Source organism: Bufo bufo, chromosome 6, assembly GCF_905171765.1.
Source record: "Bufo bufo chromosome 6, aBufBuf1.1, whole genome shotgun sequence".
NCBI classification, from domain to species: domain Eukaryota; kingdom Metazoa; phylum Chordata; class Amphibia; order Anura; family Bufonidae; genus Bufo; species Bufo bufo.
The window spans coordinates 168832403-168976581 of NC_053394.1; the positions used below are offsets into that span (position 1 = coordinate 168832403).

Here is a 144179-nt window from a genome sequence, read left to right on the forward strand (position 1 = left end):
TTGGTAATGTTGGATCTGTGTTTATTGATACGTTCCCTTAGGGCCTGGATAGTCCTGCCGACGTACTGTAAACCACATTTGCATTCCAATAGGTATATCACATATGATGTTGAACAATTAATGAAATTTTTGATTTGGAAATCCTCGCCAGTAGTGTTGCTCTTAAAGGTCCTGATTTTATTGGAAATATTGGTGCAGCATTTACATAGGGTGTGGCCGCACTTGTAGCTGCCAACAGGGGCAGGGGTCCCACTGATAGTGCTGATCGTGGCTGTTTTTTTCTTTTTTAATTTACTTGGGGCCAAGATGTTCGTCAGCGACTTTGCTTTCCTGAATGTAATTTGCGGCCTCTGTGGTATATTGGGTTTAAGGTATGGATCGTTGGTTAAAATGTGCCAGTGCTTCGTCAGAATTCTCCTCAGGGTTTCATGGTTGGAGTTATAGGTGGTGGTTAGTGATGTCTTGTATGGATTAGGATTTTCTGTTTCTCTTGGTTTAATTTTAGTCGCCAGGCATTCGTCTTGACTTAGGGTGTTCGTCTTGACTTAGGGAGGCATTCTCGATGATCCTACTCGGGTATCCTTTGTTAATGAATCTATTCCTGTAAGATCTGACTTTGTGTAGTGAAGTCCTCTTTGGTAGAGCAATTTCTCCTTATACGTTTGAACTGGCTGTATAGTATGTTGTTCTTCCATTTTCTATAGTGCGCGCTCCTGAAGTCAAGATAGTTGCTTCCATCTACTTCTTTTTTTAAAGTTTTTGTTTGGATGTTTTCATTACAGGGGAATAGGAGTAGATCCAGATATTCGATTGAAGTGGTTGAGATGTTGGCTGTAAAGGTGAGGTTCCAGGTGTTAGTGTTGAGGTGTGAAATAAATGCTTCTGCCTCCTTATTGCTACCTCCCCAGATTATGATAAGGTCATCGATATATCGTTTGTAAAATATGATCATGTCGTTCCAGTTGTGATTGCTGTAGATTAGTTGTTCTTCAAAACGTCCCATGTAGAGGTTTGCGTAACTCGGCGCGAAACGCGTCCCCATAGCGGTCTCCTTCTGCTGTCTATACAGACAGTTCTCAAAGTTGAATAAATTGTGTGTTAAGATGAACCGGATGGCATCTGTAATGAATGTCTTGTGTTCCGGAGAAAGTTGGTTATCCATTTCTAAGTAATATTGGGATGTGGTGATACCTGCTTCGTGTGGAATGTTTGAATACAGAGATGCCACGTCTAGTGTCAGCCAGCGATATGTGGGGTTCCATTTGATGTCTTTTAGTAGGGATATAAGTTGGGCGGAATCTCTAAGGTAGGAACGGAGATTAGTAACATGTTTCTGTAAAAAAAAGGTCAACATAATGTGAGAGGTTACTAGTCAGGGAGTTGATCCCTGATATGATGGGTCTTCCTGGCGGGTTTTCAATGCTTTTGTGGACTTTTGATAAATGATATAATATTGGTGTAGTTGGATGATCAATGGTAATGAATTCCCTTTCTTTTTTGGTTAATACATGGTTGTCTTCAGCCTGTTTTAATAATATTCCCAGTTCTTTTATGTCCTCGGTGAGAGGGTTATGGGTGAGGGGTTTGTAATAGAAAGTATCTTCCAGGATCCTGTGTGCTTCTTTAATATAGTCAGATTTCTTTTGGAGTACGATCCCGCCTCCTTTATCTGCACTCCTTATTGTGATGTTATCGTTGCTGCTTAGTTCTTTCAAGGCATCTTTTTCTTTTTTAGTAAGGTTCGGTTTGGTGCTGGTGTTTTTGTTGATGTTTCTGACATCTTTAGAAACGAGGGTAAAAAAAAGTGTTTATGTGGTTGTCCCTATGGTACATGGGGTTGAAAGTGGACTTTGGTTTGAGTTCGGTGTGTAGAGTGATATCCAAACTTGGGTCTTGTGGGAGGTCTTCTTTCCTAGTTGTGGATTGTTCAGCTCGAATGGCAAAATGTCGCTGCAGTGTGATTTTTCGAATAAATGAGTTAAGATCAGCGAATAGTTCAAATTCGTTGATCTTTTTCTGCTGGGCAGAAGGATAACCCTCTTTGTAGTAAGGTGGTTTGCGCTGGTGTGAGATCATATCCAGAGAGATTAAAAATGTTCACAGTTGTGCAGTTTTGTTCCATTTCGGGCTGTGTTTGCTCTGGGGGTTTTTCTCTGGTTCTCTTGTTTTTGGTGGGACATTTGATGGTTCCTCCTCTCCGTCCTTGTCTGCATTTTTTCTTTTGGTCCCTTTTTGGGTTGGTGCTGTTTTCAATTTGAAAAAATCTGTTATTGTTGATGTGTTCCCTGATGGATGTTTGAGGACATAAGTTGTTTGTGGGATCAGGGTCCCCGGAAGCGGTAAAAAAAGATACTGATGCGTTGTTGGTGTGATAGGGGGATATTGATGGGTTTCCTGGATCGCTGTCATTATGAACTGTGAGTAGCGAGTCCTCATAAGCAGAGGAGTCTAATCTGTTTTTTTTTGGTGATATTGGTTTGGTAGGACCAAAGGAAGTGGGAGGTTCAGTGGACACCCCTGTGGGAGTTCCAAGGGTGAGATAGAAGAGTGACTGTTTCGTTGAGGTATGGACGAAGGGGGGAAAAAAGATAGGGGTACCAGAATGGGTGTTAGAATAAATGGCAAATGAGTTGGGTTTGGTCAAGCGCGTGTTTGGGTGTGTTGGTGTTATTGTAGAGTTTGGATGAGGATTAATCGGATGATGTTTATCCAGGTTGAAGATGGGCTGATTTCCAACTAAAAACGGCTCTGTGTTTGAGGTTGAGTGGGGACTGTGAGATGGAGTTATAGTGGGAGATCTGTGGGTGGGTTTGGTTGTGGGCTGGTGATTGTGGTGTATGTTTGTCTTGCGAAAATATGTGCCGGGTTGCTGTTTGAAAGGTATTTTGGAAAATGTGTGTGGGTGATTCTGTGTATGATGTGTTTGAATTGGGTGCTTGATGGACGTGTGTGTAGTGGATGAATCTGTTTTTAGCAGATGGGTTGGGTTGGTGCTTTTATTTGACCAAAAATGTATATTATTATTGCTGAAGTCAGTTCTGTCTCTTTTTAGTTTAGCTGATTTTTTCTCAATGAGTTCACGCTCATGCTGTATGAGTCTGCCTGTGGTCTGTCTGTTAAGCCTGATGTAATCTGTGTGAGATTTGTGTATCAGAAGTTGGTTGGTGTGTTCTTGTATTTTGTCTTTAAGGTTGTGGCAAAGGGACTCCTTTTTTGCTACTAGGCGTGTGATCATGCCACGGGCACATTCTAGGAGATAATTGTCCTCTTGGAACCAAAGATTCGCTGAGATAAGTCTCTAAAAGGATCCAGTCCAAATGATGCTGTATTTATTCTTTGAGAGTGGACTCCAGGCGAAAGAACAAGTTCGCTAGGTCTTTTGGGCTAATCGTCTCCTTGATAGGTTCTTCTGCTGTTATGCACTCTTGGAACTCCCACAAGGGTGTCCACTGAACCTGCCTCCCACTTCCTTTGGTCCTACCAAACCAATATCACCAAAAAGCAGATTAGACTCCACTGCTTATGAGGACTCGCTACTCACAGTTCATAATGACAGCGATCCAGAAAACCCATCAATATCCCCCTATCACACCAACAACGCATCCGTTTTTTTTTTTACCGCTTCCGGGGACCCTGACCCCACAAACAACTTATGTCCTCAAACATCCATCAGGGAACACATCAACAATAACAGATTTTTTCAAATTGAAAACAGCACCAATCCAAAAAGGGACCAAAAGAAAAAATGCAGACGAGGACGAAGAGGAGGAACCATCAAACGTCACACCAAAAACAAGAGAACCAAAGAAAACCCCCCCAGAGCAAACACAGCCCGAAACGGAACAAAACTGCACAACTGTGAAAATTTTTAATCTCTCTGGATATGATCTCACACCAGCCAAACCACCTTACTACAAAGAGGGTTATCCTTCTTCCCAGCAGAAAAGATCAACGAATTTGAACTATTCGTTGATCTTAACTCATTTATTCGAAAAATCACACTGCAGCGACATTTTGCCATTCGAGCTGAACAATCCACAACTAGGAAAGAAGACCTCCCACAAGACCCAAGTTTGGATATCACTCTACACACCGAACTCAAACCAAAGTCCACTTTCAACCCCATGTACCATAGGGACAACCACATAAACACATTTTTTACCCTCGTTTCTAAAGATGTCAGAAACATCAACAAAAACACCAGCACCAAACCGAACCTTACTAAAAAAGAAAAAGATGCCTTGAAAGAACTAAGCAGCAACGATAACATCACAATAAGGAGTGCAGATAAAGGAGGCGGGATCGTACTCCAAAAGAAACCTGACTATATTAAAGAAGCACACAGGATCCTGGAAGATACTTCCTATTACAAACCCCTCACCCATAACCCTCTCACCGAGGACATAAAAGAACTGGGAATATTATTAAAACAGGCTGAAGACAACCATGTATTAACCAAAAAAGAAAGGGAATTCATTACCATTGATCATCCAACTACAGCAATATTTTATCATTTACCAAAAGTCCACAAAAGCATTGAAAACCCGCCAGGAAGACCCATCATATCAGGGATCAACTCCCTGACTAGTAACCTCTCACATTACGTCTTCCTTTTTTTTTACAAAAACATGTTACTAATATCCGTTCCCACCTTAGAGATTCCGCCCAACTTATATCCCTACTAAAAGACATCAAATGGAACCCCACATATCGCTGGCTGACACTAGACGTGGCATCTCTGTATTCAAACATTCCACACGAAGCAGGTATCACAACATCCCAATATTACTTAGAAATGGATAACCAACTTTCTCCGGAACACAAGACATTCATTACAGATGCCATCCGGTTCATCTTAACACACAATATATTCGACTTTGAGAACTGTCTGTATAGACAGCAGAAGGGGACCACTATGGGGACGTGTTTCGCGCCGAGTTACGCAAACCTCTACATGGGACGTTTTGAAGAACAACTAATCTACAGCAATCACAACTGGAACGACATGATCATATTTTACAAACGATATATCGACGACCTTATCATAATCTGGGGAGGTAGCAATAAGGAGGCAGAAGCATTTATTTCACACCTCAACACTAACATCTGGAACCTCACCTTTACAGCCAACATCTCAACCACTTCAATCGAATATCTGGATCTACTCCTATTCCCCTGTAATGAAAACATCCAAACAAAAACTTTAAAAAAAAAAGTAGATGGAAACATCTATCTTGACTTCAGGAGCGTGCACTATAGAAAATGGAAGAACAACATACCATACAGCCAGTTCAAACGTATAAGGAGAAATTGCTCTACCAAAGAGGACTTCACTACACAAAGTCAGATCTTACAGGAATAGATTCATTAACAAAGGATACCCGAGTAGGATCATCGAGAATGCCTACTCCCGGGCAAACACCCTAAGTCAAGACGAATGCCTGGCGACTAAAATTAAACCAAGAGAAACAGAAAATCCTAATCCATACAAGACATCACTAACCACCACCTATAACTCCAACCACGAAACCCTGAGGAGAATTCTGACGAAGCACTGGCACATTTTAACCAACGATCCATACCTTAAACCCAATATACCACAGAGGCCGCAAATTACATTCAGGAAAGCAAAGTCGCTGAAGAACATCTTGGCCCCAAGTAAACTAAAAAAGAAAAAAACAGCCACGATCAGCACTATCAGTAGGACTCTTGCCCCTGTTGGCAGCTTCAAGTGCGGCCACACCCTATGTAAATGCTGCACCAATATTTCCAATAAAATCAGGACCTTTAAGAGCAACACTACTGCCGAGGATTTCCAAATCAAAAATTTCATTAATTGTTCAACATCATATGTGATATATCTATTGGAATGCGAATGTGGTTTACAGTACTTCGGCAGGACTATCCAGGCCCTAAGGGAACGTATCAATAAACACAGATCCAACATTACCAAGGGGTACCTAAAACATAGCGTCTCCAGACACTACCTGGCCACCCACAACCAGGATCCCTCTAAATTATCAATCACCCCTATAGAACATATAGAAGCCCATTGCCCGGACAGATACAGGACCCTCCAAAGACGTGAAATGTTTTGGATTTTCAAACTCCACACACTTGAACCCAATGGACTTAACGAAAGCATGGAGAATCAGTGTTTTTAAAATACTCATGCTCATATATTCCACCTCGCCCTTCCTTCAGGACCGCCCCCTCCCACCTCTTCCAGAACACACCCGGACACCCAGTCCGACACCTTCATTTACCAGTTCTGCCTTTTTTCTTGACTGCATTCGGCTCCATATCCAGAATTCCCCCTCAGGACCCTCTATCCGGACATCCTGTCCAGCAACATCTTCAGTCCACCCTTCACACTGCCACCATGCACTCACCACACTTTTTACCACATGGTCTCTCCGTCCCCATCTGGCCCCCCTCTCCTTCTTTTCATCCACATCCATTTCTAGCAATTTTAGCTCCTTTCCCCAAATCCACCACATTCACTCAAGCCACATCCACACACTCCCCATTCCCCCCTATCCCCGGACCCCCTTTCCAAGCTCTGCAGCGCAATCCTTCACCACTTCACATTTCCCCAGCCACTTATTCATATATCTGCTACCCCATTCCCACTCATGCAACCTTCCTAACAGTGTAAGTAGACCCGTATGACTCCACCTCAAGATTATACTTCAGACAAACTAACGTTCCCCACCAAATCCCGGCTTTCACCTGACAGCTTTCATTGCTACCATCAAACCAACAGCACAACACTGGCAAAACATTGCAGCATCAGCCATCGCTGCGTTCGCTCCCCCCCTCCCACATACCATCACCAGCTACACATAACTATACAACGGCAGCGCAGCTTCTAACCATCAGGACTGCCCCTCTGCCACGCCCCTCTCGCTGCCCCGCTGCCTACGCTCCCACCCCTACCAACAGTACACATGTCCCACCAGCGAGCTGTCAGAGCTGCCCATTCCTTACCGGCCATAGACATGCCCCGGCCACGCCCCTCTCCGCCAGCTCAGTACTGCACTCAAAACTATGGATTTAATACTCAAGACCGGCTCTCCGCAACGCCCCTCGCTTTGCCCACTGCCCACACTCCCGCCCCCACCACCAGCACACACAGCCACATCAATCAGCTGGCACAGCCGCCCACCCCTATGACCGGGCTTTAGACACGCCCCAGCCATGCCCCCTTCCCCCGCCTTCAAAACCCCTGGATTGAGCGCGCTTCTGCACACCGCAGGCTGTACGTGCAGAAGCACTACCATATGAGGACACCCATCGGCCTCATCTTCAAGGTAATAACCACCATTCCTACATGCCCGGATCCATCCCAGATAAACAACCACTCTCTATTGCCACATGCCCGGATCTACCCTCAGCATTACAAACTATTGCGTCCTCTACACCAGTGGTCCCCAATCTTTTTTGCACCAAGGACCGGTTTCATGCGAGACAATTTTCCCAGGGACCGGGTGGGGGGTGGGGGGGAAAGGGGGCGGGGGTTCTGGGCGGGGCTTAGGGGGTGGGCGGGGCTAACTGATTCACGCGCATAACAAAACACAAGGTGCATATTAAAATATATAACACTATATAATGACTATATAAACTGACTATGGTCTCTGCTGCACTGGTCTCTGCTGCACTGGTCTCTGCTCCAGTGGTCTCTGCTCCAGTGGTCTCTGCTGCACTGGTCTCTGCTGCACTGGTCTCTGCTACACTGTACCGTATTTTTCGCCCTATAAGATGCACCTAGGTTTTAGAGGAGAACAATAAGAAAAAAAAAATTCATTACACCTCAGGTCAGACCAGCAATCAGACCCCCAATGTTAATCAGACCTCAGATCAGACCCCCAATGTTAATCAGACCTCAGATCAGACCCCAAATGGCTCAGATCAACCCCCAAACCTTTAGCCATCTATCAGCCCCCAATGTCAGCCATAACCCCCCCAATGTCAGCCATAACCCCCCCAATGTCAGCCATAACCCCCCCAATGTCAGCCATAACCCCCCCCAATGTCAGCCATAACCCCCCCCCCAATGTCAGCCATAACACCCCCCCCCCAATGTCAGCCATAAGCCCCCCTCTGGTCAGCCATAAGCCCCCCTCAGGTCAGCCATAAGCCCCCCTCATGTCAGCCCCATGTCAGCCATCAGCCCCCCTCTGGTCAGCCACAAGCCCCCCTCAGGTCAGCCATAAGCCCCCCTCAGGTCAGCCATAAGCCCCCCTCAGGTCAGCCATAAGCCCCCCTCAGGTCAGCCATAAGCCCCCCTCATGTCAGCCCCATGTCAGCCATCAGCCCCCCTCTGGTCAGCCATAAGCCCCCCTCAGGTCAGCCATAAGCCCCCCTCATGTCAGCCATAAGCCCCCCTCAGGTCAGCCATAAGCCCCCCTCATGTCAGCCATAAGCCCCCCTCATGTCAGCCATAAGCCCCCCTCATGTCAGCCCCATGTCAGCCTTCAGCCCCCCTCTGGTCAGCCATAAGCCCCCCTCAGGTCAGCCATAAGCCCCCCTCATGTCAGCCATAAGCCCCCCTCAGGTCAGCCATAAGCCCCCCTCATGTCAGCCATAAGCCCCCCTCATGTCAGCCCCATGTCAGCCATCAGCCCCCCTCTGGCCAGCCATAAGCCCCCCTCAGGTCAGCCATAAGCCCCCCTCAGGTCAGCCATAAGCCCCCCTCATGTCAGCCATAAGCCCCCCTCATGTCAGCCATAAGCCCCCCTCATGTCAGCCATAAGCCCCCCTCATATCAGCCATAAGCCCCCCTCATGTCAGCCATAAGCCCCCCTCATGTCAGCCATAAGCCCCCCTCATGTCAGCCATAAGCCCCCCTCATGTCAGCCCCATGTCAGCCATCAGCCCCCAGTGCAAATAAAATAAAATAAAAAAACACTTACCTCTCCTGCTCCTGGTCACCATCGCGATCCTCTTCATTCTGCTGTCGGCTGGCTGTGTATAGCGGCGCACAGCGTGAGGTCACAGAGAGACCTCACGCTGTGCGCAGCCCTGCACAGCCAATAGCCGAGCCGTGGACCAGGAAGCGGTGAGTACAGATCCTTCACCGCTCCCTGGTCCTTCTGTACTAATGAAGCGCTTCCTTAATGGAAGCGCTTCATTAGTACAGAGTTAAAGACTGCCCTGATCGCCGCGGCCCGGCTAACAATCCTCCACGGCCCGGTCCTGGGCCGCGGCCCGGCGGTTGGGGACCGCTGCTCTACACCATCTACCTGATCAGCCCCCCAGCAAACAGCACCCACCAAAACTCCCACATCTACTATTAGGCGCAATTTAACTAGTGGATTAGCATCCACCCATCCCTTTTGATTGGATATATACTGACCCAGTAAATCTCATGATGCTTTTATACAACCATACAATACTCATACCGCAAACACCCAATTAAATATCACTTCATCGTTTATCACAGCTGTGCGGACTGCCATACCCTTTAAATGGGATTTCAACAGGAGTGCCCCCCATTAAGCCTACGGTGACAAGGATACAGGTACCCACAATGCACCCTCCTACTAAGTTATCTGTACACAGTATCTCTTGGATAATGATATTAACCGTCCGTTTACCCAAGGGGTGACAGCACCCTCCGACAAAACTGTACATGCACGTATTTATTTATTCATCTATTTATTTCTAATCTTATATTTATTTTTATTTTTATTATTATTCATTATTATTACTCTTTTTTATGCATTTATTCGGTTAGTACCTGTCTCATCCAGACCAAACAATTATATCTCTTTAAATCAAATTATGTATATTGACCTGCTATTTCGTATACATATACATATACCTGCTCACATTTGTGAAACTTCTCACAACCAACACTCCTCCAAAAGATAACACATTTTTATTCATTTTGTCATACACACAGATTTCCTACATTGTCCATTATCATATATTTTCTATATATATACTTTCCGTTTTAACTTGAACTTTTTATTCATGGATTCGTTTATTTGTATATACATTATATTATCGACCTTTGTGTTGTTTTTTTAGACTTGATAAAGGGGTCCTGCGTACCCCCAAACACGTCGTCTTTGCTAAACAAAAAATAAAAAATACTTTGTATCCTCATTTGGGTTGTGAATTGTGCCTTGTGTCCGTCCACTCACCGCACGAACCAAGTGCAGACGAGCTCCCCTTCATCTGTCATGCACTTTGGCAGACACCGACAGGCTCAAGGACTGGCCCACCTTCTGTTCTGCGTGTGTGTCCAGGACTGGTACTGCCTTTTTGGCAATGAAATGACAGCTTGGGACTCTCCACCTTGGCTCGGCAGAAGCCATCAGTTCTCTGAAATGTGCAGTCCACCACTTGGAAAGGGAGGGATTACAGCACAAGTAACTTGAACAGGAGCACGTTCAGCTTCTGCGCTGTTGGATGAGTGCATGCATACTGTTGTCTCTTGGCAATCGCTTGGGTGATCGATTGCTGATGGAATGACTGACCAGGAGTTGGAGGGCAAGGAGCAGGAGCATCAGGACCAGCAGATGATGGGAAGGACAGACAGCTGAGGTGGTGGAGCCTTGACTGCCTGAAATCGGCTGCAAGGCACTGGGTGCTGCAGGCTGGACCACCACATGGGAGCCACGGTTCTCCCAGGCCACTTTATGGTGACGCTGCATTTGTTGATGCAGGGCTGTGGTGCCAACATTGACACCCTGACAATGCTTCACCTTCTGTCCACAGATTCTACATATGGCCATGTTCACCTGGCACATGGCTTAACAAAAAACTGCCACACCGCCGAGTAGGTGATTTTACCCTCAACACTACGCACTGACTGACTGCTACCGTCACTGCACTCCTTGAACCCATGCACCGCTACTTCCTGGGCATTTAGGTTCCTGCGAAGAGGGTGGTCTACCCCGGGCACATTTTTCTCCCGACTTCCCACTGCTACCACCCTGCTGACTCCCGGCCAGACTAGAGACTTGCTGGCACCGCTGCTGCCTCACAGTCAAGCTGCCACCCTCTTCTCTGGATGATTATGAAGCCCCTTTGACACCCAGGTCACAGGTGCGATCAGCTACATCATCATCATCGAGTACTGTCTGCACGTCAGTGATGTCCTCCTCAACCGACTCCGGGTCAGGAGCCTGACCGCTCGCACCACCAGCTTCCACGCCACTCTCCTCATCACTACTTGCCGGAACCCACCGACTCTTGGCTGGGAGTCTCTGATGTCACTTGCGACGAAGTCGAAGATCGAGTCAACCATTCAAGAACCGCTGGGTTGCTGGTCAAGACACGACCGCTAGCTGACACTGGGAGATCAGGCCTCTCGAAGTGACCCCTGCTGCCATTGCCCCTTAATCTGCTGCGACCTCTGCCTGCGCCAGAGACATTTAGGCCTTTGCCACTCCCCTGTGCAGGGCCTGTCACTTCTCTGTCTGACATACTGTTAGATCAAATGAATAAATAAAAAGGAAATTAAAACACCCTCTAAAAGTCTGTAATTTTCTCACTTCACAACACAACAGCTATTAAGCCCTTTTTTCACACTAACACACAAAAAAGGGCTTTAGAACATATAAATGCACCGCTGAATAGCAAATATACTTTTTCTTTTGCCACTAATAAATGCACAAAAGGGCTTTAGAACATATAACTATACCGCTGAATGGCAAATATATTTCTATTTTGCGACTATTACACGACAAAATGGGCTTTATAACATATAACTACACCGCTGAACGGCAAATATATTTATATTTTTCCACTTATACACGCCACAAAAGGCTTTCAAACAAATATATTTTTCTTTTTCTCCTTATACTCCCCACAAAAGGCTTTAGAACATATAACTTAACCGCTGAAAGGCAAATATATTTTTATTTTGCCACTATTACACGACAAAAAGGGATTTATAATATATAACTGCACAGCTAAACGGCAAATATATTTTTCTTTTGCCACTAATACACGCCACAAAACGCTTTAGAACATATAACTGCACCGCTAAACGGCAAATATATTTTTCTTTTTCTACTTATACACGACACAAAAGGCTTTAGAACCTATAACTGCACCACTGAACGGCAAATATATATTTATTTCGGTCGAGAGGAGAAGTGGCTTCCTTTGGGACGACAAGATAGGTCAGGAGCCCTTTGTAGGATGTTGCTCCGTTAAGCGCCCCTATCACCCTTTAGGCCCGACACAGCCTCTACAAAGGGGATAATGTGTAGTATATCCCCATGGAGTCCCTCCAGGGGCCATTCGCCATGGCAGTGACCCTCCTAGAGAAACCCCTGGTCCTGCTACCAAGAAGACCCAGCTGTGGTGGGACGGGTGTGCTGTCTTAAAAAAACTGCGGACGGAGTGCTACGCTTTGGTGAGAAGCTGCAGCTGAAGCCGGAACTTCTGATTCCGGGTTTTCCCCCGCCACCAATTTGCTAATTGGGATGTTTATCCACCACTATATTCACCTACAATCCAAAGGTGGTAACCTATCAGCTCCTGTGGAAAATGGTGGCAGCGATGGAGAACGCTGCGCAGGATTCACCAACATGACCTGAGGATTGCCAACCAGCTCCCCTGCAGCCGGAGGTTTTTAATCCATTCATTCTGGCAGGAGGTTCCGGTCCAGTCAAGCAAAGAGTTGCAACCGCGATGACAAGTGTGACCACCGCGTTGCTACCAAGGTCCGCCAGCAGGAGTCGCCAGAGCACCACCGTTGCTGCACGCCTGGATTACAAGAGGCAGGAGAAACCCTTGATTAGCTTCAGCAGCAGCAGCAGTGAGGAGGACTTCAGATCCTTTTTCTAAGGAGCTCCTCTTCTATCTTATTTACCAGCATCTGAAAAACTAGGAACTATTGGGAGCCACATCATGGACTGGACTTGATGGGTGAGGACCTGTTGGCATTTTTATTTGTTGTAGTTGCCCCTATTTTGTCCTCATCCAGATAGCCATATTCGTTAGGAACCCCCCCCCCCCTCCCCAACTGTCAACTACCTCCAAGTTGCACACGTCTGCCCCAAAATTCCTTTTTCCCCCCTTCTCAGGTTAATGGAGAGCCCCCTCTGCTTAAACGGGTTCTCATCTCTTTTGCTGCTATTTCATATTATTATTCCATATGGATTACAAATGGCATTGTTGCGTCATATGGATTACAAATAATGACATTACTATTTCCCATGGACTACAAAGGACCTTTCGCATTATTTGTTCCAGGATTGGTGCATGCTATCCACCAGCACTAAAAAAAAAGGACTCACATGATTTTATTGCACTGTTTAATTGCATTGAATATTTGCACTATTTCTGCACAAAATTTTTCAAGCTTTCAGCAACATTTGAAGTAATGTACCCATTGTGTGTATTCCTTTACAGGTACTGCAATGTGATTGTATGCAACTTAATTGGATCTTTGCACTTAATCTTGTTAACCAGATAGTTAGCACCTTACTCTAACTCATATGGACTGCCTCTGAAGACGTCAGGTTTATTCACAAGCAGATCTAACACCGTCAAGGGTAGACCCGCTGCTAATATGTATTTGGAGGGAATAACCCTCATGGAGATATGGGAGAGAATCGGCTCCTTCTCCTAGTCTGTTTATGTCCTAAGGCCTTGTGCACCGCCTTAAGGAAAATTTTGGAGCTACCTGTTAGTCATCAAGGGGACCATGCGAAAAGCTATTTATAGACTTTGGGTCTTGGAAGGGAATACAGGATGAAGCCACCCTCTATTTGGGGGCGTCTCATAGCAGCGTGGAGGGATTACAGTACATGACACCTCCATGATCCATATACGACTATGGCCATGTCGTGGAGTATTTGAGCGCTTAGTACAGACATTTTGGTTCACTGGTTATTACCGAGAGGGCAAACTATGAATAGACACCCTACTCATAAGGGCAGGAACCTAGTGGTCGCTGTTGCTATGTCAGTCTATATATGTATGTAATTGTCTATGTTCTGATGCAGCACTTTAACGTTTCCTTGGATACCCTTAGAGCATACCCTAAGCACAAACCGAGGGCAGCTTGGTTTTAAGTAAGGGGGAATGTAACACCCCAGAGTGGCGTGACCACTTCTTCACCCTGCTACTATCTCTAATGGACTAATATAATGTCATCTCTATGCCCATGTCATGGTCTTACCTGCTTGCTGCTCTCCTTCGTTTGACATGTGCTGGCGGCCATCTTGGGTCCTGGGTTTCTTGTAGCCTTCCACCCTGCGGCTCCTCCTTCCCCTGGGAGGAGCTGGATGCCTAGCTCATATATATAGGAGGTCTGTGGCTTCAGTTCCTTGCTTGGTCCTCTTGTGTTCACATGCTTCTAAGACTGCTGCTGCTTCTGGTTCCTGATCCTGGCTTCGTCTGACTACCCTGCTGGTTCCTGATCCTGGCTTCGTCTGACTACCCTGCTGGTTCCTGATCCTGGCTTCGTCTGACTACCCTGCTGGTTCCTGATCCTGGCTTCGTCTGACTACCCTTCTGGTTCCTGACCTCTGGCTTCGCAAAGACTCTGCTCGGTTTCACCATCCGTTTGGACTTTTGCTTTACAGCTTTATTTTCAATAAAGCCTTCTTATTTTCACTTATCTCTTGTTGTACGTCTGGTTCATGGTTCCGTGACATTAGGACCAAGCCATGAATTCTGACGGTACAGGGCCATTCTCGCTACCCACGCTGGTTGCCAGACTTGATCAGCAGGATCACCTGTTGGGTCGGTTCGCTGTGGCGTTGCAAACCCTGCTTGAACGCACGGCTCATTTCGCTCCCGTTGCCGATGGGTCGGTTGTCGCTCCTGGGCTCGCTCCTACTGCCGCTCCGGTTGTTGCGCCAGAGTCTACCCCGACACCTGTTGTTGCGCCTGCGGTGTTTCGGGGTATGACCGGTTCTGCCCCTCTTCCACAGCGCTTTGGGGGAGAGCCAACTCAGTGCCGAGGTTTCCTTAACCAGGTGGGCATTTATTTCGAGTTGCTGCCACATGCCTTTCCTACTGAGAGATCAAAGGTGGGCTTCTTGATCTCGCTGCTCTCGGACAAGGCCTTGGCCTGGGCCAGTCCTTTATGGGAGAACAACAATCCGGTGGTTGCCGAGTTTTCCGGTTTTGTTGCTTCTCTTCGGAAGGTATTCGATGTGCCGGCTCGTGCTGCCTCTGCTGCGAAGCTCCTTATGTCCATCAGACAGGGTTCACGATCCGTAGCTGAATACGCCATTGAGTTTCGTACCCTGGCAGCAGAGGTGGGCTGGAATAATGAGGCTCTGGTCGCTGCTTTCTCTCATGGTCTCTCGGATGCCTTGAAGGATGAGGTTGCAGCTAAGGACCTACCAGTTGAGCTCGAGTCTCTTATTTCTTTCCTGATTTTGATTGACACCAGACTCAGGGAGAGACCTTCCTTTAAGGAGAACCTGCGGAGGTCTTCTAACAGATTGGTGCCTACGTTTGCTGTCCCACCCGTGCCTCCCTCTCCTCCCACGCCTCCTGGGGATGACTTGTCTGGGGGTGAACCCATGCAGCTGGGGTTTGCTCGCCTGTCCGAGGGGGAGAGGGCACTCCGGAGACGCGAGGGCCGATGCATGTACTGTGGTCTCGGTGGGCATTTTCGGTTGGCATGTCCGAACCGTCCGGGAGACGCTCGTACCCTGAGATCCTGTCGGGGGCAGATCTTGGGTGGAGTCTCCTCGTCCCCGGTTTCCCGTGTTGACAAACCACTGATCACTGTTGTCCTCTCCTGGGTCGGGGGCTCGGTGACGACCCAGGCGTTGGTGGACTCTGGTGCTGGTGGTTTGTTCATTGATAGTGTGTTCGCTGCCGCCAATTCCATTCCTCTGCAGGCTCGAGGTTCCCCACTGGCTCTTGAGGCGATAGACGGCAGACCCCTTCTGCCGCCACACGTGACTCATGAGACCCTTCCAGTGGGGATAGCCATTGGTGCCGTTCACAGAGAGTCGGTCTGCCTCCAGGTTATTTCGTCTCCACACTACTCGGTGGTCTTGGGGTACCCCTGGCTCCAGAAGCATAATCCGACTTTCGATTGGAGATCGGTCGAGATCCTCTCGTGGTCACCGCAGTGTGGGGCTAGTTGCATCCATGGGTCTGTCAAGTTGCTGTGTACTTCCTCGGACTCTCTGTTGCCTCCTGAATACGAGGAGTACCGGGATGTATTCGATAAGGTGCGCGCGGTTGCCCTACCTCCGCACCGCCCATACGATTGTGCCATAGAGTTACAATCTGGTGCCGTTCCTCCTCGTGGCAAAGTCTATCCACTGTCGGTAGCGGAGAATGAGGCCATGGAGGAGTACGTGAGGGAGGCGCTTTCACGCGGACACATTCGCAAATCTTCGTCCCCGGCAGGGGCTGGATTTTTCTTTGTGAAAAAGAAGGGCGGTGAGTTGAGGCCTTGCATCGATTACACGGGTCTCAATCGCATCACGATCAAGAACGCTTACCCGATACCCTTGATTTCCGAGCTGTTCGATCGCCTTAAAGGGGCCACGGTCTTTACCAAACTCGACCTGAGGGCGGCATATAACCTGGTAAGGATCAAGGCGGGCGATGAGTGGAAGACCGCGTTTAACACCAGGACCGGTCATTACGAATCCTTGGTTATGCCCTTTGGGTTGTGCAATGCGCCCGCAGTCTTTCAGGAATTCATCAACGATGTTTTCCGTGACCTGTTGCAGCAGTGTGTGGTAGTCTATTTGGATGACATCTTGGTATATTCTGAATCCATGGAGGCCCACATTCTGGATGTCAGACGAGTGTTGCAACGGTTACGAGAGAACAAGCTGTTCGGTAAGCTTGAGAAATGCGAATTTCACCGATCCCAGGTAACCTTCTTAGGTTACATCATTTCCGCTGAGGGGTTCTCCATGGATCCTGAGAAGGTTTCGGCTGTCTTACAGTGGCCCCAGCCCAGTGGTCTTCGTTCCCTGCAGCGCTTTTTGGGCTTCGCCAATTATTATCGGAAGTTCATCAGGGACTTTTCCATGCTGGCCAAGCCTCTCACGGATCTGACCAGGAAGGGCAGTAATTCCCAGGTCTGGCCGCTCGAGGCCATCCGAGCTTTTGAGGCCCTAAAGTCCGCCTTTGTGTCGGCTCCGATTCTGTCGCATCCCAACCCTGGGTTGCCCTTTGTCCTCGAGGTGGACGCGTCTGAGACGGGAGTAGGCGCCCTTCTGTCTCAGCGTAGAACACCAGAGGGTCCTCTGCTTCCTTGTGGGTTTTACTCCCGGAAACTGTCTTCCGCGGAGTGCAACTATCAGATTGGTGACAGGGAGTTATTGGCCATCATGCAGGCCCTTAAAGAATGGAGGCACTTGCTCGAGGGTTCGGTGGTTCCGGTTCTCATCCTGGCGGACCACAAGAATCTGACCTACCTTTCTGAGGCCAAGAGATTGACACCACGTCAGGCCAGATGGGCTCTGTTCTTGTCACGTTTTAATTACGTGGTCTCCTACCTACCCGGTTCCAAGAACATCAGGGCGGATGCCTTATCACGGCAGTACTCCGAGCTGTCCAGGGAGGAGTCGATTCCGACTTCGGTCATACCTCCGAATCAGATCCTGGCCGCCATTCGCACCAGCCTGACCTCTCCCCTGGGTGAGCAGATTTTGGCGGCTCAATCTGGTGCTCCCTCTGGGAGACCCAACGGCAGATGTTTTGTGCCTGAGGAGTTGCGCACTCGGTTGTTGCGAACCTACCATAACTCCAAGACCGCGGGGCATCCTGGAAAGAATCAGCTGTCCTGGGCTGTTTCACATCTGTTCTGGTGGCCTTCCCTACGTTCCGACATCGCCGCATATGTAGCGGCATGCTCCGTTTGTGCCCAGAGTAAGTCCCCTCGGCACCTTCCGTTGGGCCTTCTGCAACCCATAGCCACCGGGGAGCGCCCATGGTCACACCTGGGGATGGATTTCATTGTGGACCTCCCTGCATCCCGAGGCCATACGGTCATTCTCATGATTGTGGATCGGTTTTCCAAAATGTGCCACTGTGTTCCTCTCAAGAAGTTACCCTCTGCACAAGAGTTGGCCACGATTTTTGCCAGGGAGGTCTTCCGGTTGCACGGTTTGCCTAAGGAGATTGTGTCGGATCGGGGGAGTCAGTTTGTGTCCAGGTTCTGGCGCGCCTTTTGCTCCCAGTTGGGGATTCATCTCTCCTTCTCCTCGGCCTACCACCCTCAGTCCAATGGGGCCGCAGAACGATCCAATCAGGCCTTGGAGCAATTCCTTCGTTGCTATGTCTCCGATCACCAAGACAATTGGGTTGACCTCCTGCCTTGGGCTGAGTTTGCCATGAACACGGCGGTGAACTCTTCCTCTGGGACGTCTCCCTTCATGGCCAATTATGGGTTCCAACCTGCCGTGTTACCGGAGGTATTCTCTCCCCAGGATATTCCGGCTGTGGAGGATCACCTTTCCGTCCTACGTGCTTCTTGGGTACAGATCCAGAAGTCCCTTGAGGTCTCTGCGCAGCGCCAGAGATTCCAGGCTGATCGCAGACGAGCGCCTGCTCCTTCCTACCAGGTCGGAGACCGTGTATGGTTGTCCACCCGCAACCTCAACCTTCGAGTGCCCACTCCCAAGCTGGCGCCTCGCTTTGTTGGTCCCTTCCGAGTGCTTCGCAGGGTAAACCCGGTAGCCTATGCCCTTGCGCTTCCTCCTGGCATGCGGATCTCCAACGTGTTTCATGTCTCCCTGTTGAAGCCACTGGTGTGTAATCGTTTAACTTCCTCGGTTCCTCGGCCTCGTCCGGTCCAAGTGGGCAATCGTGAGGAATATGAGGTGAGCAATATCCTGGACTCACGCCTGGTCCGCGGTCGGTTGCAGTTTTTGGTCCATTGGCGTGGTTATGGTCCAGAGGAGCGTTCCTGGGTTCCCTCCGCAGATGTCCATGCTCCTGCCTTGCTCCGAGCCTTCCACGCACGCTTCCCTCAGAAACCGTTTTGTGCTCCGCGGAGGAGGGGCCCTTGAGGGGGAGGTACTGTCATGGTCTTACCTGCTTGCTGCTCTCCTTCGTTTGACATGTGCTGGCGGCCATCTTGGGTCCTGGGTTTCTTGTAGCCTTCCACCCTGCGGCTCCTCCTTCCCCTGGGAGGAGCTGGATGCCTAGCTCATATATATAGGAGGTCTGTGGCTTCAGTTCCTTGCTTGGTCCTCTTGTGTTCACATGCTTCTAAGACTGCTGCTGCTTCTGGTTCCTGATCCTGGCTTCGTCTGACTACCCTGCTGGTTCCTGATCCTGGCTTCGTCTGACTACCCTGCTGGTTCCTGATCCTGGCTTCGTCTGACTACCCTGCTGGTTCCTGATCCTGGCTTCGTCTGACTACCCTTCTGGTTCCTGACCTCTGGCTTCGCAAAGACTCTGCTCGGTTTCACCATCCGTTTGGACTTTTGCTTTACAGCTTTATTTTCAATAAAGCCTTCTTATCTTCACTTATCTCTTGTTGTACGTCTGGTTCATGGTTCCGTGACAGCCCAGGACTGTGACTGTGATGAGGGGACATCCTCTGCGTCTGGAGGAAAGAAGGCTTGTACACAAACATAGAAGAGGATTCTTTTCTGTAAGAGCAGTGAGACTATGGTACTCTCTGCCTGAGGAGGTGGTGATGGTGAGTTCACTAAAAGAGTTCAAGAGGGGCCTGGATGTGTTTCTGGAGTGTAATAATATTATAGGCTATAGCTACTAGAGATGGGTCGTTGATCCAGGGAGTTAGTCTGATTGACTGATTGGAGTCGGGAAGGAATTTTTAAGTGGGAAAAATTGGCTTCTACCTCAGAGTTTTTTTTTTTTTTGCCTTCCTCTGGATCAACTTGCAGGATAACAGGCCAAACTGGATGGAATGATGTCTTTTTTCGGCCTTATAAACTGTGTTTGTATGTTATGTTTATCTTCAGGTCCACTACATTGTGCATTCCTATTTCTAATGTAACTGTTATGTTCAAATGTAATGTGCCTGGTTCACCAGCAGGTGTCAGCAAACACGGCAGAGCTACAGTTAGGTAGAATTACAATTTAAGTGGGCGAGTCCCATTTCCTGCAGGAAGGGTGGAGAACAGTTCTAGTTAGTGTAGCTTAACCCCTGCTAGGGGAGATTCTAGCTTACCTCCTGCTAGGGGAAGGAGTGTGTGTTGGGCACGTATCTGCTGGACGAGGCCAAGCCAAGCCAACCAGAGCACCTTCAGGGAGGCCACAGCTTAGAGACTCAGGAGCCAGGAGGAGAGTTCCCTGGCATAATTAAGAGACAGACTACAAAGAGAGAAGTTGTAGCATAAAGAAGAAGCTAAGTTATACAGCTACCCTGTCAGTACAGCAGAGCCAGAGAGAAGCAGATGTAGTAGAATTGAGTTTGCCTGCCAGAGTTTTAATGCCAAAGCCTGTTGGGACCAAGCCAAAGCTAGAGGTTTGTGTCTGATGAAAGTTTATCAAAGTAAAGCTGATATTCAACTTCAGTGATGGTCAGTTCGCAGTGTTCGCCAGCGAACACATGTGGGCTGTAATCTTTAGTAAGGTAGACTCACCTGTCCGGCGATGCACAGGTAAGCCCTTACCTGTGCCTGTGTCGGGAGCCGATCTGAAATCAAATGCAGTCACCGGGAGCAGGCAGTTCCGAGAACAGCCGCCGGGGGCCTTCATTGGGCTGTTCTCGGAACTGCCTGCTCCCGGTGACTGCATTTGATTTTAGACCAGCTCCCGGCACAGGCACAGGTAAGGGCTTACCTGTGCATCGTCGGACGGATGAGTCTACCTTACTAAAGATGGCAGCCTGCATGTGTTCGCTGACGAACACTGCGAACTGACCATCACTGTTCAACTTCACAACGTCTGGACTCAGTTATTTCTTCAAATTCCTCAACTATTCCCCCTATTTGCTGCTTCGGAACCAACGCCTGGGGTCCAGCCATATCAGGTAGGAGCACTGTGACACTCATGCAACATAAAGGGACATTTTAGGCCACTCTATGCCACTTGGCCATTCCTACACCTGGGTAACATCACTATTTCAAAAGGGGCCCTGGGAATTGGTGTTCGTTGCACTACCAGAATGCCGGAATGCTGTATGCAGACATTAACGTTGCCTTCGATAAATGTCAGTCAAAGTAGCTGATTTCTGCAAGACCCTGGACAACATGCCCATTACTCCAAACATTTCAGCACATTGAGCACTCTTGAATACTCTTGTTTTGACTATGTACTGTAAATCACCTTTTCTATGCACAGAGTATATCGCACATGACAATTAATTCCCTTCTTAAAAAACACAACAAATACCTTTGGTCACTAAAAAGGGAATGGGAATATGGTAGGCAGTGACTAGTCACAGAAATAGAAGCATATGGATTTGGTGAAAGTGCTAGAAATTGACATATATCTGCTCATAATCCTTTATCAAGGTAAAGGACCTAAATGTTCATTTCTACCAATGTGAATTCATAACTTAGAATGAGGAAATGAAAACACATGTACTAATGTTGTTCAATAATAAACTGCCAAGCTTCAGATAAGAGATTACTTTAGAAAACAGCCATGTGTGGGGATCTTATGTAAGTGCCACAGAGTATGGAGTCATTCACTCTTATCACAAAAAAAGTATTTAGGATTGCAAGACAATATAAAACTCAATGGGTTTAATCTTGGACTGCACACAACTGAAAAGAAAAGAAATGACTTGGCCTTTAGCATTGGTCATCAGCATGTGTCCAGTATACATTTCTGGTACAGAAGAAGCAACTGAGAAAAGTGCCTTCACTTATTCTAAAATAAAAGAAAAAAAATGCAAAAATAAACCCTATTCACAAAGAGGAATAACGATTCTGGAGCTGCACTAAGTGTGTTTTTCTGCCCTCTATAGTGCTCATTTTGATCAGATTAAGGCCTCTTTCACACGTCTATATGGACATCACACGTAGCCATTTACTTTTATGTATGTAATCACACATCAGTGGTACTCCATGGACAGTGGGTCTATGGTGACACCACAGAAGCATACCCTATTGTTGTTTGTGAATACTTATCCCTCACCCATATTACAGTCTATGGGTCTGTGAAAACCACACACATTACATGGATACCATCCATGTTTGGTCCAGATCGTTGCTAGAATATGCTCTGGGAATTAATTTTCTGCATAGCAATATCCCTGGAATGGGGGTGACACATAGAGAGCAAAAAACAGACACACGGACCAAACAGATCCTTCAAGACCATCTTCACAGATGAACCACTGACCTTCTTGTTACAGATGTCATCAAAGACATGGACGTGTGAATGAAGCCTAAGACAGCGTCCTAAATACAGAACAAGAATATCCTACAGACAGGCTGCAAAGCTGTAGAAAGAAGAGGTTAGGCCTTATGGAATATGCTTTCTCCAAGTAGATTGTGTTGTCAGAAACCAAATAGGATATGGTTGTCACAATCTGTTTTATCAAATGCAGTTAAAGTCACTTTATGTGAGCCGATTCACACAAACGCTCTTCCCGATAAATATCTTGTGTAAAGATATCACCAATCACCCAGCAAATGCTTGTTCATTGGGTGAAAGCATCTTTGATGTGGAATGGATACCAATATCATCCTAAGGGTCCATTCAGACGTCCGTAGTGTTTTGTGGTCCCCATATTGCTTAACCCAAAACACTGACACCGCACTTCGCCGGCACTAAATAGAGGATTCCTGTGTGCTGTTCGCATCTTTTCCGGACCCATTCATGCGGACGTGTGAATGGACCCTTAGGGACCTTCTGGTCAGAAACAATGGACAAGTTTAGAGACAAGCAAGTGCAGCAGTTATCATTTGTCCCCATACAGTGGAGATGATTCTGCATGTAAATGCATCTTTCATCTCCTCATCTCATCTTTCATTTGTGATAATGCACCGCAGTGGGCTTTATACTTCGTAAATCTGTAGCATTCATTCAACAGATGTCACTAAGCTACACAAAATAAATTCACTCATAATCTATTATTCTGTATATAGAGTGCACTATTAGGAAACTCAAAACTTGTATAGCAGAATACTTGTCATACATTGAAAAAGGGTCCTTTAACTGATCTGGTGTGGCCAAACACTTTATAGAAGAACATGGAAGCAGAACAAAGTTTATATCTTTCTTTGGTATAGAAAAGGTAAGAGAGGTGGGGATTGGGTTTGTCATGGAGGCCTTCTGGATACTGTGTCTGGGTATAAGGTATCCAGAAGGCCTCAATCAGAGATCAGATTTATTATACTTTACTAATAGTCATGTTTTGACATAGTTTTGAAATAGATACAATATATGGTACATCTGTGTATTCTTGCATTTTTGTATTCATATGCAACATTTATTATGTAAAAAGCAAATGTCATTTGCTGGATTTGTGTGAGGGGAGGCTCCTGCACGCCCTATTTAAGGGTAGCGGGCCTCCCCCTCACGATACGTACGGCCGAATGGTGTTCGTGGCATCCGTGGCGGAAGTGATCTTGCGGCTTTTTTCAGCGCGGTAATTTCGTAACCGCAGCGGGGGTTACATTCAGGAGCGGGGAGTACGACTGCACGGTACGAATCGGGGGGTAGGGCAGGCGCCGAAGGTAAGATCATTCCCCTTGTTCCCATCGCTAATGCTCATGTCTCGATTCCATTAGCTATGTGACTGTTAACTTACTGTGCCTGGGCTTGAATGTGCCTGTTTCATGTGTCCACAGCGACCTCTAGTGGTAGAGGGCAATACAATTACCTGGTTTCCACATACTGCATAATATCAGTCAGCATAGTCCACAGCGACCTCTAGTGGCGGCCAGGATAATTACCAGGTACTACATTTATTAGTACATTCACAGTACAGTCGTGGCCAAAAGTTTCGAGAATTACATAAATATTGGAAATTGGAAAAGTTGCTGCTTAAGTTTTTATAATAGCAATTTGCATATACTCCAGAATGTTATGAAGAGTGATCAGATGAATTGCATAGTCCTTCTTTGCCATGAAAATGAACTTAATCCCCCAAAAAACTTTCCACTGCATTTCATTGCTGTCATTAAAGGACCTGCTGAGATCATTTCAGTGATCGTCTTGTTAACTCAGGTGAGAATGTTGACGAGCACAAGGCTGGAGATAAATATGTCAGGCTGATTGGGTTAAAATGGCAGACTTGACATGTTAAAAGGAGGGTGATGCTTGAAATCATTCTTCTTCCATTGTTAACCATGGTGACCTGCAAAGAAACGCGTGCAGCCATCATTGCGTTGCATAAAAATGGCTTCACAGGCAAGGATATTGTGGCTACTAAGATTGCACCTCAATCAACAATTTATAGGATCATCAAGAACTTCAAGGAAAGAGGTTCAATTCTTGTTAAGAAGGCTTCAGGGCGTCCAAGAAAGTCCAGCAAGCGTCAGGATCGTCTCCTAAAGAGGATTCAGCTGCGGGTTCGGAGTGCCATCAGTGCAGAGCTTGCTCAGGAATGGCAGCAGGCAGGTGTGAGCGCATCTGCACGCACAGTGAGGTGAAGATTTTTGGAAGATGGCCTGGTGTCAAGAAGGGCAGCAAAGAAGCCACTTCTCTAAAAAAAAAACACATCAGGGACAGATTGATCTTCTGCAGAAAGTATGGTGAATGGACTGCTGAGGACTGGGGCAAAGTCATATTCTCCGATGAAGCCTCTTTCCGATTGTTTGGGGCATCTGGAAAAAGGCTTGTCCGGAGAAGAAAAGGTGAGCGCTACCATCAGTCCTGTGTCATGCCAACAGTAAAGCATCCTGAGACCATTCATGTGTGGGGTTGCTTCTCATCCAAGGGAGTGGGCTCACTCCCAATTTTGCCCAAAAACACAGCCATGAATAAAGAATGGTACCAAAACACCCTCCAACGGCAACTTCATCCAACAACAGTTTGGTGAAGAACAATGCATTTTCCAACACGATGGAGCACCGTGCCATAAGGCAAAAGTGATAACTAAGTGGCTCGGGGACCAAAACGTTGACATTTTGGGTCCATGGCCTGGAAACTCCCCAGATCTTAATCCCATTGAGAACTTGTGGTCAATCCTCAAGAGGTGGGTGGACAAACAAAAACCCACTAATTCTGACAAACTCCAAGAAGTGATTATGAAAGAATGGGTTGCTATCAGTCAGGAATTGGCCCCGAAGTTGATTGAGAGCATGCCCAGTCGAATTGCAGAGGTCCTGAAAAAGAAGGGCCAACATAGCAAATACTGACTCTTTGCATAAATGTCATTTGATTGTCGATAAAAGCCTTTGAAACGTATTAAGTGCGTGTAATTATATTTCACTACATCACAGAAACAATTGAAACAAAGATCTAAAAGCAGTTTTGCAGCAAACTTTGCGAAAACTAATATTTGTGACATTCTCAAAACTTTTGGCCACGACTGTAGGGGTTAGGGAATGACTAGGTAATAAAGAATATAAATTAACATGTTTTAATAAAAAAAATATATCAAAAAATATTATGTTTTCCATAACATGCGCATTGTTTTAGGTTTTTAGGTCTTCTCAAAAACCAAGGGCACGGAATCTGGGAACAATTACAAAACACTACGTCTCAACGTTATGTGTTCAGGTATTGTGCAGTACGGTTCATTTCAGTAAATTATAGATATCACACTTATTTTCAGACATAGTCAGCGGTCCGTGTTTTTATACAGCAGGGCCCGTGTGAAGTCTTGCATTGGGATTTTTTATCGTAATATTCGGCAGTTAAGGTAGGTAGTAAAATAAATAAAATAAATGTTCCGTCACTTCTCAGCACTGGTGGCTAGGGATAAGGTTCATACCAGGCTTACCATGTGGGAACTAGGTTAAGATAAAAAATTTTAAAAAAGTGTATACATATATAGTTTGGCACGTATTAATAGACTGAACGCATTTACAAACATCTGTCACGCTTACAGACTCGAAGTTAGTCCCATTACGTTTCCACATACACACGTACATCGGTCACGTCTACCGATTAATGTAAGTCCTGTCACGACTTCAGGCATGCACGTACGTCTGTCACGCCTACAGACTCGATGTAAGTCCTGTCACGACTTCAGGTAAATACGCATGTCTGTCACATCCACAGAGTCGATGTAAGTCCTGACACGACCTCAGGCATGCACGTACGTCTGTCACGTCTACTGACTTGATATAAGCACTGACACGACTTCAGGCAACATTGAACGTCTGCCGCGTTCACAGAGTCAATGTCAGTCCCACACGTTATTTAGGACACACTTCATTTGGCCCAACCAACCTCATTAGGGTCCGAGCATTAGAGTGCGGTCACACAGATACGGGCTTTCCATGCTAGGGGATCACTGTCATCTGGTTCCCTCAGGTAACGTAGGTATAATTCGTTCACGGTGGTTGTCATGATAGGTGTACAGGTTTTAGTTAAAACATATTGTAGGTACTAATATGACATCGGCATGTTGCACGTCTAGGCACATATACCCGCATTCTGCTTACGAGAATATTCACTAGCAAGAGTTCGGTGACGGCATGCCGAGTAACATATTTGGGGGTTCTTGAGAAAACATGTTTGTTTTTAGATGGATCCCTCCCAGGATGGAAATGCACAAGATTCCACCTCATCCCAGGGAAGCATGTATCTTCAACAAGAACCAACTCCTTCCATGAGATCTTGGACTGTGCCTAGGATTACAGCAGAATTAACAAAAAGGGGAATATCATACCCAGCATCCGCTAGGAAAGCGGAGTTATTCCGCCTTCTCAACACTGAGACTGCAGGCTCTAGCCAAGAATCAGTTTCTTTGAGTACAATTCAGACCTCTTTAACCCAACTGCATGCGGCTATTAACAGCCTGGCCTTATCCATGTCCGATTTCCAAGCTAGATTGGAGGCAGTCGAGGGTAGGGCAGCCACCGCTAATACAGGTACGCAGGGTCCAACAGTTCCCATAACCCCCGAGTCTACCGCTACAAGTCTCCCACTTAATTTTCCAAATATAGCTCCTTCGCATTTTATCCCAACTAGCATCCGTAAAGATATACTTGGCAGTAAGGATGTAAACCTGGCTTCATTACTCATTGCAACCCATGAAGTTCCCGACAACAAAACTATAGCTTGCAGTGAAGTTTCTGTAATTCTGAAATCTAGGGACGCCAGGTTGAATAGGAAACTTAGTATCACCGAATTCGTCCTGGCTTTTAGTCTATATAGGGACGTGGTGTGTTTGGTGGCTCCTAACCGTAGGCAGGAACTAGATTTATACTTCTATAAGGTGGTCGACTTAGGGCATAAATACGGAGGCTCTGCCTTTTACGAATATCATCGTTCTTTTTCAGCAAAATCCGCAGCCATGCTAACTCAATTTCAGAGTACCATAGATTGGTCGGTTATAGATACCGAATTATTCTGCCGGCATTTCGCTGGTCTGAAAGCTCCCGCATGTACCAGTTGCGGCTCTTAATCTCACACGGCAGAATGGTGTGCTACAAATAGCCTACCCTCAACCAGCGCACATACTAGATATACATCTGACATTCCACCGGGGAAGTCAGCCGCTGGAGTGGATAAACTATGCCAGCCCATCAAATATTTAGGGAGATCACAAATTTGTAATAATTTCAATACTGCAGGTTGTTTCTATAATCAGTGCAGACTGTTACATCTCTACGCTATTTGTTTCAGGGCACACCCATGAGTAGCCTGTCCCCAGAAGGGAGCCAACCAAGCATGACTAGGCTCAGTTAATACAGACTTGCTGGCAGTTTATTTGTCAGGTCACCCTGAGCCTGCCTGGGTCGAATTCGTAATAGACGGTCTGACATTCGGGTTTCATACTGGTCAGATAGCATTGCCCCAGACCTCATACGAATGCAAAAATCTGCAGTCCGCATGCAAGGATCCGAAGGCAGCTTCGCTACTCATCCAGGCAAAGCTACAGAAGGGTTTTCTCATAGGTCCTTTCTGTAAGCCTCCTTTCGAGAATTGGAGAATTAACTCCATTGGGATAGTCAGTGGCAAATTTTCTAATAAAAAACGTCTCATATACGATTTATCAGCTCAGCATTCATTAGCAATTCCCAGTCTCAATTCATTGAAACCATCTGAAGAGTTTGCTATGCAATATTCTTCTATAGACAAAGCCATTCAAGTGGCCAATCGGGGCCCAGGCATGGTGTTGTGGAAAAATTATTGTTCACCGTATGGTCGCCATCTATCCTATGGAGATGCGCAGATTCGTTCGCATTCGCGTTCGCATCTGTGCAGAGACTTTCGCACGATGGTCTGGTCGTCCCGACCTTTAGCTGATTTGTGCCCGGCCTGGTATTACTGCAGGATACCAGTGTCATGGCGCCGGTTGAGGGGGAAGGGATGGGGAGCGTCGAGCGACTGTTTCTTCATCCACGAGGATAAGCGCGGGAATGGAAAGGGCGCAAATATGTGTGTGAACGCGTGAACATAAGTTTGCGCGATCATTCACATCTTTGCCAGCCAATCACTTCATACCATAACCTGTCTCCTCATTGGTCATGATTGTAAGACCGCCTTCCAGCCAATCACTTCATACCATAACCTGTCTCCTCATTGGTCATGATTGTAAAACCACCTCCCATCTTCTGGTATAAATAAACCACGCCTAGCCGCTGGGAGGCAGGCACATTATTCTAACCTACTTGAGAACATCTCTCTGATGTTATTTTGGAGGAATTGCGCACACATCGACGCACACTACACCAGGGATTTCCCGATTGTACTTCTGGCGGTCGTTTTCGGTTGTGAGAACGAGACAAAGGAGCACACGGCGACATCAGTTGGCGACCACGAATTAGAAAGCAAATTTTTTCCCCCGTTATCAGCAGAGCTTAAAGGAGAGGCAGCTTAATTTTCAAAAAGCAAAAAACGCCGGCATAAGGTAAGAAAATCCTTTTCCTAACTCTCATTTTTGAGAAAGTTTTGCTCTTTGTGAACTTAAATCTGTGTACTCCAATCTGCTGATATCGGGAAAGAAATCTACTTATAAGAACCTTTTGGTGTATGTGTTTGATGGTTTTCCAATAATAACTGCCCAGATACTTATTGCATGTTTGCATAACTGCTGTGGGGGGTTTCCCAACTGTAAAGGGCGGGTCAGTGGTCTTCTGGGACAAAGGATCTATAGTGAGAGATCCAACAGAGGGCTTTGTGTGTAAGGTCGGCTGTTTATAGTTTAACACCACAGCAGGCAGATATTGCAATCAGTGTCTAAACAGGGGGTTTGTTGAGGTACGTGCTTTTTCGTTGTGTAGGTTTTGGTGGATCTGAGTTGATTGTACAGAGATTGTATGGTGAGATTGTGATGTGTTTGCTGAGCAGTACAGAGTATTGTGTTTTTGTTGTAACTTTTTAACTTTTATCTTAATGTGAGCTTGTCAGCCATTTTATTTTCCACTGTGTGTGTGAAAGCCGTGCGCTTGTCGGCCATTTTATTTTCCACTGTGTGTGTGAAAGCCGTGTGCTTGTCGGCCATTTTATTTCCCACTGTGTGTGTGTGAAAACTGTGGGTTTGGCAGACATCGTGATTAGTTTGGTTGTGCCCTAACTGTTGTATTGTTAGAGACTGTTTCGGAATATATATCTCTTTACATATATATCTCTCTCTACAGATATATCTCTCTCTATATATCTCTCTCTCTATATCTCTCTCTATATATCTCTCTCTCTCTATATATATATATATATATATATATCTCTATATATATATCTCTATATCTCTATATATCTCTACATATATATCTCTCTCTATATATCTCTCTCTATATATATATACCTCTCTCTACATATATATCTCTCTCTCTATATATATCTATATATATATCTCTACATATATATCTCTCTACATATATATATCTCTCTCTATATCTCTCTCTCTATATATATCTCTCTCTCTATATATATATATATATATACCTCTCTCTCTACATATATCTCTCTATATATATATATATATCTATATATATATATCTCTACATATATATATATTTCTCTCTATATATATCTCTCTCTCTATATATCTCTCTCTATATATCTCTCTCTCTCTATATATATATATATATATATATATACCTCTCTCTCTACATATATATCTCTCTCTAACTATATATCTATATATATATCTCTACATATATATCTCTCTACATATATATCTCTATATATATATCTCTCTCTATATATCTCTCTCTCTATATATATATATATATCTATATATCTCTCTCTACATATATATATCTCTTTACATATCTCTCTCTCTCTCTCTCTCTGATTTGGTTGGGAGATCTTTCTTTAGTTACTGGGGGTCTTGTGATATTGTGTGGGAACTACTGTCTGAATTCAAGGGTTGCTGCTGAGCGAGAGGTTTTTGATCAGTCACTGCAAAAAGGGCTTCGTGTGCTGTTCAGCTTGACTATATAGAATAATATAGGCAAAGGAAAGTGAGTTGATGAGCTTTTTTTAAGGAGACAAGGTGATATATATATCACCCGGGCATACCAATAACTGTGTGAGTAACCCCTTTCCCCACAGGAGTACTGTGTGTTTGTTTCCTGTGCGCCCCTCGTCCCCACAGAAGATACTGTATGTTCTCTGTGCACCACTTTTTCCACTCCAGGTCAATTGGAAGCCCTATCCTGAGGTCAGGTCACTATTCAGAGCCAAAACCGAGGCTGGTATATCTCATTAGGAGACTCTGAGGGCCGCCGTGTGTCGGCGAGAGCCCTTTTCCTCACACTGTTACTCCTTTTCCTGAGGTCTAACTAGTGTGAACGGAGTCCGTGTATCGGTGCCAGAAACCCTAGAGCAACTCAGAGGCGAACGAAGCGGAGTAGCAGCCGTCCAGGCGTTTGTCGCAGGACACTGGAGGTGGACGCACCTACTTTTAGAAGGCTCGAGCATGGGTTTAGGGAAATCTAGGGAAAAGAAGGGTTCAACTTCTGACTATAGGACAGCGAAGCAGCACATGAAATCCATCTATGGAGGAGGAGTTGTTAAGCCCCTCAAAGATTGGCACCAATGGACTGTAGGTTCAGAGTGGACCATCCCCAAAGAAGGGACCTTTGAGGTCTGGATTTGGGAAAAGTTTGTCCGTGAATTCTCCACTAGACTCCAAAGCCATGGTTCCCTCCAGAAGGCTGTACGAATCCATCGAGCTCCAGCAACAGGGCATTCAAAAGTCCCAGACAGTGCGAACTAACACTGTCATGTACTCCCGTCCAACTAAAACTACGGAGTCCAATAAAACCAGGGATGAGACCGAGCTGCAGGCAGGCTTAAACCTACTGGCTACACAGGCCATACCAGCAGCCTCAGCCGCTCTGTCTCCATCTCCACCACCAACTCAGGGACCGGCAACCGATGTCTCTGATAAAAACAGATTACCGACACCTTGGGAAATCTGATTTAGTCACACTATGTGAAGCCAGAGGCATCTCCATAATCAAAAAACCCAAACCAGAGTGCATAGCAGCTTTAGAAAGGGATGATTTCCAACAGAGCCCGGAGGGGGATTATAGGCGCTATTGAGAGGAACAGTTGCGGGCCAGACTCAGGGAGGTTTATGGACTCACGTTTGATGGTAGTCGGACACTACTCATTACCAGATTGTGGCAATTAAATGCAAGCCTGAACAGGCAAACACCTCCAGTTGAACCGACTCCTAGAGCCCCGGACTCTGAGCCAACAGCTGGTCCTCGAAAAATAGAGCCTTTATATCCATCTTTGGCCAATCTGGGGGAAACGGTGACTGTGGCAGAGCCTCTCCAACCCCCTTCCAGCGACTTACCACCTTCTAATAGACCTCCCGCTGAGGCTGTAACACCTCCCGGGGTGTTTCCAGTCCGGGTACAAGAATGTGAGGGACCCCCCGGACAAAACACTACGAGCCGTATCACCTGGCACGTACCTTTTACCGCAGGGGAGATCAGGGAAATCTTGAATGACCTCCCGGATCACAAGACTAATCCGCGTGGGTTTGCCAAGAAAATGAATGTCAATCAGCTGAGCTATGGGATGAGTGGAGCAGATTGTGCACGCATCCTCAGAGCCTCTGTAGGTGAGGATGTTGCAGATGACATCATTTCCAGGTGTGGTATAACCACACATGAGCAACTCACGACGGGGGGTAAGGAATTTTGCAAACACTTGACAGACAAAATGCCTACCATATACAGTGTTGTGTCCCCCTTCCAGTTCATGACAGCAATCCAAGGTCCAGATGAGGATGCCTCAGTCTACTGGCGGAGATTAAAACAAGGGGTATCAGACGCAGGGTTCGAGGCAGGTCCAGATGTCCCCGATAATTCACAACCCATATCTCCAATCCACCTGATGTTGAAGGCCAAATTCCTGGCTGGATTAGTGCCTAAATTGAGGGATAGGTTAATGATGGAACGGCCGGAAGCTTACTCCATGGACTTCCACTCCCTCATGGCAACGATCCAGGCCATAGAGCTGGACTTGCATGCAAGGAAGGAGACCAAGTCAGCCAAAATCATGACAGCGTTTGAGTTAATTGCCCAGAGTAACCATCCTAGGCAAAGGAGAAACAAAGGAAACAAATATCCTAGTCCTGTCTGTTTCCTTTGCCGTCAGAGAGGTCATGTAGCACGCCACTGTCCAGAGTATGAGGATGAGGAGGACCAGGATTCTCCCAAACCTCATAAGACCACCCCTGACCGGCCCTATGCACATAAACCAAACCCAGGGAAATCGTACCGCAATACGGATGGCCCTCCGGGAACCTACCATTTCATCCCCGATCCCGTACATACCCAGAACATCGGAGCTGTTACACAGTTCAACAGCTCAGCCCGCTAGGGAAACGGTAAACCAGTGTCAGCTCATGTCAATCTGTTTCTTGAGGAATTGCCATACCCTCTATCCTGCCTCGTTGACACCGGCGCAGCCAGAACTGTCCTAAAAACCCAAGACCTCAGAGCCAGGATTCCACTTTCTGGCAAGACTACCCCCACCGTTGGACTTACAGGTCAATCAGTGACTCTCAGAGAGACTAAACCATTGCACTGTAAGTTAGGCCAACACACAGAGGCAGTTAAATCTTTGTTGATCTCAGATGATGTCCCTATTAATCTTTTGGGGGCAGACATTCTGTCAGAAATTCAGGCCAAAATCTCCTATACCCCGGAGGGTGTTGTGGTTACTAGTGCACTCACAGACGAGCTGCTGTGTGCAGTGGTGGCAGTTCCGTATACTGGAGAACCTGGCAACTTTGTGCCCCTGGACGTGCTGGCTGAGGTAGATCCTAAACTTTGGGCGGTTGACAAGTATGACGTCGGCCTGCTGCCAGTACCTCCAGCCACTATATGGATTGCCCCCGGTTGCGTATTACCAAGATTACCGCAGTACCCGCTGAGCATAGCGCAAATGGACAGCCTCAAAATCCAGATCAACAGGTATCTCCAAATCGGGGTCTTGACCCCAACTCAATCTCCATGTAACACTTCCGGTGGCGAAGAAATCAGCCAAGGACCAGGAAGTCACTTACCGACTGGTCCATGATCTCAGAGCCATTAACAAAATCATTGTCAGTGATGCCTCGTTAGTGCCTAATCCTCACACATTACTTGCTTCCATCCCTCCTAAGGCTTCGTACTTTAGTGTCATCGACTTGTCCAATGCCTTTTTCTCTGTACCACTGGATCCCCAGTGTCAATATCTCTTTGCTTTATCATTCCAGGGTAAACAACTCACATGGACCCGGTTACCACAAGGGTCCATGACTAGCCCGTTGGAATACAGTTGTAAGCTAAAGGTGGTATTAGATCAGTGGGTGCCAGAGGATCCGGAGGTCGCCCTGTTGCAATATGTGGACAATTTGTTGGTTTGTTGCCCACATAAGGAGTCATGCTATAGGCATACCATTTCGTTGCTTAACCATCTGGCATCCACTGGGAATAAGGCTATCAAGGAGAAATTGCAGTTTTGTATGGAGAAGGTTACTTTTCTAGGCCACTGTATCTCAAAAGGAACCCGACATTTGACAATGCAACGGATACAGACTCTCAGAGACTTTACTCGACCTCGTAATGCCCGACAGTTGAGAGCCCTTCTAGGTCAAATCAATTATAGCAGAGATTGGATCCCTAACATCTCATCCAAACTGGGTCCTCTCTATACTCTTCCGTCACAAACACCATTTCAATTAACTGAGGAAAACTGGTCAACCCTCCAGGATCTGATCCAGGAACTTTCTAGAGCCCCGGCACTAGGTATTCCCAACTACAACCTACCCTTTTCCCTTTTCTGTCACGAAAGTAAAGGGCATGCCACTGGGGTACTGACCCAATTACACGGATCCAGGTATAGACCCATCATGTACATTTCAACTGAACTGGATCCGTTCATCAAAGGCTCACCTGGGTGCGCCCGAGCTGTAGCCGCCTGCACTGTACTATTGCACAAAGTAGGTGATATAGTTTTAGATTCCCCTTTGACCCTTTTCACCCCACACTCTGTCCAAGAGATCCTTAACCAGGTCCAAACCAAACAACTTTCGGCCGCCCGTTTGACCAAATATGAAGTGGCTCTCCTCACCCCTACTAACCTTACACTAAGACGATGTACCATCCTCAATCCTGCATCTCTTCTCCCGATCCAATCAGACTCAGAAGAAGAGAGGGAGGACGAAAGGATTGTGACCGACGCTAACACGACCATGACTGAAAACTCAGACGATCACAACTGTCTCGAGCTCATGGAGCTTAAGACAGAAGCAGTTAGCCCTGTCAAGGGAGCTCCCCTTCCGGAAGCAATAAATCTTTTTGTAGATGGCTCCAGGTATTACACATCAGATGGTAAACCTCACACGGGCTACGCTGTAACAACAGTCGACAAAATAGTAGAAAAAGGCTCACTCAGCAGCCACATGTCGGGCCAAGAGGCCGAATTACACGCTTTGGCCAGAGCCTGTGAGAAACATGAAGGATTAAGGATCAATGTATACACGGATTCAAGGTACGCTTTCGGAATAGCCCATGATTTCGGTCCAATTTGGAAGGCCAGAGGATTCCTCACTAGCTCGGGGAAACCCGTGAAGCACGCCAAACTAATCAATAGATTGTTCGTAGCGTTTACACTCCCATTAGAAGTGGCTATCTTAAAGGTCAAGGCTTACACCACAGAGACGACTATGGAAGCTAGGGGCAATGCAATGGCAGATCTGGCTGCTAAAGAAGGAGCCCTAGACCCCCCTCCCCTGACACTAATTCTGGCTAAACCCGCTGATGTGTCGTTGGATGAGTTCAAGAAGTTGCAGGCTCAGACAGAGAACTCAGAGAAGCGGAAATGGGCAGCGTTGGGGGCAACGGAGGGGGCTGATAAGATCTGGGGTCTCGGTGGTAAGTGGTGCTTGCCATAAGTATTGTATCCAATGATGGCCCATTTAGCTCACTACCCCTGTCACCAGTCCAAAACTGTCATGTGTGCTCAAGTGGAAGAGTACTGGATAGCTCCAGGATTCTCCACCACAGCCACCAAATTTTCTAGTGCTTGCCTGGTCTGTGCCTTGCACAACCCTGGACGACCGGCTATAACCCCAAAGAAACATTCCCCAAAACCTGAGTACCCTTTCCAGAGAATCCAAATTGATTACATCAACATCCCTAAGAGTGGGCCCCATGAGTATGCTTTGGTCTGTGTAGACATGTTTTCTGGATGGCCGGAGGCTTGGCCAGTTAAAAAAGCTAATGCCACAACGACCGCCAAAAAGATCCTTTCTGCGGTTGTCTGTCGATGGGGAGTACCCGAAACCATTGAATCCGATCGGGGGACTCACTTTACGGGACAAGTTTTCAAGGAGATATGTGAGGCTCTCCACATCAATCAGGGTCTCCATACTCCTTACCATCCCCAAAGCAGTGGCAAGGTGGAGAGACTAAACGGTACTATCAAGAACAAGATCTCTAAGATCTCTGCCGACACGGGTAAACCATGGCCCGAGTGTTTGTCCATTGCTCTCTACTCTGTGCGCAATGCACCAAGACGGCCTCATGGGCTGTCCCCATATGAGATTCTGTTCGGGAGTAGACCAAAGACAGGGTTGTACTTTCCCCAGCAGCTGTCATCTTTACACTCTCAGCTGACGGGGTATGTGCAATCTCTTCAACGGGAACTCCAAAAGATACACCAGAGAGTTTATGAATCTATTCCTGATCCAGAATCTATAACTGGTTTGCATTCCATACAACCAGGCGATTGGGTGGTCGTTAAAAAACATCAGCGCCAGGGACTGGAGGCGAGATATACCGGGCCGTACCAGGTTCTACTTACAACACCAACCTCCCTCAAGGTCGAGGAACGTGACGGATGGATCCACGCCAGCCATTGCAAGAAACTACTGGACCACAAAGTGCAATGATCAGGTACCTCGTATTCCTTTATTCTTCCTGTCTAATGCATTTTGGAAAATGTTATGAGGAGTTACATCCGAATTTGTTATTCAGAATGCATTTGCAGTTAGCAAAGACTGCAAATAGATCCAACTGCTGGGTGTGCTCCAAACCACCTCCGGGTCAGAGCCTCCCGGCCATGGCGGCAGCACATGCCCTTTATGACATCAGGGTGGGCATGAGAAAAATCAACCCTTTAGGTAAATCTATGGAGCGTCACCTATCCGTAGAGTTCAACCATACATTCTTAGATGGTAGCGTCACTTATGGTCTTGATTTCAGCCCTGAGACTTGTAGTAGGCTTAGTAGACCCGTGTGGGTATCCGGTCAATTAGGGCGACCCCAGATTTGTTTTAATATCAGCTCTGGATTTGCAGCTAAGTCCATGGGTCAGACCGAGTGCCCATCTGGGATCACTGTCCAGATCGACCATAGAATCCCTGATCGTAACAACCTAACCACCAGACACGACTATATCTGCTGGGGGGGGGGGGAGGATGTGACATTCAGGACGGTGCAGCAATCCCTTTATCCATCCAGCTGTTGCTCAACTCTCGTAACCGGAACCCTAATGACCTTTGTGTCTCTCTAACTGGGCCCTATTACTTCTTGTGTGGGCAGGCTGCTTACAGAGTCATTCCCACGAATGCTAGAGGGTCATGCTCCTTAGTCAGGTTAGTCCCCGCCTCCTACATTGCTGATGGCCACGAGGATCTGATGGTGCGGAGAAGGGTGAGTATGGGAAAAAGGACTAGGAGGGAGCTGTTCTCTGCAGGGGACCGTGCTTGGGCATGGTTTCCGGCATGGACCGGATGGGGTATAGAACTTATGAAGCGGCTGAACAAATTTTCTACCATAGTGGATGAGATGTTCAACGAGACAGTCGAAGCCATGAGAGAAGTCTCCTCCGAACAGCGACAGTTAAAAACTCTTCTCCTCCAGGAGAAGATGGCTCTCGACTATCTTTTAGCTGAAAAGGGGGGTTTCTGTGAATTCATCGGGGAGGATTGCTGCACCTGGGTGGAAGATACTGGTGACAAGGTTCAGGCCCATCTAGATAGAGTTAAGGCGTTACAGGGGCAAGCACGTGTGATTGCAGATGAAGGTTGGAACCCCTTTAAAGGTCTGGGGGGGCTTCGGTGATATGTTGTTCTCTATAGGATCGTGGCTTAAGGAAATAGGAGTGTATGTCCTGTTACTGCTGTGCTTTCTATTTCTTTTCTATGTGGTGGTGAGAATGACCTGCTGCTTGATGAATCGAGTCGTGAGGAGCCGTTCAGAGGACCACGTTATGATCGCAGAGAACCATCGCCTGGAACAACCGGATTCTTACTCCAGCAGGACCAACCCAAGAAGAACCACCGCATTTTAAGGAACAGTCATGGAGAATCACCCTTCCTTGGAAGACATTTCTTTATTAGAGATACTTTAGAGACTTTTCTTTGTCACCACCCTTACCGGACGTCGCGGTCAAGCAACCGAAGAGGCCCAAGAATGATAGGCCAGGTTCTTCTTGTTAGTTCATCTGTAGTGTAGCATGTCCCCCTTTTACATGTTTATTCCCTTTAGAGGTCTGGTTTGAGTGATTGTAGTGTTAGGAAGCCGCTGAAATGACGACATATGGCGAAAAAGGGGGGAACTGTTGTGGAAAAATTATTGTTCGCCGTATGGTCGCCATCTATCCTATGGAGATGCGCAGATTCGTTCGCATTCGCGTTCGCATCTGCACAGAGACTTTCGCACGATGGTCTGGTCGTCCCGACCTTTAGCTGATTTGTGCCCGGCCTGGTATTACTGCAGGATACCAGTGTCATGGCGCCGGCTGAGGGGGAAGGGATGGGGAGCGTCGAGCGAGGGTTTCTTCATCCACGAGGATAAGCGCGGCAATGGAAAGGGCGCAAATATGTGTGTGAACGCGTGAACATAAGTTTGCGTGATCATTCACATCTTTGCCAGCCAATCACTTCATACCATAACCTGTCTCCTCATTGGTCATGATTGTAAGACCGCCTTCCAGCCAATCACTTCATACCATAACCTGTCTCCTCATTGGTCATGATTGTAAGACCGCCTTCCAGCCAATCACTTCATACAATAACCTGTCTCCTCATTGGTCATGATTGTAAGACCACCTCCCATCTTCCGGTATAAATAAACCACGCCTAGCCGCTGGGAGGCAGGCACATTATTGGAACCTACTTGAGAACATCTCTCTGATGTTATTTTGTAGGAATTGCGCACACATCGACGCACACTACACCAGGGATTTCCCGATTGTACTTCTGGCGGTCGTTTTCGGTTGTGAGAACGAGACAAAGGAGCACACAGCGACATCAATGGCTTTCAAAGGCGGACATTAAAGACGCCTTCAAACTGCTACCAATACAACCTCAACTGTGGAGATGGCACGGCATTAAATGGGGAGAGTCATACTACTTTGCCAACAAGCTGACCTTCGGGTCCAAATCTAGCCCATGGTTATTTGACCAATTCGCTAAAACTCTACACTGGGTCCTAGAGAATACATTCAACGCACATCATGTAATCCATTATCTTGATGATTTTCTCCTAACTGAACCTGCATCACGTATTCCAAGTGACTTAGAAGTTTTGCGCAGGGTATTCACGGACCTTCGCGTGCCAGTAGCAGAAAGTAAAATTGACGGCCCCGGTAAAGTCTTAACCTTTTTAGGTATACAGCTAGACACAGTCAATTTACAGGCTAGCTTACCCGTAGATAAGCTGTTAAGAGTTAAAGAAGCAGTAAATAAGTTAGCACAAGGGAAGGTTACCACTAGGGCAGGGCTACAGAGCTTGTTAGGTATGCTGATTTTCGCGATGAGAATCATTCCCCAGGGAAGATCTTTCATATCTAGACTGCTCAGGTTGCTATCATCAGCCCCAGATCAACACAGCGCGATCAATTTAGATCAACAGGCAGTGGCAGATCTAGTCATGTGGGACACCTTTCTAACCCAATGGAACAGAGTATCATTATTTGTTCCTTCGGTTTCAGGCAAGTCCCCGATTATTCATACAGACTCTTCTTCATCAGTAGGATTTGCAGCTATTTCCGGGAGTCACTGGTTGGCTAGTCCCTGGCTGCCAGAAGTAGCAAATATTATGTTGTTCTCTCAATCCTCCCCATTGTTTGAAGTTTACCCAATAGTTGCAGCAGCACGAGTTTGGGGAAAATTATGGCAGAACCAAACAGTGCTGTTTTTAACAGATAACGCTGTTACAGCTGATATCATTAACAAAGGCAGATTAGCCTCTATGGAGGTTATCTCCTTAGTCAGAAGGTTGGTGTGGTTAGCCTTGAAATATAATTTTCATTTTCAATGTACACATATACCTGGCAGGGTAAATACTGCAGCAGACGCCTTGTCTAGGCTTAATTTGAAACTTTTTTTCCAGATCTCCCCAGAAGCAGATCCGTTACCGACTCCAACGCCACACCACAGAGTACTGTTCATGGACTAACTACGCACTTGGAAACAGCCAGGTCACTGATGAACAAATCTCTGTCTAATAATACGTTGAGGATCTAAAGCACAGCTTGGGCCAGGTTTAATAAGTTCAAGGGGACATACCCTCAATCGAATCTAGGGGACATTTCCTACATACTGGCTTTTGTAGCTTTTTGCCACTCAGATCTAAATCTATCATACAATACTATTAAAATATATTTAGCGGGCATTCAACATCATTGGTACCTACTATATCCAGATACGCTGTCTTTATTTTCAGCACACCCAGTCAAGGCCATTCTGAAGGGCATACAGGGTTCAATTCCGAGAACTAAATCGAAACGGAAACCTCTGACAGGGCCTATGTTTAGAGCGTTTTCTGGAATTCTAGAGAGGAAACCATTTGGCGACAGTATCAGCCTTATATTTGAGCTTTTACGGGTGTCTAAGACCAGGTGAGTTCACATGCTCATCATCATCCACCTCGTTTGTGAGGAAAGAACATTTAAAGTGGTACGGGAATAAGTTCATCCATCTTTAGTTCATTCTAAAACATCGCGACCAGGTGAAATAGTAGAGATCAACTACTTTCCAACTAATAATGATTGGTGCCCGGTAGCTGTATTACATACGTGGATGGATTTCATCAAAACTGCCGCGGCCGATTCGCCATTATTGACGCACGAGCCGGCACCCCTTAGTATTCTGACTTTTTTTTAAAATACATCCGTACGTTATTAACCATTACAGGTCACTCAATCAGAATCGGGGCTGCTTTAGCCGCTTCCAAGAATAACATACCCATCCACATTATCAAAAGATTACGTAGATGGAAGTCTTCATGCTACTCTCGTTACATTACCGATCCTTGCTTAGAAATGTCTCAGGCTTTTCAGCAGTTGTTATTTTGAATATGATATTTCAAATATATGTACATATATATGTATAACCGCAGCTAATTGTCTTTCTTTCTTTTTGGCCCCCTTTAGGCTGCCCTATCAAATAGCTCTGATAGCTGTACCGAACACAAGTAAAAAGTAAATGTCATTTGCTGGATTTGTGTGAGGGGAGGCTTCTGCACGCTCTATTTAAGGGTAGCGGGCCTCCCCCTCACGATACATATGGCCGAATGGTGTTCGTGGCACCCACCCACCCATACCCCCTTTTTTTCTTTTTCTTCCTCATTTCACTCCTAGGTCGGCCCCCTTTAGGCTGCCCTATCAAATAGCAGTTCCGCCACACCTTCACTGCTGCAATTGGTTACATAATATCGCTCTGATAGCTGTACCGAACACAAATTATAATATATTATACAATAATGTGTCCATCGTTAGTGCTCATGCCCAGTGCTCACTGACCATTTGAACTCCATATCACGGATGAGGACCTATTGACGTGAATGGGTCCACAATCCTCACTGTTGTGGTGTGGAGGCACGGATCAGATGCCCATGGAAACACTACGAAGCGCTTCAGTGGGATTTTGTTCCATGCCTCCTCAATGCAACAAAATAGAAAATGTCCTAGTTTTTTTGTGGTGTGGACTTTCTATTGTGGATCACAGACCAATTCAAGTCAATGGGTCCGTAAACAGAGTGCACACAGATGGTGCCCATGCATTGTGGACCGCAGCATAGTCACTGGGCACACACGATCATGTGCATGAGCCCTTAAGTAGTGGTACCTACTAAAAAAGGCTATTTGCACAGTGATTGGTGACACGGATCAGCGGGTGTGAACCCACTGAGCCACTGACTGGCTATACTCTGGAGGGGCGTGTCTAAGCAACTACCTGGTTTTCACTAGAGCCTCAGGTGGTGAGGATAGACTTGAGCCGTTAGGGTAGTTGCCAGGGGCTACTCCAGAGCAATCCCTGAGTCAGTGGCAGCTGGTCCAGATGGACCAGGAGATACCTTGGTAGGTACCAGAAGTACACGCGTAGTCAGGCAGACCGGGACGTTACCAGAAGCAACAGTGCAGTACCTAAGGATGAGGCAGAGGCGTAGTCAGACAGGCAAATGGTCAGGGCAGGTTGCACAGGTACAGGTCAGGCAATCCGAGTCGGCAACAGGAGAGACAAGGCAAGCAAGCAGGAATCAGACGATAAGCAGAGTCCAGGAACAAAGTATAAGTCAGGAGCACACAAGAGTATCAGGAACCAGCAAACTCAAGGACCTTGACACTGAGGCCTCTGGGAAGAGGGCTGAGCCACTTAAATACCTGCAGGAGAGCCAGGGTTGGTCAGAGAGGTCACCTGACCTAACCCACACAGCCCAGGGAGTGATGCGCTTCGCCCTTAGAGCAGTGTAACACAAAACCAGCCGAACTCATGCTGTGCCAGGGCTGAGTGGAAGCTGTGGAGCGGAATCCTCAAAAGAAATACCACCTACAGAAACAGAGCCCAGGACCGCAGCGGTGAAATGGGAAGCACACTCCACAGGTCACCACTGAGCTAGACAGGACAAGAACCTTTTTATCAGGTCCGGAGCATAAATATTCTCCTCCGGCTCCCAAGACCTCTCTTCCGGACCGAAGCCCTTCAAATCCACCAGGTAGTAGGTTTTCTTACCACATTTCCTGAAGTCCAAGATGTCCTTGACCTCGAATGTCTCTGCCGCGTTGTTGTGGAAATTTTATTTATGCAGACATTTTACTTTAGGATGTGTGTGTGTTTTTATAGATTGTCATCTGTCTCCCTGTGTCTGATTTAGCCAAGGAGCGCTCTAACAGAGGGTACTTTGGCTGAATCGGGACCAGTGGCAAAACCGTCAGTATGAAAACCTTCCCATGGGCTTGGAGACATGTCTGCTTTTAAGACATGCATATCTGCCTTGTCGGTATACTAGTACCGTATACTGACAATAGCCGTAGCAATGTCTCGCAGATAATTTCAAACCTATGGGAACCAGTAGAATGATCTTTATTAGATACTGATCACCTTTGAGCAGTATTGAATGAGGTCCATGCTGACAGTGATGGGGGGTGGGCGGCCACCTGGCTGATCAGACAATGGACATGACTCATCCTTCCTTATACAGGGATGGGGCGTGTGCATTGTCTGCCCAGCCACATTGATTGCCCCGCCCTGTCCTTTGACATCACTTCCTGCATGTTATCACTTCCTGAATCCTTGTCTTGGGCCAGCCCCTTTTACACTTTTTGTTAGTAAATAAAGGTGAGCAGACTGAGGAGGGCGGAAGGCGTTGCACAGAATTTTCAATCAAGATGGTAACACCTGAGTTTGTCTCTGACTGGGGCTGAGAGAAGGGATTCACCTTTTTCCTTACACAAACTTTGATGCGAGCTGATTACAACTATTAATATTGTCTACAACAGATGGCGAGCTAGGAAGGAGATAATTTTTTTCCCCGTTATTAGCAGAACTTAAAGGAGACACAGCTTAATTTTCAAAAAGCAAAAAAGGCCAGCATAAGGTAATATCCTTTTCCTTACTCTCATTTTTGAGAAAGTTTTGCTCTTTGTGAACTGAAATCTGTGTACTCCAATCTGCTGACATCAGAAAGAAATCTTTTGGTGTATGTGGTTGTTATCTGCTGCATCAGGGGGTGTGAGGATAAGGTAAGCGCTTTTCCCTTGTGTAGTTTTCTGAGTTGATTGTGCGCAGTACTGGAGGCCATATCTCCAGAAGGAAATAGATACTCTAGAGAGAGTTCAGAGAAGAGCTTCTAAACTAGTACATGGATTGCAGGATAAAACTTACCAGGAAAGGTTAAAGGACCTTAACATGTATAGCTTGGAAGAAAGAAGAGACAGAGGGGATATGATAGAAACTTTTAAATACATAAAGGGAATCAACTCAGTAAAGGAGGAGAGCATATTTAAAAGAAGAAAAACTACCACAAGCGGACACAGTTTTAAATTAGAGGGGCAAAGGTTTAAAAGTAATATAAGGAAGTATTACTTTACTGAGAGAGTAGTGGATGCACGGAATAGCCTTCCTGCAGAAGTGGTAGCTGCAAATAAAGTGAAGGGGTTTAAGCATGCATGGGATAGGCATAAGGCTATCCTTCATATAAGATAGGGCCAGGGACTATTCATAGTATTCAGTATATTGGGCAGACTAGATGGGCCAAATGGTTCTTATCTGCCGACACATTCTATGTTTCTATGCTTCTATTGTACAGAGATTGTATGATGAGATTGTATGATGAGTAGTACAGGGTATTGTGTTTTTTGTAACTTCTTAACTTTTATGTTACTGTGATTTTGTAAGAGGCAATTTTATAGAGGTTTATAGAGGCAGCAATTGGTTTTAGTGTTTGTACATTAGAGACAGCATTTAGAGAGTATTTTTATATTGTTAACCTGTAAATCACCCACAGAGTGGAGGTTTTGCTCTGGTTTCAAGGGGTAGGGAACAGGAAATATAGAAACTGTTTTTATTGCTGGATTTTGTACACACTATCTTGATTTCCTCTGTGTGATGACCATGTGCTTGTCGGCCATCTTTACCATGTGCTTGTCGGCCATCTTAGTCAAGTTTACTATGGAAAGCGAGCTGAAATGTTAGTTTTGTCGAATAGTTATCTTGTCTTTTTGTAACCTTTCTATGTACAGTTTGATTTTGTTTTGATAAGTTTTATGCTGGATATCAGTGGAGTGTTTGGTTATGTTATAGCTCAATGATCAGTCTGATACAGGAATCATTGTGTGAACATTAGTGGCAGTTTAGTGGTGAAATCGTCCTATAGTTGATGATTCTGCTTAAGGTTTGTATATCTGTGGCTGTTACACTGAATTGTAGACTTGTTTGGCATAATTAATACGGGTATAACAGTGTAGAAAGGTTCTGTGCCAAAAGTATTGGGACAACTCCTAGAAATTGGTACTAGTGTTTTGTTTTTTGTAGCAACCATTGTGGTGTTTGTTTTTTGTGCAATGGAAAGTATTTTTAAGGAAGTAGCAAAATTGAAGGACACGGTGGCCATTCTTCAGGCTATGCAGGGATCTACTGATCCATGGCTGCAGGCTCAGAATTGTGTAGCAAACCTGATCGGTACCAAAAAATGGCGCAAAAGGAAAGGCAAGTATGCTCTGATTTTTGCTGCTGGGTGGATAGCGGATAAATATCAGGAGTCTTGTAGGCTGAAGCTGAGTTTGGAAGGAGAAGTGGAAGATTTAAAAGTGGAAATTGTTAAATTGAGAACTCTTGTCCAGCAGGCAGCTGAAGCTAGTGCTAATTATGAATGTACTGTGAGGTGTAATACTGAGCTGCGCAAGGAAAATTAATGTTTATCTGAAAGCCTGACGCACGCACAGGGTGCTGTAAGGGAATTGTCGGAGTCATTGAAACAACCGTTGGAGAGTAATGTGTCTGGGACTAGAGGAAATGTATGGGCTGTAAGCATGGAGAAGTCTGAGGATTGTGGTTCAGATAGTGGAACCGACTCAGGGATGGAGATGGACAATGTGTCTGACCCTGGAGTTGGAAGCATTAACACAAGGCCAGAAGATTCCTCAGATGAGTCTGTGGTAAGTGGACTCAATACAGATAGTAGTGTGGGATCTAGTCATGCTAGGATGGTTAATGTTGTGCGCAAAATCAAATCGCCATGTGCCCAGACTAGGTATTATGCAAGGAGGCGAGCTATCCTTTGTTTTGCATGCAGGCAATACGGGCACATTGCACGATATTGTAACGTTGCTAATGGCAACAGACACAGGTATGTTAAGTACCCCAGAACCACACCTAGAAGTGAAGTGGTTTATTCAGCAAGGTGGGGTAATAGTCCCAGACATGCTTCTTTGCAAAGGCAGAGAACCCAGGGACAGTCAAGGTCTAGGAAAAAACGGTTTTGGGACCTTGAAATGTTAAATCCTGCTTCTCTGGTAGGAATCTGAAGCTGTTTGGGGCTGGGCAAATTAACATTTCAATGACTGGGTGGGTAGAAATTCTCGAGTACGGTTTCAGGGGAACCCTCCAGGACATTGATTTGTTAATTCAGTCCTATACAATTGTATGTGTTCCTAAGGTTTGAGTTTTGGGTTTCAAGTTAAAATTAACTTTTTACTTTATCTCAATGTATATAGCAGGACTGTCTGTAACTGATGTTGTTTGTTTTTCTCTCCTGTTTACAGGTCTTCTTCTACTAATCCATTTAAATTTTTAGGTTTTATTGTTGTAATCACGTTTTTTTTCCTTTTTTATTTTACAGTTACTTTTGTCTATTTTCGTTTGGGTATTTCTTTGATTAATTTACATTTTTCTTCTTTTACTAATCCATTTATATTTTTTAGGTTTTTCATATTTTGTCGCTTTTCTCTTATTCTCTTTCTTTCCCTCTCTTTTCTCTGTAGATTTGGTTAGAAGTACTGGGGGTCTCATGATATTGTGTGGGAACTACTGTCTGAATTCAAGGGTTGCTGCTGAGTGAGAGGTTTTTGATCAGTCACTGCAAAAAGGGCTTTGTGTGCTGTTCAGCTTGACTATATAGAATCATATCGGCAAAGGAAAGTGAGTTGATGAGCATTTTTTTAGGAGACAAGGTGATATATATCACCTGGGCATACCAATAGCTGTGTGAGTAACCCAATTCCCCACAGGAGTACTGTGTGTTTGTTTCCTGTGCGCCCCTCGTCCCCACAGAAGGTACTGTGTGTTCTCTGTGCACCCCTTGTCCCCACAGAAGGTACTGTGTGTTCTCTGTGCACCCCTTTTTCCACTCCAGGTCAATTGGAAACCATATCCTGAGGTCAGGTCACTATTCAGAGCCAAAACCGAGGCTGGTATATCTCATTAGGAGACTCAGAGGGCATCCGTGTGTCGGCGAGAGCCCTTTTCCTCACACTGATTACTCCTTTTCCTGAGGTCTAACTAGGGTGAACGGAGTCCGTGTGTCGGTGCCAGAAACCCTAGGGCACCTCAGAGGCAAACGAAGGGGAGTAACAGCCGCCCAGCGTGTGTCGCAGGGCAGTCCTTGCGTAGGTCGCGGGACAATTCCTAGCGTAAGTCGCGGGAAAATTCCTTGCGTAGGTTGCGGGAAACTGTAGCTCGAGCATGAGTTTAGCGAACAGAAGGGTACCACTTCTGACTATAGGATAGCCAAGCAGTACATGAAATCCATCTATGGAGGAGGAGTTGTTAAGCCCCTCAAAGATTGGCACCAAGGGACTGTAGGTTCAGAGTGGACCATCCCAAAGAAGGGACCTTTGAGGTCTGGATTAGGAAAAAGTTTGTCTGTAAATTCCCCACTAGACTCCAAAGCCATGGTTCCCTCCAGAAAGCAGAACTGTGGCTGCACGAATCCAGCAACAGGGCATTCAAAAGTCCCAGACAGAGCGAACTAACACTGTCATGTACTCCAGTCCCGCTAGGACTACAGAGTCTAAGAAAAGCGCTTTTCTCTTTCTCTCTCTCTATCTCTCCCTCTCTCTCTCTCATCCCTCCCTCATCTCTCCATCTAACCTTAAGATGATGCACCATGTTTAATCCAGCTTCTCTTCGTCCTGGTTTTAAGGACGATGAGAAGGGGGGAAAGTGGTGCAGAAAACAACGATCTTCAAACTTTCTAACCTCTCAAATGTCAATGCTTTTCTTTGCTGGTACTTGGGTCCGATTTTTGCAAAGAAGGTAAAAATCACGGCCGATCCATGGCCTGAATGTTCCGCTGTAACCCTTTTATTCCATCAGGTATGCCCCCAGGCAGCCCCATGGGTTATCACCCGATGTCCACCACCGGGTTCAGGAGTTTTCTCCCGGACCCAGACTCAATAACCAGTGTTCATTCTAGTCAACCAGGTGATTTGGTCACGCTAAAGAAACATTCGAGGACGGGACTAGAGCCGAGATATCTTGGGCCATTCCAGGTGCTGCTGATGACGCGAACCTCTCTGAAGTTCAAGGGACGAGACAACTGGATCCACATTGGTCACTGCAAGAAGCTGCTCAACTAAGTCAAAGAATGCAGAGTATCACTTTTGTTTATTTGTTACAAGAAGGCATTTGTTGATAACGATACATTCGATCATCTGTTATTCAGGACTTTTCGTAGACCAGACCGTCGAGGGACATTGGGGAGCATATGACAAAGAGGAGGGACTGTTGTGGAAATTTTATTATGCGGACATTTTACTTTAGGATGTGTGTGTGTTTTTATAGTTTGTCATCTGTCTCCCTGTGTCTGCGTTAGCCAAGGAGCGCTCTAGCAGAGGGTACTTTGGCTGAATCGGGACCAGTGGTAAAACTGTCAGTATGAAAACCTTCTCATGGGCTTGGAGACATATCTGCTTTTAAGACATGCATATCTGCCTTGTCAGTATACTAGTACCGTATACTGACAATAGCCATAGCAATGTCTCGCAGATAATTTCAAACCAATGGGAACCAGTAGAATGATCTTTATTAGATACTGATCACCTTTGAGCAGTATTGAATGAGGTCCATGCTGACAGTGATGAGGGGTGGGCGGCCACCTGGCTGATCAGACAATGGACATGACTCATCCTTCCTTATACAGGGATGGGGCGTGTGCATTGTCTGCCCAGCCAAATTGATTGCCCCGCCCTGTCCTTTGACATCACTTCCTGCATGTTGTCACTTCCTCTGTCCTTGTCTTGGGCCAGCCCCTTTTACACCTTTTGTCAGTAAATAAAGGTGAGCAGACTGAGGAGGGTGAAAGGAGTTGCTCAGAATTTTCAATCAAGATGGTAACACTTGGGTTTGTCTCTGACTGGGGCTGAGAGAAGGGATTCACCTTTTTCCTTACACAAACTTTGATGCGAGCGGATTACAACTATTAATATTTTCCACAACCGTGTCTTCAGACACCTAAGTCAACGTAGACAGAGCTGAAGAGAAGCAGTTAAGGACTACCGATTTGAGCAAGGATACATGGAAGGCATTGGGGACATGAAGAGAGAGAGGTAGCCGCAACTTCATTGATCTTCTTCACAACTACGTAGGGTCCCAGGAACTTAGGGGCAAACTTGAAACCTTAACGGGATGTTTCTGGAGGAGAGCCATAACTTATCTCCCGGTGATAACTGAGGTGGTTTTCTTCTTTTCCTGTCCGCATTCGTCTTCATTAGAGATGGCCTTGCGGTTCGCCCAGCGGTCGTTTCGCGGCGAACTTTGCTCGTTCGCGATTTGCTGAACATGCGAACATATGGCGATATTTGTATGAACCATATTTTTTTGCGTAGCGCCAAACTTTGACCCATGACACTTCCATCAGGTGGGACAGGACAGCCAATTGAGACTTTTCAGCACATGGACACACCCCCAGCCCTATAACAGAACCCGATCTGGCAGCTATTTTACATTATGTGTTTTGCCAGTATAGGGAGAGATTGCATTTTGGAGCAGGGACAGTTAGGGACACCAAACGCTAGCTAATAGGGCCAGAAAAGTCCATTAAAGGACTGGTATAGGTGTACTATCGATAGGTGTGATATACTTATAATTTACTTTCTAACATAGAAATGATATTATAGTATATTTGTATTGTGCAGCAGTTGTGTGCGGTTCTGCTGTGATACTGCAGCTAGATAGAGGGACAAACGCTATTGGAGTAACTATTGCAACGGGTGTGATATACATGTTGCCGCCAAAAAACTGCTTGAGGGCTGCGATATACCTTCTTCCACAAAATCCTGATTGAAGGGTGCTATATACCTGTTTCCGCCAAATACTGATTAAGGGGTGCTATATACCTGTTTCCACCAAATACTGATTGAGGGGTGCCATATACCTGTTTCTGCCAAATACTGATTGAGGGGTGCTATATACCTTTTTCTGCCAAACACTGATTGAGCGGTGCTATATACTTTCTTCCACAAAATACTGATTGAGGGGTGATATTGCTATATACCTTCTTCCACCAAATACTGATTGAGGGCTGCGATACACCTGCTTCCACAAAATACTGATTGAGGGATGCCATATACCTACTTCCACAAAATACTGATTGAGGGGTGCTATATACCTGTTTCCGCCAACTACTGATTGAGGGGTGATATATACCTTCTTCCACAAAATCCTGATTGAGGGGTGCTATATACCTGTTTCCGCCAACTACTGATTGAGGGGTGCTATATACCAGTTTCCGCCAAATACTGATTAAAGAGTGCTATATACCTTTTCCCGCTAAATACAGATTGAGGGGTGCTATTGCTATATACCTTCTTCCACAAAATACTGATTGAAGGCTGAAATACACCTGCTTCCACAAAATACTGATTTAGAGATGCCATATACCTGTTTCCACCAAATACTGATTGAGGGGTGCTATTGCTACAGGGAGTGCAGAATTATTAGGCAAGTTGTATTTTTGAGGATTCATTTTATTATTGAACAACAACCATGTTCTCAATGAACCCAAAAAACTCATTAATATCAAAGCTGAATATTTTTGGAAGTAGTTTTTAGTTTGTTTTTAGTTTTAGCTATTTTAGGGGGATATCTGTGTGTGCAGGTGACTATTACTGTACATAATTATTAGGCAACTTAACAAAAAACAAATATATACCCATTTCAATTATTTATTTTTACCAGTGAAACCAATATAACATCTCAACATTCACAAATATACATTTCTGACATTCAAAAACAAAACAAAAACAAATAAGTGACCAATATAGCCACCTTTCTTTGCAAGGACACTCAAAAGCCTGCCATCCATGGATTCTGTCAGTGTTTTGATCTGTTCACCATCAACATTGCGTGCAGCAGCAACCACAGCCTCCCAGACACTGTTCAGAGAGGTGTACTGTTTTCCCTCCTTGTAAATCTCACATTTGATGATGGACCACAGGTTCTCAATGGGGTTCAGATCAGGTGAACAAGGAGGCCATGTCATTAGATTTTCTTCTTTTATACCCTTTCTTGCCAGCCACGCTGTGGAGTACTTGGACGCGTGTGATGGAGCATTGTCCTGCATGAAAATCATGTTTTTCTTGAAGGATGCAGACTTCTTCCTGTACCACTGCTTGAAGAAGGTGTCTTCCAGAAACTGGCAGTAGGACTGGGAGTTGAGCTTGACTCCATCCTCAACCCGAAAAGGCCCCACAAGCTCATCTTTGATGATACCAGCCCAAACCAGTACTCCACCTCCACCTTGCTGGCGTCTGAGTCGGACTGGAGCTCTCTGCCCTTTACCAATCCAGCCACGGGCCCATCCATCTGGCCCATCAAGACTCACTCTCATTTCATCAGTCCATAAAACCTTAGAAAAATCAGTCTTGAGATATTTCTTGGCCCAGTCTTGACGTTTCAGCTTGTGTGTCTTGCTCAGTGGTGGTCGTCTTTCAGCCTTTCTTACCTTGGCCATGTCTCTGAGTATTGCACACCTTGTGCTTTTGGGCACTCCAGTGATGTTGCAGCTCTGAAATATGGCCAAACTGGTGGCAAGTGGCATCTTGGCAGCTGCACACTTGACTTTTCTCAGTTCATGGGCAGTTATTTTGCGCCTTGGTTTTTCCACATGCTTCTTGCGACCCTGTTGACTATTTTGAATGAAACGCTTGATTGTTCGATGATCACGCTTCAGAAGCTTTGCAATTTTAAGAGTGCTGCAAAATACTGATTGAGGGGTGCTTTTGCTATATACCTTCTTCCACCAAATACTGATTGAGGGCTGCGATACATCTGCTTCCACAAAATACTGATTGAGGGGTGCTATATACCTTCTTCCACAAAATCCTGATTGAGGGGTGCTATATAGCTTCTTCCACAAAATCCTGATTGAGGGGTGCTATATACTTGTTTCCGCCAAATACTGATTGAGGGGTGCCATATAACTTCTTCCACAAAATACTGATTGAGGGGTGCCATATACCTGTTTCCGCCAAATACTGATTGAAGGGTGCTATATACCTTCTTCCACAAAATCCTGATTTAGGGGTGCCATATACCTGTTTCCGCCAAATACTGATTGAGGGGTGCTATATACCTGTTTCCGCCAAATTCTGATTGAGGGGTGCCATATACCGGTTTCGGCCAAATACTGATTGAGGGGTGCTATATACCTTTTTCCGCCAAACACTGATTGAGCGGTGCCATATAACATCTTCCGCCAAATACTGATTGAGGGGTGCCATATACTTTCTTCCGCTAAATACTGATTGAGGGGTGCTATTGCTATATACCTTCTTCCACCAAATACTGATTTAGGGCTGCGATACATCTGCTTCCACAAAATACTGATTGAGGGGTGCTATATACCTTCTTCCACAAAATCCTGATTGAGGGGTGCTATATACCTTCTTTCACAAAATCCTGATTGAGTGGTGCTATATACCTGTTTCTGCCAAATACTGATTGAGGGGTGCCATATACCTGTTTCTGCCAAATACTGATTGAGGGGTGCTATATACCATCTTCCACAAAATCCTGATTGAGGGGTGCTATATACCTGTTTCCGCCAAATACTGATTGAGGGGTGCTATATACCTTTTCCCACTAAATACAGATTGAGGGGTGCTATTGCTATATACCTTCTTCCACAAAATACTGATTGAAGGCTGAAATACACCTGCTTCCACAAAATACTGATTGAGGGATGCCATATACCTGTTTCCATCAAATACTAATTGAGGGGTGCCATATACCTTCTTCCGCAAAATACTGATTGAGAGGTGCTATTGCTATATACCTTCTTCTACCAAATACTGATTGAGGGCTGCACTACACCTGCTTCCACAAAATACACTACTATAATACGGTACTCTACTATAATACGATTATCTACAAATACCCCTGTCTATCATCTAAAGAAAAAGAAAAAAGCTAAAAGGAAAAAGAACAAAAGAAAAAAAAGTATACATTATTAGAAACCACCTTCAGAATACGAGACCAATTATATATAGGAGCAATTTTGTAGTTAAGATTTGGAGATCCACTTGAGAAACTTTATTAAAATTCCTCTAAGAGGAGTTTTTCGAAAAGATACTCTCGTCCAGAAATTTTTTTAAAAAAATTTGAGGAAAATTTTTGATGAATATTTTCGATGAAGTTTTTTGTCGGAGAGTACTCTTCGATAGAATTGTTTTGGGAATGTATCGTATAGAAATGTTGTTTATTTTTTTTTAAAACGCTTGGAAATATATATGCAGAATTTTATGTAGAATTTTAGGAATTTATGTATGTTGAAGATGTTTCTTTCTTTTTTACTATGTCAAATGAATTAAACGTATGAGCACACTGGAGTAAATATATATGTGTGCAAAATATGAGAAAAACGCACTGATACCGCAGACAAATCGCAGGAATCGGAGTGAATATTGAACTCAGATATCTAAAGTCAAAGACAGACTTACCATTTATTCTAAAACCATGCGATATTAGTTTTATTAAGCAATAATATAATTGAATATTTTGAGCAGAAATGGAGAGCAATTAAGTAGAATGCAGATCCATTTCACAGTTTAGATACAGCACCAAATGCTTAATTGGGAACAGCCTTTTGGAAAAATATTTAAACCCACCATATCCAAAAGAAAGACAACCACTAAGGAAGGAGTCGCAGTTAACTCCGAAACGTGTATAGGGAAGTCTTCTTATGGAAAATAAACAAGTAATTTCTTGAACACTACAACCTCTGGAGCGTTTCAGCAGAAAAAGAATAAAGTAAAGGGATCGGTGATGTCATAATCATGTGGGATGCCGAAGCCGAGTCTGAGCAACACAAAAGGACGCCGGCACATGGCTCCGCAGTGTGTGCTTTTTTGAACGTGTCAGCTGCTGATAATAGTGTTGTCATCCGTAGCCTGTGCTGTCAACGCATAAGTTGTGGTAAGCCCAACACTCACCTAGGGATGACCGCTTTAAGAAGGCACCTGGCCTCCCATCACCGAGCAACACCGTCAAAACCCACAAAGCCACACTCCCGGCACTCCACGCCCTGCCTCTTCTCCTTCTCCTCCTATTTGTCCTACACTCGACCTTCCACCGTGCTGTCGTCGCGTTTATCTGGCACAAGGCAGGCTTCCGTTGCCCAAATGTTTGAGCGTAAAAAAATGATAATCCTCTTGCCCAACGGTTGACCGCTGGCTTGTCAGAACTGCTAGCCTGCCAACTACTGCCATATAAATTGGTGGACTCGGAGGCCTTTAGAAAATTTGTATGGAAGGTCCCCGGAAGGAAATATTTCTCCTAGAAGGGCATCCTTGAACTATATGGCTACATTCAACGGCAAGTTAATATATCTCTGGCACACAATGTCGATGCCAAGATACATCTGATCACAGACAGGTGGTCTAGCAAACACGGGCAGGGAAGGTACATATCTTTTACTGCCCACTGGGTGAACCTTCTGACGGCCGTCAAGCATGTAACCCGTCACACCCATTTGGATTTGGTGTTTCCGTGTTACCGCCACGGAATGCATGCAGGCCTGCCTCTTCTTCTCCTCCTCGGTTGACTCCTCCTTTTCCACTGCTACCGCCTCTTCCGCTGCACCCCCCCAAGCTCCCCAGAACCTATTCGATGTGCCAGGTGAGACGTTGCAATGCATCTTTTCCCGACCAAGCATCTTTTCCCATCTCCCGGTTCCTAAAATATATTACATACACGTCCCCTGATAGGGGATGTAACAGGGATTAAACTGATAGGAATAGTACTACTTAAACACACCACTCATATTGGGATTGCACAGTACATTACACGGCGCACGCGCAGTGCCCCAAATTGGAAGTAAGAGGACCGACCAAGCATCTTTTTCCATCTCCCGGTTCCTAAAATCTATTCCATACACCGGCCCCTGATAGGGGACAAAACAGAGATTAAACTGTTAAGAACAGCTCTGCGGAGCTGGGTATTTTTGGGCCACGTTACTGAACGCTCATGCACAATGGCTGTAGGCTCATGCGTCTTTTTACAGAGGTGTCAAACCGAAGGCAACATCATAGACCTCATCCCATATGTGTTTTCTCTGGAGCGTTCCCTGCGAAGAGTGCTGGATCAGGCCGTAGATGAGCATGAAGAGGAAGAGTTGTGGTCACCATCACCACCAGAAGCAACCTTGTCGTCGTCGATTGCTGGACCTGCTGCAACGCAGAGAGAGGAGTCTGAAGAAGAGCAGTCAGAGGAGGAAGGTGGCTTTGAGGAGGTGGAAGACCAACCACAGCAGGCGTCCCAGGGGGCTTGTTGTCACCTTTCAGGGACCCTTGGTGTTGTACGTGGCTGGGTGGAGGAAGAGACCTTCAATAACGTCAGTGAGGACAAGGAACGGGACATGGCTAGCTTGGAATCCAACCTTGTGCAAATGGGGTGTTTGCGGTTGTGCAAATGAACTGTCTGCGGTTGTTTGCGGTGCGTTAAACGCAGAGATTGGTCTGTCACTGTGAAGCGGGCGTAACCCTTACACTACCTGATCGATACAACATCATACCTGATGTTTTAAAGCACGTTATTCCAAACAATTTAGGAATGTTAGGTGATTTATGCCCTTTATGGATTAAAACCTGACTCTGCGTCAACTACTTAATTTTCCATGGGAGTTTTGCCATGGAGTCCCCTCCGGCATGCCACAGTTCAGGTGTTAGTCCCCTTGAAACAACTTTTCCATCACTATTGTGGCCTAGAAAGAGACCCTGTGGGTTTTAAAATTCGCCTGCCTATTGAAGTCTATGGCGGTTCGCCCGGTTCGCACGTTCGCGAACATTTGAGAAAATTTGCGTTCGCGAACGGAAAATTTTATGTTCGCGACATCTCTAGTTATGACTATCTTGCTAATCCTTTGTCTTGCATAAACGTGATAATTCCTCAAATACTCGGCTGCGTACAGCTTAGACATTGGTCACTCTGGAAGAGCGATCTATAGCAGTGAATTGCTCACCTCTAGGAAGAATACTTGCAGGCCTTAACCCTGGGCTATGGAACCGACAGGGACAGAGTAGAGAGGCTAGGAAGATGCCTCCCTCCAGATATTCAGCTACATGGCTGTTGCTTTCTTGTAGGCTCATGAGAGAACTGCATTCAACTGAACTCCCACTTGGATTTTCCTGAGCTCATCTGCACTGGTTTGGATTTACCTCAACCAGGAACTGAACTGCACAGCACTGCACAGAACAGCACACAACTGTACAGCCTAACTTAGGTCTGAGCTAAGCTGTATATACACACTGACACTGTAGAGCACCCTGACTAGGCCTGTATAAAGGATATTTGCATGTAAAATCACATTGTGACATGGAGAATATGACAGGAGATAAAATACAAAATACAGGCATATCACATGACATTAATACATAATTAAGATACGTTTGCGGGGCCCACGGTTACTTGAGTGGGACACTGCATACACCATAGTATAACATGTGTTGCCCCCGACACATCCAGTAGCAGGAAGACGGTCATCTGAAAAACACCAATACATACGCCATATACAATCACCTCCAAAAAGAGCAAATAGAAATATGGACTTTGCAATGTAATACAAATACATTTTAAGCAAATACGTCACATATCATAGATACATATATCAGTAGTAGTTTGGGTGAATAATGGGTGTTGACATTGTTCAGTGCTTGACGGGGAAATATGGGCGACGATCATCAGTAAGGGCAATAAAGTCCATGGCAAGTAATAAGAAGTCCCAATTAGCATTGGTATATATCAAAGTGCAAATATAATATTATAGCATATAAAACTTTTAAGAAAATAGTTTAGTGCAATGATCACAGAAAATGTCTTTCTGGGCATTTGGCTTAAAACATTATAAAAACATGGCCCATTGCAAAAATCTCTAATCAACCTGAAAAGGGGGTTAAAAGGGAAAAATGTTCAAAAATAACCAGGCACAACAGTGATGATGATGATGTCACCGCCAGTTCTGTGAGAAGGTCTGGCAGACGTTCTTATCTACCTCTTGTATGACGTTCTTTGTTTTGGTTTCACTTTGTCATCTCCTTTCCTTCTGGCAGGTGTCACTTATTTAGACTAATCGTCTTCCTTTATATTCCCTCCCATACTGCCTCACTTTGCGGTTTATACTACTTCCTGCATGAAGTGTTCACTGCTCGAGGCTGCTGCTGCTGTTTGCTCAGATAAGTATTTTCCTTTATTGTTTTTCCTTGCTGGCTTGATTCTAGGTGACCCTGACTCTGTCTGTATTAAGTGCAGGGGGCCAGTGGTCGTGTCCCCTCACTATTATAGGGTTTTCAGGTGTCACACAGTCTTAGGTACGTGGGCATGCAATCGTCTACCATTGAGACCCTTGCATGTGTATAGCAGTCAGGGAGAGCTCTTAGGGATTTAAAGGACTCACCTATATGCTCCTTAGCTTGGGATCAAGCCAGTCGGTCTTTTTTTTATAAGTTCCAGCTATCTGCAACTTCATCCGTGACAGATGAATACTGTAGTGTTCAGTAGGAAATCCTGAAACGGGCACAATGTGGCATTTGGATAAAAAAAGTGATTTCAGGAACTTGTCACTAGCCGTGGTGAACTGGCAGCAGCTTAACATTGTAGCAACAATGGAAATCCCAAACTGGAAAAGTCATGGTAAATTGGATTAAATTGGCAGGCCTATTCACAAATAAGTGTCCATTCCTCCTTGGCCATCAAAGATGGTGAATCCAGACTCTGCTCTTAACTGAGGTCGGTAGTTTGGATCAAATAAAGGTTTAACCTTTGTAATGGCATTTGCTGGTAAGTAAATTGGGAAAGGACCTACCCATTGCATTGACTCTTTAGGTTGTGGGTCAGATACTTTTTGTAGACGGACCCTGCTGGTAGCATAATATAGTTTTCTTACAGAGGTTGAAATCATAGACTCATCAGGAATAGCTTTTGTGTTTAAAGGTACAGTCTTAATTGTCTCTGATGTAGCAGTCCATAGGAGTGCGAGTTTTCTCATATGATTGCATTTGTTCACACTCACCATGTTGAGTCTGGTCTGTCTTGAGTGCAGCAATGTGGCGTAGATCTTCTAGATGTATCTCTAGTCTGGCAATTCTTTCTTGTAGGTTTTGGACTTTGGCATCAGGCTCTGCAGCAGTAGGTTTCATCTTGTCTTGATGCATCTGATCCAGGTATACGCTGAACCGTTCTTGGTGATACAAGTGATGTACCTGCATTGAAAAGCCTCCGATAATACTGTATGGCCATACAGAAGAAAATCTCTACAGTAAAGGATTAACTATTCTTATCGTCGAAAGCTGCACCAAAGGAAATTGCGGAACAGAGTGGCAACTCCTGCGATCTTTGGAACTCCTGCGAAATTTAAACCAGCTTGCTGTATGGAGCGACTGAATAAGCCGGCAAATATTTAAAGCTCCATTGAAGCAATAGGGAGACAGCAGACGCTAGACGGTAAGCCAAACATCGATTTAAAGTTTTTTCCAATCCAAAGCTCATATCGAGCTTAAAAGGATCAGCTATAAGAGACTTTTCACATTATCAGGATTCCTGTGGACACTTTATGAACATATTGCGCTCCCAGTGAATACACCTACAACATTTTCAGTGACATTCAGTTTCCCAAATTGGGATAGAGCGCTAGAAGATAATACCCCCTCTTCCCAAATAACAGCATATACTTGAAGTTTCTTGGTGTGATATATATTATTGAATTTATCGACACTATTGAGTCATATGAATATAGTGTTGATCATATCTACCACAATATGTGACTGTAATGTTGTATATTATTGCTACATTGTTCTTATAAATTTTATTACTTGTATTTTATGGGGATTTAATAAATATTTTCTGCACATGTCAATTTGGTTGCCAAGTGTATGAGTGCTCGCTCATTACTCTATTACTACCGTTCTTGATTCACAATGTCCTCAGGCGTTTGGACTTTGCGCGGCAGCTCCGGTGATGGATATGGGCTGATAGGGCGCTCCAAGACTGTAGGTTGCCAGAAAATATTGGGTCCAATAAAGGTGGCTTTCTCTTGGTTGGTGGTATGGATCGGCTTACTGTGAACCTCTGGGGTAGTTTCGGATAGTTTATCGGCTTCCTCCCAGTTTTCAGACTTAGGCCGCGGGCGAGTTACTGCTGTGGCGTACGGGCTCACCTTCTCGGAGATTGTGCATGTATCCCTGCAAGTAGCTCCGCTTCACTGATCTGTGGTTCACATATAGATCACGGCCAGTGGTGTGATCTTTTTTGAAGCCGAACCCACGATCTTTGTCAAAGGTGATGACGGTGCCCGACCTCCGTTCCAGGCGGGGCTGACATTCTCTTGGGTCTTCATGTATGGCTTTGGCAACTTCTTCGAAGTAAATTTTAGCTTGTGTCTAGGGATAAGCGAACCCGAACTGTATAGTATATACATTTTCGTAAAAGTCCGGGTTCGGGTTCGGTGTTCGGCTCTTTCTTGGCGCTTTTTGAAAGGCTGCAAAGCAGCCAATCAACAAGCGTCATACTACTTGCCCCAAGAGGCCATCACAGCCATGCCTACTATTGGCATGGCTGTGATTGGCCAGTGCAGCATGTGACCCAGCCTCTATTTAAGCTGGAGTCACGTAGCGCCGCACGTCACTCTGCTATGATCAGTATAGGGAGAGGTTGCAGCTGCGACGTTAGGGCGAGATTAGGCAGATTAACTCCTCCAAAAGACTTCATTCTGTGATCGATCTGCAGCTGTGGATCATTGAAGTGCTATTATTGACTTGCTCACTTTTTTGAGGCTGCCCAGAGCGTTTTTAGATCACTTTTTTTCTGGGGTGATCGGCGGCCATTTTGTGACTTGTGGTGCGCCAGCACAAGCTATCACCAAGTGTATTTAACCATCGATAGTGTGGTTATTTTGTGCTATATCCTACATCAGCTGCAGGCTGAGCCTGTGTCACCTAAGTGCATTTAACCATCAACAGTCTGGTTATTTTTTGGCCATATACTACATCAGCTGCAGGCTGAGCCTGTGTCACCGAAGTGCATTTAACCATCGACAGTCTGATTATTTTTTGGCCATATACTACATCTGGTGCAGGCTGAGCCTGTGTCACCCAAGTGCATTTAACCATCAACAGTGTGGTTATTTTTTGGCCATATATTACATCAGGGGCAAGTTGAGCCTGTCACCCAGCGCCTAAAAAATAGACCTGACATTTCTATTCAACCAAATCTGTACTGTTTTAGCTGGTCAAGTTATTTGTAGTGACCGTAAAAGCACACTTTTTTTTCTGGGTTGAAAAACCATTCCCAAATTTGCCATTCTCAAAATAACTAGTTTCTGGTATTTGAGGCCTGCTTGAAATCTATCCCAAAAAGAATATCTTACATTGAAGCTAGTGATAGTGTCATTCAGAAAAACCTAAGACACACGCTAGCGTGCTGATAGAAATCTGATTCTGTGATGAAACCTATACCTGTCACACACCGCAAAAAAAAACAGGCCCTACATCTCTATTTAACCAAATCTGTACTGTTTTAGCTGGTCAAGTTATTTGTAGTGACCATAAAAGCACACTTTTTTTTCTGGGTTGAAAAACCATTCCCAAATTTGCCATTCTCAAAATAACTAGTTTCTGGTATTTGAGGCCTACTTGAAATCTATCCCAAAAAGAATATCTTACATTGAAGCTAGTGATAGTGTCATTCAGAAAAACCTAAGACACACGCTAGCGTGCTGATAGAAATCTGATTCTGTGATTAAACCTATACCTGTCACACAGCGCAAAAAAAAAACAGGCCTCACATCTCTATTTAACCAAATCTCTACTGTTTTAGCTGGTCAAGTTATTTGTAGTGATCGTAAAAGCACACTTTTTTTTCTGGGTTGAAAAACCATTCCCAAATTTGCAATTCTCAAAATAACTAGTTTCTGGTATTTGAGGCCTACTTGAAATCTATCCCAAACAGAATATCTTACATTGAAGCTAGTGATAGTGTCATTCAGAAAAACCTAAGACACACGCTAGCGTGCTGATAGAAATCTGATTCTGTGATTAAACCTATACCTGTCACACAGCGCAAAAAAACAGGCCTCACATCTCTATTTAACCAAATCTCTACTGTTTTAGCTGGTCAAGTTATTTGTAGTGACCGTAAAAGCACACTTTTTTTCTGGGTTGAAAAACCATTCCCAAATTTGCCATTCTCAAAATAACTTGTTTCTGGTATTTGAGGCCTACTTGAAATCTATCCCAAAAAGAATATCTTACATTGAAGCTAGTGATAGTGTCATTCAGAAAAACCTAAGACACATGCTAGCGTGCTGATAGAAATCTGATTCTGTGATTAAACCTATACCTGTCACACAGCGCAAAAAAAAACAGGCCTCACATCTCTATTTAACCAAATCTTTACTGTTTTAGCTGGTCAAGTTATTTGTAGTGACCGTAAAAGCACACTTTTTTTTCTGGGTTGAAAAACCATTCCCAAATTTGCCATTCTCAAAATAATTTGTTTCTGGTATTTGAGGCCTACTTGAAATCTATCCCAAAAAGAATATCTTACATTGAAGCTAGTGATAGTGTCATTCAGAAAAACCTAAGACACACGCTAGCGTGCTGATAGAAATCTGATTCTGTGATTAAACCTATACCTGTCACACAGCGCAAAAAAAAACAGGCCTCACATCTCTATTTAACCAAATCTCTACTGTTTTAGCTGGTCAAGTTATTTGTAGTGACCGTAAAAGCACACTTTTTTTTCTGGGTTGAAAAACCATTCCCAAATTTACCATTCTCAAAATAACTAGTTTCTGGTATTTGAGGCCTACTTGAAATCTATCCCAAACAGAATATCTTACATTGAAGCTAGTGATAGTGTCATTCAGAAAAACCTAAGACACACGCTAGCGTGCTGATAGAAATCTGATTCTGTGATTAAACCTATACCTGTCACACAGCGCAAAAAAAAACAGGCCTCACATCTCTATTTAACCAAATCTCTGCTGTTTTAACTGGTCAAGTTATTTGTAGTGACCATAAAGGCACACCTTTTTTTCTGGGTTGAAAAACCATTCCCAAATTTGCCATTCGCAAAATAACTAGTTTCTGGTATTTGAGGCCTACTTGAAATCTATCCCAAACAGAATATCTTACATTGAAGCTAGTGATAGTGTCATTCAGAAAAACCTAAGACACACGCTAGCGTGCTGATAGAAATCTGATTCTGTGATTAAACCTATACCTGTCACACAGCGCAAAAAAAAACAGGCCTCACATCTCTATTTAACAAAATCTCTACTGTTTTAGCTGGTCAAGTTATTTGTAGTGACCGTAAAAGCACACTTTTTTTTCTGGGTTGAAAAACCATTCCCAAATTTGCCATTCTCAAAATTGTGGTGAACGGGAACAATGAGGAAAACATCTAATAAGGGACGCGGACGTGGACATGGTCGTGGTGGTGTTAGTGGACCCTCTGGTGCTGGGAGAGGACGTGGCCGTTCTGCAACAGCAACACGTCCTAGTGAACCAACTACCTCAGGTCCCAGTAGCCAGCAGAATTTACAGCGATATTTGGTGGGGCCCAATGCCGTTCTAAGGATGGTAAGGCCTGAGCAGGTGCAGGCATTAGTCAATTGGGTGGCCGACAGTGGATCCAGCACGTTCACATTATCTCCCACCCAGTCTTCTGCAGAAAGCGCACAGATGGCGCATGAAAACCAAGCCCATCGGTCTGTCACATCACCCCCATGCATATCAGGGAAACTGTCTGAGCCTCAAGTTATGCAGCAGTCTCTTATGCTGTTTGATGACTCTGCTGCCAGGGTTTCCCAAGGGCATCCACCTAGCCCTTCCCCAGGGGTGGAAGAGATAGAATGCACTAACGCACAACCACTTATTTTTCCTGATGATGAGGACATGGAAATACCACCTCAGCACGTCTCTGATGATGACGAAACACAGGTGCCAACTGCTGCGTCTTTCTGCAGTGTGCAGACTGAACAGGAGGTCAGGGATCAAGACTGGGTGGAAGACGATGCAGGGGACGATGAGGTCCTAGACCCCACATGGAATGAAGGTCGTGCCACTGACTTTGACAGTTCGGAGGAAGAGGCAGTGGTGAGACCGAGCCAACAGCGTAGCAAAAGAGGAAGCAGTGGGCAAAATCAGAACACCCGCCGCCAACAGACTCCGCCTGCTACTGACCGCCGCCATCTGGGACCGAGCACCCCAAAGGCAGCTTCAAGGAGTTCCCTGGCATGGCACTTCTTCAAACAATGTGCTGACGACAAGACCCGAGTGGTTTGCACGCTGTGCCATCAGAGCCTGAAGCGAGGCATTAACGTTCTGAACCTTAGCACAACCTGCATGACCAGGCACCTGCATGCAAAGCATGAACTGCAGTGGAGTAAACACCTTAAAAACAAAGAAGTCACTCAGGCTCCCCCTGCTACCTCTTCTGCTGCTGCTGCCTCGGCCTCTTCTGCTGCTGCCGCCGCCTCGGCCTCTTCCTCCGCCTCTGGAGGGACTTTGGCACTTGCCACCCAGCAAACATGGGATGAACCACCAACACCACCACCTGCGTCACCAAGCATCTCAACCATGTCACACGGCAGCGTTCAGCTCTCCATCTCACAAACATTTGAGAGAAAGCGTAAATTCCCACCTAGCCACCCTCGATCCCTGGCCCTGAATGCCAGCATTTCTAAACTACTGGCCTATGAAATGCTGTCATTTAGGCTGGTGGACACAGACAGCTTCAAACAGCTCATGTCACTTGCTGTCCCACAGTATGTTGTTCCCAGCCGGCACTACTTCTCCAAGAGAGCCGTGCCTTCCCTGCACAAACAAGTGTCCGATAAAATCAAGTGTGCACTGCGCAACGCCATCTGTGGCAAGGTCCACCTAACCACAGATACGTGGACCAGTAAGCACGGCCAGGGACGCTATATCTCCCTAACTGCACACTGGGTAAATGTAGTGGCGGCTGGGCCCCAGGCGGAGAGCTGTTTGGCGCACGTCCTTCCGCCGCCAAGGATCGCAGGGCAACATTCTTTGCCTCCTGTCTCCTCCTCCTCCTACTCAGCTTCCTCCTCCTCTTCTTCCATCTGCTCATCCAGTCAGCCACACACCTTCACCACCAACTTCAGCACAGCACGGGATAAACGTCAGCAGGCCATTCTGAAACTCATATGTTTGGGGGACAGGCCCCACACCGCACAGGAGTTGTGGCGGGGTATAGAACAACAGACCGACGAGTGGTTGCTGCCGGTGAGCCTCAAGCCCGGCCTGGTGGTGTGCGATAATGGGCGAAATCTCGTTGCAGCTCTGGGACTAGCCGGTTTGATGCACATCCCTTGCCTGGCGCATGTGCTGAATTTGGTGGTGCAGAAGTTCATTCGCAACTACCCCAACATGTCAGAGCTGCTGCATAAAGTGCGGGCCGTCTGTTCGCGCTTCCGGCGTTCACACCCTGCCGCTGCTCGCCTGTCTGCGCTACAGCGTAACTTCGGCCTTCCCGCTCACCGCCTCATATGCGACGTTCCCACCAGGTGGAACTCCACCTTGCATATGCTGGACAGACTGTGCGAGCAGCAGCAGGCCATAGTGGAGTTTCAGCTGCAGCACGCACGGGTCAGTCGCACTGCGGATCAGACACACTTCACCACCAATGACTGGGCCTCCATGCAAGACCTGTGTGCCCTGTTGCGCTGTTTCGAGTACTCCAACAACATGGCCAGTGGCGATGACGCCGTTATCAGCGTTACAATACCACTTCTATGTCTCCTTGAGAAAACACTTAGGGCGATGATGGAAGAGGAGGTGGCCCAGGAGGAAGAGGAGGAAGAGGGGTCATTTTTAGCACTTTCAGGCCAGTCTCTTCAAAGTGACTCAGAGGGAGGTTTTTTGCAACACCAGAGGCCAGGTACAAATGTGGCCAGACAGGGCCCACTACTGGAGGACGAGGAGGACGAGGAGGACGAGGATGAGGAGGAGGTGGAGGAGGATGAGAATGAAGCATGTTCACAGCGGGGTGGCACCCAAAGCAGCTCGGGCCCATCACTGGTGCATGGCTGGGGGGAAACACAGGACGATGACGATACGCCTCCCACAGAGGACAGCTTGTCCTTACCTCTGGGCAGCCTGGCACACATGAGCGACTACATGCTGCAGTGCCTGCGCAACGACAGCAGAGTTGCCCACATTTTAACGTGTGCGGAATACTGGGTTGCCACCCTGCTGGATCCCCGGTACAAAGACAATGTGCCCACCTTACTTCCTACACTGGAGCGTGATAGGAAGATGCGCGAGTACAAGCGCACGTTAGTAGACGCGCTACTGAGAGCATTCCCAAATGTCACAGGGGAACCAGTGGAAGCCCAAGGCGAAGGCAGAGGAGGAGCAAGAGGTCGCCAACGCAGCTGTGTCACGGCCAGCTCCTCTGAGGGCAGGGTTAGCATGGCAGAGATGTGGAAAAGTTTTGTCACCACGCCACAGCTAACTGCACCACCACCTGATACGGAACGTGTTAGCAGGAGGCAACATTTCACTAACATGGTGGAACAGTACCGGTGCACACCCCTCCACGTACTGACTGATGGTTCGGCCCCATTCAACTTCTGTGTCTCCAAATTGTCCACGTGGCCAGAGCTAGCCTTTTATGCTTTGGAGGTGCTGGCCTGCCCGGCGGCCAGCGTTTTGTCTGAACGTGTATTCAGCACGGCAGGGGGCGTCATTACAGACAAACGCAGCCGCCTGTCTACAGCCAATGTGGACAAGCTGACGTTCATAAAAATGAACCAGGCATGGATCCCACAGGACCTGTCCATCCCTTGTGCAGATTAGATATTAACTACCTCCCCTTAACAATATATTATTCTACTCCAGGGCACTTCCTCATTCAATACTATTTTTAATTTCATTTTACCATTATATTGCGGGGCAACCCAAAGTTGAATGAACCTCTCCTCTGTCTGGGTGCCGGGGCCTAAATGTGTGACAGTGGCCTGTTCCAGTGGTGGGTGACGTGAAGCCTGATTCTCTGCTATGACATGAAGACAGATTCTGCGCTGACATAAGGCCAGATTCTCTGTTATGGGACCGCTCTCCTCTGTCTGGGTGCCGGGGCCTAAATGTGTGACAGTGGCCTGTTCCAGTGGTGGGTGACGTGAAGCCTGATTCTCTGCTATGACATGAATACAGATTCTGCGCTGACATAAGGCCAGATTCTCTGTTACGGGATCTCTCTCCTCTGCCTGGGTGCCTGGGCCTAAATGTGTGACAGTGGCCTGTTCCAGTGGTGGGTGACGTGAAGCCTGATTCTCTGCTATGACATGAAGACAGATTCTGCGCTGACATAAGGCCAGATTCTCTGTTACGGGACCTCTCTCCTCTGCCTGGGTGCCTGGGCCTAAATGTGTGACAGTGGCCTGTTCCAGTGGTGGGTGACGTGAAGCCTGATTCTCTGCTATGACATGAAGACAGATTCTGCGCTGACATAAGGCCAGATTCTCTGTTACAGGACCTCTCTCCTCTGCCTGGGTGCCTGGGCCTAAATGTGTGACAGTGGCCTGTTCCAGTGGTGGGTGACGTGAAGCCTGATTCTCTGCTATGACATGAAGACAGATTCTGCGCTGACATAAGGCCAGATTCTCTGTTACGGGACCTCTCTCCTCTGCCTGGGTGCCTGGGCCTAAATGTGTGACAGTGGCCTGTTCCAGTGGTGGGTAACGTGAAGCCTGATTCTCTGCTATGACATGAAGGCAGATTCTGCGCTGACATAAGGCCAGATTCTCTGTTACAGGACCTCTCTCCTCTGCCTGGGTGCCTGGGCCTAAATGTGTGACAGTGGCCTGTTCCAGTGGTGGGTGACGTGAAGCCTGATTCTCTGCTATGACATGAAGACAGATTCTGCGCTGACATAAGGCCAGATTCTCTGTTACGGGACCTCTCTCCTCTGCCTGGGTGCCTGGGCCTAAATGTGTGACAGTGGCCTGTTCCAGTGGTGGGTGACGTGAAGCCTGATTCTCTGCTATGACAGGAATACAGATTCTGCGCTGACATAAGGCCAGATTCTCTGTTACGGGACCTCTCTCCTCTGCCTGGGTGCCTGGGCCTAAATGTGTGACAGTGGCCTGTTCCAGTGGTGGGTGACGTGAAGCCTGATTCTCTGCTATGACATGAAGACAGATTCTGCGCTGACATAAGGCCAGATTCTCTGTTACGGGACCGCTCTCCTCTGTCTGGGTGCCGGGGCCTAAATGTGTGACAGTGGCCTGTTCCAGTGGTGGGTGATGTGAAGCCTGATTCTCTGCTATGACATGAAGACAGATTCTGTGCTGACATCAGGCCAGATTCTCTGTTACGGGACCTCTCTCCTCTGCCTGGGTGCCGGGGCCTAAATGTGTGATAGTGGCCTGTTCCAGTGGTGGGTGACGTGAAGCCTGATTCTCTGCTATGACATGAAGACTGATTCTGCGCTGACATGAAGCCAGATTCTCTGCTATGGCATGAAGAGACTGATTCTCTGCTGACATGAAGCCAGATTCTTTGCTATGGCATGAAGAGACTGATTCTCTGCTGACGTGAAGCCAGATTCTCTGCTATGGGACCTCTGTCCAATTGATATTGGTTCATTTTTATTTTTTTTATTTTTATTTTAATTCATTTCCCTATCCACATTTGTTTGCAGGGGATTTACCTACATGTTGCTGCCTTTTGCAGCCCTCTAGCTCTTTCCTGGGCTGTTTTACAGCCTTTTTAGTGCCCAAAAGTTCGGGTCCCCATTGACTTCAATGGGGTTCGGGTTCGGGACGAAGTTCGGATCGGGTTCGGATCCCGAACCCAAACATTTCCGGGAAGTTCGGCCGAACTTCTCGAACCCGAACATCCAGGTGTTCGCTCAACTCTACTTGTGTCGTTTTGCGTACTGCAGCGGCACGTATCTCTTGCATTAAAGTAGGCCATAAGGGATTCGGCCTAGAAAAACCTCCACTCAAATTTAAACAGGGGCAGGGTGGCCTCTCCGGTCCCGGAGAGTAAGCTGGTGGCTCACCCATTTCACATGCTGCGGCCTCGGGCTGTGCATCGGCAGATGCTGGAGTCTCGGTAATTGTTTCGGTGCCCGTCGCTTTTGGAAGCGCAGTCTCTAGCATGCTTGCAGACTGCAGGACATTCAACAATCCACTCCATTGCTCACTCAGACTTCTTCCTTTTTTCGGGCACGCCCCCTAGGTAATCCAGTATAGGGGAGGCGGTGCACATATTGTAATCCATGCTAATAAGGCTTGGTCTGTGGCGCAGCAGAAATATTTCTACCGTTTCTTTTCAAATGTAGTGGCGCCAAGTTATCCCGCTTTTAGGGGGGAGTGTCTTTAGTTTTTACCGCCAAGCTGCTCAGTGATGGCGCAGCAAACAATTACAAGTCCTTCAGCGGCCATTTTAAATGCAAAAACAGTCCATTCAAATACAGCAAGCAGCGCTACTGACTTTTCAAAAATCCACAACTTCGCAGTTTTAACGATGCAGTTTTGTAGTAGATGAATAGCGCAACACATGCAGACAGTCTTTAAGCAGTTTTAACAGTTCCTTGGCCCAATAGAAGCAATAAACAGTTGGGGCTCATTCACAATCGACAAGCCACAATAAAGCAGGGTTTTTGCAAGTCCTGTTCTATAAGGCACAGAGGAATAGGAAATCCTGTTCTATAAGGCACAGAGGATATTGATCCTGTTCTATAAGGCACAGAGGATATTGATCCTGTTTGTGACGCCAATTTTAATTATGCGGTATGCCAGTCCTTGCAGGGGAATTATGTGTGAGGTAACGGTGTGAGCAATAGGTTGGCCGAGGTAAATACAGTTCTGGTACTCACGGTTATGTCGTCCCTGATACAATCCGGCATTTAGCACAATCTCCCATGCATATGGGGAAAGTGAAATGCAAATCCTCAATGAAGTCCAGACTCTTGTAATACATAAGAAAACTACTGCTCAGACTAGGCTGGTAATAATGAAAGTCTTACACTGGTAACAACTCCGGCCTGATGAGTGCTTGGGGCAGAGGAGCACAGAGCTGCATGGTCAGAAAACCCTGATCTGCTCTGCCTTCTACAAACTCCGACAGGAGGCTGGTTTCCCCTGTAAATGGGGTTCCCCCTGCGGTATGCCAGTCCTTGCAGGGGAATTATGTGTGAGGTCACGGTATGAGCAATAGGTGGGCCAAGGTAAATACAGTTCTGGTTACTCATGGTTATGTCGTCCCTGGGCAGGCTCACATAAGTGAAAAGGAGAATGGCACAAGGATTCTCTGGGGCAGACTCTGGTGTAAGGGACACTGGCCAGATGTGATTTGAGGTGCCCTTGGTGGTCTGTATTAATGTGCCAGTGGCAATGTCCCTTGTAATCGTGACGCTGGTACCTTTTGTATGGAGGTACAACCATTTACTATAGTGTTACTAGAGGAACTGAGTTCAAGGCAAGCAGGGTGAAACTCCAAATGGCACTTTACTGATGATGACTCTTGATTACAATACATCCAGTGGCATTAAAACAGTCTCTTGATACAATCCGGCATTTAGCACAATCTCCCATGCATATGGGGAAAGGGAAATGCAAATCCTCAATGAAGTACAGGCTCTTGTAATACATAAGAAAACTACTGCTCAGACTAGGCTGGTAATAATGAAAGTCTTACACTGGTAACTACTCCGGCCTGATTCTAATCCTTGATTAAAAAGGTGCTTTTCTGAATCCTGAAACTTCTATTCCAATGGTGTTCTGACTGTCCTCAGGATTTAAACTGGAGATGTAGATGCTTCTAGCTATCTCCTACACTTAGTACAAGGTGCCTAATAAGTCTTCAGGTTATGACTATCTTGCTAATCCTTTGTCTTGCATAAACTTGATAATTCCTCAAATACGGCTGTATATAGTTTAGACATTGGTCACCCTGGAAGAGCGATCTATAGAAGTGGATTGCTAACCTCTAGGAAGAATGCTTGCAGGCCTTAACCCTGGGCTATGGAACCGACAGGGACAGAGTAGAGAGGCTAGGAAGGGGCCTCCCTCCAGATCTTCAGCTACATCGCTGTTGCTTTCTTGTAGACTCATGAGAGAACTGCATTCAACTGAACTCTCACTTGGATTTACCTGAGCTCATCTGCACTGGTTTGGATTTACCTCAACCAGGAACTGAACGGAACTGCACAGAACAGCACACAACTGCACAGCCTAACTTAGGTCTGAGCTAAGCTATATATACACACTGACACTGCTCCATCTAGTGGAGAAACAAGTGTAGTGCACCCTGTGTAAAGGATATTTGCATGTAAAATCACATTGTGAAATGGAGAATATGACAGGAGATAAAATACAAAATACAGGCATATCACATGACATTAATACATAATTAAGATACATTTGCGGGGCCCACGGTTACTTGAGTGGGACACTGCACCCCCAGTTACAGTGGTAATAGTACAAAAAAAGTCTCTCAGTCTCCCAAAGGTCTTTCAGTGACCTCTTGAAGACAAATAATGTGGAAAAAATATATATAAAAAAATAAGTTATAAAAATGATATAAACTAAATAAAAAATATAATACAATACAAATAAAAAAAGAAATAAAATGTTTTGTGGCAAAAAATTTAATATTATAAAAAATACCATAAAAATAAAAAAAAGGAAGAATGTTCACTGTCCCCGAACAGTCTTTTTATGACCATTTGGGGAACATATTATGTGGCAAAAATATATTTAAAACAATAATAGAAAGTAAAAAAAATTAAAATACAAATAAAATTAAAAATAAAAAGGAACTTAAAAAATACAAATAAATAAAATACAAATAAAAGAAAAAAAGGAAAAAGTGCAACATAATAGTGTTCATTGCCCCCCAACAGACTTGTTATGACCTCTTGTGGACATATGTGGCAAAAATATAATCACAAAAAATAAGTAATAAACCAATTATAAAAAAATAATACAATAAAATATTAATAAAATACAGATAAAAGTGAAAAAATTTAAATAAAAGGTGCAAATAAAAAAAAAGCGTCAGTGTCCCCCAAAGGTCTTTTTATGACCTCTTGGGAGATATATCATGTAGCAGAAATATAAAAAAAATGAAGTTAAAAAAATAAAATAAAAAAAAGAATAAAATTCATAAAAGAAAAAACACCCACACCAACCAATACCGTCACCATGCATGTGAAACGATACATATTATATAACAAAATGGCCTACACAAAATAGAGAACTAAAAATAATAATTTATTTTGGTGTGAGTTTGCATATTTAAAGAATAAGGAGCTATAGTTGGAAAAAAAAAAATTTTTCAAATGTTTTGTATAGAGGTGGGACGAATCCAATATTTTTTGAATTCGAATCCCAATCCAGATCCGAAAAGGTTCTAAAATTATTGAATCTTTCGAATCTCCAAACCTACGAATCCTGTACATAAGAATTGTGTGAACGGTGTAAGAAACAAAGTGATCCAAACACTTATGGGGGGGATCTGTGGATGACACTGCTATGGGGGGATCTGTGGATGAAACTGCTATGGGGGGATCTGTGGATGAAACTGTTATGGGGGGGATCTGTGGATGACACTGCTATGGGGGGGATCTGTGGATGAAACTGTTATGGGGGATCTGTGGATGAAACTGTTATGGGGGGATCTCTGGATGGCACTGTTATGGGGATCTCTGGATGGCACTGTTATGGGGGATCTCTAAATGGCACTGTGATGTTGTTTTAAAGGGTTTCTACCACTTCGTTTGACATATTTAGCTGTCAGACACTAGCGATCCGCTAGTGTCTGCTCTAACAAACCATCCTAATATAATAGGTTTTGGGGCAGCCGTTTCGCTAAAAAAAGAACTTATATCTATATGCTAATGAGCCTCTAGGTGCTATGGGGGCGTCATTAGCACCTAGAGGCTCCGTCTACCTTCATAAACTGCCGCCGCCCAGCGCGTCCCTCCAGCCCGCCCATCTCCTGCTGAATGCGATCCTCCCCGTGCGCGTCTCTGTTCGGCGCATGCGCAGTGAATGTCTGACCGCTTCCCTGCACAGACATCTCCACTGCGCCTGTTCCTCGGAGCACTATGATGTCATCGGCGCAGGCGCAGTGGAGATGTCTGAGCAGGGAAGCGGTCAGACATTCACTGCGCATGCGCCGAACAGAGACGCGCACGGGGAGGATCGCATTCAGCAGGAGATGGGCGGGCTGGAGGGACGCGCTGGGCGGCGGCAGTTTATGAAGGTAGACGGAGCCTCTAGGTGCTAATGACGCCCCCATAGCACCTAGAGGCTCATTAGCATATAGATATAAGTTCTTTTTTTAGCGAAACGGCTGCCCCAAAACCTATTATATTAGGATGGTTTGGCAGAGCAGACACTAGCGGATCGCTAGTGTCTGACAGCTAAATATGTCAAACGAAGTGGTAGAAACCCTTTAAGGCCTTTTCAAGCCTGGTCATTAAAGGGTTAACTAATGAGCTCCTTCCCCACTAGTAAGTTAAAGCGGGAATACTGTAGATCTGTGTAACATTGTAAGCTGTTGTGCTGCACCACAGGCTAGACTGTACCACACACCCATACAGTGATCCTTGTTCTTTTAGGGTAATAACAGGTAAGGTGTGGCAGTTTAGTTGTGCCCGCCAGTAGGTAAATTACTGCTCTTTCCTCCTGCATCCATCGGAGAGCACCATTCTGTGAAGCACAAGGGTCTCAACCTTCGGGCTGGGTGTATGTAAATTTATCGTATGTTCCCAGCATTTGTGGTTGTGTTTATTGCCACATTTAAGTAAAATTCTGTTTTAGCAAAAACTGGTGTTGGGGTTTTCTTTCCTCGTTCATGACTTCACTGTATCCTGGGGAGCCCACCCCGGTACACGGCTTACTCTAGTCTAGACTAGTTCAGAGGGATAATCATAAAATTCGGTTCTTTAGATCAATACAGAAACTGAAGGCGTGTGAAAGGTGACATTTGCTTTATTTTGTAGCGTGACTACATGTCAGTTATATAGCAGTATTAGCCAAACATGTGGAAATTAACTTTTCTATTCTGTCATAATCAAATATTTAATTGGTAGCATGAAAAGATAGCGAAAATCATTAGAAATGCCAGACTACTGGAATTGAACCACACTCTTAGGCCTCATGCACACGACCGTTTTTTTTTGCGGTCCGCAAAACGGATTTCCGTTGTTCCGTGATCCGTGACCGTTTTTTCTTCCATGGGTCTTCCTTGATTTTTGGAGGATCCACGGACATGAAAAGTGAAAAAAAAACTAAGTCAAGTTTGCATTGAAAATGATAGGAAAAAAAGGACACGGATCACGGACACGGATCACGGACGCGGATGACTATCTTGTGTGCATCCGTGATTTTTCACGGACCCATTGACTTGAATGGGCCCGTGAACCGTTGTCCGTGAAAAAAATAGGACAGGTCCTATTTTTTTCACGGACTGGAAAAACGGATCACGGACGCGGAAGCCAAACGGTGCATTTTCCGATTTTTCCACGGACCCATTGAAAGTCAATGGGTCCGCGAAAAAAAACGGAAAACGGAACAATGGCCGCGGATGCACACAACGGTCGTGTGCATGAGGCCTTACAGTGACAATGCTTGTCATTTGAGGGAGCTGGTGTAGCGGGTTAGGTGTATTCTCTGGTCTACATTCTGCAATTATCTTATGTGACAAAGTGGTATATTATTCAACACATTACTAATTTTAACACCAACATGCATATATCCCACCATTAATGAGGTTCTCTGTGGTACTTAGCCCTCCATCATGCTACCAATTCTGCTGTGTCCCAGATGCTCACACAACCACCTGGACTGGCTGCCGGCTTTTCCTTTAAGGTTCCAACCAGATGTGTTCCTAAATTCTCCCATTCCGCTGTATTTAAAGAGTGCAGCTAAACAGGAAGAATCAGGAATACATTTGGTCAGGACAGGAGCGGAAGAGCTCACAGCCAGTCCAGGTTACATGACCTCAGGGTATACAGCGGAATCGGTGGCATGATGAAGGGATAAGTACTGAGGAAACCACTTTGCCTCTACAGGTCACAAGGCTGACAGATTTTTAGAAAAGCCAATAGAACCTCTTTAACGGGGTGCCACCAACACTGCCAAGTGCCCCTTGGTCCAGGTAAAATGTTTGCAGGTCGCCTAATTAGTATTGATAATGTTGATTTTATACCAGGACAGAATGCAGCTGCAGAGTCTGACTTTACACTCCCCTACCACCTAATTTATCTGCACGCAAACCCCAGCATACAGGTGTTTGTAATCTTTTATAACAATTTGGAATCAGAATATTTTTGTCCCAGATTTTCAGGCATTCTAGACCACAGGGTGGCAGATCAATAGAATTTTTCATTTATTTAATGTTTGCAATAAGAAAATTACAGCCAAAGGAGGAGGTTTATCAAACTGGTGTAAAGTGGAACTGGCTTAGTTGCCCATAGCAGCCAGATTACACATAAAATTTTCCAAAGGAGCTGTCAAAAAAGAAATGTGGAATCTGATTGGTTGCTATGGACAACTAAGCCGGTTCTACTTTACACCAGTTTGATAAATCTCCCCCATAGTGGTTACTTAATTAATAGCTAGATGAATGTTTGAATTAAATTCATGTATCATTGGATCTAAAGGAATATCATAAGGAGGCAAACGTTCTGTGACTTAAATTGTAAAAAGGTAATAGCTCTGAAACAGGGATTAGCAACCTCCGGCACTCCAGCTGTTCAGAAACTACAACTCCCAGAATGCTTAATTCACTTCTGTGGGAGTTAGAAGAACAGCTGAGCATGTTTGCATGCTGGGAGTTGTAGTTTCACAGCAGCTAGAGTGCCAAAGGTTGCTCACCCCTGCTCTAGAAGAAATTATGAACAAATAGATTGGATAGTATGAAATTGTGGTTTTAACTAACACTACAGCAACACTACAGTCTTCCCCTTACAATATATGCTTTTATAACTATGCTTTAGATCCGTGGATTATGCCAAGTCTTCTCTTTAGGCAATGATGATGTCATCAGTAGGAACTGGTGTTATCAGAGCATCATCAGTCTCATCAGTTTTCTGTAAAAGATAATAATACATATATGGAACATTATTAACAAGATATCTAATAAATAAAAGAACAGTACAGAGATTCAGCTAATGACCTTTTCAAACCTAGGCCTGTAACTATGAAAAAGGTTAAGGGAGTGGGCACAAACCGAGGGTCCCTATGCAGGAAAAGTAAATTCTTTTGTGAGATGAGAAAGCAGCTCTCATTGTGTGAACATTGTATTTGTGTAAATGAAGTTAAATTAAATTTGAACTGACATTCTGCTGTTTGGCCACAAGTGGCCGCTGTTTTCCAAGCACAGCTAACAGACTGCATTTCGATATTCATGTATGCAAAACTCTCAGAGGTGGGGTCTCAAGTCTAGAAAAGGAAGTGAAGCAGCAGCCATCTTGGCGTGATCCTGGGAGAAGCTACAGGAGCTGTGTGTGAGGAGAATCCCCTGACATCCAAGCGTGAGAGCATCCTTCAGGGACCTGAGCTGCAGCCAAGCGGAGTGTCCATGACCCTGATCTTGTCCAGAGGAAGGGGAATTGCTGCCAGGAACGCAGAAGAGAGCTGAGGAGTAAAGCCAGAGACACTGCAGTACTCCATGTTTGTTGGAGAAACCTGTGTTTCGTCCACAGTTACCAGCTTAAACGGAACAGACCCAGGTCGGTAAGACTAATCATGCATGTACTTCATCACAGTTTTGGCACCTAGGATCCCAGACACTGAGACCAGGCCTGTAGTCAGTTAGGTGTTCTGTTTGTGTCAGGCCACAAGTATTGTTTACTGCTCATAACAAGGACTTCATGTTTAAAGTGCCAGATCACACCGGAAAGCTGATAAGCTTCACAATGAATTTAAGCCAAGCTGATGTTTATTCAGGGGAAACACTATAGGCACATGCTATATGACCAGTTGTTAGGGTAGTGAATTATTATAGCATGGAATAAAATTGTAAGCTGTTGTGCAGGCTAGCCCGCATTACGCACCCAACAATTTTTTCTGACTCTAGAGTAATAACAGGTAAGGCATGGCTGGTCTATTTGTGCCTGCCAGTAGGTAAATTTACCGCTAATACCTCCATCATTCACCGGAGGTGCCGCAGAGTACAGCACAATGGTCTCAGCCTCCTGGCTGGGTGTATGTAAATTTATTCATGTGTAACCAGCACCTATGGTCTCGTTCATTACCACGTTTAAGTAAAATATAGTTTTGGCAAAACTGGAGTCGGAGTTATTTTCCTCATTCGCAACTTCACTATATCCTAGTGAGCCAACCCCGGTACACAGCTTACACATTTTCTGCAGTAGATAATTCTAATTCTAAATGCTGAAGACTGAAGTCCTCTATAGTAGGGAACCTTCTTCCTCATGAACCCTGTACTACTGCAACAGCAGTATGTCAATCTGCCCCCCCCTCCCAAAAAAATACATTAGTGGAAATGTATTTTCTTAAAGGGGTTGTCTCATGACAATCTCTTTAGAAAATAAGCTGGCCCAGCTATCAACTGATTGTTATAGGTGCGGTTCTTGAAACCCCTTTCAATCATCTGTTAAAGCTGGGGGAAGTTGCGGGTGCCCATACAAATAAAATCAAGGCCCACCCATGTAATACACAGCTGCAACTGCCAGGGCGGATAATTTCTATACAACCTAATAGGGTATATACTGTATAATGGGGTTGTCTTCGAGACAACCCGTTTATGTATACCAAGTTACTAAGTACTGGTAGAAAGATAGCTCTGCACTATTAATAGTACAGTAGAAATCTGGCAATGGTTGATCCACAAAAGATTGTGCTACCTGGCATGCTGTAATGGTGAGAAGGTACAAATAATGATTATGTTTATTTATGTAGGATGTTGAACAATTTTCATATATATATTGTGGGGATGTGCTCGTGGTAGGCTACGGTAGCGGCGGCAGTATTGAGGCAATCACAGACAGTCTTTGTGGTACACCGTGACTTTATTTACACCAAAGGCATAACAGGCAATGTGCAGACCACACAGGTGCAGATCCATATAGTGCATAAAACAAAAGTCCTTCCATAGAAAATAAACAGCAGGTTTGAGTCACCTTGTTTTGAACAGACCACAGCAGTTCTGCAGGCTTGTAAGCTACCTGCCTTTGTCTCCCTCAGGCCAGAGCCCCTTTGGCTCGTAGCACCACAGGTCCCAGGATTATCCTTCAATGTGTGTTGCGCCCAGACTCTCCTTCACCAGCACTGACTTAGTGTTGAGCGTGAATATTCGAATTGCGAATTTTTTTCTCGAATATTGCAATTTCGAGATTTCGCGAATATTTAGAGTATCGTTCTATATATTCGCGAAATCGAATATTCGTTTTTTTTCTTTATTATATTTTTTTCTTTCCCACTTCCCTAAAGTTGTTCTTACCTGTCCTTTGGATTCCTGGCTTCCTGGCTGCTCCAGTCAGTGGCGTTTTCAACTTACTGCTATATTCCATATTAGCTAAATTACAATCTAATCTATATGTGTATTTTACGAAATTTCGCAATAGTCACAATTGCGATGCGAGTAATATAACACGAAATATTCGCATGAAGATTTCAACTTAGCACTGCTATACTCCATATTCTAGCCTAATATGGAATATAGCTGTGCTAAGTTAGCACTGCTATATTCCATATTAGGCTAGAATATGGAGTATAGCAGTGCTAAGTTGAAATCTTCATGCGAATATTTCGTGTTATATTAGTCGCATCGCAATTTCGACTTTTTCAAATGTTCTTAATATTGCTCTAACTTCGTCTTTTAGAAATTTCGTAATATTGCTCTAACTTCGTCTCTTAGAATATTACGAATATTCTAAAAGACGAAGTTAGAGCAATATTACGAAATTTCGTAAAATACACATATAGATTGTAATTTAGCTAATATAGTGCTATAATCCCTTTTTTTTCCTGTAATTTTTTTTTGCCTCTTCTGAACTTAAGTTTTGTAAAATATGTACACTATTAAAAATTATTACTATAGCAGTATATTAGCTTAAATACAATCTATGTGTATTTTACTAACTTAGCACAGCTATATTCCATATTAGGCTAGAATATGGAATATAGCAGTGCTAAGTTTAAATCTTCATGCGACTATTTCGTGTTATATTACTCGCATCGCAATTTCGACTTTTGCAAATGTTCTTAATATTGCTCTAACTTCGTCTTTTAGAATATTCGTAATATTCTAAGAGACGAAGTTAGAGCAATATTACGAAATTTCGTAAAATACACATATTAGCCTAGCCATAGTCATTAGCATAGGAACGTTGCCTTATACTATCAAGATACATTTTCGCAATATGCGAAAAAATAATTTCGCGATAATTGGAATAATTGCGAATATTCGATTTCGACGAATATAACACGAATATTCATGCGAATATTCGCGAAATATCGCGAAATCGAATATGGCACCTCCCGCTCATCACTACACTGACTCTGTCTGTGGAAATCTCCAGCACAGCAAGACACACCCCACCCCTATCATCAGCAGGCTGGGTTCTTTAAAGGCCCAGCTCTACCAAAAACCTGGGCTGGCCGTGGGGAACAGGCACCCCCCCAGCTCTTTACCTGTTCCCAGTAAAAACCGGCCCGGACACGCTGCGCCAGCAGCATTCGCCGCTGTAACCGCAATGATCCGGTTCTTACTCCACCGAGGCCAGGACCTCTGGTGGCACTTATCGTCCGTCCATTATTATTCCGGGGACTCTCCTACAATATATATATATATATATATATACAGTACAGACCAAAAGTTTGGACACACCTTCTCATTCAAAGAGTTTTTTTTATTTTCATGACTATGAAAATTGTAGATTCACACTGAAGGCATCAAAACTATGAATTAACACATGTGGAATTATATACATAAAAACAAGTGTGAAACAACTGAAAATATGTCATATTCTAGGTTCTTCAAAGTAGCCACCTTTTGCTTTGATTACTGCTTTGCACACTCTTGGCATTCTCTTGATGAGCTTCAAGAGGTAGACCCCTGAAATGGTTTTCACTTCACAGGTGTGCCCTGTCAGGTTTAATAAGTGGGATTTCTTGCCTTATAAATGAAGTTGGGACCATCAGTTGCGTTGAGGAGAAGTCAGGTGGATACACAGCTGATAGTCCTACTGAATAGACTGTTATAATTTGTATTATGGCAAGAAAAAAGCAGCTAAGTAAAGAAAAACGAGTGGCCATCATTACTTTAAGAAATTAAGGTCAGTCAGTCAGCCGAAAAATTGGGAAAACTTTGAAAGTAAGGGCTATTTGACCATGAAGGAGAGTGATGGGGTGCTGCGCCAGATGACCTGGCCTCCACAGTCACCGGACCTGAACCCAATCGAGATGGTTTGGGGTGAGCTGGACCGCAGAGTGAAGGCAAAAGGGCCAACAAGTGCTAAGCATCTCTGGGAACTCCTTCAAGACTGTTGGAAGACCATTTCAGGGGACTACCTCTTGAAGCTCATCAAGAGAATGCCAAGAGTGTGCAAAGCAGTAATCAAAGCAAAAGGTGGCTACTTTGAAGAACCTAGAATATGACATATTTTCAGTTGTTTCACCCTTGTTTGTTATGTATATAATTCCATTCATAGTTTTGATGCCTTCATAGTCATGAAAATAAAGAAAACTCTTTGAATGAGAAGGTGTGTCCAAACGTTTGGTCTGTACTGTATATATATCTTTTTAAAGACTATGGGGCACATTTATTAAGACCGGTGTTTTAGCCTCTCCACTGGCACCGGCCTCTTCATTACTTCGGTGGATCCACTGCTGCTTTTAAATGTAAGCCAGCAATATTTCATCATGTCTGTCATGTTTGTGTTGAAACAGATCTGTGTGTTTTATACTTGTTTTTATTTAAATTTTATTAACAGCATGATAGCATCACATAGAGACAGGCAGCCATTTTAAAACATCACCTAGAGGCAGATGGCCATGTAAATACACACAGTAATGTAGTTACTGTAATAACCACATAAAAATCATTATTCTAGCGCTAGAATTATTTACTTATCACATGAAAGTGTCCTGTTTGCTTACCTGCAAAGTAACAAAAGCGGGAAAGACCCTATCTGGGAAAGGTTATTTAATGTATTGTAGGAGAGTATCTGGGGTGGTGGTAGACGGAAGGTACGTGCCACCGGGGGTCCTGGCCCCGGTGGAGTAAGAGCCGGAAAAGTGCATTTTGCAGCGGATCGGGGATGGCTCTTACGGGGAGCAGGCAGAGATGCGGGTGGGTGCCTATCTCCCCACGGTCCAGGCCAGGTTTTGCAGGGAAGGGTTAAAACCCGACCAGCAACAAGGGTGTGGTGTGCAATGTGGAGGTTTTTGTTCTCTGGTTGTGAGAATGAGAGGTGGAGGTGAGCTGGGCTGTGTGCTGAGTCCTGTAAAGGACTGTGTGGGAAACCGCAGCTGAAGCCAGGAGGGATCCGTGTTCCGTGGCTAGAAGCCGGACCCAGGGACTTACTTCACCAAGGAGAAAAAGGTGACATTACTCCTGACTTTAAATAGATTTCGCTTTATGTGACGGAAACAGGCCTCAAGTAGCCTGCAGCAGGTTTGGGGCCCATTCAGGGACTTGCTGTGATTGAGCTATTATTTTGCTGTTGTGTGAGACCACCCTCCCTATGAACTGCACCACCTTTCACTTGTATGCACCGTGTGAATAAACAAAGCATCGCGTTTTACACCAAGACCGGTCTGTGTTGCCTCTATACTGCACTCGCTACCACTGCCTACCAGAGCGGATCCCCACAGTATATAGGATGCAAAACCTACTGTATGAAGGTCACACACCTATCTTGTCCCAGATATTGTAAAAATGATAAAACTTAACTTTTACTATATTTAAAATAAAAAATGATAGTAATCTTAAACTGAGCTAATAAAGAGGTTAAAACTCTCTGGTTCAAGTGTCAACCTGTGTAATGTTCTGATTACTTGAAGGGCTACTGGGAGTGACCTTTCCCTGCTCAGCCCTAGCTATCAGTTAGTTACTATCACTAATAATCCACTAATTTCGAGGTCAGTGGACATAGGAAAATAGACGCCTAAAACCTATAAGCTGCCCCCCAACATGTTTCTCCAGCTATTCTGGCTTCATCAGGGGTAACAGGCAAAATTGAAAAAAAGACACCCGACACCGTGACCTGATATATAAAGGCTTCCACAAAGTGAGTGACATCCCTAGCCACCAGTCACAATGTAAGATTGATGGGGGTAAGTATGACCAACTTCACCTGTGGCTAATGGGAGCTGGTATAGAGCAGTGACACTTACCACTGCATCCAATAGAAGAGAAGAGGAGGAGTGCCAATGACGTAGTGCGCTCAACTCCAATGCGCACAGGCTTAGTTTTCCCAAGAATGCTGCGCTTGAGCTGAGGCTGCGCATGGACTTAGTCTCTGGCATCAAAATGCCCTTACAACTGCGATTGCGCACCAATTTAGAAACCAGAACTCTTCACAATGTATGCAGTGTGCTTGCATAGATCATACTAACATAATGCCGAACTATAATACTTATGGGGACCAATATATATAATATAGTTTTACACTTGGCGACAAAAAAGACAAAAAGTGTATAAATAGATCATAGACCCTATAGTTTGATGAAAAGCATTATTACAGTGAAAACTGCACTAATATACCATATATCATACAAGTTCATCATGATCACAAACTGCAGCTTATATTCCACTTTATAAAATGGAAAAAATGAAAATAGCTAGAGCTCCTTCAATCTGGTAATTTATAAAAAGGAAGAATAAGTAAAGCCTTCATTAAGGCCTTTCGGACTGAAGCTGTCAGGAGATAAATCCACCTGGTCTCTTCCTGGAGGAGGACTTTATCCAAGTCCCCTTTTCGTGCACCAAGAGTTTTTTTGCATTTTTCCCACAATTTATGAATTGTCTAATATCATATTTTTTTTATTATCAACTGGATTGATGGAATCCTTAGTCTTTTTGATATATGGGCAGAAGACACATCTGCCACATTGGTAACTGCCCACTATATTAGATTTTAACCATGTCGTTTTGGGAGAGTCTCCACTGAAGAAGCTATAAACCAAAATATCCTTAAGGTTCTTGCATCTACGATGAGTGATACTGGGTTTAGGGGTAATAACATCCCTAAGATCATTATGAGCCTGTAAAATGTGCCAATGTTTTTTCTTTCATGTCTTCTCTCTGCAGAGTTTGACTCATAGACATCTTAGGGTACTTTCACACTTGCGTTGTTCTTTTCCGGCATAGAGTTCCGTCACAGGGGCTCTATACCGGAAAAGAACTATCAGAAAGATCAGTTTTATCCCCATGCATTCTGAATGGAGAGTAATCCGTTCAGTTTGCATCAGGATGTCTTCAGTTCAGTCGTTTTGACTGATCAGGCAAAAGAGAAAACCGCAGCATGCTACGGTTTTCTCTCCGACGAAAAAAACTGAAGACTTGCCTGAACGCCGGATCCGGCATTTTTTCCCATAGGAATGAATTAGCGCCAGATCCGTCGTTCCGGGATGCGCATGCGCAGATCGGTAAAAATGTGAAAAAATGTACAAGACGGATCCGTCTGTCCGCATGACAAGCGGAGAGACGGATCCGTCCTTGCAATGCATTTGTGAGACGGATCCGCACCCGGATCCGTCTCACAAATGCTTTCAGTCAGCGGCAGATCGGCGGATCCGGGGGCCAGTTCCGACGACGGAACTGCCCGCCGGATCACACTGCCGCAAGTGTAAAAGTAGCCTTAGTTTCCTACTTTTCCATCAGCCTCCCCACCTTCTGTGGACACCTCATCCTGCCACCCCCAATACTGTACCCACTGTGCTCCCCAAAACTATACTGCAGAAACAGTAAATTCCCCTGAAAATACTAGTACCACATAGATAGTGCCACCTTTAATAATTATTGGCAGATAGTGCCCTAAAAAATAGCTATGTTCAGCAAATAGTGTTCCTGACACTGTCATAAACATATACAGTGTCCCACTACGTGATCGTGGGCACCGCAAACTTGTTTTATTGTGTTTTATTGTCATATATTATGCCTGTATGCTGTACTTCATCTCATGTCATATTCTCCCATGTCACTAAGTGATTCTATGTGTAAGATCCTTTACACAGGCCTAGTTAGGGTGCACTACACTAGTGTTACAGTGTATATATAGCTTAGCTCAGGCCCAAGTTAGGCAGTGTCTAGTGAAGTTTAGTCAGAGAGCAGCCATGATGTAGCTGCCTGCTGGAGGGAGGCCTCCTGCCTCTCTGCTCTCTCCCTGTTGGCTCCACAGTCCAGGGTTAAAGCCTACAAGATTTAGCCCAGAGTTGAGAAATCTACTTCTATAGCTCACTACTCCGGGGTGACCAGTGACGAACTTCTACAGCAAGTATTGAAGGGGATTAGTATATTTTATTCAAGTCAAAGGATAGCAAACAGCCATACTCAAAGGCTTCCCAGGCACCTTTGCAATTAGGTGTAGGACACAGCTTCTGGCATCCACACCTTCCAGTATAAATCCTGAGGACAGTTAGGCCAACTGCCAGAAAAGCACTGGAAAAAGAGGTTCAAGGATTCTGAAAAACACCTTTAATTCAGGTTAGAGTAAGGCGAGAGTTGATACCAGCCTAAGACTTTTATACTTCAAAAGCCTAGTCTGAAGCAGTAGCTTTCATATACATAGCAGACAAAGAGCCTGTTTTATCTGAGGACTTACAATATCCCACCCCCGTATGCATGAGAGACTGTATTTCATATCTGGATGTACTAGAGACTGTTTTATACTTGAATGTAACCGTTATCAGGAGCAACGTTCAGTAAAAGTTATAAGCTGGATTGCACCATCCTTGTCTCAGTCTCCAATTCCTCAGTTAACACTACAGTAAATGGTTGTACCACCATAAAAGGTACTGGCGTCACGACTACAAGGGACCTTGCCATAGGCACATTAATACAGACCATCAAGGGCATCTCGAACCACCATCTGGCTTGTGTCCCTTACACCAGAGTGTGCCCCAGAGAATTCTTGTGCCGTTCTCCTCATCACTTGTGCGAGCCTGCCCAGGGACAACATAACCGTGAGTAACCAGAACTGTACTTACCTTGGCCCACCTAATGCTCACACCGGGACCTCACATATAATTCTCCTGTCGGTCTGGCCTACTGCATAATATAAATTGGCGTCACGAACAGGATTTGCAAACCCCTGCGCCATTATAGACTGCCTATTGTGAATGAGCCCCAACTGTTGGATTGCTTTTATTGGGCAAAATGACTGTTTAGGCTGTTTAGAGACTGTCTGCATGTATTGCGCTATACTTCTACTACAAAACCGCATCTTTAAAACTGCAAAATTGTGGATTTTTCAAAAGTCAATAGCGTTGCTTGCTTTATTTGAATGGACTGTTTTGCACTTAAGATGGCTGCCTAAGGGACTTGTAATTTTTTGCTGCGCCATTATGGAGTAGCCTGGTGGGAAAAACTAAGTCGCACCCCCTCTCAAAGCGGGAAAATATTGGTGCCACTGTGTTGAAAGGTGGAAATAGTATCTCTGCTGCGCCATAAACCTCATTTGCATGGACAATATATGCACCGCCTACCCTATACTGGACTGCGTCACCGAAAATGGCAGAGAGCGGAGCAACCAGAGAGACTCCAGCGTCTAGAGAGCCACAGCCCTGGACAGGACGAGAAATGGGTGAGCCACCTGCCTACTCTCCGGGATCGGAGATGCTGCCCTACCCCTGCCGGCAGCCATGTGATAGCTTTCCCAGGCCGAGTCCCTTGTGGCATGCTCTCATGGAAGAGATACGCGGTCCTCAAGACGACTCAGACAAAAATGTACTTTGAAGAGGTCGCCAAAGCCATCCATGAGAACCCTAGAGACTGTCAGCCCCGCCTGGAATGGAGGTCGGGCACTATTATTACTTTTGACAAGTACCAGTGTTTTGGCTTTATAAAAAACCTCACTACTGGCCGGGACGTATATGTGAACAGAAGGTCCGGGTACATGCATAACCTCCGGGAGGGGGAACAAGTGGAATTCACCCCTGCTGAGGGCCTGAGGGATCCGTATGTCACAGCGGTGACCCGCCCGCAGTCTAAGACAGAAAATTGGGAGGACTCAGATGACATTTCTCTCCCAGAGACTGAGCCAGAGGTCCAACTTCAGCCTACACAAACCACCTACCAGGAGAAAGCTGCATTCATCGGGCCTAACATCTTCTGGCAACCCACAGTATTGGAGAAGCCAGCCAGCCCGTATTCATCACCAGAGCGCCCTCATTAGGACAGAACCCTAGAGGACATTGTGAAATGGGAACAGTTCCACGCTCACCTGGAAGGTATGCGACAAGAGGAGGCGCTTCACACAGCCGCTGAACTTGATGCTTCCCACGGAGCTGACCAAGCCAATGTGGAGGAACAGATTGCCAGACTGGAAGCCCATCTGGAAGGCCTGCACCAGGTTGCAGCGCTCCAAGCAACTCAGCCCAAGCGTGACAGCTGTGACCCAGACTCAACCAAAGAGCCGCAACAGACAGAAGAAAACTGTCAAGACACAGACCTATCCACTAACTCTGCTGCATCAGAGCATTCTACTATTCCCATGGTGCCAGTATCTACCAGCACTGTTCCCAAGATTGCTGCATCTGTGAAGGGTCTTTCATATGCCACCAGCCGGGTCCGTACGCAGAAGATATCTGCACCAAAACCTGTAGAGCCAGCACAATGGGTAGGTCCCTTTCCAGTTTACTTAACTGCACGTACAGTTGCGTGGGTTAATCCCATATATGACCCGAACTACTGGCCACAGTTAAAAGCAGAGCCTGGATTCACCATCCATGATGACCAGAATGGAATGGACACCTATTTGTAAGTAGGCCTGCTAGGCCAACACCTACACCAATATACCTTAATAACTGTTCCAGTACAGGCATTCCTTTGTTGCAACAATGTGAGCTACTGCCAGTTCCCCATGGCTCAGTGGCAGTTCCTTAAGTCACTATGGATACCAATGCCCGCATTGTCCCTTTTTCAGGACTACCTGACTGACAAGACTTTCTTCATCCCATTTGTGCCTGTTTTTGCACACAGTCAGGTCCATAAATATTGGGACATCAACACAATTCTAACATTTTTGGCTCTATATACCACCACAATGGATTTGAAATGAATTGAACAAGATGTGCTTTAACTGCAGACTGTCAGCTTTAATTCGAGGGTATTTACATCCAAATCAGGTGAACGGTGTAGGAATTACAGCAGTTTGCATATGTGCCTCCCACTTGTTAAGGCACCAAAAGTAATGGGACAATTGGCTTCTCAGCTGTTCCGTGGCCCGGTGTGTGTTATTCCCTTATTATTCCAATTACAATGAGCAGATAAAAGGTCCAGAGTTCATTTCAAGTGTGATATTTGCATTTGGAATCTGTTGCTTTCAACTCTCAAGATGAGATCCAAAGAGCTGTCACTATCAGTGAAGCAAGCCATCATTAGGCTGAAAAAACAACACAAACCCATCAGAGAGATAGCAAAAACATTAGGCGTGGCCAAAACAACTGTTTGGAACATTCTTAAAGGGTTTCTACCAGCTCGTTTTGTCATATTTAGCTGTCAGACACTAGCGATCCGCTAGTGTCTGCTCTACGAAACAATGCTATTATAATAGCTTTATGTGCAGCCGTTTGCCTAAAAAACAAACTTTTATTGGTATGCTAATTAGCCTCTAGGTGCTATGCGGGCGTCTTTTCAGCACCTAGAGGCTCGGTCTACTCACCAAAAATGCCGCCCAGCGCGTCCCTCCAGCCCGCCCATCTCCTCTGGAATGCGATCCTCCCTCTGAGCCAGCGGACGAATTCTCGCGCCTGTGCCGTGCGCGTCTGTATTCGGCGCAGGCGCAGTGAATGTCTGACCGGTGCCTGCACAGACATCTCGGTCATCGGCGCAGTGGAGATGTCTGTGCAGGGAGCATTTTTTAGGCAAACGGCTGCACAAAAAGCTATTATAATAGCATTGTTTGGTAGAGCAGACACTAGCGGATCACTAGTGTCTGACAGCTAAATATGACAAAACGAGGTGGTAGAAACCCTTTAAAAAGAAGGAACACACCGTGAGCTCAGCAACACCAAAAGACCCGGAAGACCACGGAAAACAACTGTGGTGGATGACCGAAGAATTCTTTCCCTGGGGACGAAAACACCCTTCACAACAGTTGGCCAGATCAAGAACACTCTCCAGGAGGTAGGTGTATGTGTGTCAAAGTCAACAATCAAGAGAAGACTTCACCAGAGTGAATACAGAGGGTTCACCACAAGATGTAAACCATTGGTGAACCTCAAAAACAGGAAGGCCAGATTAGAGTTTGCCAAACGACATCTAAAAATGCCTTCACAGTTCTGGAACAACATCCTATGGACAGATGAGACCAAGATCAACTTGTACCAGAGTGATGGGAAGAGAAGAGTATGGAGAAGGAAAGGAACTGCTCACGATCCTAAGCATACCACCTCATCAGTGAAGCATGGTGGTGGTAGTGTCATGGCGTGGGCATGTATGGCTGCCAGTGGAACTGCTTCTCTTGTATTTATTGATGATGTGACAAAAGCAGCAGGATGAATTCTGAAGTCGTTCGGGCAATATTATCTGCTCATATTCAGCCAAATGCTTCAGAACTCATTGGACGACGCTTCACAGTGCAGATGGACAATGACCCAAAGCATACTGCAAAAGCAACCAAAGAGTTTTTTAAGGTAAAGAAGTGGAATGTTATGCAATGGCCAAGTCAATTACCTGACCTGAATCCGATTGAGCATGCATTTCACTTGCTGAAGACAAAACTGAAGGGAAAATGCCCCAAGAACAAGCAGGTACTGGACAGTTGCAGTAGAGGCCTGGCAGAGCATCACCAGGGATAAAACCCAGCATCTGGTGATGTCTATGCGTTCCAGACTTCAGACTGTAATTGACTGCAAAGGATTTGCAACCAAGTATTAAGTGAAAGTTTGATTTATGATTATTATTCTGTCCCATTACTTTTGGTCCCTTACCAAGTGGGAGGCACATATGCAAACTTTTGTAATTCTTACACAGTTTACCTGATTTGGATGTAAATACCCTCAAATTAAAGCTGACAGTCTGCAGTTAAAGCACATCTTGTTTGTTTCATTTCAAATCCATTGTGGTGATGTATATAGCCAAAAATGTTAGAATTGTGTCGATGTCCCAATATTTATGGACCTGACTGTATTTTCCCTTTAACCCCCTTTTCAGGTTGATTTGGGATTTTGCTTTGGACATGTTTTATAATGTTTCAAGCCATATGCCCAGAAGGACATTTTCTGTGATCATTAAACTATGCTATCTCTTAAAAGTTTTATATGCTAAAAAAATATATATTTGCACTTTGATATATGCCAATACTTATTGGGACTCTTTATTACTTGCCATGGACTTTATTGCCCTTACTCATGATCGTCGCCCATGTTTCCCCATCAAGCACCAAAAAGTGTCAACGCCCATTATTCACCCAGACCAGTGATATATATTATATGTGACGTAATTGCCTAGAATGTCTTTATAGTACATTGCAAAGTCCACATTTATATTTGCTCTTTTTGGAGGTAATTGTATAACTACATAACCGTGAGTAACCAGAACTGTACTTACCTCGGCCCACTTAATGCTCACACCGTGACCTCACATATAATTCCCCTGTCGGTCTGGCATACTGCACATAGTGTTCCCCAAAAATAATTGTGCTATACTGATAGTGTGCCAGGATGCCCCCACAGTAATAGTTTTTCCCAAAAGTCCTACCAATAGTAATAATGTCCACCATTGTGCCCCAAAAGTAATTATATCCTCATAGTGTCCATACTTAATGTTCATTATCATGTTTGATGTGTGCAAGTACAACAAAATCCCCCCTTACAATGTGAGCTATTACATAAATAGTCTTATAATGTGTGCCAATACAAAATACAACCTTATAATGTGTTCCAGTAGAAAAATACCCTCTTATAATGTGTGCTACAAAAATTGCCCCCTTAAAATTTGAGCCAGTACAAAAAATGCTTCCTTATGACGTGTGCTAGTACAAAAATACCCCCTTTTAGTGCCCTCAGTACAACCAATGTCCCCATAGTGCCCCTCCATAATGTGTGCCAGTACAAAAATGCTCCATTCTGTGTGTCAGTACAAAAATGCCCACAATAATAACCCCTTTAGTGATCATTCCCCTTATATTGTGTGCCAGCCCAAAAAATACCATCTTACAATATGTGCCCATACCTCCTTATAATGTGTGCCAGTAAAAAAAAAAAAACATATAATTTGTGCCAGTAACAAAAAACTTCCATGTGACATTAGAAATATAGTGCCCATAAAAGTAATCTTGTCCCCATAGTCCCCAGTAGTAATAAAGCCCACCATAATGTCCCCAGTAGTTAATAGTTCCCCTTATAATGTTTGATGTGTGCCACTACAAAAATACCCCTTTCAAATATGTGCTCCTTATAATGTTTGCCAGAACATAAAATACCCCCTTTTAGGGTCCCCAAAAGAGCAATGCCCCCTTTTGTGTGCCAGTACAAAAATGTCCCTTATAACGTGTGCCATTACAAAAATACCCCCTTTTAGAGCTTCCCATAGAACCAATGTTCCGATAGTGTAATGTGTACCAGTACAAAATAATTCATCCCTTATGTCTGCAAGTGCAAAAAATATGTCCGTTTATGTCTGCAAAAACATAAAAATCCCCCTTATGTGTGCCAGTACAAAAATGCTCCCTTGTGTCTGCCAGTACAAAAATGTCCCCTTTTAGTACCCCCTGTCCCTGTAGTGCCTCTCCCGTTATAATAATGATCCCCCCTCCGTAGCTTTTCCAGGACCTTGGCTACCAAATCCAGCTAGGTATTCTACAATAGTGGGGATTTACCAATTCATAAAAATGCTGTCTGTCATTGGTCTGTCATTGTGCAATCTGGGAAAGCTGGGCAACCATCTCTATATGGTGGTGATGGGGGCATATAGGTTATATAAAATAAACACAATGCTGAACTTATATATTGTGGCATATATCATAATCTGTTGTCACCAATGCACCTGCACAGTATTGTCTTCTCTGCTTTTCAAAGACACTGAACGGTAAGTTGGTTAAGCTATATAAAGGGACTTATCATTACAGAAGTAGACTAAATTGTATACAGCTCCTGGGAAAGCAGAGTAACAACCTCTATAGAGAGGTAATTGGGGCTACATGTGGTTCATACATTTTGTGCACACTATGGGGGTCATTTACGAACAGATTTATGTCACGTTTGTGGTGTATATCTGGTGCAGATTCTGTCACGCGCCATGTTGCGGCAGAATCTGCAAATTCTTCACCACTCACACTTGGTCTAAAAAGGGTGCATGGCGTAGGCGGGGAAGGAGAATGGGTGGCAGGCCCGTCTCATTCATAATTTTCTACGCCTTGTTTAGGCGTCAAAAATGTTCTAAATGTAGGACAGCAAGGGAGCTGTCTTACATTTATAATCGGTGGAGGATGCGCCCAAGTTATTTAGAGGCCGGCACCTGGCTTCTAAAATGCCGGTCTCAATAAATGACCCCCTATATCCATAAATATATCAGGACAATTGTGAGCATATACTATATAACTACTTTGGTCTTCAGCATAGCACCACATGCTACCCAGCTTTCTAAAGCTGCTGAAAGGCAAATCTACCCAATTTTTCCATGAATGGTGAAATTATCACTGCAGAACTAGGCAGGTTTGTCTAGAAAATGTGGGTACATTGTAAAGGAGACCCAATTGGCTATGTAGACACTGTTGTCCTGATGCTATGAATATGTTATGGCTTGTACTATGTATGTACTGTGGCTGGAACTATTGGTACTATGGGTGGCAAAGTTACCAAATCCATTTTGACCTACCGTCCAACAAAAAGGTCACGCTCACTGTGTAGACAAAAAAAGTATGCAGCCTAAAGGAACCACTCCTCCTAAAGTTCCTGGCTCACGGTCTCACGTAACATCGGATGGCAAAAACATGGTTGCAGCCAAAGAGAAAAATACACTGCTTTTCTATTATTTTTCATGGTCTGAAATTGTATCAGACAAAACAAGAAGAAAAAGAAGATTATGGTATGTTTTGTTGGTTGTTTTTTTCTTTTACTGGGATACTGGGGTTCATTTAAAGACGTATCTAATTTTAGTTTTGTCACCGCCACTTCTGTGAGAAGGTATGACAGACGTCCTTTTCTACCTCTTGCATGATGTTCTTTGTTTTGGTTTCACTTTGTCATCTCATTTCCTTCTCCCAGGTGTCACCTATTTAGACTAATCCTCTTTCCTTTATATTCCCTCCCATACTGCCTCACTTTGCGGTTTATACTACTTCCTGGATTGAAGTGTTCACTGCTCATTGCTGGAGACTTCTGTTGCTGCTTGTTCAGATAAGTCCTTTCATGTATTGTGTTTCCTTGCTGGCTTGATTCTAGGTGACCCTGACTCCCTCCGTATTAAGTGCAGGAAGCCGGTGGCCGTGTCCCCTCACTATTATAGGGTTTTCAGGTGTCACACAGTCTTAGGTACGAGGGCATGCAATCGTCTACCTCTGAGACTCTTGTATGTGCTTAGCAGTCAGGGTGAGCTCTTAGGGTTTTATAGGGGTCACCTTTATGCTCCTTAGTTTGGGATCAAGCCAGTCGGATGTTTATCCATAACTTCCAGCTATCTGCAACATCATCCGTGACAAGTTTTTTGCTCTTTATTTTTTAATTTTTTAATGGCATCATTTAATTTACTATAGGTTGTATTAGAAAAAGTGGGGTAATTTTGGAAGGTGACAAACACAAAAAAAACACAGCAAATCAGTCATTTAGATTTTTTTCCATTATGGTGTAGTTTTATATTTTAAGACTACCCCCAATTTTCATATTGCTTGTACCATAGACTGCAACAGAATACCACTACAGTGCATACAATTTTGACAGGCTTCCTGCTAAGATGATAACAGGTAGTAAGCCTGGTCAGGTCACAAGGTCCCAGGTTGCCATAGCAACTGATCGGAGCCCCGTAATTTTGCTACAACAGCTTGAATCACCTGATAAAACCTCAGATGCTGTACTATTGACCGTGGCATCTGAGGGGTTAAAAGACTGGGATTAGAGTTATGGCCAATCCAGGCCAGTGCCAGCGGGTGTCTGCTGTATTATATAGCCGGTGCCTGCCGTGTTAGGAGCATATTCCGCTTGTGAGCCTGCTCCATACACCCCTTTAACACAAATCATGTACATTTATGTACTAACATGTACTAAAACAGTGAAACTGTGTCTTTTCCCTAATACCTAAAATACCTTGTACCTGAACTGGTTAGCGTAACTACACAATTACAAAGGGGCCATAAAGTTGCCTCTAACTATTACTATGATCACAATATTGCCATACTGTGAAGACGACATGTAATATACCGTATCTGCTTATCCTATAGCTGCTCATAAAGGATTGATATTAGCATCACCCATTACTGAATCATCACCAGTAAGTACTGTATTAATATGACATTCTGTCACTTACCTCTAATTTGCAAGAACAGCAAAATGACTTCACTCTCATGCCCACGCTTAGGATTGCCATGCAGAGACCCCAGATCATTATCACCAAGGTCACATATGTCAAGCATTTTATTAGAAACTGGAAATGAGAAAATATATATTATTTTGAGACACATAAAAGGGGAAAATCGACAATAAAAATGTATCAAAATACATTAGAACAATGATATGAACTTTGTTCAATACACATTGTCAATATAAGGCCTAAAAAAGGTAAAAGTGTCGCTTCTACTGTGTTATAAGCCCTTAGCCTGTTTTGGGGTTCTGTTATTAGATGCAAAGGGCATGGTTGGAGATTTCTATTGCAAGCATTACCCTTTCCTTTAGATACAATGCCTGCTCTAGAGCTGAGTAGGCGTCATAACCGCACAGCAGACACCTGCCACCAGTGTCAATGGATGTAGACAATTCTGATCACAGACATGTCAACTGTAACCATGGCATCTGAGGCTTCAGTTACCCGGAGTAGGCTGGTGATTAAATGGCTCCCTGCAATTAGATCCTGGGAGCCCTTCATTCAGTTGCTTTAGCAGTTTGGAGCCTTGTGAAAGCTCCCAGGCCTGCCACAGCAAAGTTCCTATTAAAGTTGTTGTGCAGCCAATACATATTGATGACCAATCCTCAGAATACATCATTAATATCAGATTAGTGGAGGTCCGACTCCAGGCACCCCCATTAATCAGCTGTTTGAAGAGGAGGCGGCACTCGGACAAGCACTGCTTCCTCTTTAAGATTACACTGTGCATCGTCTTGCTTGCAGGGGTGGCACAGTATAATTACAAGTGCTCGTCCCATTCAAGTAAATAGAACAAGCAGTAATTACTCTGCGAGATGACTTGCATTGTAATCTTGAAGAAGAAGTAAGACTCACTCGAGCGCTGCCTCCTCTTTAAACAGATGATTGTCAGGAGTCCTGGGAGTCGGACGGCACCAATCACCAAGGTTTGGGCAATATATATTCCCTGATATGTATACAGTTTTACATGAGTGCCAGAATGCCTACATATATTGTGTTTATATTACTGAGGATGCTTTTGGCAGTTGAGGAACGAGTTTTATTTTTGTATTTATTTTTTCTTAGAGTTTTTATTTTTTTTATTATTACAATTCTTTTTTACTAATGGACAGCTCAATGGTTAGCATTGTTTCAATACTTTCCTCCTGTTTTTGTGGATTTCCTCCCATGCAAAGCTTTCAAGCCATATGTTAATTTGGCTTCCTATAAAGGGTCGTTATGCATGGCAGTGATCAGTAACAAACTGTTCCCTCCGGTATGAAGATGGGGGAGGGGTTTGACTTTATGCAAAGTCCTGTCTAAAGCCCACACTCCTGGAAGATATAAGTGAGGGACATGAACATGTGGAGTGACTGTGGGTAGAAATACAGTTGCAAGAAAAAGTATGTGAACCCTTTGGAATGATATGGATTTCTGCACAAATTGGTCATAAAATGTGATCTGATCTTCATCTAAGTCACAACAATAGATAATCACAGTCTGCTTAAACTAATAACACACAAAGAATTGAATGTTACCATGTTTTTATTGAACACACCATGTAAACATTCACAGTGCAGGTGGAAAAAAGTATGTGAACCCTTGGATTTAATAACTGGTTGAACCCTCTTTTGGCAGCAATAACTTCAACCAAACGCTTTCTTGAGGTCATGCCACAGCATCTCAATCGGGTTGAGGTCAGGACTCTGACTGGGCCAGTCCAGAAGGCATATTTTCTTCTGTTTAAGCCATTTTGTTGTTGATTTACTTCTATGCTTTGGGTCGTTGTCCTGTTGCAACACCCATCTTCTGTTGAGCTTCAGCTGGTGGACAGATGGCCTTAAGTTCTCCTGCAAAATGTCTTGATAAACTTGGGAATTAATTTTTCCTTCGATGATAGCAATCCGTCCAGAACCTGACACAGGAAAGCAGCCCCAAACCATGATGCCCCCACCACCATACTTCACAGTTGGGATGAGGTTTTGATGTTGGTATGCTGTGCCTCTTTTTCTCCACACATAGTGTTGTGTGTTTCTTCCAAACAACTCAACTTTGGTTTCATCTGTCCATAGAATATTTTGCCAGTACTACTGCTAACAGGGATGTTAACATATGCCAGAGACTTTTGTAAGTCTTTAGCTGACACTCTATGATTCTTCTTCACCTCATTGAGCAATCTGCGCTGTGCTCTTGCAGTCATCTTTACAGGATGGCCACTCCTAGGGAGAGTAGCAGCAGTGCTGAACTTTCTCCATTTATAGACAATTTGTCTTACTGTGGACTGATGAACAGCAAGGCTTTTGGAGATACTTTATAACCCTTTCTAGCTTTATGCAAGTCAACAATTCTTCTGAGAGCTCTTTTGTGCGAGGCATCATTCACATCAGGCAGTGCTTCTTGTGAAAAGCAAACCCAGAACTGGTGTGTGTTTTTTATAAGGCAGGGCAGCTGTAACCAACACCTCCAATCTCATCTCATTGATTGGACTCCAGTTGGCTGAAACCTCACTCCAATTAGCTCTTGGAGATGTCATTAGTCTAGGGGTTCACATACTTTTTCCACCTGCACTGTGAATGCTTACATGGTGTGTTCAATAAAAACATGGTAACATTAAATTTTTTGTGTGTTATTAGTTTAAACAGACTGTGATTGTCTATTGTTGTGACTTAGATGAAGATCAGATCACATTTTATGACCAATTTGTGCAGAAATCCATATCATTCCAAAGGGTTCACATACTTTTTCTTGCAACTGTACATAAAGGCAAAAACAATAATAAAATACTGATAGAAGTTTGTTATGAGCCACCTAATATACCAGAGTCCACAAAAAAGCTACTACTAAACGAGATAGATGAGGCAAATCATAATGAGGTCAGTATTATGGGGGACTTCAACTACCCATATATAGACTGGGAAACTGAAAGCTGTAGATCTCATAAAGGAAACAGGTTCTTGGCAATAACCAAAGACAATTACCTTTCCTAAATGATTCAAGACCTGACTAGAGGGATGACCATGCTGGTGTCACGACTGTGACTGATCCAGACAGGTCTGGGAGGAGAAGGTCGCAGCGACTTGCTACTCGCGATAGCTTGTGAGTTTGCTCCGTGGTTTAGGGTATGTCATCTGGGTTTTGCCTTGTGAAACTTTTTGTCCTGACTGGGAGTTTGTAGGCATCCTTCTCAGGTGAGTCCTGTCTGCCACTCCCAGCTACTATATTAGTTTCAGTTTCACTTGCAGTCATTGCCAGATATAGTCCTTACTTCCAGTGCTACTCTGACCTTGGAAGGAGATCGTTTGATGGTGTTGCTGTGGAGCTCTTGTCCGGCGTGGACTGTCGTGTTTGGGATCGCCTTCTCTGCTCGTGACTGGATAAGTCTATCTCTGCTGTTGTTTGTTTGTTGCTGTCTTCCCCTGTTGTTTTCCTAGACGTGAGTGATGGTGACTAGCGCTCCCATCGGCCTTTCCCCAGTCCAGTCTTGTTAGGGCGACTGAGGGTTTAGGCATCCTGCTCGCCGCACGGGTTCACACCCCGTCTAGGGTATCAGGGCAGACAGGTGCCAGCTTAGGGTTAGTCAGGGGTGGCCATTCTATTTCCCATCCGTAGATAAGGGTCCCCCTTCCCCTCCGTCTGGTGCGACACGACTGCTGCTGGGCTAGCGGTCGTGACAGTATATCTGGCCTTTTAAAAAAAAAAAAAAAGAAGAAAAAAAAAAGTGACATTTCTTTTTTTTTTTTTGCTTTTTTGCTTGCTGTTTTGCTTTGTATTTTGTCTGTTCCACTATGGATCCAGGTTCGGTTTTGGCGAAACAATTACAGGGGTTATCCCTTGAAGTGGCAGGATTAAAAGCAACAGTGCTGCAGCAGCAATCCTTGGGTTCCACCGTTGCTACGGGAAACCAAGGTACTCCTGAGCCAAAAGTGGCTTTACCTGATAGGTTCTCAGGAGGGAGAGACCAATTTGTAACCTTCAGAGAAGCTTGCAAATTGTTCTTCAGGTTACGCCCTAGATCCTCCGGCGGTGAGGAACAACGGGTGGGCATTGTAATTTCTCTCCTGCAAGGAGATCCGCAGGCTTGGGCTTTCTCCCTACCATCAGACTCTCCGGCCTTACGATCAGTGGAGGAGTTTTTTGAAGCCCTGGGTCTCGTATATGATGACCCGGACAGGGTCTCACTGGCTGAGTCTAAGCTACGTAGACTTCGGCAAGAGAACCGGTCTGCTGAACTTTATTGTTCCGAATTCCGTAGGTGGGCTACTGATACGTTATGGAACGACTCGGCCCTTAGGAGTCAGTTCTGCCAGGGTTTGTCTGAAAAATTAAAAGACGCGCTGGCGGTATACGAGGTCCCTGGGTCTCTTGAGGCTGCTATGTCTCTGTCCATAAGAATCGACAGACGGCTCAGGGAGAGACTATTAAATTTTACGGAGGCCTCTACAGGGCAGGGATCGGTCTGTTATGGTCCAGTCGAACCAATGCAAATAGGGGGCGCCACTAGACGGGTGAATCCTCCTAAGTTCCGCCGTAGGTCAGAGGTTTGTTTTCGTTGTGGGGGGAGGGGTCATTTTGTAAAGGTTTGTCCCTCAGAACCCAAGAGACCACAAACAAAGGAGCCGCCGGAAAACTAGAGTCCCCAGATTGTGCGGAGGAGAACAGTCTGGGCGTATTCGTTTCCTCCATACGCATGTCTCAGTTTTTGTTGTCCGCAGTGGCGGATTACAATAGGGACGTTCGGGTCGGCAGCCCCGGGCCCAGCACCGCTGGGGGGCCCAGCGCCGACCCGAACGCCCACATACTGCCGCCCGCGCCGACAGCGAGAAGGCTCCTTGGCTGGTGTAGTATATTACACAGAGTGACTGACAGAGAGAGGAGCCCATCCCCCGGCCCCGCCCCCAACAGCAGGCTCCAGCACAGACATTGCCCGGAGCCTGACTCCTCCCACACATGTGACTGATCACATGATCATGTCATCACGGAAGGTCCTTTAGCCTGCTAGCTGCTGCTTGTGCAGAGCTGTCATCCGGCTGTTCAGGGCTGTGTGTCAGGTAGGAGGCTGAGTACAGAGAGGCTGGTGATTTTCAATATCAATAGGAATTTCAATAGGAGAGCGATTGTTTCAGCAGTAAAGAAAGACTTTGCATACAAAGACAGTTATGTGCGTGGTTTAGGACACATGAGGGGACATTAATAAAGTAATGCTGTGACACATAGGGCCATGAGAGGGGCCAGCAAAATATGCTATATGTGTGTCATTCACACATATAGCATCTTATGCAGGCCCCCCTCATGGCCCTATGTGTCATAGCACACATCCCCTATAACAGTGCATCATCCATAGGTCCCCTATAACAGTGCCATCCACAGATCTCCATAACAGTGCCATCCACAGATCCCCCATAACAGTGCCATCCACAGATCCCCCATAACAGTGCCATCCACAGATCCCGCATAATCGTGCCATCCACAGATCCCCTCCATAACAGTGTCATCCACAGATCCCCTCCATAACAGTGTCATCCACAGATCCCCTCCATAACAGTGTCATCCACAGATCCCCTCCATAACAGTGTCATCCACAGATCCCCTCCATAACAGTGCCATCCATAGATCCCCTCCATAACAGTGCCATCCACAGATCCCCCATAACAGTGCCATCCACAGATCCCCTCCATAACAGTGTCATCCATAGATCCCCTCCATAACAGTGTCATCCACAGATCCCCTCGATAACAGTGCCATCCATAGATCCCCTCCATAACAGTGTCATCCACAGATCCCCCATAACACTGCAAATAGACCTCTACCACAATTCCCTTAAAATATCGCATCGCATATCGTTATCGCATCCTGTTTGGGAAAAGCTGGTCTACTGTGATAATATAAACAATGGGGGTTCTACAAAAGAGCTATTGTGGGGCAAAATTCATATTCGTGTTTACACACGTGTTTTAAAATGAATGCTTTCGCCTTTTGTAAACAAGTAAATAAGGACACAATGCTGTGGGGCTGGTATGCAACTTTTTCCAGGGCTGGTTTATATCCCCAGTCCGGCCCTGCGCCTATCACCGCCATAGGCTTCAGGCCTAGTAGGCCTGAGGCCTATGCGGTAGTGAAATCCCGGCGCAGGCATGCGTGATGAAGTCATCACGCGCCTGTGCCGGGACACAGCACATTGACGTGTGCCTGCCTCATCCCGCCTTCGTCTGCGATCAAGTGCCTGGCCCTGGACGGTAAGTATTTAGCTTTTCATTTTTTTTTCCAATTTTAATTTTTTTATTTCATGTGCCTACTTTGGGGGACATGTTGGGGACGAGACACAGAGGAGGACATATTAGGGAAGGGACCTCGAGTACATGGGAGGGGGAATGTGTGGCTGTGTGGGGCAAAATTTTTATGGGAGGGACTACTATGTGGGGGCAAATTACTATATGGGGCAGTGTGGGGGCAAATTACTATGTGGGGGCAAATTACTATATGGGGCAGTGTGGGGGCAAATTACTATGTGGGGGCAGTGTGGGGGCAAATTACTATGTGGGGGCAAATTATTATGGGAGGGACTACTATGTGGGGGCAAATTACTATATGGGGGCAGTGTGGTGGAAACTATTGTGTGGGGTAATTACTATGTGGGGGCAGTGTGGGGGCAAATTACTATATGGGGCTGTGTGGGGCCAAATTATTATGGGAGGGACTACTATGTGGGGGAAACTATTGTGTGGGGACAATGTGGGGGAAATTGCTATGTGGGGGGCAGTGTGGGGAAATTGCTATGTGGGGATAAATTACTATGTGGGGGAAACTATTGTGTGGGGGCAGTGTGGGGTAATTTCTATGTGGGGGCAGTGTAGTGGAAATAACTATGTGGGGGCAAATTACTATGTAGGGGCAAATTACTATGTGGGGGCAGTGTGGGGGGAAACTATTGTGTGGGGGTAATTTCTATGTGGGGGCAGTGTGGTGGAAATTACTATGTGGGGGCAGTGTGGGTGCAAATTACTATGTGGGGCAAATTACTATGTGGGGCAAATTACAATGTAGGGGCAGTGTAGGGCAAATTACTGTGTGGGGGCAAAGTACTATATGGGGGCAGTTTGGGGGAAATTACTGTGTGGGGGCAAATTACAATGGGGGAATTACTATGTGGGGGCAGTGTGGTGGAAATTACTATATGGGGGTGTTGCTATTGGGGAGGCACTGTAGGGGCAATTCTATTATTTTTGGGGACACTATACAGGGATTATTGCCTGGAGCACAATAGAGGGTGTTATTATTACTGGGGGTCTCTAGGGGACATTATAATTGCTGTGGACACTATAGGGACATTTGGGGGTAATTTATCAAACTGGTGTAAAGTAGAACTGGCTTAGTTGCCCATAGCAACCAATCAGATTCCACCTTTCATATTTGACAGCTCTTTTGGAAATCCAGTTCTACTTTACCCCAGTTTGATAAATGACTCCAATTATGTCTATAAGGGTCACTATTTTTTCAGCAGTATAGTACCTTGGACATTGGGGGGCACAACGGGCACAGTATTGGGAGTGGCAGCAGGATGACACTGTGGGGACACCAGGATGAGGAGGAATTGAGAAATCGAACGTGTCTGTGCTACAAACTGTAGAGACGAAATGCGGCTGAAAGAATTTGCCATGGTGGTCTGGGTCAAATGGAGGAGAAGAGGAAAGAGAAGGTCTACATGACAGGAGATGTCACTGGATGTAAGAGGTATGTGGTGCTGTATTCTCCTCCATGTCTTTTTTATTATAATTATATGTATTTTAAATTTGGCAACCAAATTTTTCAGTTTAGGACCCAATTTGAGGTATTTTTTTTTGTCTGAAGATGTCATATGGCCTAAGAAGAGACTGTGGCGCCCATGAAGCACCGCAGCCTCTTCATACAAAAAAAAAAACTAAACTAAAATGGAGGGGGCGGGGGCCCAAGTTGGTTAGACAGCCCCGGGCCTATCATGCACTTAATCCGCCCCTGGTTGTCCGCTACCGTTGAGGCGGGCAATAAAACTGAGATCTGTTCCGTCTTTTTGGACAGTGGGGCGGGGGTCAACTTGGTGGATTCACGGTTTGCTCAGGCTCTGGGTTTTACTCCGGAACCGGTATGCAGAACTATTCCTGTTTTTGCCATCGACTCCTCCCCTCTTACTCAGAGAGAGTTAACTCAGATCATCCATAATATCCATCTGCAGGTAGGGGACCTCCATAAAGAGCATATCTCTTGTTATGTCCTGGACGGTCTTCCGGCTCCTATGGTATTGGGGCTTCCCTGGCTGGTGACTCACAATCCAGTGGTGGATTGGCAGGCCGGGGAGATTGTGGAGTGGAGTGAACATTGTAAGGACAACTGCTTGAGTAGTAGGTGCTCTACACTCTCTGTAACATCTTTACCTGCCTTTCTGTCAGATTTTATGGATGTGTTCTCTGAGAAGGGTTGTCAGGGGTTACCACCTCATCATCCATATGATTGCCCGATTAATCTAATACAAAACTACCTAAAACCCGGTTATACAATCTTTCCGGCCCGGAGAGGAAGGCTATGAAAAGATTATATTTCGGAGAGTTTGGCTAAGGGACACATCAGACCCTCTTCTTCACCTGTGGCTGCAGGGTTCTTTTTCGTTAAAAAGAAAGATGGGGGCCTACGTCCTTGCCTGGATTTCCGGGAATTAAACCGGATAACTATCCGAGATCCCTATCCTCTTCCTCTCATTCCCGACCTCTTTAATCAGGTTGCTGGTGCTAAATGGTTCTCCAAAATGGATCTCAGAGGGGCCTATAACCTGGTTCACATCAAAGAGGGGGATGAGTGGAAGACAACTTTTAATACACCGGAAGGGCATTATGAAAATCTGGTCATGCCATTTGGTCTTACTAATGCGCCTGCGGTATTCCAACATTTTGTCAACAATATTTTTAGTCACCTTATCGGGAGATTTGTTGTGATATATCTTGATGACATCCTGGTCTATTCCCCGGATCTGGATACACATAAGATCCATGTGAGACAAGTGCTGCAGATATTAAGGGCCAACAAATTGTTTGCTAAGTTAGAAAAATGTGTGTTCGCCGTAAAAGAACTGTCATTTCTGGGGTATGTGTTGTCAGATTCAGGTTTCCGCATGGATCCAGAGAAAGTCCGGGCGATTATAGACTGGGATCTGCCTGAGAACCTGAAGGCATTGCAACGCTTCCTGGGGTTTGCTAATTTTTATAGAAAGTTTATAAAGAACTATTCCTTGGTGGTCAAACCACTGACGGACATGACCCGAAAGGGATCCGATTTTTCCAAATGGTCACATGCAGCCAAAACTGCCTTTGCATCTCTGAAGGAGAGATTCACCTCGGCCCCTATTCTCGTACAGCCAGATGTCTCGCTTCCTTTTATTGTAGAGGTTGACGCATCAGAGGTGGGGGTGGGAGCGGTACTATCTCAGGGCCCGTCCCCTGGTGAATGGCGTCCGTGTGCTTTCTTTTCGAAGAAATTGTCTACTGCAGAAAGGAACTATGATATTGGCAACAGGGAACTTTTGGCTATTAAGTTGGCTTTTGAGAAGTGGCGTCATTTTTTGGAGGGGGCGGTTCATCCCGTCACGGTGATTACTGATCACAAAAACTTATTATATCTGGAGTCTGCTAAACGTCTCACCCCTAGACAGGCTCGGTGGTCGTTATTTTTTTTTACTAGGTTTAATTTTGTAATAACCTATCGCCCGGGGGCAAAAAATACTAAGGCAGATGCATTGTCTCAAAGTTTTCCTGGAGGGGGTGATGTTGAGGTACCAGAGCCCATTTTGCAAAAGGGGGTGATGGTCTCTGCATTACACTCAGGTTTGGAGGGGAGGGTGTTGGAAGCTCAGGGCAACCTCTGAGTTAGTGTCTCGTCGGTTCTGGTGGCCTAAATGGCGCCAGGAGGTGTTGAATTTTGTGTCTGCATGTGCTACCTGTGCTCGTTCTAAGGTAGATCATACTCATCCGGCAGGGCGTCTTTTACCTCTGGCCATCCCCAACAGGCCTTGGACGCACCTGTCAATGGATTTCATTACGGATCTACCAGTATCAGCGGGGAAGACTGTTATTCTTGTAGTTGTTGACAGATTCAGTAAAATGGTGCACTTTATTGCTCTTGCCGCATTTCCTAATGCTAACACACTGGCTCAGGTTTTTATTGACCACATCGTGAAGCTTCACGGGTCCCTTCCGATATTGTTTCGGATCGTGGTACCCAATTTGTTTCTAAATTTTGGAAAGCTTTTTGTTCTCGTTTAGGGGTTCATCTGTCGTTTTCTTCATCTTTCCATCCACAGTCCAACGGTCAGACTGAACGTACCAATCAAAACCTAGAGACATATTTGAGATGCTTTGTTTCCGAAAATCAGGAGGAATGGTCATCTTATTTACCGTTAGCCGAGTTTGCCATTAATAATCGTCGTCAAGAATCCACCGATAAGTCACCATTTTTTGGTGCGTATGGTTTCCATCCTCAGTTTTGTACGTTTAGTGAGGGGGGGCCGTCTGGGATTCCCGAGGAGGAACGATTTGCGTCTTCACTTTCTTCAGTGTGGCAGAGTGTGCAAGAAAGTTTGAAGAGAATTGGTGGTAGATACAAACGTACGGCTGATAGGAAGCGCTCTGAAGGTCCGGACCTTGGGGTGAATGACTTGGTGTGGTTGTCTACCAGAAATATCATGTTGAAGGTTCCCTCGTGGAAATTAGGTCCGAGATTTATTGGTCCTTATAGGGTAATTAAGATCATTAACCCGTCGGCTTTTCGTCTGCAGCTACCTCAGACTCTAAGGATCCATAATGTCTTCCACAGATCTCTGCTTAAGAGATATGTAGAACCTCCTGAACCATTGCCACTACCGCCTCCACTGGTGGTTGTTGATGGCAGTCTTGAGTTTCAGGTAGAAAAGATTGTTGATTCACGATATGTTCACCGCTCTCTTCAGTACCTGGTGCACTGGAAAGGTTATGGTTCCGAAGAGAGAATGTGGGTTCCAGCATTAGAGATAAAAGCGGACAGACTCATTCGGGCTTTTCATAGCTCCCATCCGGAGAGGCCTGGTCTTGAGGGTCCAGGGGCCCCTCGTAGAAAGGGGGGTACTGTCACGACTGTGACTGATCCAGACAGGTCTGGGAGGAGAAGGTCGCAGCGACTTGCTACTCGCGATAGCTTGTGAGTTTGCTCCGTGGTTCAGGGTATGTCATCTGGGTTTTGCCTTGTGAACCTTTTTGTCCTGACTGGGAGTTTGTAGGCATTTTTCTCAGGTGAGTCCTGTCTGCCACTCCCAGCTACTATATTAGTTTCAGTTTCACTTGCAGTCATTGCCAGATATAGTCCTTACTTCCAGTGCTACTCTGACCTTGGAAGGAGATCGTTTGATGGTGTTGCTGTGGAGCTCTTGTCCGGCGTGGACTGTCGTGTTTGGGATCGCCTTCTCTGCTCGTGACTGGATAAGTCTATCTCTGCTGTTGTTTGTTTGTTGCTGTCTTCCCCTGTTGTTTTCCTAGACGTGAGTGATGGTGACTAGCGCTCCCATCGGCCTTTCCCCAGTCCAGTCTTGTTAGGGCGACTGAGGGTTTAGGCATCCTGCTCGCCGCACGGGTTCACACCCCGTCTAGGGTATCAGGGCAGACAGGTGCCAGCTTAGGGTTAGTCTGGGGTGGCCACTCTATTTCCCATCCGTAGATAAGGGTCCCCCTTCCCCTCCGTCTGGTGTGACACGACTGCTGCTGGGCTAGCGGCCGTGACAGCTGGACTTAGTACTAACCGATAGACCTGACAGAGCAACAGATGTGCAGGTTGGAGGACACCTGGGAAATAATGACTATAAAATAATAACTTTCAATTTAAAAGAGTATTTCTTCGGGGAGGCACAAAACTAAATTTGACCAGCTAAGAGAGGCTATTGGATTCACTAACTGGGGCAATGTCCTCAAAAATAAAAATGCAGCCACAAAATAGGATATTTTTAAAACCATCCTAAACTCTAATTCTAATTTCTGAAAGATACATACCTTATGGGAATACTGTAAAAGGGTAACCAAGAAGAAAAAAAAATATGGAAAATAGAAATGAAATGGAAGTGATAAATAAAAAAGCATTTAAATCATTTAAACAGGAGGGAAGAAATAGAATATGTAAAAGAGAGTAAAACTAACCCTATAATGTTCCCCAGTTATATAAATGGTAAAAAGTATAAATCTGAAGGCATCTAGGGAGGAGTTGCAGAGAGCGATAAGAAAAAAGCAAAGCTATTGAATATTTTTTTCTCCACTGTATTCACTGTGACCTGTCTGATCCAGGAAGTAGTACAGCAGTGTCTTAAAAAGATGAAAATAGTTAATCGCTTTGACCAGATGGCATACACCCCCGTATCCTAAGATAATTAAGTAATGTCATTGACAAACCCTTATTTCTGATATTTAAGGACCTTATACTGACAGGGAGCATTCCACAGGATTAAAGCTTAGCAAATGTGGTGCTAATATGCGAAAAGAGCCCGGAAACTATAGGCTGGTAAGTTTAACATCTGTCGTGGGTAAACTGAAGGTTTTCTAAGGCTCCTTTCACACAGGCGAGTATTCCGCGCGGATGCGATGCGTGAGTTGAACGCATTGCACCCGCACTGAATACCGACCCATTCATTTCTATGGGGCTGTTCACATGAGCGGTGATTTTCATGCATCACTTGTGCGTTACGTGAAAATCGCAGCATGCTCTATATTCTGCGTTTTTCACGCAACGCATGCCCCATAGAAGTGAATGGGGTTGCGTGAAAATCGCAAGCATCCGCAAGCAAGTGGGGTTGCTAGGAGACGATCGGGATGGAGACCCGATCATTATTATTTTCCCTTATAACATGGTTATAAGGGAAAATAATAGCATTCTGAATACAGAATGCATAGTACAATAGGGCTGGAGAGGTTAAAATATATATATATATAATTTAACTCACCTTAATCCACTTGCTCGCGCTGCTGGCATCTCGTCTGTCTCCTTCTTTGCTGAATAGGACCTGTGGTGACGTCACTCCGGTCATCACATAATCCATTACATGATCTTTTACCATGGTGATGGGTCATTTGATGGATCATGTGATGACCGGAGTGACGTCACCACAGGTCCTGTTCCTGGAATGAATGCTCACCACAGGTCCTGTTCAGCAAAGAAAGAGACAGATGAGATGCTGGCAGCACGAGCAAGTGGATTAAGGTGAGTTAAATTTTTTATTTTATTTTTTAACCGCTCCAGCGCTATTTTACTATGCATTCTGTATTCAGAATGCTATTATTTTCCCTTATAACCATGTTATAAGGGAAAATAATACAATCTACACAACCCCGATCCCAAGCCCGAACTTCTGTGAAGAAGTTCGGGTTTGGGTACCAAACATGCGCGATTTTTCTCACACGAGTGCAAAACGCATTACAATGTTTTGCACTCGCACTGAAAAATCGTGCGTGTTCCCGCAATGCACCCGCAAATTTTCCCACAACGCCCGTGTGAAAGAGGCCTAAGAGATGCTATCTTGGAGTACCTAATTTCAAAATAAGTGAATAACACCATATCAGCATGGCTTCATGAGGGATCGGTCATAATATATTGTTAAAAAAATATATGTATAATATACAGTGGGATGCGAAAGTTTGGGCAACCTTGTTAATCGTCATGATTTTCCTGTATAAATCGTTGGTTGTTACGATAAAAAATGTCAGTTTAATATATCATATAGGAGACACACACAGTGATATTTGAGAAGTGAAATGAAGTTTATTGGATTTACAGAAAGTGGGCTATAATTGTTTAAACATAATTAGGCAGGTGCATAAATGTGGGCACTGTTGTCATTTTATTGATTCCAAAACCTTTAGAACTAATTATTGGAACTCAAATTGGCTTGGTAAGCTCAGTGACCCCTGACCTACATACACAGGTGACTCCAATTATGAGAAAGAGTATTTAAGGGGGTCAATTGTAAGTTTCCCTCCTCTTTTAATTTTCTCTGAAGAGTAGCAACATGGGGGCCTCAAAACAACTCTCAAATGACTTGAAGACAAAGATTGTTCACCATCATGGTTTAGGGGAAGGATACAGAAAGCTGTCTCAGAGATTTCAGCTGTCTGTTTCCACAGTTAGGAACATATTGAGGAAATGGAAGACCACAGGCTCAGTTCAAGTTAAGGCTCGAAGTGGCAGACCAAGAAGAATCTCGGATAGACAGAAGCGACAAATGGTGAGAACAGTCAGAGTCAACCCACAGACCAGCACCAAAGACCTACAACATCATCTTGCTGCAGATGGAGTCACTGTGCATCCTTCAACCATTCGGCGCACTTTACACAAGGAGATGCTGTATGCGAGAGTGATGCAGAGGAAGCCTTTTCTCCGCCCACAGCACAAAAAGTGCCGCTTGAGGTGGGCTAAAGCACATTTGGACAAGCCAGCTTCATTTTGGAATAAGGTGCTGTGGACTGATGAAACTAAAATTGAGTTATTTGGCCATAACAAGGGGCGTTATGCATGGAGGAAAAAGAACACAGCATTCCAAGAAAAACACCTGCTACCTACAGTAAAATATGGTGGTGGTTCCATCATGCTGTGGGGCTGTGTGGCCAGTGCAGGGACTGGGAATCTTGTCAAATTGAGGGACGCATGGATTCCACTCAGTATCAGCAGATTCTGGAGACCAATGTCCAGGAATCAGTGACAAAGCTGAAGCTGCGCCGGGGCTGGATCTTTCAACAAGACAACGACCCTAAACACTGCTCAAAATACACTAAGGCATTTATGCAGAGGAACAAGTACAACGTTCTGGAATGGCCATCTCAGTCCCCAGACCTGAATATAATGGGAAATCTGTGGTGTGACTTAAAGAGAGCTGTCCATGCTCGGAAGCCATCAAACCTGAATGAACTAAAGATGTTTTGTAAAGAGGAATGGTCCAAAATACCTTCAAACAGAATCCAGACTCTCATTGGAACCTACAGGAAGCGTTTAGAGGCTGTAATTTCTGCAAAAGGAGGATCTACTAAATATTGATTTCATTTCTTTTTTGTGGTGCCCAAATTTATGCACCTGCCTAATTTTGTTTAAACAATTATAGCACACTTTCTGTAAATCCAATAAACTTCATTTCACTTCTCAAATATCACTGTGTGTGTCTCCTATATGATATATTAAACTGACATTTTTTATCGTAACAACCAACGATTTATACAGGAAAATCATGACGATTACCAAGGTTGCCCAAACTTTCGCATCCCACTGTATATATATATATATATATATATATATACTGTGTGTCAGACTCAGTATTAAAGGGTGGTCTAATATATATTCTTAAAGGCTAATGTACACCTTTGCTGCAAAACATCACCTCGTCCTGCAAAAAATGAGCCCCTACACAAGACGATCTTAGAAAATGGCAACTCAAAAACAGCATTTTTTAAAAAAAAAATGCTTCTATTATGTAAGTTTGCAGACAAAAATTTAAAAGTAAACATACAATACATACAAAAGTAAGCATAAAATGGTATTGCTGCATCCATAATAATCTGCTCTATAAAAAATATCTAATGGTCTGTAAAATAAAAATAATAAAAATAAAAAATAAAATAAAAAATAAAAAAAAACAGCCATTTTTGTTACCTTGCCTTACAAAAAGCATAATAGTGAGTGGTCAAAAAGTACAATCTACCCCAAAATGGTACCAAACCATTAACTCATCCTGCAAAAAATGAGCCCCCATACAAAACGATCGGCAGAAAATGTTTCCTTTGAATCTTATGAAATATATAAATGGTTAACCATGTTTGTAAAATAAGTTTTGAATAACTTTGGGGGTGTAGTCTCTAGGATGGGGTCATTAATGGATTGTTTCTACTATGTAAGCCCCACAAAGTGACTTCAAAACTCAATTGGTTCTTAAAAAAGTGGATTTTGGAAATTTCCTTAAAAAAAATGAAAATTTGCTTCTAAAAATCTAAGCCTTCTAAAATCTTAAAAAAGTCTAATGACATTTAAAAAAGGATGCAAACATAAAGTAGACAGATGGTGAATATTAATTAATAACTACTTTATGAGGTATCACTATTCATCTTAAATGCAAATTTAGAATAGTTTTCCCCAAATTTGTGGGAAATTTGGGATTTTTTTTAAAAATAAATAAATGTAAAACATATCAACTCAAATTTACCTTTAACCTCTTAATGACCAATGACATACTGTATATATCATGATATAGTATTAGTTACTGCATCGTGACAGTACGTCATTAGATCAAAGTGTCACTGCAAGTATACTTGTGGTGACACCGGCATTTAAGCGGGTGCCACGGACAGCTGAGTTGACCAGGCATCCAGCGGGGGACTAATCACAGCGGCCCCTGTTTTCTGATCACTGTGACTGGTCACTCAAAATTTGACTGACCAATTGCAGCGTGTCCTGCTTGTCGGCAGGCAAGGATCCTCTAGCGCAGCTCTGATCTCATCCTGTCAGTTATCTTTGAGGAGATCAGAGCTGCGCTCTTCTGGTCTCCTATCAGAGTGCCCCCAAGTGCCCCTAACTGTATAAACACCCCCACAGTGCCCCAAATAAAGGGCCTTTGCAATGGGAACATCCTACTTGTGAAGTTTCAAAACAAAAAAGATGTCCTCATAATGACATTTATACATCCAGACAGTAGCAGCCTTATTCCTGTGCGTGGCACAAATGCCACCGTCTGTAAGCCTGTCTACATACAGGATTACAGTAAATACTGTATATGGGTGGGGTGGACACCAAATGCTGCAGCCCTACAGCGAGGTCAGGAAATCCTGCATTTGGCATAAGAAACTTGCAGCCCACCAAATACAAGCATACCGTATTTTTCACCCCATAAGAAGCACGTTTTTTCCCGCCAAAGTGGGGGGAACATGCCCCTGCGTCTTATGGGGCGAATACATTATGGAAGCGCTTCATTAGTACCGGAGGACCGGGAAGCGGTGAAGGATCTGTACTCACCGCTTCCTGGTCCTTGGCTTGGCTATCGGCTGTGCAGGGCTGCGCACAGTGTGAGGGCGCTCAGTGACCTCACAGTGTGCGCCACAATACACAGCCAACAGCAGGATGAAGAGGATGGGATAAGTGATTTTTTTTTTTTATTTGCACTGGGGGCTGATGGCTGACATATAGGAGTTGATATATGGGGCTGATGGCTGACATATAGAGGCTGATGGCTAACATATGGGGGCTGATGTCTGACATATAGGGGCCGCTGACTGACATATAGGGCTGCTGGCTGACATATATGGGCTGATATATGGGGCTGATGGTTGAATATATGGGGCTAAAAGCTGAATATATGGGGCTGATAGCTGAATAGACGGGGCTGATGGCTGACATATAGGGGCTAATGGCTGACATATGGGGGCTGATAGATGGCTGAAGGTTGGGGGGTTGATCTGAGGCATTGGGGTCTGATCTGAGGTCTCATTGACATTGGGGGTCTGATCTGAGGTCTCATTGACATTGGGGGTCTGATCTGAGGTCTCATTGACATTGGGGTCTGATTGGGGCTGTAAGCTGAGGTCTGATTAACTTTGGGGGTCTTATTGCTGGTTTTACCTGAGGTGTAATGGAAGATATTTTTTTCTTATTGTTCTCCTCTAAAACCTAGGTGTATCTTATGGGCGGTGCGTCTTATAGGGCGAAAAATACGGTAATTCATTTGTTATGTTCCAAAAAGCAGGGAAGCAAGGAACATATCTTGAATTTCAGGAACAAATTATTAAAAATTGTTATTTTAATGGTCCCCTCATACAGTATATCAAATCCCTTAATCTCCATTTTCTCCAGTTTATGTCTTCCTAGCAGATATATCATAATATAAAAAATACAGCTAGCAGCTTAACCATCAATAACCCCAGTGTCAGTTTACAACAGAAATATAAGTAAAGTGACAGCGCCAATAATAATTTATAACCAAAAACTAAGTGACTGTGCTAAATATAATAACTAAATGTTACTTCATATTCCATAAACAATAAATAAATTAGATATGTCATGTAAGGGGGACCACTCTGTCGCGTGACCTGGGTGCGACTGCCAAGGGTCGATCTATTTCACACACTCAATCTCACATGCCCCTACACACAGGCATCAGATTGAGTTTAGATCACACCACAACACAGCGTTTCATACACTCCAACACGCTGGCACCATCTATTACATTTAAATGAAAACACCAATTAATTAGGGGATCATAGAAAACCCCATGGCGCCCCACTCTTAAGCAGGCTCACAGTAGCAGAGGTCACACTTACAGCAAATACACGGTAACGTAAACCGCACTCATACACTTAAAAATGGAGGTTACTGGGCTCATTCAGGGCACAAGGCAAAACCATTAAAGATGTGCTTTAACGTACGAAAAAGGGTACAGTACTTAATTATAAAAATTACAAGAAATAAGAGATATACATCGACATGCACAAAACTGTTATAAAAATAAAAGGATGTGTGTGGGTATCATTGTTTGTTCCCTTAATAATTTTGTAGGTGTTATGGATATATTGAGATGCCCTTTTTATTGCCTGAGGCTTTAGGTATTGCCTCGTTCGAAAATGTCTGAGCTATTCAAATATTAATAAAAAATTTCATGTGTGCTGTAATAAAAAAAAAATTAAAAACATGCAATTCGCCGATAGGTTTTTTCTGTTTATGTATTTTTTATATGTAAAATCAGGAACGGGGGTGATTTAAACTCTTAATTTTTTATTTTTTTTATTTTACAGTGTCAACTTTTAACCCCCTTAGGGGACTAGAACTTGGGATCTTTTGATCCCTGGTCCTAATCACCCTAATAGAAATCTATTAGGATTCATATAATTTTGACGGGCTCCTTGCTGAGCTGTGCCTCATGCAGAGCGCAGCACGGAGGTTACCATGGCAGCCATGGGAAGCTTCAAAAGCGTCCAGGCTGCCATGGTAAATGATAGGAGCCCCGCGGTTTTTACTTACCTCAGAGGTGTGGCGATTGGTGTAGGATACAGCCGGCACCCGCTGCATATAAAGTGGGCTCAACTCAGCAGCCCACTCCATAGATTTCCTTAGCCATCGTGATGTATGGGTACACCTGATTTATAGCTGATTTTTTGACAAAATTTGGCGAATGGGCCAAATCAAATTTTTCAAAACTTCACTCAACTTTAGTGCCAATCTTTGTACAGCAAGGCATAAGATGCTGCCGCTACACAAATAATAGGAAATATATTAATAAAATATTCACTCATTTACATATTTTTACTTTTAGGTCAACATATGAAAAGATATGTAGCAAACAAATGTAAATTTACATTTCTAATATTATAACAATGAAAGTAGAAGTGGTAACCTTGTATTTTCGGATTCCATCTAGGCAACTCTGGAGCTCATAATCATTGTAGCCGCTTGTTGCTCTGTAATATCCACGTCCATTAACAAGATTATAACAGGCTTGTTCATCAGGTCCCATCCAGTAGAAACGATGAGTTTCACCAACTGTAACTACCATTCCCCCAATAGAGACACCAAAGTTGACTAAAAGGGAAATGAAGGCAAGTGTCCTCTATGTGGGTAAATTAGAAAAGAGAAAGAAGTAAGTATTACAGAACACACAATAAGTTACCAATAAAATACAATATACAATATACAGGCCTCAACTAAACCCCCTAATTATAGGCTTCTTATCTCTATTTTCTCCTGTTACATTTGTGTTCTTAATTAGTAATATGGTGCTAATTCTGGATACCTATTTTGTATAGTCAGGCCAACACTTACCCACCATATGTTTGGAAACCTGTAAGCCACAAGATTCAGTAGTCCAGACACAAGGAACTATGAAGAAATAAGCCATAAATAAAATAATGAGGTTTTCAATAACATGACAGTAGGAGAAAAAAAGGCTAGTGAATGAATTCTGTCTCATGTGTACGGTGCTGTGTTGATGGTTTATACATCCAGAAATAAGTACAATGACCACATGGTGGCCAGGGTATGTCCTATAACACTGATGTCCATGTTATATATAGTATTATGTGTGTTGGATTTAATTGTCCACTGAGAGCATATAATAGCATTGAAAATATGAATTCAATAGGGTCTAAAATTTTCGCACTCAGAAATATGATGTAGCAAGAAGACAATCATTGTCCTTGGTTACTAAAATGGCATATAACCATCATAGAGGAGGGTCCATTAGAGCAGGTCCTGCACCCGGAGACTTGTCTATAAAGCTGTTGTCAAGCCTTTCCAAGTCATCCAAAATTTACAACAGATTACAGAACTCTACCAAGTTGCAACAGATAATCTGCAATGTTCTGTGTAACCTGCAGGGTCAGTGTAAGGAAGTTGAGCTTCAAAAACCAATTTTAGCAACCCTAATTAGGTAACTGACCGAGAGATACAGGGGTAGAGGAACATAGTTTAGCGATACTTACCGGAAAGCCTACCCAGAAGTGGACCCCTGAATAGAAGATGCTCAAGTATGGCTGTGCAATGCTGAAAATAATGGCCAACATGACAGACACCAAACCCAGGGAAATATAGGCAACCTAGATTAAAGGGAGCACATATAATTATGTAAAGTATGCACTATGGAAATATCAGTCTCCTCACACCATATGTAGTAACCTGCATGACTTGAGCTGGGTACAACCTAAACCCCATATACCATACTGTAAATTAACTGAAACTCCAGCACAATAAGTATCTATTTTATTTTTTTATTTATTTATTATTTTTATATTTTGCAATAGAAAAAGAACATACATGTATTAACTACATATAAACATAATACATCTATCTCTGCAGAATTGTATATCACCAAATCTACATCACAATTTATAGTTTTCCTACCCCCGTCCCCCTCCCACCCCAAAAAAAAAAAAAAAAAAAGGTATCTATAGTGCTAAAAGTTTAGTTCAAACCCTTCACTCTTTGGGCTATCTAAATTTGCCATGTATTGTGATCTTTAAAGGTAATGTGTCATCAGAAAATAATATAATATTGTTTAAATCATGTTTGTTTTATGTTAAACATATTTTTTTATAATTTTTGTGGTTATTTTTATTTTGGCATGACAATATCTATTTATAAAAAAAAAAAAGCACTAAAAACCTACAGTTTTTAAACTGGACACCAAGCCTAATAATAGGTGCCACTTCTTGGTCTGTACAGATCACTTTACTGCAGTTATATGCTTATCATTACAGGCAGGATTAGAATGACAGATATCTACAGTATATATAAATTACACAGGATCCAACAATCACAATAGGTGATATCTACTCTGTAAGTCCTCTGCGCAGGTCACTCTTCCATAGAAGTCAATAAAGTCCCCTTCTGTCTGTGTCTATGGCCCAAAGTGGCTGTTGGATAAATACACTTGATAAACCAAAAACTCTGAAGGATCTCATAAGTTCTTCAGAACTTACAAGATCCTTCTACTTGATCTCTTCATTTACAAAAACCATTTGAAAACCCTTTTTAATATTACAAAAAACAATTTAAAAAAACTTACCCCAAACCCTAAGTGGGCTGCAGAACCAGACATACGGGAGGGCTTGGTCTTTTGCCCACTTCTCTTCATGTCCCGGAAAAACCGGAAAGTATCCAACAAACAATCCAAGGCAGAACGCTGGTTAATAGTAACGTTTACCACAGTTCCCTCTGGAGTCTCACAGGAGACTTTGCCATTTTCAGTCTTTATGGAGCTGAGATCCATTGTGTCAAGCTTAAGGAGAGAGATAAAGTTGACAAAATCAATGAATGCAAGCCCAGGAAGAGCGGAGCAAAGGATAGTACTGGTTCTGGCTACTAAAGTTTTTCACATAAATCACAGTGGCAATCCTCACACTGATGCTCCCTAGGGCTGGGCAGTGACAGGAGGGCACACCTTTTCTTCCCTTAGGGCACACCATGTTGTTGGGGCTCCTGCCTGATGGTAGTAAGGGTGCTCTTGGTGTTAATTTGTTCCAGGTGCAAGGCAGGAGATGTAGGTGATGTGGCCAGCAAATGGTGCTGGAGTCAGTAAACAACCATTTGCAGAAAATAGACAAGTCTTTCTTTACCTAAGTACAGAATGGGAGCTATTCATAGTGTAAATGTTCTCCAATAGCAATGTATGGGTATAAAATTATGGCCATGCAGACTCTAGACACTCTAGGTCTTTCTTCTCTCTCTCTCTCTCTCTCTCTCTCGTAATGTACAGTAGTAATCGCTTTCTTAATGCAAATATCTCAAAGATAGGGATTCTCTTGGACTCAGGCCTGGTTTCTTTAAGGAGTGAGCACATGCAGCTCCCCTCACATCCTCAGCTAACAGTAGACTTTGCACTAAACAATGCGAGGATCCTAACTTATTCATACAGAACCAGGCTCGAACTGGTCCACAGGGGTACAGGTGAATCCCCCGTTTGGGCCCCTAAATAAGGTGGGCCCCTAGTTCCCCACTCCTTGCACAAATGGTACATGGCACAATAGACTGACTTGTACTACATACAGCATCTCCACCAGCCTATGTATCCATACAAAGACTGAGAAGATTATTTGGCAAACTACCCAGTTTATTATGCTACTGTAGATGCATTTTCTGGCTGAGATGACTTCTAGATATAGAAGCAGGCCAGCCAGCATTCTCTTTCCCCAGAGACCCACTTTCTGGAAGTCACTGCAGGGACCCCCATAATCAATTATCTTGTAGTACCCGGCTGATGCATGCTGCTGTTAGAGCTAGTAATATTTACATGTATCCGTGCAGTGGGCCCCCAGAATGAATTTTACTTGTGTGCCCTAGACACTGCAGTCCGACACTGTACAGAACTATACAAGTACAATCCAAAACATAAAATAGCATTAAAAAACAAGAAACAATTTTGCAAGTACTCTAGTGTGGGGTACCACAGAGGCTGCTAAGATTTTGACATTAATGTTTGAGATAAGCGAATTGAAGTTGACAAAGGAAAAATTTGATTCGTCCCGAAGTTGAATTTCCTCGCGCTTCGTGGTAACGATTCACATTTTTTTCTAAAATGGCTGCTGCACTCACAATGACATGCAGACAACCAATCAGCAGATAGCCAGCCCCTGTGATGTCACTGCCCTATAAATAGCCTCCTCATGCTCGGTCTCCACCATTTTACAGTGAACTTAGTGCAGGTAGAGACATTGCAGGCAGTAGGGAAAGTGATAAAGAAAGCCTTTATTCACCCAAAATTACTATTGAGCAGTTCAGAGACAGCTTATTCATAGTGGAGGAATATAATAGGGAGGCTTTATCCACACTATAGGGTGAGAGCAGAGGAGAGTGTAAAGCCTGGGTAATAGAAGCCATTCTATTACACCGTGCTGTACTAATTGGGGGTTACTAAAAGTGATCTATAACTACAGGTTTTAGGTTGTTTTAAACAGTAATTGCATTAATCCTAGCATCTGATATTGGGTTGAAAGTGCTGTCTGATTTATTTTAAATATATAAAAGTACGTCCATTCATCCTTGCTTTTGGGGTGAATTTGCAGTCTGATACAACCAGTTTTGTGGTGTGTTAATTTTAGATATATCAAAGTATATCCATTCATCATTCATCCTTGCTTTTGGGGTGAAATTAGGGCCTGATACAAACAGTTCAGGGGTGTGTTTATTTCATATACAGTCGTGGGCAAAAGTTTTGAGAATTACATAAATATTGGAAATTGGAAAAGTTGCTGCTTAAGTTTTTATAATAGCAATTTGCATATACTCCAGAATGTTATGAAGAGTGATCAGATGAATTGCATAGTCCTTCTTTGCCATGAAAATTAACCTAATCCCCAAAAAAACTTTCCACTGCATTTCATTGCTGTCATTAAAGGACCTGCTGAGATCATTTCAGTAATCGTCTTGTTAACTCAGGTGAGAATGTTGACGAGCACAAGGCTGGAGATAATTATGTCAGGCTGATTGGGTTAAAATGGCAGACTTGACATGTTAAAAGGAGGGTGATGCTTGAAATCATTGTTCTTCTATTGTTAACCATGGTGACCTGCAAAGAAACGCGTGCAGCCATCATTACGTTGCATAAAAATGGCTTCACAGGCAAGGATATTGTGGCTACTAAGATTGCACTTCAATCAACAATTTATAGGATCATCAAGAACTTCAAGGAAAGAGGTTCAATTCTTGTTAAGAAGGCTTCAGGGCATCCAAGAAAGTCCAGCAAGCGCCAGGATCGTCTCCTAAAGAGGATTCAGCTGCGGGATCGGAGTGCCACCAGTGCAGAGCTTGCTCAGGAATGGCAGCAGGCAGGTGTGAGCGCATCTGCACGCACAGTGAGGCGAAGACTTTTGGAAGATGGCCTGGTGTCAAGAAGGCCAGCAAAGAAGCCACTTCTCTAAAAAAAAAAAAACATCAGGGACAGATTGATCTTCTGCAGAAAGTATGGTGAATGGACTGCTGAGGACTGGGGCAAAGTCATATTCTCCGATGAAGCCTCTTTCCGATTGTTTGGGGCATCTGGAAAAAGGCTTGTCCGGAGAAGAAAAGGTGAGCGCTACCATCAGTCCTGTGTCATGCCAACAGTAAAGCATCCTGAGACCATTCATGTGTGGGGTTGCTTCTCATCCAAGGGAGTGGGCTCACTCACAATTTTGCCCAAAAACACAGCCATGAATAAAGAATGGTACCAAAACACCCTCCAACAGCAACTTCTTCCAACAATCCAACAACAGTTTGGTGAAGAACAATGCATTTTCCAGCACGATAGAGCACCGTGCCATAAGGCAAAAGTGATAACTAGGTGGCTCGGGGACCAAAACGTTGACATTTTGGGTCCATGGCCTGGAAACTCCCCAGATCTTAATCCCATTGAGAACTTGTGGTCAATCCTCAAGAGGCGGGTGGACAAACAAAAACCCACTAATTCTGACAAACTCCAAGAAGTGATTATGAAAGAATGGGTTGCTATCAGTCAGGAATTGGCCCAGAAGTTTATTGAGAGCACGCCCAGTTGAATTGCAGAGGTCCTGAAAAAGAAGGGCCAACACTGCAAATACTGACTCTTTGCATAAATGTCATGTAATTGTCGATAAAAGCCTTTGAAATGTATGAAGTGCGTGTAATTATATTTCACTACATCACAGAAACAACTGAAACAAAGATCTAAAAGCAGTTTAGCAGCAAACTTTGTGAAAACTAATATTTTTGTCATTCTCAAAACTTGGCCACGACTGTATAAAAGTACTCCCATTCATCCTTGCTTTTGGGGTGAAAGTGTGGTCTGTTACAACCAGTTTTGGTGTGTGTTTATTTGAAATATATAAAAGTACGTTTATTCATCCGTGCTTTTGAGGTGAATTTGCAGTCTGATACAAAAAGTTTTGGGGTGTGTTTATTTCATATATAAAAGTACTTCCATTCATCCTTGCTTTTGGGGTGACTTTGCAGTCTGATACAACCAGTTCAGGGGTGTGATTATTTCATATATAAAAGTACTTCCAATAATCCTTAGGCCTCTTTCACACGGGCGTTGCGGGAAAATGTGCGGGTGCGTTACGGGAACACCTGCGATTTTTCCGCACGAGTGCAAAACATTGTAATGCGTTTTGCACTCGCGTGAGAAAAATCGCGCGTGTTTGGTACCCAAACCCGAACTTCTTCACAGAAGTTCAGGCTTGGGATAGGTGTTCTGTAGATTGTATTATTTTCCCTTATAACATGGTTATAAGGGAAAATAATAGCATTCTGAATACAGAATGCATAGTAAAACGTCGCTGGAGGGGTTAAAAAAAAAGAAAAAATTATTTAACTAACCTTAGTCCACTTGATCGCGATGCCCATCATCTCCTTCTGTCTCCTTTACTGATCAGGACCTGTGGTGAGCATTCATTACAGGTCAAGGACCTGTGGTGACGTCACTCCGGTCATCACATGATCCATCACCATGGTAAAAGATCATGTGATGGATCATGTGATGACCGGAGTGACGTCACCACAGGTCCTTGACCTGTAATGAATGCTCACCACAGGTCCTGTTCAGTAAAGGAGACAGAAGGAGATGCCAGGCATCGCGATCAAGTGGACTAAGGTTAGTTAAATTTTTATTTTTTATTTTTTTAACCCCTCCAGCGCTATTTTTTTAACCCCTCCAGCGCTATTCAGAATGGTATTATTTTCCCTTATAACCATGTTATAAGGGAAAATAATAATGATCGGGTCTCCATCCCGATCGTCTCCTAGCAACCGTGCGTGAAAATCGTACACCGCATCCGCACTTGCTTGCGGATGCTTGAGATTTTCACGCAACCCCATTCACTTCTATGGGGCCTGCATTGCGTGAAAAACGCAGAATATAGAGCATGCTGCGATTTTCATGCAACGCACAAGTGATGCATGAAAATCACCGCTCATGTGAACAGCCCCATAGAAATGGATGGGTCCTGATTCAGTGCGGGTGCAATGCGTTCAACTCGCGCATCTCATCTGCGCGGAATACTCACCCGTGTGAAAGGGGCCTTAGGGTACTTTCACACTAGCATTTTTCTTTTCCGGTGCCGAGTTCCGTCCTATGGGCTCAAACCTGGAAAATAACTGATCAGTTTTATCCCAATGCATTCTGAATGGAGAGTAATCCGTTCAGGATGCATAAGGACGTCTTCAGTTCAGTCTTTTTGACTGATCAGGCTTTTCAGAAAACCGTAGCATGTTGTATTTTTACCTCCGGCCAAAAATCCTGAACACTTTGACTGAACGCCGGATCTGGTCTTTTTCCCATTGACTTGCATTAACACCGGTTCCGGCGCCGTGTGTTCAGTCAAACCGGATCCGGCTTTTGCATGTTGAACCCGAAAAATGTGAAAAAAAAGTTAAAGTCCATAAATGGCGGATCCGTTTTTCCAATGCATTTTTTCATTGTGATCAAAATCCTGATCAGGATTCAAATGTAATCCGTTTTCACACGTTTTTCCGGATTCGGCGGGCAGTTCCGGTGTTGGAATTGAACACCGGATTTAAACAATGCTAGTGTGAAAGTAGCCTTAGGGTGAAAGTGCGGCCTGATACAACCAGTTTTGGGGTGTGTTAATTTTAAATATATAAAAGTACGTCCATTTCTCCTTGATTTTGGGGAGAATTTGCACTCTGATACAACCAGTTTTGGGTTGTGTTTATTTATTATATAAAAGCACTTCCATGCATCCTTGCTTTTGGGGTGAATTTGCAGTTTGATACAACCAGTTCTGGGGTGTGATTATTTCATATATAAAAGTATGTCCATTCATTCTTGTTTTTAGGCCTCTTGCACACGACCATATGGCTTTTTCAGTATTTTGCGGTCCGCAAAAAACGAATCTGCAAAAAATACGGGTGAAGTCCGTGTGCATTCCGTTTTTTGCAGAACGGAACAGCTGGCCCCTGATAGAACAGTACTATCCTTGTCCATTATGCGGACAATAATAGGACATGTTCTATCTTTGAACGGAAAAACGGAAATACGGAAACGGAAGGCATACGGAGTACCTTCCATTTTTTTTGTGAATCCATTGAAATGAATGGTTCCATATACGGAACGCAAAAAATGGAACTTAAATGGAAAAAAAACGTTCATGTGCAAGAGGCCTTAGGGTGGGTGAATTTGCACTATGGTACAACCAGTTTTAGGGCTCGTTCACATGAACGTGTGCTGCCCGTTGCCGTATTGCGAATCGCATTTGCGTAGCCGCAATACACAGGCACCGTTCCGCGTGCATTCCGCATTACGGAGTTCTTCCTGGGGTTCCATTCCGTGCCTCTGCAATGAGCCGGGGCGTGGTATGGCTACTCCAATCCTCCATTAGTGGCCAGGTCCAGGGTGGGGGTCCTGGAACCTCAGCCGTCAGTATCCGGTCAGACCCAGGCACCAGCACCAACCCTGCTTCCCCCACAGCTTCTTCCAGGTACTCATATGCCCCCCCCCCAGATTGCCCCATCCCATTTTTTACCAGATAACCTCAAAAAGGATATCTTGGCAGGGAGGGATATAAACCTGGCATCTATCCTTATAGCGTCCCAAGATGTCCCAGAAAATCGAGTGATCAATTGCGGGGACGTGTCAATAGTCCTGAAAGCAAAAGACGCACGCATGAATAGAAAGTTGACCATCCCCGAATTCGTGCTAGCCTTCAGCATATACAGGGATGTGGTATGTTCAGCCCAGCCTGATAGGAGGGAGGAACTGTATAAATACCTATATCGGGTCACCGACCTGGGTCAGAAATATGGTGGATCGGCTTTCTACGATTTCCACCGGTCCTTTTCCGCCAAAGCAGCAGCAGCGCTCTCCTAATTCCAGTTCGCCACTAATTGGGCGGAGATGGATATGGAATTATTCTGCCGGCACTTCGCGGGTCTCCGGGCTCCCACATGCTCAAGTTGCCAATCCATATTCCACTCCACCGAATGGTGCCCGAACTCCAACCCTGCTATCCCGCAAGGGGCGTGGCCCGGACCCTCCGGTACTCAGGGGAACTCCAGCACAATTGACAAACTAGGTAGACCCATAGAACCGAACAAGAAAAAGGCCTCATCTATAAGATCATAGTCGAGGGCAAACAAGAAAACCAACTATATAAACCTAAAGTGTCGTTCAACAAACAACAAATGGATGCCCAATATATTAAAAATATATATTTTATTTCATAATAGTAGATAATACATAATAATTAGAATATTAAGGATAACAAAAAAATTAATTTAGAGAGTCAGCAGAAAAACTCTGGATGCCGCAGTCCCCCGGCCAGTGTCTCTATAATCCACCACAAGATGGAACACATGTAGGGCATGTATAGAATACTCAATGTGGTGATAAAACAGAAAAGAAGGGGATATAAAATATATACCCTAGAAGGTAATATAATCTGTAATCATCACCTAGATGCGTAGCTGCAGGATGAGACGCATGGATCCTAATATATCACAAATTCAAACATGGACAAAAAATATATATATAATAGATTGCCCATATGGGATACTCAGAGTGGATGAGACCCCATAGACCAGACCAACTAGAAAGCTGTAAGCAAAAGGACTCAACCTAAAGTAAAAGATGGAAGATCACAACATACCCTGAGACATGGTGGAGGGCAAAGACAACAGGCACAGGACAGGCAAAGGACCCCGACGTGCTTTTCGCCTCAGCTTCGTCAGGAGGTAATGTGAGTGTGGCCATAAGCTCCTATTTATATCCCCCATGTGGCTTCAGGGCATGGTATAATAGAATGCAGCAGCTGGTACTTACTATTGAACGCTCCTGCCCGGTGATGCACGCCGAGCCAGTCATGGCGGCGCCGCATTCATCAGGAGGAGGGGTGGAACGCAAGCCATGCGTTCCAGCCCGCCTCCCAAGGAAACGTAGCGGCGTCCCCACGTGACCCGGTGCACAGCGCATCATGGTATAGCGTTGTATCAGCCATTCAGAGCAAGAAAAGGTCAGAACTATAGTGATAACAACTCGCATCCACCATATTCGACACTATTATAAGTATTAAGAAGCCCAAAAAAGCAAAGTCCACATTGGGGGTATCAAAAAATGACTAAATACATCTGAATACATATATATATTTTTCATTACCCGGAGAGAGACATGATTATATAAAAATAAATATAAATACAAATACAAGGCTGAGAACATAAATAGACAGTATATCAGTCAGTATGAGGCTAAATATATAGAAAGGTACATCCCAGATACGCATCATAACAATATATGTCATTACTATTCATATCAATACCGTACATCATCTGTTATTACTATTTATGTCCATATCAATACCATACGTCATCCTTGTGTCGTCACACGGTGGGGCACAAAACACATCACACACCTCATAAATCGCCAAAATCTATAACATCACCACCATATGGTCATTACATGCTCCACAAATCAGTGAAACACAAATTCATGACACAAAATATCATATAGGGTCATGAGAATATCAATAATATAGAGGTCAGACAATGATGCATGTGTGCCCCCACCACGTGACGACACTACCAACATCCACACCAAAAATAGATAAACATCATACATACCCAAAGACGTACCCTATTCCAACATACCATTATATGAAGATGTTTTGCGATAAGCTCATCAAACATGCATATGGAACGGGTATCAAACATGATCACATGAGTTAATATCACATATGCTACATCTAAAACATGATTATATGATTACTCAAGAATTTAAAAACTGAATATAGTGCAAAATATATATTGCACTGTTCGGCCGCAGCTTTGGGGTTATTACGGCATCAGATGGTCCAACAAGTTTTACTTTGCAAACCGTCTCACTTTCGGATGCAAAAGCAGGCCCTGGATTTTTGACCAGCTGGCGAAAGCTCTCCACTGGATCTTGGTCCACCACGGTGACTTGCCAATGGTTATCCACTATTTGGATGACTTCCTGATAGTTGAGAAGCAGCATCCTCACCCGTCCGCCCTAGCCACGCTAACGGAAACCTTCAAACAGTTACAGGTTCCGATAGCTTTAAATAAGACAGAAGGGCCAGCCACCCAGGTCACCTTCCTAGGCATCATTCTGGACACTGTCCGGATGGAAGCCAGGCTCCCAGCAGAAAAGCTGACCAAGATCTGAGCAGTCATAGCCAAAGCCGGGCTCGCAAATTCTGTCACCAAAACGGAGCTCCAGTCTCTTTTGGGGATGCTTAACTTTGCGACCAGGGTCATGCCTCAAGGCAAATCATTCATGTCGAGGTTGCTTCAGCTTCTCCCCAAGGCTCAAGATCAAGACAGCACCATTCCCCTAGATAGTCATGCCAGAGCAGACCTGACCATGTGGAAATCTTTTTTAGCAGACTGGAATGGCGTTTCTTTATTCAGTCCCCCTCGAACCACGCTCTCACCCATTGTTTTTTCGGACGCAGCAGGGTCAGCCGGGTTTGCAGCCATTTTCGGTAACCACCGGTTGGCAGGCGGGTGGCCCCTAGAACTGAGCTCAGACACAGAAGCCTTAAAATCATCTCCTCTCCTGGAGCTATAACCAATAGTTGCCGCTGCTCGAGTCTGGGGCGAACAGTGGGCCAACTCCTCCGTCTTGTTTATCATGGATAGTCAGGCGTTAGTCGACATCCTGGACAAACAAAGAGCCAAGTCACTCAAGATCATGTCATTGCTGCGCAGACTAGTATGGTTATCCCTTTCTCTCAACTTCCGTTTTTCAGGCGAACACATTCAGGGCCAAAAAAATGTAGCAGCAGATGCACTGTCCAGATTTAATTTTCCGGTTTTCTTTCAGGAGATGCCCAACACGGATCCCATGGGAGCCTCAATCCCAGAATACAACACCCTAGTTATGGGTTAGAAGCTTTGGTTTCAACAGCGAAACACCTTATAAGACAGTCGTTAGCCCAAATACATCCAGGAACTACAGAGCGGGGTTGAAAGCATTCGATAAATTTAGACTTCGCTATCCTCAGGACGGCCGGGATGAAATATCCTACATATTGGCGTTCATAGCTTTCTGTCACTCCCAACAAAAACTTTCACATAGTACCATCAAATTATATCTAGCAGGCCTCCAACATCACTTTATACTTAGTAACCCAGGTCACTTTTCCATTTTTTCAAACCAAGCCATCAAGGCGGCTCTCAGGGGAATCCAAAAAAATGCAAAACAGGCTTCCACCTGCAGACAGCCAGTGTCCAGCGAGTTGTTCAGGGACTTGTCTTCTGCTCTGGATGGTAACCCTTTTGGGCCCCTTACCAGCTCGGTAATACAAGCGGCCATGTTCTTAAGTTTCTATGGTTTCCTCCGGCCAGGAGAGTTCACTGGCAGCTCTCTGGGACATGGCTGTCTCTGCAAAGAACAGCTGTCTTGGCACAATAACTACTACATACTCAGCATCCCGCTGACCAAGACAGGCCAGACAGGGCCGCCCACGGAAATAAAATATTTCCCCGCCCAGAATAACTGGTGCCCAGTCCAGATCCTCAACAAATTATTGTCCCTGTTACGAACAGCACCTCCCGACAGCCCTCTCCTGCCCTTCAAAAACAAGCCACTCTCTTCAATCCAATTCACATCCCATATCCGCTCCCTGGCGGCCGGTCTTGGGTACGACCCCAAAGTCATTTCGGGCCATTCATTCCGCATTGGGGCAGCATCAGCAGCGTCAAGACACAGGGTCCCCGCTCATGTTATCTGGTCCATGGGGCGCTGGGGATCATCTTGCTTCAGCAGGTACATTCCCAATCCACACAGGGAAATCTCCCATGCTTTTCAGTTATTGCATTATAGGTTATGCATGTTGGAAGAATACGAATAAACTGATCTAGTCGACATAGTGTCCTTGACTTTTTGCCCTCTCCAGGCCTACCCACGCCCGTGGCTCCAGGCACAACTCAGCCATATAGTTCAGGTTCGGCATGCCTTAGTTAAATCACTGTCGTCAGAAACGCTATGAAAATCTGGTAAAACGAATACTTTATTATTTCACAAGAAGGGAAGAGGGGAGGGGGAAACTACAACCTATATTAAAATTCTAGAACACCACCTAACCAACATGTGAGTCAGTTCAAGATGACGCATGAAACCGCGTGATGCGGTAACGCTCCAATGTGGATAGGGTCACTAGAAAGTCCACTGCTGGTGCGTTACTAGAGGCTGCATCACTAGGCCAAACGGCCGTGTTGGATACACTCAGCCTGAAGTATGCACTGTGATGCGGACAGGGTGCTCTGTTCCGTTGCCAGCTAGGTGTGCCCTGGACTAAAATTAATATACTAATCCATTGATAAACATCTGCCCGTAGAAGCCGACCTCAATAAGAACCATCCGTTCGGTGATGAAACAGATGTCTGAGTGCCGGCCCTACAAGCACGAATCAATGGACACTAGTCTGAGCTGGATGGAGCAAAAAAGGCTTGATTGCAATTGCTCATCAACTGCAGAGGGCTGAGATGCCACAGATCTCAACTGCAGTGTGAGCGCAATACAAGTGACATGTGTAAAACATGAGTTCGTCCCCACTCAACGTTCGACGCGTTTCGCCATGTGTGGCTCGTCAGGAGCATAAGGATGTGGGTATGGGACAAACAAAATAAGCTGCTAAACCTCCGTAACAGAGGCTGCAGCTGTCAGCACAGAGTGGCCGTACGCGGCCGCTCGGACGCGCGCTATATAAGGAGAGTCCTTCTCCCCTCCTCTGAGTCACGCCTCTAGGGCGGCCAATGGGAACACAGGAGGCGCGGCACCGCCGCGTCAGCTATCCCGCCCCATCAACCCGCCCCCTCTGTAAGACGAACCCAGATGAATGTCACAACATTCATATGCTCGATATAAAAGTGATACAAACGGCGACTATACATAAACCGGCAGCATGATATAGCAGGAACCAGGGTAAGGATTATAAGATGGTATAGGGTACAGTGTGTTGAGGAAAAATAACAATTGCAATTAGGATGATGCGGCAGGAACAGGAAAGAACCCTGTCACATCTCCCATTGCAGGTGGTGCTTATGGCGACTAGGCGAGTGTTCGCAGTAACCCCTTAGTACCTGCAAAGGATAGGGTGTCTAGTATAAGGTGGCAATCACAGGCCACAACTGGTAAATACACCCCCTTCAAATCCATGACAGAAAACCAAAGGGATCGCAATTCTGGTAGCCAATTGACAACAAATGTCATTTGGTCCATGTTATTGGAATACAGGGATCAGGGAGAATCATAAATAATCAGACCCTAATATTCCACCCGTTGCACTCCATATGGTAAAATTCATACGTCCAGGGATTCAGAGAAAACAAACAAAAGAGTTGTGCTCATTCAATCCCTGAGGTTGGAGTGCATACAAGCGGTAGATCCACTGTGTCTCTTTTTGTAATAGTCGCCTATCAAAGTCGCCTCCTCTTGGGGATTTTCTCACCACCTCGACAGCCTGAAATTTTATCACATCCGCATTACCACCATGTAAAGTGGATATGTGTCTTGCAATAGGGGTATCGGCACCTTTGCGGATATCATTTAGGTGTTCTGCGATTCTTCTGCGGAATTCCCTAGTGGTTTTGCCCACATACTGTTTTCCACAGGTGCAAGTGGCCAAGTATACCAACCCTCTAGTCTTACAGTTGACAAAGGATCTAATGGCAAATCTCCGCTCAGTGACACTACAAGTGAATGTCGCGTCTAACTGAATAGCAGGACACGCCACACACCCTCCACATCGGAAGGTCCCTTTTAGGTTGGTACTTAACCAGGTGGCTGTGGTAGGGGCCTGAAACAAGCTGTGGACCAAACGATCTCGTAGATTGCGTCCACGTCTATACGTAATCAGAGGAGTGTCGCCTACCATGTGTCCAATATCAGGGTCTGATTTTAAAATCCCCCAGTTGGTCCTCAACAACTCTCTTACTGTATTGTGTGCTTCATCATACGTGGCCACAATGCGCAACTGTTCTGTTTCCAATGGTCCTGACTTAGGAGTAAGAAGGGTATCCCGATTTAAGGCCAGCGAGTGGTGGTAAGCCTTAGCTAACACATGTTGCGGGTACCCCCTGCTTCTAAATCTGGTCTGTAGATCACTAGATGCCATTCTAAAGTCAGACATACTAGAACAGTTGCGCCTTACCCGAAGGTATTGACCTTTAGGAATTCCCCTCTTCAGGGGCAACGGATGGCAACTGTCCCACCTGAGGAGACTATTCGTGGCAGTCTCTTTGCGAAACAGTCGTGTGCCAATGTTGTCATTCCTGTCCCTGAATATGGTCAGATCAAGGAAGGTGATTTGTGATTCCTGGATCTCAGACGTAAAGAATAGTCCCATCATGTTTTTATTCAGGTCTGTAACAAAGTTATTAAAATCATCAACACTTCCTGACCACAAAATCAGCACATCATCGATGTAACGTAACCACAAGTTAATGTGGTCAGCCCATCTCTGGTTGTTATCAGCGAACACAACTTCCCGTTCCCACCAGCCCAGGTAGAGATTAGCGAAAGTGGGGGCACACGGGCTCCCCATCGCCACTCCCTTGAGCTGGTGGTATATGCGGTGATCAAAAATAAAAAAGTTGTGTTCAAGAATGAACTTCATCAATTCAAGAACAAATTCGTTATGCTGCCAACAATGGATGCCACGTTGGTTTAAAAATGAGGCCACAACTTCACACCCCCTGTCGTGAGGTATGGAGCTGTAAAGGGCCTCCACATCCAAACTGGCCAGCATAACGTTCTCACTAAGATGGATCCCCTCCAATTTCTTGATCACATCCATAGAATCACGTACATACGAGGATAGGGCCACCACAAACGGTCGAAAATCCTATCCACGTATGTACTGATCGGATGTGTCAAGCTCCCAGTCCCCGAGACGATAGGGCGTCCCTTTAATGGTGAAAGCCCCTTGTGTACCTTGGGCAACCCATAAAAACAAGGGATCTGGGGATGTTTGGGGAACAAAAAATCAAACTCCGTCCGACTGATCAAGTCATGATCCTGTGCTACATCCAAAAGACCCTTCAATTTTTTTGTGAATATTTCAATTGGATTTGTCTCTAGCACTCGATAACATGAGTCGTCACTAAGAATGCTGAGGCACATGGCCTTATACTGTTCACAATTCATTACAACAATATTGCCTCCCTTGTCCGATGGTTTAATGACAAGGGAGTTGCATGCCTTACCCACGACCAACACGCGTTCAGCCTTGCCCATAAGTATTAAGGCTGAGGTCAGCCTGTATTTGTGGGCAGGGCGTCGGTACCCTATATATACCTGCCTCCCCTGTTCTCCAGTGGTGTGTCTCACTTACCCCTCCCTCCCATCCCTTTTCTCATACACTCCAACAGGGTACGCCCTCTCCAGGCCTACACACGCCCGTGGCTCCAGGCACAACTCAGCCATATAGTTCAGGTTCAGCATGCCTTACCCACGACCAAGACGCGTCCAGCCCTGCCCATAAATGCAAATTAACCTTAGATGAGTCCTGTTCCTGAGGGGAGTCAGGGACAGGACTCATCTCAGGTTAATCTACATATGTATCAGATCGTTTTTTTTACACAATAAACGCACACAGAGCTATGGGGACTGGGTATTGCGGATGTGCTAGCGGCCATCTAGCAACCCATGTCCTCAGCTCTATACACAAAATCCAGATGACAGGTTCCTTTTAAGATGTGGTTATTTCATATATAAAAGCACTTCCATGCATTCTTGCTTTTGGGGTGAATTTGCAGTTTGATACAACCAGTTCTGGGGTGTGATTATTTCATATATAAAAGTATGTCCATTCATCCTTGCTTTTAGGGTGAATTTTCGTTTTGGGTATGGTTATTTCATATATAAAAGTACTTCCATTCATCCTTGCTTTTGGGGTGACTTTGCAGTCTGATACAACCAGTTCAGGGGTGTGTTTATTTAATATATAAAAGTACTTCCATTCATCCTTACTTTTGGGGTTACTTTGCACTCTGATACAACCAGTTTTGGAGTGTGGTTATTTCATATATAAAAGTACGTCCATTTCTCCTTGATTTTGGGGAGAATTTGCACTCTGATACAACCAGTTTTGGTGTGTGTTTGTTTATTATATAAAAGTACTTCCATTCATTTCTGCTTTTGGTGTGAATTTGCGGCCTGTTAGAAACAGTTTTGGGGTTTGTTTATTTGATATATAAAAGTACTTCCATTCATCCTTGCTTTTAGGGTGAATTTGCAGCCTGATAGTATTGCGCTTTTCCCCTTGCAGTTTCTTTCAATTTACAGTATGTCGGACAAACAGGTGACAGGCACTTCTAAAGGAACGTCAGTGGCCAAAATGTTTCTGGTGCAGGCAGCAGTAGCAGCAGAAGGGGGCGGGGAGTGGCAGCTGCAGTTGCCTGAGCTGCCAGTGTCATCTAGCAGTCGTGTTTTGACCAGCAACCCAATGGTCCTTGAATGGTTGACTTGATCTTGTTGTTTGTCGCAAGTGACATCAGACATCCCCCAGCCAGGAGTTGGTGGTTTCCTCTTACACAAACCTTAGTTGGCATGGCCCGGGTCATTTTCTGTTCCCTTAGCTCGAGAAGTATTATATGCCGTTGGCTCGGCTTTTCAGCGAGGACGAGATTTAAAGATCTGGAGGAGAGTGATGATGAGAATCGGCAGGAGCTGTTGTTAGCGATCAGGCACGTTGTTCCAGCAATTATTATAACCCTTAAAACTAATAAGCTTTAATTAAATTACTTAAAATTAAGACACACGGAACAAAAATCACTGAGATAGTCTCAGATAAGTCTACCGCAGGCAGCTATACAAATGTATCCTGACGGGTGGGGAGAGCTGTCCCTATATTCTCACCCTAGTCTCGTGCTCAGCCCAGGGACGACCCCTAAAGATGGGGACTCCCTGTCCTTGAACCTGGACTAACACAGTCCTATATCAACCCTAGAAATGAGATGAAATGTAGAGGGTAGAATAAGTGCCTGCCGGTAAAAAATGGAAAGTAAGAAAGACACTGTACATATACACTCCCCTATAGACATAGGGTAAATCGATGGACTCTGTATACAGCCCTAATGCTGTAAAATTACAGTCAAAGGTACACAGTGCATCAAGGTATATAAATCACTCCAAACATAGAAAACATAATGAGAACCCCAACGCGTTTCCCCCACTATGTGGGATCATCAGGGGGTAGGTAAGATCAAATAGCTGATATCAAAGATAACGGATACCCATACTATAAGGTGATATCCGTAATTTGGGTGAGGACCACCAATATTGATAAATCAGTGTCCGTTATATATTCATCTTGATTATGAGGGGACCATCAAATGATAACGGGAGGAGAGCAATCTCAATTGGACTGTACGCCGACCATAGCAAAAAGAAGTGGTTGTTCCATACGGTCACATTTCCATAAAGGCATCTGTGGGGGAGATATAAATATAATGGTAATGAACACATCAGGTTCCAAGATGTCACCTCCACCACTAGCCACCAGAGTCACAAATCAAACTCACAGTCTCCACAGATATAAGAGAGTGTCCAATAAGTCGCAGGTGGCATCAGCAACAATAGATATCCTAAGTTATAAAAAGGCATGTTCAATATCACCAAAGGATATAGGAATGATGAAAGACTACCTAGGGAGAAAATATCCCTACTTACAGTTAGTTGTCCAACTGTGGGGTAGAACATGCCGGCTCCTCCATCGGTCCGCTACCATATAAGTCCCAGGCCCCCATTTAAATATCCCTCTGCCAGTCAAAATTCCCGCCCACAGGTGCTGCGTCCGTGTCGCTTGGCCATAGACATCACTTCCGGTCGCCGAAGTGAGTCATTGCGTTAGGTGGAACGCACGTACACCATATGATGGCTCGTGGAGCGCATCCCTGGTCACCTGCTTCCGGTAAATGGAACGCAGAGTGCCGCGGACGTACTTCCGGTCACATGATTCCGGAGCTACATCGCAGATGAATTATGGTAAAGGCGCTCCCAAGCATTACACAGGACTAAATAGTGCCCAAACTACCTTAGTGTAATCAGGGCCAGAATATGGACAGGTCGCAGCATGACACGCACCGGGGGATAAAAGAGAATCGCCGTCAACACTGACGGCGACTCTGGCATGGGGTATATAGAGGGAGCCCATTACTATTAAACTATTCAATGATTAATAGAACCATCGTCCGTTACTGTCAATAGGAACCCACTTATGATTATAGGGGGTGTCAGCAGAGGCAATGAAAGCGATTATGTTCATTGATCATGATAATATTAGGATTAAAGATGCTTCCCGCATCTGGCCAATGAAAGGAAACTTAATTTTACAGTGGGCCCAGCCATATCAGATAAAGACAGCCAGGATAAAGCACCCGTCGCCTTCATAGTAGCGGTCAGGAAAAACACACACAATCAGATGAAACAAGAGAAGGTCAATCTTTCATTGATCCCGTGGGGGGACTGGGACCGGAATCGATGTATCCATTCACTTTCCTTCTGGAGGATCTTCCTGTCCCAGTCACCCCCTCAGGGAGATGGAGGTACCAGTTCAAGAACCGAGAATTTTAGACATCTCGGGTCCCCCCATGGTGATCATTAACATGCAACGCTACCAGTGTCACATACTTCTTTACTATGTCATTGACATATTCAAGGATCCTCCTTCTCACCTCTCTCACTGTTTTACCTATATAGTTCATTGGACACGTATACTGGCATATATAGATCGCCCCTTTACTCCTACAATTGATGAAATCCCTAATCTGGAAGGTCTGATTTATCGCTGAGCACGTAATGGCCTTAGCTGTCGACATAAAGTCACACGCCTTGCAGGAGCCACATCTAAAGACACCTATGGGTATACGATCCAGCCATGTGCCGGTCCTGGCTGGGGGTGTAAAATGACTATGTACAAGGCGGTCCTTAATGCTCTTACCACGCCGATAAGAGATGGCGGGATGCTCATCGACAATATCCGACAAATCAGAATCCATCTGTAGAATAGGCCAGTATTTTCTCAACACACCCATAACCTCACAATTAGCTACATCAAAGGTGGAGATAATCCGCAGTGGTTGAGGTCTATCAGGGGTTCTCTGCCTTGGGACCAACAAGTCGGCCCGGTTCAGGCACGTTGCCCTGAGACTGGTGAGGGTGACATCAGTGACACAGCAGACAGTAGTGGACAATGATGTGGCCGATCGCATGTGGGAGCCAGGTGAAAAGGGGGCTTCATCATCATCAGGAGAAGAGGGTGGCAGCTTGTGCGTGAGGCAGCGGCTGAGCCAGCAGGGTGGTAGCATGACCGTGAGTCAGCAGGGTGGCAGCAGTGGAAAGTCATGAGCCAAACATGCCCGGTGTAGACTGCCCGCTATGCAGGAGCCTACCTGTCCGGAAAGAAGTAGTGGTGCAGGGGTTTACGGAGCAGCAGTAGCAGGCAGTCAGCAGGGACTGGTGGGGGAAAAATGCCATACTCTGTGGTGTGGCAATTTTTCATCAAGCCACTGGAGGACATTAGCATGGCCAATTGCAGAATCTGTGGGCAGAAAGTAAAGCGTGGCCATGGTGCACTCATCCAATGGGTCAGAATCTGAACGTGCTCCTGGCCAAGTTGCTGGTGCTACAGTCCCTCCCTTTCTAAGTGGTGGACTCTGCACCTTTCAGAGAACTGATGGCTTGTGCCCAGCCAAGGTGGAGAGTCCCAAGCCGCCATTACTTCTCGAAAAAGCCAGTACCATCCCTGCACACGTTTGTTGAACAGACAGTGGGCCAATTCTTGAGCTTGCCTGTGTCTGCTAAAGTTCACAGCAGCGCCAATGTGTGGAGCTATAACTACGTCAAGGACAAAATATGTCGTCCTTTACAGCCCACTGGGTAATTGTGGTTCCTGCCCAACCACACCAGTAAGGTCTCAAGATTTGGGTTCTGCGCCAATGTCCTCCACTGTCTCCTCATCCTTCACCTTGTCCTCAGCCTCCACTGCAGGCAGAATTCGCAGTGCTCCTCCAGCATACCACATGTGCAGGACACGGCGGTGTCACACTGTTCTGCACCTACAGGGAGTGCAGAATTATTAGGCAAGTTGTATTTTTGAGGATTAATTTTATTATTGAACAACAACCATGTTCTCAATGAACCCAAAAAACTCATTAATATCAAAGCTGAATATTTTTGGAAGTAGTTTTTAGTTTTAGCTATTTTAGGGGGATATCTGTGTGTGCAGGTGACTATTACTGTGCATAATTATTAGGCAACTTAACAAAAAACAAATATATACCCATTTTAATTATTTATTTTTACCAGTGAAACCAATATAACATCTCAACATTCACAAATATACATTTCTGACATTCAAAAACAAAACAAAAACAAATCAGTGACCAATATAGCCACCTTTCTTTGCAAGGACACTCAAAAGCCTGCCATCCATGGATTATGTCAGTGTTTTGATATGTTCACCATCAACATTGCGTGCAGCAGCAACCACAGCCTCCCAGACACTGTTCAGAGAGGTGTACTGTTTTCCCTCCTTGTAAATCTCACATTTGATGATGGACCACAGGTTCTCAATGGGGTTCAGATCAGGTGAACAAGGAGGCCATGTCATTAGATTTTCTTCTTTTATACCCTTTCTTGCCAGCCACGCTGTGGAGTACTTGGACGCGTGTGATAGAGCATTGTCCTGCATGAAAATCATGTTTTTCTTGAAGGATGCAGACTTCTTCCTGTACCAATGCTTGAAGAAGGTGTCTTCCAGAAACTGGCAGTAGGACTGGGAGTTGAGCTTGACTCCATCCTTAACCCGAAAAGGCCCCACAAGCTCATCTTTGATGATACCAGCCCAAACCAGTACTCCACCTCCACCTTGCTGGCGTCTGAGTCAGACTGGAGCTCTCTGCCCTTTACCAATCCAGCCACGGGCCCATCCATCTGGCCCATCAAGACTCACTCTCATTTCATCAGTCCATAAAACCTTAGAAAAATCAGTCTTGAGATATTTCTTGGCCCAGTCTTGACGTTTCAGCTTGTGTGTCTTGTTCAGTGGTGGTCGTCTTTCAGCCTTTCTTACCTTGGCCATGTCTCTGAGTATTGCACACCTTGTGCTTTTGGGCACTCCAGTGATGTTGCAGCTCTGAAATATGGCCAAACTGGTGGCAAGTGGCATCTTGGCAGCTGCACGCTTGACTTTTCTCAGTTCATGGGCAGTTATTTTGCGCCTTGGTTTTTCCACACGCTTCTTGCGACGCTGTTGACTATTTTGAATGAAACGCTTGATTGTTCAATGATCACGCTTCAGAAGCTTTGCAATTTTAAGAGTGCTGCATCCCTCTGCAAGATATCTCACTATTTTTGACTTTTCTGAGCCTGTCAAGTCCTTCTTTTGACCCATTTTGCCAAAGGAAAGGAAGTTGCCTAATAATTATGCACACCTAATATAGGGTGTTGATGTCATTAGACCACACCCCTTCTCATTACAGAGATGCACATCACCTAATATGCTTAATTGGTAGTAGGCTTTCGGGCATATACAGCTTGGAGTAAGACAACATGCATAAAGAGGATGATGTGGTCAAAATACTCATTTGCCTAATAATTCTGCACGCAGTGTAGTTTGCCTGAGCAAACAGAGTTACACAGGGGAGAAACTGCTCCGCATCCTCCATCAAGAAATTGAATCCTGGCTGTCTACTCACCAACTGAAATTCGCAACCATGGTCACCGACAAAGGGAAGAACATTGTGTCAGCGCTGCATCAAGGAGGGTTGAGCCATGCGCGCTGCATGGGGCACGTGGTTAATCTGGTTGTAAAACGGTTCCTGAAGTCTTCCACCCATCTGCAAGACATTCTAAAAATAGCCAGGGAAACTGTGCATGCACTTCAGCCACTCTTACACTGCAGAGCACACCCTTCTTGAGCTGCAAAGACTGATTGGCATTCCCCAACATTGCCTCATATGCGACATTTCGACCCATTGGAACTCCAACCTTCACATGTTGGACACGATTATCTGAGCAGAGGAAGGCCATAAATGATTTCTTGATGATGCAAGCGGACAGGAGCACTCCCCTATGTAACTTTGACGTTAGCCAGTGGCAGCTCATGCGTAACACCTGCCGTATGCTCAGGCCCTTTGAGGAGGCCAATTTATTTATCAGTCGCCAGGACTACGGGACAAACAACGTCATTCCACTGCTTCATGATAAACTGAAATACAATCAAGACATCCTATGTAGTCAGCTGGCCGTTGCCTATGTGAAGTGTGAAGTGATTCTAAGAGTCACGCCTGTCATCTGCGTAGCATAGTGATTCACAGTACTGTTTCTCTACCATAGCGAACTCCCTAAGCATGTTTCTGCAATGCACAGTGTTCTAAACTACTATACAGGCTCTTACCAGCCAGGAAATAGCTGTTTTTAATGCGATTTGTCACAAATAAATTCGGATCGAATCAAATCTTTTTGGTAAATTCGGAATACTGTCCGAAACAAATTTTTTTGAAATTTGCTCATCTCTAGCCACTACATTTACCCAGTTGGCAGTTAGGAATATATAACATCCCTGCCTGTGCTTACTGGTCCTCGTATCAGTAGTTATGTGGACCTTGCCACTGATAGCGTTGAGCAGCGCACACCTGATTTTGTCTGCCACTTTTTCATGAAGGGCAGGGATTGAAAAGTAGTGGTGGCTGGGAACCACGTACTGTGGGACAGCCACCATCATTAAGTTTTTAAAACTGGCAGTCTCCACCAGACGGAATGATAGCATTTCAAAGGCCAGGAATTTTTAAATGCTGGCATTCAGGGCCAGGGCTTGTGGGGGGTACTTTCTCTTTCTCTTCAGTGTTTGGACGATGGACAGCTGAACGCTTCCATGGGACAGTGTGGAGAAGCTCTGTGACACTGCTGGTGGTGGTAGTGTTGCTGTGACATCCTCTCTTTGAGGGATGTCTGTCTCTATTTTGGCTGCTTTTATTTGGCTTTTACATATTTAATTTTTTTCCTTATAGTTTTTCAAACTTGTCCACCATCTTCTCTTTATTTCCTTCCACCTCCAACCTTTCCAAATAGAGCACCTGTTTCATGGTCCCTATAACTTCTTCCCATGGAGGAATCTCACTTTTTAGCCAATATCTCAATGTGGTTATTTTGACAGACATAAGTAGTATATGTATGCCTTTCTCGGACATCCCTATTCCTGTTTCTTCTAATTAGTCTTTCGGTATAAACTGAAATATACACTGCTGTGGGTTAAGCGCAACTGTCACCCCCCATACTGACTTGATATAGTCAGTGGCCAGTGCCAATAATGACTGAAGGTTTGGACAATCCCACAGGCTGTGTAATAGTCCCGCCCTCGGCATTATGCTTTCCATGAGTGTGTATTTGAGGGAAGGGGACAGGTAACAATAGGCTTTTTAATTCGCTCATTAACAAACCTATTGTTTCTGCTCCTCTTCCCCCACATACACACTCAAACAGAAATGGCAGGAGTACAGATGAATGTTTTATTGCATAGTACCTAGTATACATTTTCTGGTTGTCCTGTGCAGGCGTCTGTCTCAGTAAAAGACGATACATATACAAAGCATTATTGCGGGCACACCGCGACTCCCCGGCCACAAATAGTGGCCCTCTGAGTAGATCATACCTGCTTGTTAGTGTGGGACACTGTGAATACACTTTTTTTCAACTTAATAGAGACTTTGGATCCTTGCAGTCAATAAAATAAAATAAAAATAGGGCAGTATCTCAGCTTTCAACATAATGAGGAGTAGTAATGCAAAAATATGAGACAAAAAACATTACTTTTATTAACAATAAAGCAGTAGACAGAATTGAATGCAGAATGAATAGACAGAATACAGTACAAAGACTGTGGCATAGAATTTCAATTAACCCAGTTGAAGTACAATGCGCGCACCCATCCCCTAAATTTCCCATTCATTGTTCACCAAGGAAACTCCTGTACAAAGGTCATGCTACTAAAGAGGAGCACACTTTTATTAGTCTTGGAATCTCCAGTGTACTGTATATAATATCTCGTAAATAATGTTGATTTATTGAGATCTATGGTATAGAAAACATATTTGTACTGTATATATTTATTTTTTATTTAAAAAATATGTTCAGTACATATAAGAATATGTTAAAATTACACAGGCAGTAATATAACCCAGCTATAGCGCTTATTAATATCATACTGGTGCAATCCAAACCAAGTATGATATTATTAAGCTATCTATCTAGCTATCTAAAAGTAAAACTTTTTGGTGTGCACACCTTCTGCTGGTCTTGCATCTAAGTTTATTTAACAAATAGCACTGTGAGATAACATACTCCTAATGAATAAAAATAAGCATAAAAAGATAGCCGAATCGCTATAATGGCAAATACATAAATGCAGTTCAGTACCTATCTCCCCACATCCTTGTTATTTATAAATGCATGTATTGCATGAGGATCACGTGTTAATAAGTGCTGTGAGTTCAGCAAGGATCCAAAGTCTCTATTAAGTTGAAAAAAAGTGTATTCACAGTGTCCCACACTAACAAGCAGGTAGGTATCAGAAAAATGTGGGCTGGATCGGGTCATATCTCATGTCCATAGCAAAACCCATATATGGAGTATCCTTTTTCAAAAAAGGGGTTAGTCCATTTTTCATTGCGGCATTATCTCCATTTATGCGGTTGGTGGGCGTTTTCCATGTTGAATGTACATACATTCACTTTTTTCAAAAAATTATTATCACTGTATCATTTGTAAATATGTACACTAGTGAAGTAAAATAAAATGAAAATAGAGATGAAAATGGCTTCAAACCATAGGATTGAGGAAGGGCACAATCATCACAGTTAATATAGATATCTTGTATTAGCAGTTTCCCCTGTCCCCTATATTTATTTTTAAGGAAAGGGGGTGAAAGGGTTAATGTGCAGTTGGACTGGAGGTCAGGGGGATGCTCCAGAACATCAAGGGTCAATAAAAAGAAAAGGATGGTATTTCGGCTTTAAACATAAAGTGGACTGCCATTTTCTTTTCTGGCTGGTCCTTATATACCCTGGAGGCGTGTTTTCATTGGCTGAGTCACATCCCCTCCCCTGGCCATTCACATTACTAAAACTAGGTTTCATTCAAAGAATACTGAATAGGCAGCCAATGGGATACATTTTCCCACGGTCTTGAGAGCCAATCTGGGGCAGTCCCCAGGTAATTAAGGTTAATTGCCTTGTTAACAAATATGAAACCAGTGTTTTGACAATCTGTCATCAGCAATTAACCTTAATTACCTGGGGACTGCCCCTGATTGGCTCTCATGACCGTGGGAAAATGTATCCCATTGGCTGCCTATTCAGTATTCTTTGAATGAAACCTAGTTTTATTAATGTGAATGGCATAGCATTACCACGGCAAAACTAAAATTAGCAAAATGTCAGAAATGAAAAGATTGATTCACCCAGACGCAATTATCATTTAAAAGTGCTTGATTGAGGTGCTGCAGTTGGGTGATTTATTTTGCATCCCATATACATAATTAAAGTAGTGGAGCGGAAAAATTTATCAATCTAGTTGAGGCTGGAGGTGAGGCGCTGTATATGTTTGTTTTAATAAAAAGGCTCAGGCGGCTCCACTTCCAGGGGCCTCCCCGGACTACGTCTCTATATCGCATAGGGATTTTTATTTTACGCTCACGCATTTCGTAGAAAAGTTTAACATAAGGGGGGGGTTGCACTTTTGAACGCTTTGGGCTGCCGTTCTACTTTTGAAAGTACCAAAGCTGGCAGAGGTCACCGAGCTGAGTTTGTCCTTTACACTTTTACATAGTCACTCGATTCGCTGCAGCTCTGCTACATCTGTGAGCTGCTCTGCAAGCCATGACCTTGTACTACTTTGTATCCAGTTTATCATTTTCCAAAGCAGATCAGGTTGCATAAGAACATTGTAGCAATAATACTTACTTCCTACAGGATATGAACAGTGCCTGTCATTGCCGAGGACGAGGAGCCATGCCTGCTCCATTAGGAGGATTCAATAGCACAGACTCCTCCAGCCCTGCAGAACTTGACATTAGCATTGTGAAAACTTAGATGTCAGGGAAAGGTCACTTATTGCCACTTGAGCTCTTAATAAATACACAGCCTTAGGAACCATAGGCATTTATTACAGGCTTTCATCCGAAGTGCATTATACTATTGTAATTAGGCAGCGAAATTGCAATCAGCAGAGCCACAGCTTGTCCTCTTCCATGCCGATACTTATTAATACATCATGATGATAATGAAACGAGTAAGGGTTATATCCAGAGCGGGGAGACTCGGGTAGGGATGAGGGTAGCCGATATCCAGGATAAAGCGGCTCCCTCAACACTGGAGATAATTTGAGCTCTGACCGCGGGGAAAAGCATAGGAAATAGGGAAGCGCTGCAACGGTGTACACCCCCTCCCCTGTAGACAGTACATCTAGTTAAAGTACATTACTACAGATTCGAATACTACTGATTCATTTTGTACTTTGGCTCAACATTGCCATCTACTGACCTTGTTATGTATTGCTATTGTGAAGAAGAGAAAATCGCGTTTCGTTTGTAACTATATGCAAAAAAGAGGAGTTCTAACGATGCTACATCTGTGGTGTCCTGCATCCGAAAACTGAGTTTGTTTTGCAAATTCCAAAAATCTGGGCCTAATCTAGTGTCCATATTCTGAGTGTTTCTGTGACATATACTGTCCTGCATCCAAAAACTGTCCTGCATCCAAAAACTGTTTATTTAGTGCAAATTCCAAATATATGAGCCTAATCTAGTGTCCATATTCTGTGTGTTTCTGTGACCTATACTGTTCTGCATCCAAAAACTGTTTCTTTAGGGCAAATTCCAATAATCTGTGCCTAATCTAGTGTCCATAATCTGTGTGTTTCTGTGACACATACTGTCCTGTATCCAAAAGCTGTTTCTTTAGGGCAAATTCCAAAAATCTGGTCCTAATCTAGTGTCTATATTCTGTGTGTTTCTGTGACATATACTGTCCTGCATCCGAAAACTGAGTTTGTATTGCAAATTCCAAAAATCTGGGCCTAATCTAGTGTCCATATTCTGTGTATTTCTGTGACATATACTGTCCTGCATCCAAAAACTGTTTCTTTAGGGAAAATTCCAAAAATCTGGGCCTAATCTAGTGTCCATATTCTGTGTGTGTCTGGGACATATACTGTCTTGCATCCAAAAGCTGTTTCTTTAGGGCAAATTACAAAAATCTGGGCCTAATCTAGTGCCCATATTCAGTTTTTTTCTGTGACATATACTGTCCTGCATCCAAAAACTGTTTCTTTAGGGCAAATTCCCCAAATCTGGGCCAAATCTAGTGTCCATTTTCTGTGTGTTTCTGTGATATATACTCTCCTGCATACAAAAACTGTCCTGCATCCAAAAACTGTTTATTTAGTGTAAATTCCAAATATATGAGCCTAATCTAGTGTCCATATTCTGTGTGTTTCTGTGACCTATGCTGTTCTGCATCCAAAAACTGTTTCTTTAGGGCAAATTCCAATAATCTGTGCCTAATCTAGTGTCCATAATCTGTGTGTTTCTGTGACACATACTGTCCTGTATCCAAAAGCTGTTTCTTTAGGGCAAATTCCAAAAATCTGGGCCTAATCTAGTGTCTATATTCTGTGTGTTTCTGTGACATATACTGTCCTGCATCCGAAAACTGAGTTTGTATTGCAAATTCCCAAAATCTGGGCCTAATCTAGTGTCCATATTCTGTGTGTTTCTGTGACATATACTGTCCTGCATCCAAAAACTGTTTCTTTAGGGCAAATTACAAAAATCTGGGCCTAATCTAGTGTCCATATTCTGTGTGTGTCTGGGACATATACTGTCTTGCATACAAAAGCTGTTTCTTTAGGGCAAATTTTAAAAATCTGGGCCAAATCTAGTGTCCATATTCTGTGTGTTTCTGTGACATATACTGTCCTGCATCCAAAAACAGTTTCTTTAGGGCAAATTACAAAAATCTGGGCCTAATCTAGTGTCCATATTCAGTTTTTTTCTGTGACATATACTGTCCTGCATCCAAAAACTGTTTCTTTAGGGCAAATTCCCCAAATCTGGGCCTAATCTAGTGTCCATTTTCTGTGTGTTTCTGTGACAAATACTCTCCTGCATCCAAAAACTGTTTCTTTAGGGCAAATTCCAAAAATCTGGGCCTAATCTAGTGTCCATATTCTGTGTGTTTCTGTGACATACACTGTCCTGCATCCAAAAAATGTTTCTTTAGGGCAAATTATATAAAAAATCTGGGCCTAATCTAGTGTACATATTCTGTGTGTTTCTGTGACATGTACTGTCTTGCATCCAAAAACTGTTTCTTTAGGGCAAATTCCAAAAATCTGGGCCTAATCTAGTGTCCATATTCTGTGTGTTTCTGTGACATATACTGTCCTGCATCCAAAAACTGTTTCTTTAGGGCAAATTCCAAAATTCTGGGCCTAATCTAGTGTCCATATTCTGTGTGTTTCTGTGACATATACTGTCCTGCATCCAAAAACTGTTTCTTTAGGGCAAATTCCTATAATCTGGGCCTAATCTAGTGCCCATATTCAGTTTTTTTCTGTGACATATACTGTCCTGCATCCAAAAACTGTTTCTTTAGGGCAAATTCCCCAAATCTGGGCCTAATCTAGTGTCCATTTTCTGTGTGTTTCTGTGACATATACTACTGATTCATTTTGTACTTTGGCTCAACACTGCCATCTATTGACCTTGTTATGTATTGCTATTGTGAAGAAGAGAAAATCGCGTTTCGTTTGTAACTATGTGCAAAAAAGAGAAGCGCTAACGATGCTACATCTGTAGTGTCCTACATCCGAAAACTGAGTTTGTTTTGCAAATTCCAAAAATCTGGGCCTAATCTAGTGTCCATATTCTGAGTGTTTCTGTGACATATACTGTCCTGCATCCAAAAACTGTCCTGCATCCAAAAACTGTTTATTTAGTGCAAATTCCAAATATATGAGCCAAATCTAGTGTCCATATTCTGTGTGTTTCTGTGACCTATACTGTTCTGCATCCAAAAACTGTTTCTTTAGGGCAAATTCCAATAATCTGGGCCTAATCTAGTGTCCATATTCTGTGTGTTTCTGTGACACATACTGTCCTGTATCCAAAAGCTGTTTCTTTAGGGCAAATTTAAAAAATCTGGGCCTAATCTATTGTCTATATTCTGTGTGTTTCTGTGACATATACTGTCCTGCATCCGAAAACTGAGTTTGTATTGCAAATTCCAAAAATCTGGGCCTAATCTAGTGTCCATATTCTGTGTGTTTCTGTGACATATACTGTCCTGCATCCAAAAACTGTTTCTTTAGGGCAAATTACAAAAATCTGGGCCAAATCTAGTGTCCATATTCTGTGTGTTTCTGTGACATATACTGTCCTGCATACAAAAACTGTTTCTTTAGGGCAAATTCCCCAAATCTGGGCCTAATCTAGTGTCCATTTTCTGTGTGTTTCTGTGACATATACTCTCCTGCATCCAAAACTGTTTCTTTAGGGCAAATTATATAAAAAATCTGGGCCTAATCTAGTGTACATATTCTTTGTGTTTCTGTGACATACACTGTCTTGCATCCAAAAACTGTTTCTTTAGGGCAAATTCCAAAAATCTGGGCCTAATCTAGTGTCCATTTTCTGTGTGTTTCTGTGACATATACTCTTCTGCATCCAAAAACTTTTTCTTTAGGACAAATTGCAAAAATCTGGGCCTAATCTAGTGTCCATATCCTGTGTGTTTCTGTGACATACACTGTCCTGCATCCAAAAACTATTTCTTTAGGGCAAATTATATTAAAAAAAAACCTGGGCCTAATCTAGTGTACATATTCTGTGTGTTTTTGTGACATATACTGTCTTGCATCCAAAAACTGTTCCTTTAGGGCAAATTCCAAAAATTTGGGCCTAATCTAGTGTCCATATTCTGTGTGTTTCTGTGAAATATACTGTCCTGCATCCAAAAACTGTTTCTTTAGGGCAAATTCCAAAAATCTGGTCCTAATCTAGTGTCCATATTCTGTGTGTTTCTGTGACATATACTGTCCTGCATCCAAAAACTGTTTCTTTAGGGCAAATTACAAAGCACCGCAACATGCTGGAAGAGGCAGTGGGGTTGCAAAAGTGAGATGTCGGCCCACACCAAACAGGCCCGCAACCATTGCACCGAGTACCCTATGCATAAATCTACCTTGCCAAGGTGTAGGTGTTCCGCAGTATGGTGCTTTTTTGAGGAAAGTGCAGACGACAAGATTGGTAGTGAATGAGCCGGGGTGTGAACACTAGCAACCTCACCACCACCAGCATGATCCGCCACATGGCATCCAAGCACCCTAACAAGTGGGCCGAATGCCTGGGTCCACAATCTGGGTCTGCGGGTCTTACCACTGCCTCCTCTTCCCCCTGTGTTACGCACTGCTGGCCAATCCACTGTCGAAGGCGCAGGCCCAGATGCCCCTCGCCCTGCACCTGGACCTTCGCATGAACCATCAGCAAAAACATCCACTTCCCTGTCCAGGCGCAGCATCCAAATGTCCATAACACAGTCATTTGAACACAAGCGCAAATATCCACCCACCCACAGGCCATAGCACTAAATGCGCAACTTTCAAAATTACTGGCCCCTGTAATATTGCCATTTAGGCTTGTGGACACCGAGGCCTTCCGCAGCCTGATGTCGGCGGCCGTTCCTCGGTACACAGTCCCCAGCTGCCACTATTGTGCCCGCCTTACACCAGCATGTGTCCAAGAACATCACCCGTGCCCTGACTAACGCAGTTACTGGGAAGGTCCACTTAACCATGGACACATGGAAAAGTGTTGGTGGCCAGGGACACTACATTTCCCTGACCGCACACTGGGTCAATGTTGTGGAGGCTGGGAGTGAGTCGTACCCTGGGATGGCACAGGTGCTACCCGCGCCCAGGATTGCGGGCCCTACGACCATCAGGGTCTCCGCCAGCAGCTATATTACTGACTCCAACCGCCACTTCTCCTCCTCCTCCTCCACTTCCACCTCCAGCAGCAGTCAGCCATTAGTCGCCAGCTGGAAGCAGTGTAGCACTGCTGTGGGTAAGCGTCAACAGGCCGTGCTGAAGTTGATCTGTTTAGGGGACAAACAGCACACCGCCGCAGAGCTTTGGCAGGGAATAAGGGACCAAACCGAGCTGTGGCTCTCGCCACTCAACCAACAACCAGGCATTGTTGTGTTTGACAATGGCCGTAACTTGGTGGCGGCTTTGGAGCTCGGCAACCTGACACACATCCCATGCCTAGCCCACATCTTAA

At 44.5% G+C, this 144179-nt stretch overlaps 1 protein-coding gene and 1 long non-coding RNA gene across 2 annotated transcripts; one reads left to right on the forward strand and one right to left on the reverse strand.

Moving 5' to 3' along the window:
- The first annotated feature begins 58835 nt into the window (after positions 1-58835).
- Positions 58836-73618, forward strand: LOC121006056. Its single transcript, XR_005780010.1, has 3 exons — positions 58836-58893; positions 68482-68487; positions 73491-73618. It is a non-coding gene; the product is annotated as an uncharacterized LOC121006056 (long non-coding RNA).
- LOC121006053 lies at positions 73513-118214 on the reverse strand. Its single transcript, XM_040438945.1, has 7 exons — positions 118180-118214; positions 113915-114127; positions 112833-112946; positions 112174-112230; positions 111749-111961; positions 92323-92439; positions 73513-74758 (listed from the first exon to the last, which is right to left on the reverse strand). Exons 1-7 carry the CDS (start codon positions 118207-118209, stop codon positions 74693-74695), a joined length of 810 nt encoding a protein of 269 aa, XP_040294879.1. The 5' UTR covers positions 118210-118214; the 3' UTR covers positions 73513-74692.
- Positions 118215-144179: the final 25965 nt, after the last annotated feature.

Excerpts from the sequence above, each read along its gene's own strand:
- LOC121006053 (XM_040438945.1), bottom strand. The coding sequence starts at position 118,209 with ATGATGGGCATCGCGATCAAGTGGACTAAG. Across the intron at positions 114,128-118,179 it reads TCGCGATCAAGTGGACTAAG|CTTGACACAATGGATCTCAG; the intron begins GTTAGTTAAATA and ends TCTCTCCTTAAG. Across the intron at positions 74,759-92,322 it reads GCTGTTCTTGCAAATTAGAG|AAAACTGATGAGACTGATGA; the intron begins GTAAGTGACAGA and ends TATCTTTTACAG.